General features: G+C 33.5%; 3 protein-coding genes and 2 long non-coding RNA genes across 8 annotated transcripts; 3 read left to right on the forward strand and 2 right to left on the reverse strand.

Moving 5' to 3' along the window:
* The first annotated feature begins 5132 nt into the window (after positions 1-5132).
* On the forward strand, positions 5133-6162 carry LOC126734123 (trypsin-like). The gene has a single exon (XM_050437656.1). The coding sequence runs from the start codon at positions 5169-5171 to the stop codon at positions 6129-6131; it is 963 nt and encodes a 320-aa protein (XP_050293613.1). The 5' UTR covers positions 5133-5168; the 3' UTR covers positions 6132-6162.
* A 20119-nt stretch (positions 6163-26281) lies between these two features.
* Positions 26282-27191, reverse strand: LOC126734129 (uncharacterized). The gene is made up of 4 exons (XR_007659982.1): positions 27079-27191; positions 26942-27023; positions 26802-26885; positions 26282-26745 (listed from the first exon to the last, which is right to left on the reverse strand). It is a non-coding gene; the product is annotated as an uncharacterized LOC126734129 (long non-coding RNA).
* Positions 27192-29170: 1979 nt separating this feature from the next.
* On the forward strand, positions 29171-30150 carry LOC126734125 (trypsin II-P29-like). Its single transcript, XM_050437657.1, has one exon. The coding sequence runs from the start codon at positions 29355-29357 to the stop codon at positions 30138-30140; it is 786 nt and encodes a 261-aa protein (XP_050293614.1). The 5' UTR covers positions 29171-29354; the 3' UTR covers positions 30141-30150.
* Positions 30151-39711: 9561 nt separating this feature from the next.
* LOC126734126 (peflin-like) lies at positions 39712-105846 on the forward strand. Of its 3 annotated transcripts, none has more exons than XM_050437660.1 (4): positions 39712-39879; positions 39932-40027; positions 40084-40300; positions 105783-105846. In XM_050437660.1, exons 1-4 carry the CDS (start codon positions 39849-39851, stop codon positions 105829-105831), a joined length of 393 nt encoding a protein of 130 aa, XP_050293617.1. In that variant the 5' UTR covers positions 39712-39848; the 3' UTR covers positions 105832-105846. The 3 variants fall into 3 exon arrangements, with proteins under 3 accessions (XP_050293617.1, XP_050293616.1, XP_050293615.1); XM_050437659.1 differs by lacking the exon at positions 105783-105846 and adding an exon at positions 60291-61013; XM_050437658.1 differs by lacking the exon at positions 105783-105846 and adding an exon at positions 56922-57400.
* Positions 105847-130835: 24989 nt separating this feature from the next.
* LOC126734130 (uncharacterized) lies at positions 130836-134097 on the reverse strand. Of its 2 annotated transcripts, none has more exons than XR_007659984.1 (4): positions 133920-134097; positions 133380-133523; positions 132883-133328; positions 130836-132034 (listed from the first exon to the last, which is right to left on the reverse strand). It is a non-coding gene; the product is annotated as an uncharacterized LOC126734130 (long non-coding RNA). The 2 variants fall into 2 exon arrangements; XR_007659983.1 differs by having other exon boundaries at positions 133029-133328; positions 133920-134084.
* Between the last annotated feature and the right edge of the window lie 8688 nt (positions 134098-142785).

Here is a 142785-nt window from a genome sequence, read left to right on the forward strand (position 1 = left end):
CCAAATGCTTTGCTTTTTATAGTTTTTAAAATGTTTACGATTAAGTCTTGAGTTATTAGGTTAAACTTAAATTCATTTGCGACAACTCTATGTTCTTTAAAATATTTAACATAATTAGCATCAACAATATTGTTATCATTATTGCCATTCGTAAAAAAAGTATTAAGTTCTTCAACATTCTGTAGAAAAATTGGAAGTTGTTTATTTTTTTCAATTCTTGCCAAACTTCTTTATTTTTACAAGTACTAAACTTATATTCAAGGTAAGCTTTTTTCTCTGCTCTTATTGCGCTTGTTGTTATATTTCTATACTGCTTATAGATGTTCCAGTCCTCTCGCTCTTTAGTGATTCTAAATTTATTTAATGCCCTATTGCGAAGTCTTTGCATTAATCTAATATTAGCCGTAATCCATGGACTGTAAGGTTTATTTTTATTTTTAACTTTAATTAAGGGAGCATGCATATCCATAATATTATGTAATGACTCCGTGAAAAAGTCAACTTTGGAGTCTATATCTCTCATATCATACATAGTATGCCAGGGAATCAATTCGACTAAATCGGCCTCCAATTGCTCGTAATTTATATCATTTAAATTTCTATATACAAAATTAAAAGTCTGCGGTTCTGGAACCTCCAAATTAGCAGTACAATAAACAAGCATGTGATCAGACACACCCACATCCCTAACGCCGCAATCTTGGATAGACTCATGATTAGAGAAAATTAGGTCTATCAGAGACATCGTTATATCTGACACTCTTGTAGGATCAATGATCAATTGCTTCAAACCATAAACCTCAGTTATTTCAAGCAAAGGTAAGTTCGAATTCAGACCCAAAACATTAATGTTAAAATCTCCCAGCAAAAATATACAATCATAAACAGCATAAAAGTTCTCTAAAATATTATCTAAATTTGAGTAAAACAAATTAAGGTCACCTTTAGGAGGGCAATATATATTACCAATAAAAATCTTTTTATTATTTAGCTTTACTTCAATCCAAATTTGTTCTAAATACATATTCGACTCACTAATTATTATGCGAAATTCAAAAATATTTTTAATAAATACTGCGACGCCACCACCTCTGCCCAATCGATCCTGTCTGACAATACTATAGTTAGGTATATGTACAACTTCGTCGTTAATATCGGTATGTAACCATGTCTCCGAAACACCAATCACATCATAATGTAAATTATTTATATGATTTTGAAAAATAGGAAAATTATTTAGCAGAGATCTTGCATTGATATACGCACAAAAAAACATAACAAAAAAAAAAAATTTAACAATATAAAGTTAAGAGGGATAGCTTGGAAAGGGAAAAAGGAACAGAAAAAAAAGGAAATTAATCAGTACCAAAAGTATGCTTTCAAAAACAATGCAACAAAAAAGTCAATGCTATTAAACACCTACTCAATCCGAACTTATTATAACTAAGTTTAAAATCGCAAATCGTTTTTATCAAACAAAAAATGAAGAATTATACAACACCAGCTATATATCGAATATATATTACGATATATACTCGATTATGAATACATATACTCGTATACTAAATAAAATAACTACAATCCCATACAGACCAGCAAAAATTTTCATCCAAAATCTACAAATTAACCCAATAACCAAAAGGCCTGCCAAAAGAAAATGGCATTAAGGTGTATATCCCAAACTTTGCCCTGCTAAACCTCTTTTAATCTTTAAGATCATTTATAGAAATTAATTAATTAAAAATAGCTCGATCTTACATTAAGCTTAGCATATAAGAATTTTTATAGGTAATAGACTTTCAACATTCTAAAAACTGAACACAATGTTTAATTTACAGTTTCAAGTCATAGAAGTTTGAACTCACCGATTAATTACTTCATAAATCACTGATATCCAGGATCCTCAACACTTGATCGTTCTTCTTGATATACACATTGCCGTTATGAACCCACGCACTTTTATAGGTATGTTTTTTCACAGCGGCCTGAAACAAATTAAGTCGCGATTTGGTCAAATCTTCCTTGATTTGTATTTGTTTATTTTTAAGTAATGCACGCGACTTAAGCACCGATACCCTAGCTTCGCTACAAGAAAACCGAACTATCACTGCTTTTGGTTTACCGGTATGTTGTTTAGATGTGACACGAAAACATTTTTTTATAGAATTACTTGGTATTTTTGTTTTGAGCTCGGTGTTAAATAGATTCAATACGGCATCTTTCAACGCTGTTGGGTTTTCACCTTCGGCTGGTTGAAGTCCAAATATGCGCAGATTTTTATTGCGATACTGCTGCTCCTGGGCATCCAATGATGTTTCAAGACGCTTATTGACCTCCATAACCTTATTTAATTTTTCTTCCAATGACGAAATCCTGGCCTCTTGTTCTCGTTGCCGACGTTCCAGTTTTTTTTCAATAATTTTAACCACCTTTTCCGCTACTTCCTCTAAAAATTTCTCGTTAAACATAGCAGTTATAATGGTCTTAATCTCACGAACATCCGCACTTGCCAAGCCCATGTTTATGCAAAAACAAACTCTCACAATATATCTACACAATCCTTCAAGGATTAACTTCACACACCAAAGAGTAACTAATTCTCCACTTTTACTACTTTTTTTGGATAAATTTACGGAGCGACATTAAACTGTTGTTTACGCCAAAAGCGCCATCTACTAAAATGCATGACCACTGCCTGGTGACCGCCATTTTTATAGTGGTTGTGTCCTTTTAATTATAATCACTTTGAACGTTCTTAGTGTTTCCAACAAAAAATACAGGGTGTCCATTTATAAACTGACACATTTTAACTGCTTATAAGTCGAGAACGAAAAATGACAACAATGTGCGGTTTTCACAGAACTTCATCAATATTTTTAAAGTTTTTTTATGACGGTGTTGCCAAGTTTTAAAATTTACCTGAAATAGGACGAAAAAAAAGATGATTTTCAAAGGCCGATTTCTTAAAAATTTTAAATGTAACACCCTGTACTTTTTAATTTTACATTAAAGCCTGTTAAATCCCCTTTCCGAAAATGTATAAATTGTCTTAAATTCATTATTTTTTTTTACAGAGCTAATTTTAGTGAATGACACCTTTTTGAAAATTTTCCTAGAATACATATTCGGTGATTGTCGATTGATGAACATTTTCTGGTAATTGCCTATGTATCGCTTTAGCATGATCATAATTAAATAATTTGCGCTATTGCCATGTCTATAAAAAGTATTTATTCTATGTATTAAATTACAACTATTTATAACAATTTTAACAACAAACAATTGAAAAAATTAATTTTAATTTATAACTAATAAATAAGCTACTGAATATATAACCCCCATTTTGCTCGGAACACAAATGTAGACGGAGAAATAAGTTGCCGAAGGCGTTTTGTAGCATTCGCGGTGTAATTTGTTTAAAACATTTACTATGTTGTTGCGCAGTTCATCCAAATTTCTTGGGGTTGGATTGTAGCAACGTCTTTTACATATCCCCATATACAAGAATCTGGAATGATTAGATCGGGAGAATAAGGTGCTCACTCGATTGGACCTGCTCGTCCTATCCATCTGTTTCCAAAAGTAATATCTAAGGAATCCCTTGCGACCCGGGAGAAGTGTGGTGGTGCACCGTCTTGCTGGAAGTAGACCGTGGCTAAAATTCCATCCTGCTGAAGTTGAGGATAAAAAAATGTTTACAACATATCAGTGTAATTGTTTCCATTCACCGTTGCTTCTTGAAAAAAAATGGCCCATAAATTTTAAATTTCGATACTGCACACCAAACTTTCAGCTTAGGAGAATCTCTTTCAAATTTGTTATACACTCGAGGATTTTCATTTCCCCAAATTCGGCAGTTATGCTTATTTACTCGACCACTGAAATGTTGCCTCATCAGACATTATTAAATTGGTATCCGGCTCATTTCTAAAAAGATCTAGTAGTGTTTTGCACATTAAATATCTTTTTTCAAGGACGCGATTTTCTATTTTTTGGAAAGGTTGAATTTTGTAGGGTTTAAACTTAATTATAAAAAAAAATAATGAATTTAAGACAATTTATATATTTTCGGAAAGGGGATTTAACAGGCTTTAATGTAAAATTAAAAAGTACAGGGTGTTACATTTAAAATTTTTGAGAAATCGACCTTTGAAAATCATCATTTTTTTTCCTCCTATTTCAGGTAAATTTTGAAACTTGGCAATACTGTCAAAAAAAACTTTAAAAATATTGATGAAGTTCTGTGAAAACCGCACATAGTTGTCATTTCTCGTTCTCGACTTATAAGCAGTTAAAATGTGTCAGTTTATAAATGGACACCCTGTATATTAAATAACGGTAATGAAGTTGGCGACGCTGACGTTTGACGTGTGAGCATAGCGGATTGCCTATTTTTTTGGCGATTTGTAAACGACGCTTGGGTATATTGTCTGCAATGGGCGATAAAGCTTCTTCCTTTTTTAATACGTGGATAATGTATCACCGTCCTTACTTAAACGTATTTGGTTCACTGTTTCTCAAAACCGACTGGCAGTGGAGGCCAGATGTTCTGAGTAATCTTCCGTGAATGAAGATGAATGGTTAGATTGGTGCTGTATTATAGTTTAGCATTCTGATTTCTATTCCTGCGAGGGCCATAAATTAGGCCTTTTAAACTGGCCTTTACGGTTGGCGATAAGGCAACTTTATTTGACGTTCTTAGCGTTAAGGTTTCCCACTACGATGATTAGATAATTTGACTGCAAAAAAATGGTTGGCTGGATTCTGAGATTTCTGTTTGGGCTGGAATAGAGTGATTCAAAAATTTCGGCAGTACCATGCGTCTGCATTTAAACCTTTCTCTGAGGTGCGTTCCCGGTAGGCATTTGATAATGACGTATCATCTTTTTTCTAACGGTCGCACAAATTGTCAAGCACTATTTCTTTTATTTGTTATGAGGCTTGCCAAGCGTCGGGTATGAGAGAATATCTTACGTAACATTGTTACAACACTGTCTTTCGATAGTAGTACTTTTATTCTGTCACAAACTTGTGTGTAATAACGTTATGTAACAGAATATCTGACCGCACTAAAATAGTTTTGGCAAGACCTTTCAAATTAAACACATTATCCAATTGACATTTAACCTGATTAGTCTTTCAAACAAAGTATTGTCATAGTTGTAAACATGAGAAAATTTAATAATATTTTTATTATACTTATTGCAAACCTATTATTACGTACCTATGCTGCTGTAAATGAAAAAGAAATAATAGAACACATGTCATTAACCACGGACTTAAAGAAAAAAGCAAAACATGTTGAGCCCCGTATATTAAAAGGAAAAAAATGTTCAACTGAAAAATATCCGTTTATGGTCTTAATTTTTGAACTATCAGAAAGTGATGGTGAATGGTCACAAATTTGTGGAGGATCACTTATAAATGCCTATTGGGTTCTTACTGCGGCTCATTGTATAAGAAGTCGAAAAACTACTTATGCAGTAAAATATCACTTAAGTTACCAAACAACCAAGACCATACTTGCAAGGATACCGTTCGTACATCCCTTTTTTCATCCAGTTTTTTTATGGAATGATATTGGTTTGTTACGATTAGTAATTCCAGTAACATTATCAGCACACGTGGCATATGTAAAACTACCCACGATTGATTATAAAACGGATGAACCACCTTGTAAAATATCCCTTGTGATGGGATATGGCGTTACACATACTGGTAAAAATGCAGCTATTACTAATTTACAATGCGCTGAAATCCCTACAATTTCATTTCAGCATTGTCACGATCTCTATCGGAAATACCACAATATATCTATTGAACCGAAAATCATTTGCACCCTTTCTTCAGAAGGAATAGATGCATGCCAAGGTGACTCTGGTGGGCCATTACTTTGTAGCAACGTCCAATATGGCATTGTTTCTTGGAGCATTGGTTGTGGAATTACGACAAATCCTGGAATTTATACCAAGGTAGACCGCTTTTTGGATTTTATTCGTGAAACCCAGTCTAAATATGACTCTGCTGAGCATTACGATTACGATGAATATCAATATGGTAAAACAGCACTCGCAAACCATAACCATATAATAATGTATTTTTTCTGTTATATATTTTACTTTATAGCCTAAGAACAGAAATATATAATACGCACATAATAGATATTACCGATTTACTGTTATAAAATTAAAATAAAGGTGTTTCAATAAGAGCGCAAGTTTTCAGTGTTTAAGAAAATATATATTTGGGAATTATGCATGAAACAAAATATCTGGTAAAGGAGCGCCAAGGCTTTGTTGACATATGCGTATCGTTTTGACGCAATTTTCAATAATTTCATTGTATGTATGTGGTGGTATTTCATTAATACAGTCTCAGAGTCTAATTTCGGTTTTCAATATTTTGATTGTTGCAGGCTGTGACTTGAGATAACCCCATAGCCAGAAGTCTAAAGGCGTTATATCGTAAAAGAGTGGATGACAATTTTGGTTGGCCAATCGGGAAATTACGCTATTAGGAACATGATTATGAAATTACTTTAGGAACAAACTTGTGCAAGATCGGCAATATTTTATGGGCGGTATAATATGTGACACCGTCTTGCTGAAACCAAATGTCGTCAAGATCAATAGCATCCAAATGAGTCCGGTAACTCTTAAACCCTTGGTATTATGGGACTATGTGCCCGGCTACTCACTAAGGCCGGTATTAGACTATAAAAGATATTTGACAAAGATCTTTTATAAAACATTTTGTTTGATTCTAGTTCTTTTAAGAAAAGTTTGTGAGCAGTAGAAGAGTATTACACTATCAAAGAACTTTGTAAAATTTAAAGAGAATCGCGACGTTATTTTTATTTAAAAATGGATGAAAGGCGTGCATTAGCTTGCGCTGTTGCTATGAGTGCTGCTGTTGTTACAATGTGTTTAGTGTTAAAAAGAAAAAAAGAAAAAAACCGTCGACTTTGGGAAAGACCCTGGGTAGCGAGGCGTAATTTAAGAGGAATCCATCATAATCTGCTAAAAGAGTTACTATCTGAAGATAGTAGGAGTTATGAAAACTATTTAAGAATGGATCACGAAACATTTACGTTTATTGCTTCAAAAATAGCACCAATTATATCCCGACAAAATACACACTTAAGAAATCCTATCAGCGTTGAGGAACGCCTTATGGTGACCCTTCGATTTCTGGCAACTGCAGAGAGTTATTCCAGTCTTCAATACAGCAGTCGTATACCTCAATGTACCCTATCAGGCATAATCCCGGAAACGTCCAAGGCCATATATCAGGCATTGAAAAATGAATATCTGAAGGTATGTAGTAAAATTACTTTGTAAAAAATAATAAAAATTATTCTTTATTTCTATTTATAACAAAACTGGAACTTAAATAGGAACAAAAAAAATGAAATAATACAAATCAATATTTATTCAAATATTTTCTTGCTGAAAATCTGTGCTTGTCACGTTAGCCATTCTAAGTGCATCGCTAATCAAATTATCGGAATTGGTTAGCCCATTCTCTTCATTGAAATTATTATTAAAATTATACTCCAACGGAGTATAACTATGATGGGGTGGCTGTGGTAATGACCTCCATGATTCTTGGGATGAGGCTGGACTTAATAGCCTGGTCGGTTGATCAAGAGTATCCCAAGTATCCATTAATATTTGTTGAATTTTGCATTTTGTTTGCCTTAGTACAAACTCATTGCTGGCTCCCTGTATCCCACGTAATTCAGATACTACAAATTTCCCGAAAGTATCTAGGGCATCATCCTGTGTTTGATTATGCACTGAAGTTTGTTTCACAATTTTACCCATTTCTGACATGGTTGCAGAAGCTTTAACTAGTAGGTCATCGTAAGGAATAGATTTTCTTTTTTTATTTATGGAAACCGCTGGTTTTATGCCATCTGTAGCAGATTTGGAAGCTAAAGTTGTAGTTTCTGCCTTTTCACTGGTGTCATCCTGTAAATAAAAAAATGTGTTAGATAAACTTTTAAAATATTTATTTTTCTTACAGACACCAACAACTAGAGAGGAATGGGAAAATATTGCCAAGGAGTTTGAAAACAAATGGAATGTGGTCAATACAATTGGAGCAATGGATGGGAAACACATTCAAATTAATTGTCCGGAAATAGGCGGCTCTCATTTCTTTAACTATAAGTCTTATCATATTATTTGCTCTCACTGACGCCGACTATAAATTTGTGTATGTAGATGTTGGAACGAATGGCAGAATCGGTGACAGTGGGGTGTTCGCTAAAAGCCAACTAAGAAGATGCTTACTAGACAGAACAATATTAAACATTCCCGACGACAAAAATCTTCCGAACACAAATATTACCATGCCCTATGTTGTTCTAGCTGATGACGCGTTTCCTCTGAGCTACAATGTTATGAAACCGTATTCTTTAAAAAATATAACTAAGGAAGAAAAAATATTTAATTACAGACTATCTCGTGGAAGACGAATGGTCGAAAGTAGCTTCGGAATATTAGCAAGCCGATTCAGAGTTTTTTTAACTGCAATTAATTTAGCACCTGAAAAAGTTACATGCATCACACTTGCTGCTTGCACATTGCATAATCTGTTAACTGAAAGACGAAAACATCTATATACACGCCATGACGTTTTTACTCGAACTGAAAATGGTTTTCAATACCAAGACGTTCATATCGATGAAGATCTTCAGGAAATGCAAGTTCTTACAAGACAGGTTCATATTGGAGGGAACCGCCATGGTCGAGAAATAAGAGATGCATTTAAATCATATTATAACGGTTCTGGAAAAGTTCCATGGCAAGAAAATTATATATAATCATATAACTTACATTATTTTGATTTATGGCATTATAAATGTCACTTCCCGCTTGGGATTGTTCAGACTGGATTTCTAAATTGGATTCTGATGTATCAGCTTCTGTTGACTTGTCCAAAAATTTTAATAAAGGAAACCAATACACCTTAGGCTTATAAACATCATGCTCTTCGGCTCCACTTTTTTTGGACTGAATTACCTGGAGCATTAAATAAAATAATAAATAATTAACTTTTAATTGTATTATATGTCAATAAACCAAAAAGTAAAATGTTATAAAAAAATAAAATATTTACCTTCATTTTCTCTGATAAATATTGGCTTCTTAACCCATTTAGTTTTTTTTTAATATCCTCCACCTTGCAACCTTTGCTTACTGTATTTATTATTTCAGCAATTCGTTTATATGTATCTAGTCTTTTATTTCGATTTTTGTAATCCGGATGTTGATGATTATATAACATTTCGTAACTCTCATATTCGGAAATTAATAATTTGGTCGCCGCAACGCACCAAACAAACTTATTATCCGCCATATTGCTTTGAAATGGTCAAATATTTTATCAAATGTAATCATATGTTATTAAATGCTATAAAAGATAGTTTATAAAACTAATCTTTTATAAAAGAAGTAACATTACACTGTAAAATATTTTATAAAATTTCTTTTATAGAAGATCTTTGTCAAATATCTTTTATAGTCTAATACCGGCCTAAAACTTCCTCTTTGGATGGTACCAGTTAGTTCGATGCCTTGCGGTCAGCTCTGTTGCAGTGCTATTATGCCTCATGGATTTAATCCCCCATGTACCGTTCTGTTGCTTCTAGAAAGTCCGGTATTTGCTCAGTGGTGTAGTCACACAACCTCTATTAGTGGTGTATTTCAAGTCTGTGTAGGTGTCTGTAAGTATCCCTGCCACCGTTCGCAGTTGTTGCTTGGAGCGGCCCAGAATGTTTTCCCCGTTGCTGAAGGGCGAACTGCTTAACCTTCCGGTATTAACGAGGACTTATGTGACATAAATACTAACGTCGGACTCACACTCCGCATATTTTTTTATAGGGAAAAATTATCAAAAGTCGTGTATAACTATATTAGTCTTGGTAGAAATATATAAACACATTAAATATAAATATATTTACACATCTTGAAGGTAAATTATTGAAATCCAAAAGCCCAGAAAACCTCTAATAAAAAATAACAATTTTTAAATTGTAAGAATCACAGAATCGAAACATATCATTATCAAAAACAAAAACAGAACTTCTAACAAACTTTCAAGACAAACAAAAGATGATTACATTTCAAAAAATAAAAATAAAACTTTTAACCTAAACTCCGACTAAAATAATATCGTTAATCTTTGTCACTTTCACCAGCCATACAGTCACTACACATGTAGATGGCATGTTCCAAACAAATAGGTTTGTTACAGTATGCACAGCTAAATCTCGTTGCTCTATTTTTCTTTCTATCACAATAAAAGCAGCGTCGTTTTATGTTTGCGGTTTCTGGTTTGGGTAACTCTTCCTGCAGTGGTAAATGTAAAATTTCTCTAAGGCGAAGTCTAATGGTACGTGGTATCCGTATATTATTAGTAGCTCTTCTTCGTATGTGTCCGTCTAGTTACTGCATACCAAGATTCTTCAGAAATATTCTTCGAGGTGTATCATCCATATATTTTGAATTGCTCTTGAAAATAACGAAGGAGTTTATTCCAGCTATATTAAGTTGCATAAAAAATAAAATCATTGGCCAGCGACGAGTAGCTCTGGCACAATCATAGGCCGCACACATCTTGTCCACTGTATCAACCCCACCTTTAGTTTGATTGTAATCAACTATTATTTGTGGTTTTCCAGTTGCTTGGTCTATATTGTCTTCATTATGGTGCATAGTTAACAACATAAGCACATTTTTATTTTTATTGGGAATATACGATACGACTCCGGGAAAAAAAAGATCCAGCCAGACCTTAGTGGAAAAGGACAAAAATTTCGACTTCCAAATAATAAGACATCTTATTAATAGGTTTTATTTAGAGTTTAAGGTTGTGCCAAGCACAAAAAAATTACTTCAAAAATTGCGGGAAGATGGCAACTTTTCTTATTGCCGAGAGACACTAAGGAAATTACTAAAAATCCAATGGATTTTATTGGCGTAAATGCCAAAATAAAAGAAAAATTTTGATTGAGCGGCCTAATATCTTAACTCTCTAACTTATCTAACTTCTCTAACTAAAGATATAAGTACCTTTGGGAAATTTGAAAACATCAGCAAGAGGGACAAAATATTATTTATTTGGACGAAATATGGATAGACAATGACCTGACTTTTAAGAAATGTTGGCAGAGTAATGGCGTTTCCGGAGTCATTAGTAATATATCATCTACAGGTAAGGAATATTCTAATTAATTAAAGTAAATATTTTGCTATATAATGTGGTCGTGTATTTATAATGATTTTTTATATAACTGAATTTGAAACAAAATTTTAGGTCGACTCATAGTTGTACATGCAGGTTCTGAAAATGGCTTTATTAAAAATGCCTGTTTAATATTCAAAGCTGGTCTTGCTACGGGTGATTATCATAGACAGATGAATAGGGAAAATTTTTCTTTGATCTTGTTGTCCTGCATAGACCACCCCCCACTAATCAAAAAATTATGTGATTGATGGGATTATCAAGTCACATGGACATACCCCACTTAGGACACCACCTAAATGTGTGAACTAAATCCTATAGAAGTGGCATGGGCAAAGGTTAAATATCATAAGAAGCAGAAATATTACGGGCAGTTTTTCCTTAACAACCTTAAAACAAATTACTGAGGAAGCAATTTTATTAATTTCCAGGGAAAATTGGCAAAAATTTTCCCAACATGTTAGAGGTGTTAAAGATAAATTTTGGGAAACAGATGAGATTATGGAGGAGATTGAACCAATTATAATTGCTTTGTCCGCTAGTGATGACGATACCGAGGACAGTGATGATGATGACGATGATATAAGTGAAGAGGAAGATGATTTTGAGAATTTGTAAAATTGAATCATAAACAGTGTATTTTTTCTTAGTTTTTTAACTTTCAATACTTTATAAAATTTAGCACGCCAATGGGCATTTGATGAATGAAATCAGCCATGTTTTATTTACGGTGGCGTTCCCCTTACCGATGCCCCGTAGCCGCAGAAAGAATAGCCAGATAGTAAGTCAATAGATTGTTCATTATTCAATCTTAGAGAAACAATCACATGTCAAAAAAATATTAATACAAAAAAGGTAGTAATTGTAATCTATAATAGAGTGACCAAAGATTAAGAGCAATCATCAGCACGTGATTTTGCCCGAAATGGATTTAACGCGCTTTATCGGGAAGGTGAGCATTTGGCAACAACGCATCGTTAAAGCAAAGCAGAACGCAGAACGCTGTTCGTCTCGTAGCAGACGGGTCAATGTCACCAGAGATTCATCGGGAGAAACCGATTCGTGGATTTTTAGTTTGCAAGCGGTTGGACTTTTTTGCGTTTACTTTTGCGTTACAAATAAGTCGCACATTAACTTAGGCTTAGACTTAGGCTTAAGGCTTAGACCGTATCGGGGAATAGGTAAAAGTTGTTGCTATAGTAATATAGTAATGTAACATAAGGGTGTCAGTGGACTGATAAGTCAACAATATAGTTCCTTCTGCGCCGGCGGAAAAGTGAAAAAAAGAGCTCGGCCGCGCCAGAAGGAAAATTAAACTTCGCTGCCGCTTACACAGTCGAATAATGACGGATTTACTGAAGTTTAAAGAAAAAAAAACATATCTAGCACTCCATGTTAGTCAGCATATTTACAATTTTTTTTCGCATTCATTCTGTCAACCTCTACTTAAATAATTGTAAATATACCGTTCAGCAAGAACCAGCGAGAAGGTCTAGAGCTTTCTCTTGCCAGGATAGGAACTGGGACTGGATAATACTAAGTATAGTGGTTAGTATGAAAAGGACTGTTAGTAGATATAACTTAAACAAAACTTCTTAAAAAACTTAAAAAACAAAACATCAAAAAACAAACCGTAAATTCTGAAACTAAAGGACTATTAGCAAATTATATGTAAAATGAAAAAAAAAATATAAACTTAAACAAAACTTCTTGAAAATATCAAAAACAAAACATATAAATTCTGAATAACATAACATTTTATTTCATAATAATTATATAAATATTATATACAAACCCACCGCGATCTGAATATGGGAAAACTACACATAGGAAAATTTTCTATGTGTAATTTTCTATATATAGATCGCGGTTATTCGCGGTGGAACACCCTATAAAATATTTAAATTTTCAAAAATTTTCGTTTTTAGGGTACCTGTTTATAGATTAGTTCGATTCGTCTGTTTCTTGTTAACGCGAAGTGATCAATGACCTTTTCATAAAATTTTGAAGTTTCAGGATGTTCTTGGAAATATTCTATTAACCCCTTTTCTATCGAAATAGTGGCCAATTTACATAATCTCGTTTGAGTCATGGAATTTCTTGTAAATGTCTTGATACGTTTTAAAGCAGAAAAACTTCTTTCTACTGAAGCGGATGTAGCAGGGAGCGACAGTACCAAACATAATAATTTATAGATTTCCGGAACGTCTGTGCAAAGATTATTAGTATAAATGAACTGAAGAATATCTGTATATTTTGAAGAAACTCCTAATATATCAGCATCTGAGTACCAAACCGTCAACTCGCTTTGTAATTTTTGTTTATTGAAAAACTCTGGGTAAGATGTAAATAACGAATTAAGCAAATTTTAGGAAAATATAGATTTATAAGAAGGGAATTTAATCTTATCCAATAATTCTAAAAAAACTAGATTTTTGAGATCTTTAAATCGAACATCAATTTGACTGGCAACTAAATCTAATATTTCGTTATAAACGCATTTAAAATATAATTTTGAATCAGTCAGCTCGTCGTAATCTTTTTTTCGTTTCTTTTCTGGTGGCGCCCCTATAGTTAAGGATATGTCATTAAAAATTCTCTCAAAGAAAATATTATTTTCCCGATAATTCTTTGAAGTTCCTAGAAGATTTTCAATTCGATTTTTACAGTACGAGATGTCAGATAATCTTTGTAATATATTAAATACTAACTCCGTCTGTTCAAAAATGAGATTAAAAACATTTAATAAAAATAAAAACGTAAAATCATTTAAAATCTTTTTTAAGCCTACGGCAGCTCGAATTGCCTCATGGTTTTTATCGAAATTCTGGCTATTAACAATATATTCAAAAACGTCCACCAGTTAATGCCTCTGTTTAATAACAGTATCGATAATTCGCGATTTAAAATTCCACCTCGTTTCCGAACTTCCTGGCACACTCTTAGACCCAATTTCATCTAAAACTCTGGTACGCTTCGTAGATTTCGAAAAAAAAGTTGATATACCCGTAAGATTTACAAAGAAAATCCGGCATTCTTTTACTTTAGTAGAGGAATCTTGTAAAATTAAATTAATTCTGTGAGCGTAGCAGTGTACAAATATTGCTAGAGGTGCTATATCTTTAATTTTTTTCTGTAAACCATTTAATTCCCTTGACATAACGGATGCTCCATCATACGTTTGACCTATTAATTTTTTTTGCAATATCGAACTCCTCATATCTATTTATTAACCAATTAAACAGATCATCAGCTTTGCGTCCTGCACTTACATCATAGAAGCCCATAAAGCGTTCTACTACTTGATCATTTCTTACAAATCGAAATATGACTGACAATTGTGAAAAACACGTGATATCTGTAGATTCATCGATCTGCCAAGAAAAACAAGATGAATTTTTTATTTCAGCAGAAATAACATCACGAACGACTGAATTAATACTATCGATTAAATCGTTTTGAATGGTTTTCGACAAACCGCTAAAAACGGAAGATTCATCTAAAAATTCTTTAAAAATTGTTGTCAAATTTAGATAGTAAATTAGCCAGTTCTTTAAAGTTGCCCCGATTTAATGAATCTTGACATTCGTCATGACCCCTAAATGCCTGCTCTTGTGTTGCTAAGTAAATTATCATATCAATTAGTCTTTGTAATATGTCGCGATTTTTCTTTACTAACTCGTTGTGTTTCAATATATTCTCGCGATATGCTGAATTTATAGCGCACTGTATGTTATGATTATTTTAACTAAATAATTTAAATTTAAGTGTTGAAAAAGTATGGTCTTCAGATTGGCAGTGCTTTTGCAAGGATACACCTAAATGCTTTAAATCATTAGATCCCGTCAAATTCCACGGACCCTGCGCTTTTTCCGCGAAAAGTAAACAATTCCAACAAAGTAGTTTATTTCTTGTCTCGCTACCCGTCAACCATTCGTATTTATCGAACCAAGAGGTATTAAATGATCTATTTCCTGTTTTATAGTTCATAATTAAATTTTTCATACCCGGCCGCGGCATTAATTTGTGAACAAATAATTTATCATCTAAATTAAGTAAATTAAATTTACACTTCAGCAAAAAATCAACCAAATTCACTTTATTACTTACGGCGACCTGAACAGAACTTGGCTGTGGCTGAACATTTACACTTGCACTTAAATCTGCCATTATCAGTTTAATAATAATTATTCTAATTTACATACCTACAAAAAAAACTACTCAAAACCGCGAACATGTCTTTACACGTTTTTTTCGGGCAGTTTTAACATTTTTAACCGATGGTTGAAAATATTGGAAGGAAAATCAAGCCTCGCCTGAAATAAAACGACGTGGAAACCCGGTTTTGTCCATTCACTTCGTTTTTGTGACTTTTTCAACCGTGACTTTTTTAACCGTCGGCTAAAACTACCAGAAAAGAACGTAGTGTATGGGGCTGTTTAGAAAACAATTTTTATACTGTAATTTATAAAACAATATTTTTGGCTTTGCTGACTTTGCTCGAAAAAAAACGAGCCTTGTTTTGCTATAAAGAAAACGAGACATACAACAAAAAAAATATCGGCCGAAAGTTTTTATTATGGATAAGCGTCAAAAATAAAAAGCAAACAAATTTTATTTATGTTATGCCTTGTAAGATTCGCACGTCAAATGAGCTCGCCCAATTTGTGTGAGTTCGCATGGTGTCAGTTGGTGTACTTCAGCACACACGCGATCCGTTCTGTCTTTGTCTTTCTCATTAGAAATATCAATTGCGTTTGTCTTTCTGTTATCGGTTGTGTTGGGCTGGCCCATGCTTGTTTTTTAGTACGGAGCGCGGTAGGTAAGTTGATATGGGAAAATAGTCAGCGACTTGCACTGGATTTTTCGGCGAATTTTTAAATTACTGATAGGTATAATACTAATAGGTAATAAAACAAGATTTGGATCATATTTTTTGTTGTATAATTAATGGTATTATTAATCTATTTTTGTAATTAATTCATTAATTAATGTATCTACTGTTGGACGTAAAATAATGTTTGCTTGGAATTTTTCAGGGTGGGCAGTGACCACCCAGCCCACCCTAACGAGCCGCCACTGAGTTAGCAATCAAAATATAAAAAAATAATTATAATAGTAATGTACTTTAATTACCAACAACACTACATTAATATAACAAATTAATTTATAATGTACAGCCTAAAAATAAAAATTACAAAATAAAGATAATAAAACACAAAATAAATTAATCATAACAAAAATCAACTATATGAGAAAAAAAACACACATAACACAACATCCCTTAGCCAGGGTGGAACTATCCTCAATGGAATAGTGACTAGACTAGTGATTTTATATCGAATAGTGACTCGAGTTATATCTTGTCGACTCTCTTTACGGCTATACCTAGTTTAAAAGACTTTACTTTCGCGGTTCTCAAACTAATGACTATTTTAACATTTATTACAATTTTTAACAATAATACAGATTTTATTCAAATCGACGTCGTATATTTCGTAGCATATCAGGTGTTATCTTTTGGCATTCAAATGTAATCCTTTCGTACAATTATTTTATTAAATCTGGTTGGGTAGCATAGATTTTACTCTTTAGGTGACCCCACAGAAAAAATCCAGAGGTGAAAGATCAGGCGACTGCGCGGACCATTCAACAGAGCCTCTGCGTCTAATCTAGCGATCGGGATACTTCTCATTTAAATAACTGCGGACAGCTATTACGTATTGAGAGGACGCACCATCCTGCTGAAACATCAACTCGTCTTCAATTTATTGCTTGTTATTATCATTTTCAATCATGTTCGTGATTGCTAAATCGATAGCTTCTTGTAATAAGCTAAGGTTTAATTTTTAACCATACCAAAAGTTAAATTTTTGGGGATATTAAGTATGTGCTTCGTAATAAATGTGTGGATTGTGGTCCGACCTATAACGGCAATTATGACGGTTGACAGTGCCGTTTAAGAAAAACGAAAATTTATCTGAGAAACAAACATTAAACACATAAAATTGGGATTATATAATCCTCTTTTACTAGTTTTCTCACAGAACTCCAAGCGCTGATCTTCATTGTCTTTATTTATTTCATGTACCAGATTTATTTTATAGGGGTGGAAATCATGAATTTTTAGAATCCCTTGTATACTTCCTCGATTTTCCTCTCGAGCAAAAAATAACTTCACTATTTCTATTTTTTCTTGTAGGGTATAAACCATTTTAACTATTACTTTGTTTAGCACGATAAACTAAATATGAACGATCCGATTTCACTTTGATTAAGTCGAATTGACCTCTAAGTAACATTATTTTTTATTGTTTATTTGTATTTTGACACTCTTATTTTTTTCCTCCTAAACGTTAATGTAAATCTGTATTATTGCATGGAGTTTATAACGATGTCCATTTTCAGTATTTGTTGGACTAACGTTTATGTATAATTGTTATAAATTCATAGTTTGATAAAGAATTGCGATTTAATACAGTTTTTCCAAACACCCCACATTTAATACAGATTCTCCAAAAAACTAAACTCCTGGAAAAAATTATCGCACCACTGATTATTTTGTCAAGAAAATGTAAATAAAAATAAATATCAGTTAAAACAGTTATATATCTTTTCTCATACAAAAAGCAGAACTGGACAAGAACTATGTTTATGCTCTATTTTGGTATTCAAGGTCAAATTTATCTAAACATTTAAATTCCTTATTTTGCATTTTTTGTTACATATGTACCTAAAGCGAACAGTTTCAGTAGTACTTCGTACGTTTTAAGGTGATAATTTAAAACAACTGTTGTGAAACATAAACCGTCCTTTTTATTGAGTATGGAGAGAGCGGCACGTCGTCTAACTGAAAATGAAGCGGTTCAAGCAGTAACTTTAGTTGGAGAAGGTCGAAGTTACCGTTATGTGGCTGGCATTTTAGGCATGCATCACACAACAGTTATACGAGCTGTGCAGCGGTTTCGGGAGACTGGAACCCACACAAGAAGGCCAGGACAAGAACGACATAGAGTTACTTCTCAAAGAGATGACAATTTCTTGCGCCTCAATGTTCTAAGAAACAGAACATCTACCAGCCGTAGCTTAAATGATTTAATGAGGGAAGTACGCCATGTCAATATTTCAGATCGTACAGTTAGAAGACGCCTCCATGAAGCGAATCTAAATAACAGAAGACCCGCAACTGGACCACTCCTCACCAGACAACACCGTGTTAGTCGTTTAAGATTTGCAAGACAATACTCGGGATGGAATATAAATGACTGGAGGCGCGTTTTGTTTACAGACGAGACGAGAATTGCATTGCGATCACCAAACGGCCGTTCTAGAGTCTGGAGAAGAGAGGGTGAACGATTTGCCCAAGCATGCATATCTCCAAGGGAGCCATTTGGTGGAGGAAGTTTTATGTTCTGGGGAGGCATCGCCTACGATGCCTGTACGGAGTTAGTGCCCATACCTAGACCAGCTCTTAATGCACGTAGGTATGTGTTGGAGGTCCTTGAAGAACATGTAGTTCCATTTGCGCCATTCATAGGAGCGGATTTCTTACTTATGCATGATAATGCTCGCCCTCACGTGGCTGTAGATGTTATTGAATACATTAATGATGTGAGAATTACCACTTTAGACTGGCCGCCCCGTAGCCCCGACTTGAATCCTATAGAACATGCCTGGGACATGTTAAAACGGCGCATTCGGCAAAGAAATCCTCCTCCCCGAACATTAGCTGAATTGGAACATGCTGCTCGTGAGGAGTGGGAAAACATTCCGCAGGAAAGTTTTCAAAATTTGATACGAGGAATGCCGCGAAGACTTCAAGCGGTCATTGCAGCTAGAGGTGGCAATACACGATATTGAGAATTCATTATTGTTTTTCTTGGGTCTATTTTTTATTTTTGTATCAAAATTGAATTTAGTGAAAATCGATGTTTTTTCCTTGTATTGAATTTAGTTACTTAAATCTCGTTTTGTTAAATAGAATATAATTTTTTTTGGTAATAAATAATGCATAGTTAAGAATGTTTATTTATTAATTTTTTTTTATCTTTCTTAAAAAAAAATCTCTGAAAATCAAGTGGTGCGATAATTTTGTCCAGGAGTGTATATTAAATGCTAAAATAGTCAATAGTTTAAGAACCGCTAAAGTAAAATCCTTTAAATTAGGTGTAGCCGTAAAGAAAATCCAAAGACCTTTCAAACAAGGTATAACTCAACCCACTATTCCATTTAAAATTTTTGAGGTTAGTTCCACCCTGGCTAAGGGATGGATGGAGGTGATATTATACTCTGAAAATGTTTACTGCTGGTAATCTAAATTGACTTGTCCGAGCGTTTTCTTTTTAAAATCTTTACGAGCCCGACATGGCCACCGTCTCGTTTTCGTTTAGCCACTCTGTAAATGCAGCTCTCGTCAAAGAGAGGTAGAATCAGTAGTGTAACGTAAAAAAAATTAATTTTTAAAAATGGTAATCACCTTTAAATATGCCTTAAACCGTTCTTAGGAATCAGAATACAACGAATAAATTATAGACACACGCGTGAGCCTCATCAAAGGGGCATAAAATAAACTCCAAAGTTCAATTAATTAAAAAAAAATTTGTGTCTCACTTTCAAATACAACATGCAATAAGTTGAAAATTGATGTGTAGAGAGAAAATAATAAACAAAATAACATGTCTCAGAGACAATAATAACATGACACAAGACAATATTAAACAGTTATGTAAGTAAGTATACAAAAATGAAAATTATAATATAACGAAGTGGTATATTCTAATGAAAATAGAAAAACCAAACAAATGTAATACAAAAATTGTCATTTATAGTTGAAGTTCTAGATGGGATGTACAGTTTCGAATTTCCATGCCTCTATTAGTCCACAAAATTGGAATCGTTATAAGGAGTGCAGAAATTTTGCACTTGCCTCTATTAGAAGAGAAAAGGCTGCATATCTAAATAGCTTACAAAGTGAAAAATCTGGTAAAAAAATTTGGCATGGTTTATACAACTTAAACATTAAAACTGCAACAAACAATAATGATCTACCATCTATTTTAAATAACCCCAATTTAATAAATGATTACTTTATAAGCATTTTCAATAAGTCTGATAGCTGTCTTGACAGAATTAGCTTTTATACCAATCAAAAATATACAATTAACATTTTTCAGTTTCCTCTGGTAGATCAAGACACTGTTTTTAAAACAATACAAAATATTAAATCCAATGCTGCGGGCTCAGACAATGTCACTAAACAAATGCTACAGCTGTGCTTACCGAACATTTTAAGTCACATTACCAATATTATAAATAGTTGCTTGCTAACAGGCTATTTTCCAAGAGCTTGGCGGGAATCAATTATTTTGCCTTTTCCTAAAATATTAAATCCTCAGTGCTTGCAAGACTTACGCCCCATAAGCTTATTAAATGTTATATCTAAGGTTCTAGAACGGGTGGTTTATTTACAGCTTATTGATTACTTCATTAATAATAATATCATTCCCTCTCAACAATCCGGATTTAGAGCCAGCCATAGCACAGCAAGCGCCCTTTTAAACATCACCGACAATATAATACGAGCTCTTGACCAGAAACTTTCAGCTGTTATGGTAGCCCTTGATTACTCAAAAGCCTTTGATGTTATAGATCACGATTTAATTGTTGCTAAGCTAAAGTTTTATGGGTGTAATGAGGTTGTCTTATCTTTTTTTAAAAGTTATCTCTGAAATCGAACTCAAAAGGTGCGACTGCAGGATAGCTTTTCGGATCCCAAGCATGTGGTATCAGGAGTGTCGCGAGGGTCAATACTTGGTCCACTTTTATTTTTAATTTACACGTCAGACTTGCCTAATATTAAGTAAAATCTGTATTGTTGTGACGAATTCATAATGAGTTACTTTTTATATTGGGTATTACGTCACTTATAGCAAAAATCAATTTAGAAATTTTAATCTCACACGCTCAACAATTGAAGAGAAGAAGAAAATAGACTTATTCACGTATTTAAAAGAAATATGAACTTAAATCTGTAACGATACCGTTCGATATACTTAATTTAATTTAAGTTCAATAAGTTTTAAATACAATAATTTACTTACAACAAGAAGACCTACTTTTTTAAAAAATACCTAATGCTTCCTCAATTTTAGCAAAGGAACCAATTTCAAAATTACGTAAGCTAAAGGAAAGTGTATTTATAATGTTAAATGAAGATAAATGCTTAGCTACTTGTTTGGTTGATTTTCATAATACATGGATTCCTTTGCTAAAGAGAGAAGTAGATCAGGGTATTCTCAAAATTAATTAATGATTTAAAATATTTGATATTCATGTATTTTCTATGATTAATTTACATTAAGATCACACCCCTTTAATTTAAAAAAAAGTAACCTTTGAAATTTTTATTATCTTTCAAAATAGTTTGTCAAACTATTAATAAACCGTCAAATCATATAAAAAAGTATATAAAATATTTTCGAATTAGGAAGAAATTTTGATGAGACTACATTGCTGAAAATTTGAAAGATAAGTATATTTTATTTTTAATTTAATTTAATTTTACTTTAATTACCTTGATAACGGTAGTAGATAACTACCGAAACGTTGGTTCAAATTAGGTATTTTTAAAAAAAGCAGGTCTTCTTGTTGTTTTTTATCGTTTTTTAATTGTAATATTCATAACAAAGTTAGGTAGGATATTGAAAAGAAGAAACGAGGTCAGAGAATAATAGATTGAACCTCAGCTCCTAGGTATATAAAAAATCTATTATACCTCAAGTAAATTATTGTATTTAAAACTTATTGAACTTAAATTAAATTAAGTATATCGAACGGTATCGTTACAGATTTAAGTTCATATTTCTTTTAAATACGTGAATAAGTCTATTTTCTTCTTCTTTTCAATTGTTGAGCGTGTGAGATTAAAATTTCTAAATTAATTTTTGCTATAAGTAACGTAATACCCAATATAATAAGTAACTCATTGCCTAATATTGTCAGTACATCTGAAATTTACCAATATGCTGACGACACGCAGCTGATTCACTACTTTGATTCCAATGAATATGAAGAGATAGGCAACAATATAAGCACTGAACTCGACCTAATATCAAAATACTCAAAGGAACATAACTTAATCATAAATCCTAATAAAACGAAGATGTTGCTATTTACTAATAAAAAGTCTCGTAGAATTATAACTTCAACTATAAAAATTAAATTAGATAATACATTAATTACTTTTTCTGAGAGTATAAAAGTTTTAGGTCTCACGTTAGATGCCTCTCTTAGATTCAGAGAGCATGTTAGTACTATTCTTCAAAAGAGCTATTTGCGTTTGCGTATGATTTATGCTAATAAGTCAATATTAAACTTCAAGACTAGGAAAAAACTTGCCGAAACTTTTGTTATGTCAATTATCCAATATTGTCTGATAGTTTTCTTTCCGTGCTTGGACCAGCAGACACAATATCGGTTACAACGGGTGCAAAATACCTGCCGTAGACTTATCTTTGACCTAAGAAAGTTTGATCATGTGTCCCAAGGCATGTATGATTTGGGGTGGTTAAAAATACCTTATCTATATATCTATAAGTTTTTGTACTGCACCCTAGTATATCGCCTTTATAAGTCCAAAGCTCCGATATATTTATTTGAGAAACTTATACATAGAAATCATGTACATACATGCTCGAATTATTAGGCAAAACACTCTGACTATGCCCCATCACTCAATGGCTCTCTTTGAACGATCATTCACTTACAACGCAGTCAAATTTGTAAACGTCTTTAGGCCTGATTTTAGCAATGGCCTGTATGTTTTTAAAAAACATTTCAAGAACCTGTTTCTACAGGAATCATTTAGGTAAATCAAAATATTTTCTTATTTCTGTTAAATGAATATTGTTTTATTTTCTACTGATTTATGTTTGTTTATTTTGTTTTTTTTTTGTGTAATTTAAGAAGGTTAAGAGTTTAAGAGTAGCTTTTAGCTAATCTTCGCCTTCGAAGGCAAAACTATGTAAAACTATGTATTTGCTAAATAAATGCGCTATTATTATTATTATTATTATTATTATTATTATTATTATTATTATTATTATTATTATTATGATTATTATTATTATTATTATTATTATAATTATTATTATTATTATTATTATTATTATTATTATTATTATTATTGTTATTATTATTATGCCTAAAATCTATGATTTCAGGAAGTAGACATTTAAAATAAAAAATCCTGAATTTTTCTTTAATTTTTTATTTCCAAAATTAATAATTTATTTTCATTTATATATAAATAGTAAAAGCAATGTGGCATTCTTACTCCATATTTGCAGCCATTCTAGGCCTAAAGTGATCCTTTTCGGTTTCCTACTTTTTCGTTTAGAATAATAAACTTTTGACTTTACTTCTTTTCTTTTTCCCATTTTTTAAAAATAAACATAAAAAACTTAATAGTATAAAGAACAACGTGCACAAAATTGGAACACCTTCGCAATAAAATACTTCTAAGTGAACTCCCAATCAACATTTCAATTTTACATAATATAGAATTGCTGTTGACAAGTAACCGATATAGTTCAGTTCAGAGATCTATTAGAATCTTTGATGTACCGCAAATAGTCCGTGTGCCGGTGTTGCTTGTATTGTCACATGACATGCATCTTTAAACCGCAAAATTTTATGTGGAAAGAGTCATAAAGTATTATTCTAAGCGATATTTAATCATTTCATTAAATAAATAAATGTTTTAAGCATTTTTTTAAGAATTTATACATTTGATTCGTAAAATGTGACTGCATGTGCCCACGTACTATTTTGTTAAATGCCTGACCCTAGTCACAGCCACTCAAGCGTGAAAAGTTGCACAGGTCCGGCCTTAAAATTTATTTGTATTTAAAACTTTATTATTCGGGATTTTTGGGTTTAGTTTTATTAAGTTAGAAATTCAGGATAGTTGATAGCAAGATAATATTTAATTTAAATATAAGATTTAAGTACGTTAAATGAGTTTAACCAAAAATTTTAATTTCATAAGTTTAGTTTTTAGCGCCATCAGTCCCTTATAACAAGTCAAGTCTCTTTGCTTTGCAAAATGTCAAGTTGGAATAATGTATTGACTACTGTTAACCCACTGCATAGCTTTCATCAAATAGTATTAAACAATTTTAACACTGCTTTTCCTGTTGTCAATATTAAGAAACGAAATAGAAAACTAAGTAAGTTACAACGTAACTAAAGTTATTGCCTACTTTAGCCAAGATAGTGGAACGGCTCGTTAAGGTGAGGATGGTTTCATTTTCAAATAGATTTGGCCTATTGAGTCTTCAGCAGTTTGGCTTTCGTGAGTCTGTGAGCACAAATGATGCTATCTTTAGCTTTCTAGAGCACCTGTACAACCGACTGAATGTTGGTGAAGTTGCAGCAGCGGTATTCTGTGACTTGTCCAAGGCATTTGACTGCATGAGTCACAGAGTGCTGCTGATGAAACTGGAGCTCTATGGTTTCAGGGGAACTGCCCTTGAGTGGTTTCGTTCCTACTTATCAAATCGTGTCCAGGCTGTCAACTTTAATGGTGGTATGTCTAAGGAACTTAATATAAAAGTGGGTGTTCCGCAAGGATCAGTACTTGGTCTTTTAATTTTTCTCATTTATGTGAACGATCTGCCACAACTGCAGGTAACTGGTGTGCCGATGATACCACCATCCTCTGGCACGACTCTGATGTTTCTCAAATGGAGGCCAATATACGTGCAGATTTGTTAAAAATAAAAGACTGGTGTGATGCAAATTTTTTGACATTTAATGTTTCCAAAACAAATATTCTTAAATGTAATACAAATGATATATGTTTAAATAATGAAGCCATCAACATGCCACCGTTCAGTAAGTTTTTGGGTCTTTCCATAGACAAGTTCCTTAAATTTGAAGACCATATTGTGAATGTATGTAGAAAAGTCTCATCAGGCTGATACGCCCTAAGGGTTATTGCCACCAGTCTTAATTTCTCCATCGCCAGATCTGCATACTTCGCGATTATCGAGTCGCTCCTTCGATATGGAATTTACTTTTGGGGTTCATGTTCAAATTCACTTTTTAGTTCAGTGTTTGTACTCCAAAAAGGGGCCATTAGATATCTGTGTGGGGCCAAGCCTCGTGATTCATGTCGCCCGCTTTTTGTAAGTCATAACATTTTAACCCTGTGTTGTATTTTTATTTTGGAAACAGTTTGCTTAGTTTTTAGAAAATATAAACAGGAACTCCACTTAGGAAGCCACTATAATACGCGACAAAACTATTTGTTGAGGCTACCCATTCCTCATTTTGAACTTGTTCGTAGCTCTATCATATATGGAGGTAGAAAGCTGTTTAATAAACTTCCACTAGAAATAAGACAACTTAAGACTGAAAAAAGCCTACGTACTAGGAAGAAAATATTTCTTGCTAGTAAAGCGTACTAAACTATGTAGCACCTAAACTATGATGAATTTTTAATGATTAGCATTTAAGTATTTTTCAAAGTTTTACTATATAATTTTATTTTATTTTAAATTAGTTTCTCGTTTTTATTCCTTTAATGTAGTCTATTGGCTTTGTCTACAACTTCTATGTTTATATTGACAATAAAGCATTTTTGAGTTTAATGAGAGAGTAGGTGACAAATTACTTAGGCCCATTTATTCTGTGGATTAAGGCATTAAATAGTTACTTTTTGACACAAAAGTGTAAAATGTTTTGGTTTGTCTTCAAATTTTATATATTTCCTTTTTTTGGGAATTGAGATTTATTTTTACATGGTGGTGGTTATTAATGGGGATTGTGGCTGCCATATTCAATGTCCTTTATTATAGTTTTTTTTAATTAATACATATTATGATATATTATTATAATAATATACTCATGAAAACCCCCCATCTCTATATTTAGTACCAACTTCTTTTGATAAAAAGTAATTATGTAGTCAGAAAATTGGAAGTATATTTTTTTAAATAAACTTTTACATTAAAATCATCTGGCTGTCTATACTTTATGCCTTTAAAAGACACAAGTTTTACTTATAAAAAAAAATACACCTTACATCCCTAACGTATTTATTAATTTGTTTGCCTCGTATTTAGTTATTATGCATATTAGGAGAGATTAGATAAAAATTAACAAAAATAAATGCTTATACTAAAAACTAAAAATCTTATACAAAACACTACATTTTAAGTATACTGGATCCTAAAACTACAGTGAGGATACTAAATACTTTTATAAATTTAACCACTCTTTTGAATCTGGCCCAAAAAGTTAATACAAATTTTGTAAATTCTGTTTTTTTGCCATTGTTCTTTAGCAGTTTCTTCCATTAAGGAAGGAAACAGTTTCTCTGTTGCCGCCATGGATTCCAACTTCATCTCGCACATCAGCATATGGATTCTAAAGCATTACATTATATATACTTTATTGTGTCGCTGAAGGACAAACAGGGGCAGTAAGCTGAAAAAAAACAAAACTTTAAACTTGTTTAATTAATAAAAATAGGATTTTCTTACTATGGCAAAAAAGGGACTTTTTTCCAGAGAATGGAGGAAGAAGCAGTCTTCATTGTGTTGCTGAAGGACAACAGGGGTAGTAAGCTGTAAAAAAAAAAATTTTAGATTTGTTTTCTTATTAAAAACAGTGTTTTTCTTACCATAGCAAAACAGGGTTTTTCCCAGAGAATGGTGGAAGAAGCAGTCTTTATTGTATCACTGAAGGACAACAGGGGCAGTAAGCTGTAAAAAACAAAATTTTAAACTTGTTTTATTAATAAAAATATGGTTTTCTTACTATGGCAAAAAAGAGACTTTTTTCCCAGAGAATGGAAATCATACATCAATCATAAATGTATCATATCATGTTTCGGCTAAATAATATATGCATCTTTCTTCCTCCCAAATTTTTTTAATTTTCCTCAAATATTCTATACACCTCCTGACAATTCCATTACAGCAGCTCTTTTGTTAACCATCTTAAGCTTAAATGCAAGTTTTATCAGGTATCTCCGCAAGGTTGAGACTGAGAAATGTTTGTCCCTTGCCGATAAGGTGTCTATATGGTCAGAACCTCATTGTTTTTGTATTTAGAATACACACCTTTCCTTAGCAATTTGGCAATATCCATGTAAAGTCCCTTTGATTGTCCTGCATCTTTCCTTTTTATTCTGTGTTTAATCCTTTTTTTTACTGGCATATTGTACTATAGGGAACCCCTGTTAAAAACGCTATTTTTTGCAAAGCACTACAATCATTTGTGAACTGAGTATCATTCCTTAGATTGTTATAGATATTTAGATAAATTTGTTCTTTTAAAACTGCTTGATTTCCTCTGTAGCTTCTACTTCCCTTGCTTCTTTTTGCTTCCTCAATACTAGAAAATGAACTATCCGAACTATGTAAGTCTAAATAACTGCCCAGATCACTCTTATTGTTTTTATCACAAATGTTATTGTCTTTCTTGTACACCCACGGTCTCCATAAGCCCGCACAAACACTTTCCTCTTCATTTGCCAAATTTTCCTGCCTATTTTTCCAGGGTCGAAACATTTTAAGGTCTTTAGGTATAATACCAAAACAAATCCACAAACACAAATAAAAAAACACTGTTTCTCACAGTAAAAACTGCAAAAAATTTACAGGAATACAGGCCAAATTCTAAATTCTTTACTTTCATAAACGTGTAAAAAGCATAACCGGCAAAACACATCAAATAATAACCTCACATGGCCCCCCTCCCAACTATTAAAGCTGATAGACCCATCCAACAACTATTTTAAAGGCGATAGACCCATCCGTAAAGATCTCTTTAAAAACACGACGAAAATAATACAAAAACGGTCCAAAAATTTATTTGGGTACGGCCCCGTAATTCTTAAATTCAGTGGGAGAGAGAGAGATACACAATCACTTGCACAGCCTAAAGTAGGAATTGTCAGAACGCAGGTGTTTTATCTTTGTTTAATAGACTGGCTAAAAAGAGGTGACAAGTCTGTGAGTGCTGGAAGTGTTTTCTTGTGATATTATTTTCTTTCTAAAAATTGACATTTTCGAAAGAAAAATAAAAAATAGTATAAAACATGGGGTTTTACGTATATTTAAAATGATTTCATAGATAGACAATATAAAATTTTGCCATTTAAACATATATATCATGCAACAATAAATATGACATAGGCGCACGGACTAGTTAGTGCGGCATCTGCGACACATCAAAGATTCTAATAGATCTCTGAACTGGACTTTACCACCGTTTGCACGGATCGGGCCGAACAAGCGTCGCGCGTTTCTTGATTTGATTGACGCTAGCCCGGCCGTGCGTTGTTGCCAAATGCTACTAAACTTATCAGCGGTTCAAGAAATTGTAAGAAAAATGCCTGAGTTTTGTATTTCCATTCTCAAATGTTTATTATTAATTTTTTTCAAATGGTTTTTCAACATAATGTTTCCAAAATCGATGTATCTAGAGACGCATGGAAAGATTTTTTTATTAATCTTTTTGGTTTTTAAATAAAAAATCAAAATTTTAGAAATTAAAAAAACTAGCACCTATCAACTCTTGAAAAAATATGTAGATTTCATTAGTGAAGACCGCATTAAAAATATTGTAAAATAAAAAAGTTATCCAGGAAATAGAAATTTATGGGGGAATAATCCCCTTAAGGCCGGCGAATGATCTATTAATAAGAAAAGGTAAATTACAAGATCTTTTATAAAGTACAAAAGATAATGAAACAATTGAGAACTCAGCGATAAGATAAAAAAATGTGACCTAAAAGATTCCAGTTCAATTAGGATATTTTTTTTAAATTTAAAGTGACCACTACCACAATAATTGACACCCAACTAATCTGTCATTGTCATTTTAGTTATATAAACATGACAAAATTAAATTGTGTGTTTGTTTTAATTATTACAAATTTTATTTTAATCGGTCACAAGTTTTCTTTGGCAAAGAAAATTTTAGAAATTAAAGACAGCGTTCCAAAAGCATTAACAGCGACATTAGGAGCCAAAATTAAAGCTCGTGTGATTGAGGGAATAGGGTGTTCTACAGAACAATATTCATTTATGATGTTAATTTTCAAATTATCGCCGGACGATGGTCAATGGTTAAGAATATGTGGCGGATCTTTATTAAATTCGTACTGGGTTCTTACTGCAGCTCATTGCGTCAAAAAACGGGAACAAATTTATGGAGTAAAATATCATTTAACCTATCGACCTAGCATAACCATACTGGTAAGAATATCAATTATTCATCCTAACTATAACGCCGGGAATATTGCAAATGATATTGCACTATTACGATTGGCGAAAGAAATTTTGCCCTCGAAGCATGTAGGCTATGTGAAATTACCAGATATTGATAGTAAAACTGATGCACCGCCTTGCAGAGTAGCTCTTTTAATGGGATACGGCATTACAAGTACTGGCAGTCTTCCGGCTATAAATAATTTGCAATGTGTGGAAATTCCTACCATATCATTTAAAGAATGTCACACCATTTACCTAAGAAATCATAATCTTCAGACTTCACCTAAGACAATGTGTACTCTGTCTCCAAACGGCAAAGGTCCTTGTCATGGTGATTCAGGTGGACCTTTACTTTGCGATGATGTTCAATATGGGGTTGTTTCTTGGGGAGTCGATTGTGAAATTGGCACAAACCCCGGAGTTTATACCAAAGTTGATCGGTTTTTGGATTTTATACAAGAAACTCAAAATAATTTTATATCTTCAAAGTATCACATAAAATATAATTGTCAAGATGCTATAGGCCAAACAATTCTGGAGAAAAGATATTTTCAAGTTTATATGCTCTATTATATTTTCTACATTTTGATTGTAATATAGAGTATACTTATAAATAATAATAAGTCTTTTTATTTAAATCCAAAAAACAAATATATACATACATACATAGTTAATCATACATTGAAAATAATGGCGAAGTCTAGCTCTAGGGCCACTCCTACTTAACCATTAAAAATAGATAGCATAAAAGAATAAAGATACAAAAAGAGGTATATTGCCGGAATTAAATGCTCAATTCCATTCCCGTACGCAGCAAAATTTTTGCAATTATTCATAGGTTTGAGACCTTTGGGTGCTTGCAAAATTGCAGGAAATGCTACGCAAATGAGCAACCACCTGTTGTTAGACCGCTAGGCGAAGAAAGGGAGCTTCGAGAGGTTAATGTTTGTGCTGTTGCTGAAATGAACTTTACTTGCGATAGTACAACCATTGCCAAAGAAACGGGTATTGAGCTTTTAAGGTTTTTAAAAAGAAATAAGTACAAGTGCTATAAGTTGCAAAAAACCCAAGAAATTTTCCCACAGGACCATGAGAGACGGATGGAATTTTGCCATGAAGTATTGGAAAGGGCAAATCGGGACGAAATGTTTATTAGTAAGATTTTGTTTTCAGATGTGTCCTCTTTCTCTATTTGTGGTAAACATAATCCGTCTATTACAGTGGGTTATTCGAGGGAAAATAAGCACATAAGTATACCAACACGTACACAATACCGTCAAAAGGTTAATGTATGGGCTGGCATTTTAGGTGATTCAATTATATGCCCTTTTTTTATCGATGGAATCCTTAATGCCAACAAATACCTTAATCTTTTGAGGGATGAAGTTCTTCCTGCTATTCGAGGGCTCAATATTAATTTAGAACAAGTTTGGTTTCAACAGGATGGTTGCCCCGTTTATAACACATTAGTGGTACGTCAATTTCTCGAAACGTTTTTCCCTGATCGAACAATCAGTGCAAACAGTACTATTAAATGGCCCGCCAGAAGCCCCGATTTAGCTCCCAATGATTTTTTTCTTTGGGGATACCTAAAAGAACAAATTTATAGGTACGAAAATGAACGGGCTACTAATTTAGATGAGCTTTGTATTAAAATTAGGCAAGCATTGAATAGTATCTCCATTGAATTGTTGTCGAACACGAGAAGGTCGTTTTATGATCGATTGACGTACTGCACTGTTAAACAGACTGGCCTTTTTGAACCTGGCATAAGATAATTTTAATTTTTTTTATTATTATCAAATTAACTTAATTTTTTGCTTTATTTTGAATTAATTTATTTTATTTTTTATTTCCTGTCCAATATTTAGTTAATTTATGTGTACAACATTATCGCAATCGGATTTTAGTTTATTTTTTGCTGTTAGGACAAACGAAACAATATTTTTTTTTATTTGCCACAGAGCAGTGCATCCCCACTTGAACGCCTTAAGAATACTGAAAGGTTTCGGTTTCGGGCTTCGGCGAAGTCCGCTGCTTCGAGTATGATGTCACAACGTTGCCAGACCTAGCGCGATATATAATTCCTATAGGCGAAGTTAGAATGATCATATTTGTATATACATAAGATCGTTATAAGTCCAGGCAGAATTTTTGTAAAACTGCCTCACTTTGTGAAACAACGATAACCGCTCGCTTGATAAGTATTCGGTAATTAAGTATTTGGTACCTTTTAGCATTTTTTTTATAAAAAGTACGGCGTCGCGTATCGCGCAAGAGACAAACCGTACAACAATCGGCTGCGTTACTGTTTGGGTTTGACCAACCGGATTTTTTCCTTAAACGATAACAATAGTTCATATCATTCTTTGTAATATTTATTTTTAGTCGGTTGCTGAGGAATTTGGCTTCTGTTGGGTACATGGTTTTTGGGTTGGGTTGGGTTCATGGGAGACTCCGAGGATAATTAATGAATCCCTGTTGGATTTATCTTCGACATCCGTTTACCTGCGCTGAAAAACCATTGCCTCTTCCTTGATGCTCTGGATGTCGTTGGATATTTCTTCCAAAGGAAGGTTCATCGAACTTTGAAATTTGTTGAGTCGTGCAATAAATTCAATTTCACCGTCCTCCGTTGTATTTACTATAGTTTGGGCACTCAAGTTTGAAAATTCTTTACGCAGAGTGTTTAGCCCTCCATTAAGTGCAGCTGTTAATTGATCGAGTCGTACGCTGAGATCCTTTATGGTCATATTTTTATTCGACATTTCAGATTAAGCACAAAGCACTACACGCTCCAATATCACTAAATATTGGCTTAATTTGTAAAAAAAATGTGTTTAAAAGTGTTTACTCGTCGAGAAGCGCCATCTACCCTCTAATTTAACTGAATTAATTTACCTTTTTAGCGACTAATTATTTGTATTGTTTTTGATTATGACTTCAAGGTATTTTGCAGTATGCTTAGTTTTAAGGTAGATGATGCCCCGGAAAATTCCCTTCTTAGTAAGGACTAAGATCTTGGTCTTTTAATAATAAAAACAATATTATTAATATCATTAAAATAAGCCATCTGCTTTATATGGATGACGTGAAACTACTGGCAGCCACAAAACATTAATTGAACCAAATGCTTAAAATCGTTGATGAATTTTCGACAGACATTAGCATGAATTTTGTAATGGATAAGTGTCCGACTCTTAATATCCAAAAAGGTAAGGTTAATCAAGGTAGTTTTCAGATGGAGAATGGAAACTGGATTCAGTCAATACAAGTAGGGGGAAACTTATAGGTATTTAGGGTAAGTAAAATGAGAAGTCTCCTTACTAAATACAAATACCATCATCCCAGAAGTGCGGTTGAGATAACCACGCTACCATGATGCGAGGGAGGAATCTATCCAGAAAAGCAATTGGACCAACAAATTAATAATTTAAGAAATTATATTTTTAGAAAGTCTGTGGATTTATCTTTCTATGCAGCTATTTGCCAAATAGACGAGTTTTCCCTTCTTAAACTGAAAAATGAAGAGAATGTTATAAAGCATCAAACAACAATTGACAAAATACAGAATTGGAAACAGAAACCTCTGCACGAAAGACATATTAACGACTCATGCAAGAACATGTTGACAAATGTGCGTCCAACTATTGGCTGATCTCAGGACAAATGTCTCCTGAAAATAGGGTTCACTCTTAGCCATCCAAGATCAAGTTGTTCCAACGCGTAATTATCTAAAGTTCATAGATAGAAGATAACATCTCTTATCGAGTGGCTATTCCCAATACTAACAATTTAGTTCAAAAGCACACAGAAAAAATTTGAAAGTACCGCGACCTAGAGGTACGGCTACAGAGGCAATGGTAAATGAATATTATAAGAACGATACCAATTATAATGTCGACTACGGGAGTTATACCAAAGAACCTGGAAAGAAGCATTGAAGAACTAGGTCTCAATCAACTTATGTACAGAGAAGTACAGAAAGTGGTGCTATTAAAAACAATCCGAAGTGTAAGAAAATTTCTGAAAACCAACATTATTGATCGTCACCACGGGCCCGGTAACCTGTAAAGGGCCCCCACAGAGCTCATTCCATTTGGTGCTTATTTTCTTGTGCTTACATTAAATTTTAAAGATTATAATTTACAAAAACAGGAAAAGAACAAATAATAGATGGTGGAATTTGGCCAACTGGTATCCTAATAAACCATTCTATAAACCTACAGTGCCCAACTCACCCCAAGAATATCCCAGGCTTGAGGAAAACTCAGGGCGACTAAGATAGTTGCACCAAAATATATGTTCAATAAAAAAGATAAAGTGATTGAGGTTGAGGCACTGGTTTGTGATAAAAACATTCAAATAGTATGTTTCACCGAGCATTGGTTGGACGAAGGGGAATTTACTTCTCTCCGAGTTGCTGATTTCATGCCACCCGCAGCTTTTTGTAGGTTTATGTGCAGGGGAGGTGGAACTGCCATTTTAGCAAGTAAGAATTTAGAGTGCAAAGAGGTAGTTTCTATTAAAAATATGTCTATTGCGAATGTCATTGAAATGTGCTGTATTTATGTACTAAAGTATAGGGTTTATGTAGTTTCAGTTTATAGTACCTTTAGGCTGTTTTCTGAGTAGTCTGGGCTGTGGAGCTGACTTGATAATTGCTAGTAATTTTAATGTCTTATTTGGCATGGAGACTCGTGAGTGCATTGATTTCTCTTGCCTAATGAAATCCTTTGGACAAACACAGCTAATTTATGGTGCCACGCGGCAAAACACCAGCCTTGACAATGTATTCGCGAGTTTCAGTATTGACAACTGCCTGGCGGAGATTGTGGAAACTGGCCTGTCGGATCACCGGGACAGACATTTTAATTTTGTAGAGACCAAAAGGACTCTGGCTGTTGAAAGAATGCCTTGTAGGCCACAAACAGGTTTTGGTAAGCATAATTTGTTTAATCTAGTTGAGGCTCTGTCATGGAAATTCATGAATGATCCTGATATACCCATTGATAATAAATTCTGCAGGTTCATAGCTCATCTTACAGAAGCATATAAAAGGGCTTTTCCACTAAAATACATCAACAAGAAGCTAGATAGGCGTCAATATGGGGAGTGGTTTAATGCAGATCTAAGAGCACAGAGGGAAAATGTGAGAATGTGGGCCGAGTTGAACAACCAATATCAAATCCCCCAATTTAAATTGATATTGTCAGAACAAAGGAGGACTTATCGGAGTGCCATTAAGGCTGCAAAATTGTTGCTAAGGATACTCTTATAAACAATTCTTCTGAACTTCAATCTTTTCACCGATAGGCAGTGGCTTCCGAGCAAACCTAAGTACATCAATGGGGATACCAGATCTTTCGATGTATATCTAGGATTTCTTTGAGAGTGGTGATTCTGTGGCTGCTGCCTTTTCCGACCTTAGTAAGGCTTTTGATTGTATTTCCCATGACATCCTCATCAAGAAACTGCCTCATTATTGCTTCGACACAAAAAGTGTCTCTCTCATAAAAAGTTACCTCAGTCAACGGTTCCAGAGAGTCCGTGTGGGTGGGGTTGATTCGGAGGAGGGGCGATTGGGGATTGGGGTGCCACAGGGACTGTTATTTCTGATTTATAATAACGACTTACCCTGGACCGCCCCTGGATTGCACTTTGTCCTTTTCGCTGATGATTCCCCAATTGCCTGCTCTGTTGGAAGTAGCGCAGAGGCTGAGGGTATGAGGAGGGAGGCATTATCGAGCTGAGCAATGGTTCTTTTGCAATAAACTTTTTCTAAATTCCTCCAAAACTCAGGAAATGACCTTTTCTTGTCATGTTAGGGATACAGAGGGCACTGGAAAAAATGTTAAATTTCTTGGCGTTCATCTGGAGCCAGAGGTTAGATGAAATGCCATGCTCATTCTTGCATTGCAAAATTGGAAAGCAATATATTCTTGTTAAGAGGCTTGGTAAGCTGTATTTCCCTGTTTCCCCACCGATACTTAAGCAGGCCTACTATTCCTTATGTCACTGCTATCTCACATAGGCGATTGTTGGGTGGGGACACAGTCCGGGTGTTCTAGGGTGTTCTCCTTGCAACGTAAAGCGGTCAGGATTGTGGCGGGTCTTGCTTATCAGGATTACTTTAGGGTCTGCAGGTCTGCTTTTATTGCCCTAGGGATTTTGACTTTTCCTTCGGTCTTTATCCTTGAAAGTCTCCTATATATTAAAAACCATACTTTCCAATACCAGACTCATGAACAGGTACATTCTCATAATACCAGAAACAAACAAGCTCGTGTTCTGAGTTACCAGCGCTTGGAGAGATGCAGGGATGGCTCTAGGTGTCTGACAGTGCGGTTCTATAATCGGCTGCCTGAAGCTATTAGAGATCTACCTTTTTTGTTATTTAAAAGACACTTTAAGTCTGTTTTAGTCAATAAGGCGTTCTACAGCCTGGACGAGTTTCTAAAACACGAATTTTCATTGCTGCTTTTAAATGCTTTCCTATACAAGATTTTAACTTTGAAAATCGAAATTATGACCCAATGAAAAATGATGTTGTGCCAAAGCCACATGTTCCTTTTTGGTATTTTTTGTCGATATTACACTCGTACTTATGTTGACTTATTCTGCTTTTGATTTATGGTCTAGTTTGTCCAATATAATTTTTATATGATCTGGAAACCCTTCACTATTGCAGACTTGTAGACATAAGAAGACAGATTAGTAGAAATTATACCAGTGCTGTTATGAATGAGCAAAATATCTAAACATTATATTTTATTATTCTGTTCTAACTCCATAATGAGTTGATGACGTGGGTGGTAATTATTAAAGAAAGTTAAAAGGTCGTGAACATTTTCTTCGCCACAGGCTAAAATCGTGTCATCCACGTATACCTTTATAAATTCCAATCTAAATGACAGAGATTTTAACACTTTTGTTAAAACTTCATCTTCTACAATATTGGTCAGTACTGGGCTAGCTGGGTTTCCATCGCTGGGCCATTAAGTTGAAGGTAAAACTTACCATTAATTTGGAAATAACGTTTTGTTACAATGTAGAAAGCAGTACGTTATGACATCCTAATCATATTAATAATAATATTGGATGTCTTCTCGCTCTTAAATCGGAAACCACCCTTTTTTAAAATATTTAAATGCTGCTGTAGATAGATTTAATAAATTAATTCTAAACATAGAAATAAAAATTACGATTTCCAAAATTCACAACATAGAGACAGAACTTAAAGAAACAAAAAAACACAGCCCAAAAGACTTTGCCAATTGACTTAATTACCTACTAGTTATAGTAATTTTCCAAATATAAAGTTTAAAAAACCCTTTTTGTTTACTTAAAGGGCTAATATTAAAAAATTCCAATTCTAATTTTATTTTAATGAATATGAGAGGAAAGAGAAAGAAAATATGTGCGCGCACGGCTCTCCTTTGCTCATACAGTAATATACGAACCGTAACTCTCTTTCTTTCTATCTCCACTAACTCATAATATCTCCTTATCAACTACCGTTCGCCTTGCCCTTTCACACTTTCCGTAACGCTTTCGTAACACATTCGCCAGCTTACTCCCCAACTCAAGCGTGCGTAAAGAAGTTTTACTTCAATAATTTCATTCTTCAAGTATGCTAACTTACATTTGTTCCAACAACTTTAATTAGATATTTGTATCTAAATTTGAATACTTTTTTCGTCGAAAAATGTGGTCTTTATCCCAAAACCGGGCAAGAAAGACTACCGTCAACCAAAGTCCTTTAGAGCAATAAGCCTGACTTCATTTCTACTAAAGACTATAGAATGACTTATATACACGTATATAATAGATGAGATTCTAATAGAATTGCCACTACATAGGAATCAGCATGCTTACATGAAAGGAAAGTCGGCGATAATAGCACTTCACTCTGTAGTGAGCAAAGCTAAAAAAGCCATAGAGAACAAGGAAATAGCACTTGCTTTTTTCTTTGACATGGAAGGAGCATTTGATAGGGCAAAAACAAATACTATCTGCCAAGCCCTCCTGACCAGGGCACTCCGGCTCATCTGGTCAGGTGCTTTCATTTCAAAACGATCCACCCTAATAACTTTCTTAAAAAAAAAAAAAAAAAAGTTTGGCGTAAATAAAATATTTATTATTTCTAGACATTTTCGCTAACTATTTGCTTACACATTTACTGATTTCATTTTTTTTTTGGTACCGTTGAATAGAGAATTTTACGCTCCTTACTATGATGTATCATACGATGGGGGTACCCATTTGACATATTAAAGTGAGGTTAGCTGGAGGTGAGGAGGTGATTGACTTGATTTTTATTTATTTATTTTTTTTTTTTTTCAAGAATGTTATTAAGGGTGGATCGTTTTGAAATGAAAGCACTGTATAGTGCAGTTTTTATTAGCATAAATAATTACATTAAGGTTTATTTTATTAGCCTAGGGAAGTTTTAAATTTTATGAGTAATATTACAAAGTAAGCGGTATAAGCATTTTAATACAGTATGATTTGATATGGTTTAATCAAATTACGTATTTGAAATGATGGTTAGCTATTTAATAGAAATAAATTAATAAAATAAAAACAGATAATTTATGTCAATCGTTAAGATTACTTGGGGGAACATTTTTATCAAGTTGACAAGTTTAAAAGAACAAATAATCCAAGAGTCTAAAAGAGTTTTAAAAAGAAAAGTACCAAAGTCGCAGGACGTCAGAAACCAAGTCAGGGATAATCTACTAACGCATTATAATATTTTCGTATTTGTTGTAAGAGATTGCTATAGAGATATTCATGATAAAAAATATAATAATTTTATTAAACCTTTATTTAATATTATAAGGGATAGAGTTGTTAGATCATATCAAGTTTTGCAGGTTGATTATAAAATTCCTATACACGTTTTAACAAAAATTGATCCATTGATAAAAGACGAATTAGTTGCTATAGACCTTACCAACAAAGACGACGAGACTAACGGTACAGAAGTCGATACTGATAATAACAAAGTGCAAGACATATCTTTCACACCCAACATGCCGCTTACCGCCCCCGATTTTTTTAATTTTGCCAGTAAAATTTTGCCAAATGAGTTCGATGGTTCTGATGACAAGCTTATCTCGTTTTTTGATGCTTTAACTCTGTTAAAGCAAATGTGGAAACACACGAAGAAAATGCTGTGGCTTTCGTCAAAACAAGACTCACTGACAGGGCAAGAAATTTGGTAGGCGAAAGTACAACCTTAGATGCTTGAAATATTAGGGAGCCAACTTACAGGACTAACATCAAAATATGACACTGATGCTATCGCAGGTTTGTTTAACTTGTTATAAATCATTTTCAATCTTAAATATTATAAAATTTTTAGAATCAATTGTTATTCGGATTGAAATCAAAAATGCTGACGATATTCTATCTAAAATCTAAAAGTATTTTTAAAGTCTATAAATAGTGTAATTGAACTAATACAAATCATCATATTTGTCCGTAACCGATGAAATTTGTTCAGAAATTCTATCTACTATGAATCTTACAGCTTGCTTTTCCAACCTAAATCTAGCCTTAAATTCTTTATCATCCCAAATGTTCAAATGATCCAGTCTATCCCTGTACACCTGTGATGATCTAGGGTGTTCAATTTTATTTACTAATTCCAGAAAATTTTCGTCATCCGTAATATCTTCCCAAATAGGATCCATTTTTATATTTATGATTTATAAACTAAATCTAGGGTAGACTAATATATAGTAACTAATAAATTAGCACCTTACCAAACACAATAATTATTGAAAGGCGGCAGTATTTACATAAATAAAAAATAGCAAAATGATATACTAAATATTAATTTAATTTCAAAAATTTGCTTGAACTCAACGGATTAATTCCGCTGAACCGGAGATCGTTATGAACTGTTGTTGAATGCACATTGTAGAACCGAACCTAACTCGACTACACATTCTAGCGCGATCCAGTCTGAAAACCTCCGTCACATTTCGAATCTCACTGGTTTGTATATCAAAAATTGAACGCTTCTCATATGAGATCCTCGCATGTCATCACACTCATATTTCCCATGCTAATAAGTAATTACACACAGTACATTGAATTACCGAACACCATACTGAATACTTACTTTAATTCACTTTTACTTTTGATTTACCTTAATAAGTACACCTATAATTAGGGATTACAATAGGTTGCACTGTCACCCTTTTGTCATTTATCATATATCAATCATCCATCCATTAAATTTTTTAATTCCAAATCATTTGTGAGAAAAAATATTACAAAAATAATACAACTTATATGAACATGGAGGAGTTCGGCTACACAGAAGGTACTGCTTAAAGAAATTTCTTTTTTTACGATTAACATCTACTATATTTTAGAGAAGCCTCATGTATCAGAGAAGAAATGCTGTAGTGCCAATGTTAAACGATCAATGGAAGATAAGAGAAAACAATTCGTATCAGATATAATACGAGGTAATTATTTGAAGAAATATAAATCAAGATGCTATAACTTAGTTTTTCTAATTTAGATGTTGAAGGACGAAAAATATATTCACCTATCATGGAAAACTCTCCTGTGGTAAGCCCTTTCAGTAGAATTAATAGTGTACATCCCGCTGTGGAAAAATGGTTTAGAGCAATGGAGACAAAACATGAAGGGCAGATATCCTCTAAAGAATTGCAACAAGCTTTCGAAATATTTCAAGGCAAACATTTTTCTGATGCTGCTTGCAAATTTGTAGTGAGGTAAGACAATTTTGTTTTATTTTTAAATATTATTATTAATTATCTTAAGCTGTAGTCAATATTTAAAAATATTCAAAAATCTGTTGTATAATTCAATTCGACTTAAGGTATAAATCATTTTCTATAGACAATATATGCAATAAATAGGCCACTCCGCAGAATATGGATTACATCTCCTACGTCTAAAAATATACTCTTTGGTACCGGAGCAACCCTTTTAAATTTGCTATATGATATCTCTCTCAAGTTGCTCTGTTGTAATCATTGATTTTAGGGTTCACTCGAAAGGTCCACCCTTCCTAGGGCTTGTAGTATTATATAATAATATAATAATAATAATAACGTTTATTATTTACCATGGAAATTACATAGAATATAAACTTACAGGTGTATTCAATAATTGAGGTAAATAAAAGCTAATGTATCAGACTCCTGCATTGAAAATGCAGATTCTGTTCTACCTACATAGCTACAACATAAAAAACTTTTTAAACTAAACTACTTTTTAAATAAAACTAACGAATTAAACTAACAACTAATAAATTAAACTAACTACTAGATATAATGTGCATAAATTACATCTAGGTAGTTGATGATTTGGTACAGATTACAACAATACAACAATTAAATACGGAAGAATATATCTAATACTAGTCATTTAATTACAATTTATAAACAAGAAAAATGAAAAATAAATCTTCTAGCTCTAATATGCCAATTAGATCATCCAATAGATTATCCAATAAGATTTGCCTTACTTTTGTTTTGAATCTATAAATGGAATTCGAAAGATCAGTTATATCGGGTGGTAGCGCATTAATGATATGAGAAATATTATAAGAGAATGATTTTTTGAAAAATTGATTTTTGTGTTTAGGAATAGTTAAAGATTTACTTCTTAAATTTAAGTGGTGAATGTCTGTCCGAAATGTATTTTTTTTTATAGGTAGGGAGGACTGCGGTATTTAATAATTTTATAAAATAGCACACTGGAATGTAGCTTACGTCTATTAAACATATTAAGATTAATAAGCTTATGTGATACATGACCTCGCCTATTAATGCCATAAATAAAACGAATACAAGAGTTTTGCATTTTTTGAACTCTATAGGAGTCTAGACCATCTAGACAAGGTCCATAAACCACATCACAATAATTAAAATTTGACAACACAAGAGAGTCGCATAGCTCACATTTAATATTCAGATCTAAGTAATGTCGATGAGGGTACATGGTTTTTAGAGCACAATACGACTTTTTAAGATTATTTGATATGTGTCCACTAAACTTTAGCTGTGAATCGAGTGTTAAACCCAAGCTCTTGGTGCTCCCAACTACTTGAAGTTTTTGATGTCCAACAAACAAAGAAAATTCTTCATAAATAGTCCTTATTTGAACGTTACTTCCAAAGAGAATAACTACACATTTTTTAGGGTTTAATTTTAACATATGCTTACTAGAGACTTTAACAAGTGCATCAAGATCAGAATTTATATGGTTCAAAGCAGTTAAATAATCAGAAGGTGCAAAGGAGGGATACAACTGCGTATCATCTGCATAGAAGTGATACTTACAGTATTCAAGATATTGAGGAAGGCATGTTGTATAAATACTAAATAGTAGTGGCCCCAATATACTACCTTGAGGCACCCCATTAAGAACTGAAAGACGACTTGAAAAGGTTGCATCAATTTTTACCATTTGAGACCTATAACTTAGAAATGACTTTATTAAAGCTATAGCATGATTTGAGAATCCTATGTAGTGCAGTAAGGCTACCAATATTTGATGATTTAAAAAAATCGAAGGCTTTGGTAAAATCTAGCAATACCAGAGCGGTGACTTTGTTATTAATTTTCCACTGCTCTGAACTGCAAAAAGAAATCTATGTCACTTTTTTTATTGGTTGAATAAAAATTTAAAAGTTCCTGATCTAAAGGCTGGATTGAGATAGTAGAGTTTATAAAAAAATTGTAAAATTGATCAACATCATTAAACTGCACCGGAATATCTTTTTTCTTAGACGGAGTAAGTTTATTAAGTTCCTCCCATTTTTCTCGAGTACTGCAATTTTTAAATTTATGCTTATAATAGGCTATGCGTTCCATTCTTATTGAAGCTGTTGTTAAGTTTCTTAATGATTTATAATATTCCCATTTTTCTCGACGTTTAGTGCGTTTAAACTGCTGAAGAGCTGCATCTCTTAATTTCTGCATTTTCTTAATATTCTCTGTAATCCAGGGTAGGAAGAGTTTTTTAGGCAATGTAATTGTTTTAAGAGGAGCGTGAATATTAAATAGGCTAGTTATAGCGGTATTAATATATACGACTTTTTGATTAACATCAACGATATTGTAAACATTATTATACTCTATTTCAGAAGTGTATAGAGCAATAAACTGGGGAATTCCGTTCTGTTTGGCTACATTTCGTGGTAGTTCATAGGCGCAGGTACTTATAATATTTATGAATTTAATTTTCACGGATTAAATGCCTTTATTTTGAAAGAGATTAAATACTAAATACATACTTTTAATCCTTTTGTATAGGTACCTATCTTTTAACGCTTTGTAACATGCAAAAATGGGGTCAGGTAATATATACAGACTATAAATACTTTTAAATCATATTTTAAACGTTAGTAGTCACTGCTACGCTGTAGTGTAATCACAATATTATTATCCCAATATTTAAAAAATGGAGGTATTCAGTCCAACGAAAAGATGTACTAAAAATTCTCCACTATCGCTGAGTGAAAAAGTTATTATTTTAAATGTACATGATTGCATAAAACACGATTACCCTAGTTTTACTGTGCAAGAAATTGTTGAAAAATGTTCTCGAATGAGTGGAATTGGAAAGTCCACCATTTTCAAATTGTTGCGGGAAAGAAAAGTAGCAGGTCAAGTGGAATCTCCCAAGCAAAAGCCAGGACGACCTACAGACCTTGATGAAAATGCTAAATGTATAATTCGAAGAAAAGTTCACTCTTTTTATTTTAAAAAGGAAATACCCACCCTAGACAAAATTTTAATGGAGCTTGGCCGAGATGACAGTATTCCGTTGATAAGTAGAAAACTTTTATGGAAAACTTTAAAAAATATGGATTTTGCCTGGGAAAAGCATAACCGCAAAGCACTTTTACTGGAGAGCGACGAAATTGTTTGTCGGAGACGACAATACTTGAGAAGTATCAAGCAGTACCGCAGGGAGCAAAAGAAAGTTTTTTATCTTGATGAGACGTGGATTAACGAAGGTTATATAGTCCAAAAAATGTGGCAAGACAAAAATATAACCAGTGCTCGCCAAGCTTTCATAGAAGGCCTGTCTACGGGTATTAAAGTACCTTCGGGAAAAGGAAAAAGACTTATAATCACACATATTGGAAGCGAAGAGGGATTTTTAAAAGAAGGTCTGCTAACCTTTGAGTCGACTCGCACAGGAGATTACCATGAAGACATGAACTCAGACGTTTTCGAGGACTATTTTGGTGAAATGATAAAATTTCTTCCGGCTAATTCGGTGGTGGTTATGGATAACGCAAGCTATCATTCACGGCGAATAGAGAAGACGCCAACTTCAAGTTGGAGAAAGCAAGAAATTATCGATTGGCTGACTGCAAAAGGTATTGCGTTTGAAGCAAATTTGATAAAAAAGAACTGCTGGCAATAGCAAACTTACACAAAACTCGTTTCATGAAATACGCCGTGGAAGATATAGCCGAAAAATATAATATAACTGTACTGCGCTTAACGCCATATCATTGCGAACTAAATCCTATAGAACTGATATGGGCGCAGGTAAAAGGATTTGTAGCAAGACAAAACACGACTTTTAAAATGAAAGATGTTAAGCTACTGTTTGATCAAGCCATTACGGAAGCGACACCAGAGAATTGGCGAAAAGCAGTCCAGCATGTAATTAAGCAAGAGGACAAAATGTGGGATCTTGACAACCTCATCGATCAGACAGTCGATCCTTTAATTATAATGTCAAGAGGTGATGACAGTTCGTCAGATGACGAAGAAAACTACAATCTATTATAATTTAAAATTGTTATACACTGTTCAAAAAGTGCCAGATCCAAAAGTGACATTTTCAACTGTTTTACTCTACATATTATGTTCAATAAATTTGTGAAAAAAATATATTATTCCATTTAAACAAAAGTAACTTTCTAAAATAAAATAGTATTTAAGTACATTAATTATAAGGTAAAAAACAAGTCCCAGTTGCACGCCTTTGGCGAACCGTTTTCAATGTTTATCAGTGGGTAACAATGGGCAAAACTCATAAATTGACCCAAAACCGGGTGGCACTACCTGCAATCAACGAAAAGAAAGAATTTTACATTGAAACTAATACCCAACTAAGGTAGTGGCATAAAATATTGGTGGATCACCAGGTACCACTTTTGCATACCTAATGAGGTTTTATTGCTCTACACACTTCTGAAATAGAGTATAAACGGTATCGATTGAAGGTCATTTTTAAATAGGTTATAGTTTATATTTTTTAGATTTCTAGAAATGATAGTTCTTGGTTTATAATTTAATTTGGCCATTTGTATCTCACAATAGACTACGAAGTGGTCGGAAAAATCAGAACAGATAACACCAGTGCATTTAATTTGGTCATAATTAGTGACTATTAAATCAATTAGGGAACTAGAAGATTTCGTGGCTCTGGTTGGCTCCATTATAACTTGTTTCAAATTAAAGGGCTCAAACATCGAAACTAACTTTTTTGTGAAAAGATTATCGCATTGTAACATATCAATATTAAAGTCTCCTATACAAAATATGTTGTTATACAAAGAAAACAAGTTAGAAATAAGGTCCTCCATTCTGTTTAAAAACTGCTGAATATTCGATCTAGGTGGTCTATAAATTATTCCAATAACAAAATGTTCTTTCTTTATTGTAATTTTTGCCCAGATACATTCTAAAAACTCATGACTCTCAGAAAAGAGAATTTCAGTTTTAAATTGATTTCTAATATAAAGAGCCACACCGCCCGCGCCCCCGCGGCCATACGCTCTATCTCATCTTTTTAAGGTATAATTATTTAGTTTTATATTATTGTTTGGTATATCTGGACCTAGCTAAGTTTCAGTCACACCAACAATGTCGAAATTATTGTTGAAAATGGTAGTCTTAAACTCGTCCAAATGCGGAACTGGTGATCTAACATTAATTTGAGAAATACGTAAAGACATATTGTACCTACCCTAAACAATTATTTGAAGTGAGACAAAAGAAAACCAGAAAAAAAAACTAAAAACTTATCTTAAAACTAAGGTTTACTAAACTAAGGCTTATTCTGTTCACATGCAAAAAATAATGTATACCTTTATTTTGTTTTTTTGCTTTTTGTTCCTTTTTCAAAACTGGAGATAGAAGTGGTTCTAGCGGCAACAGTTCTGGTAAGAATACGATTTAAAACCGTAGGAGTGCTGTTTATGACGATTTCCTGGCTCTTTCCTGATTTATTTTGATTAACCCTGACTGGTGGAGCTACCTGGGAGGTCTTAAGTGGTGATTTTTCCTTTTCAGTATTGACATGGTATAGCGTTGAAGGTGCACTATTGTTACGAGTTAGCTGTTTCTTATTTATAAAGAATTCTGAAAAGGATACCTCGTCAGCCTCTATCAGATCGGTTACACTAAACACTTCTTCGTTACCTATTAGTTGATTTTGTGATATTTTTGCCGTAAAACCTTTACTTTTGGCTAATTTAAAAAATTTGTAAATAATTTTTTGCTCTTGCTGTTGTTGGGCAGTTAGATCATTGGCAATTGTAATCCCAGTACCCTTTAATTTATATAAGTTCTTCAGTACCGATTTCTTATCTAGGAAACGAGTAAACCTAATAATAACTGGTCTATTGGCCTTTTCTTTTTTGCCAACTCTGTAAATATTGTCAATACTTTGCAGATTTATTTGGACTGACAACGTGTCACTTAACAGTTGATAAATTATGTCTTCCAAATTATCTTCATTTTCTTGCAGTCCAAAAACGATAACTTGATTCCTCTTACTGGATTGTTCAATCCTTTGCAATTTTTTACTAACTTCCAATTTTTCCACTTCCAGTTCCAAGATCCTATCTTCCAAAGATTCTATTTTTTCTTTAAAATTCTTTAAATCATCCTTTATAGTCTGCACATCTATCTTAATAGCATTACTTTGCAGGTTTACCTCTTGCAATAGTTGAAAGATCTGTTCATTAGTTATGGGAGACACTTTGCTTTTAAAGTACTGGCCGATTTGCTTGTATAGTAGATCTCGCTGACCGGTATGCTACTATCAGATTCCTTAAGATAACAATGACTTGGAACTTTTTACAAATTAGAGGTGATAGTTTATATTGTTTTGATTTTTAAACCTCTTATTTATAAATGAAAACAATTATTAAACTTACAGATTTGTATAGAGTTGGTTGTCTGGTATGTAACGAATTAATATCACTAACTTTTATGTTTTAATTTTTATTAGAACTTAGCAAATTTATCACTTAAGGAGGAGCAAAGAAAATTAAGTTTGTTTTATTGTTAGACCTACTATGTATCTCCAAACAATCAATTGCATTAATAGATATCCATATTGTAAAAGCAGACTTAGATACCTCATCAAGTTCTAAAAAACATGTATTCACAACTCAAAAATATACGCATCAGTTTTGATCAGATTGGGCACCACCAAAGGAAGTGAAGTCAGCTTAATTCTTGATCAAATCTAAAGTGGTTGCTACGGATGGCATTAAGGCATCCATGCTGCTTGACTGTTGTTGTCCCTGTATTTTTTTTTTGGTGCAACTCGTTAAATGTTTTATCACAGCGTCACATTTCTCAGATTAATAAGTATACCAAACCTAAGGTTGTTTCAGCGAATGAACTATGTGAACTTAGGCCAATCAGCAATCTTCCTGCCATTTTAGTGGTACTAGAGAAAATTTTGGAGGGTCAGATCAGAGTATACGTGACTAGGTTTGCTCTTTTACCTGCTGTTCAATCTGGCTTCAGGAAGGATTTGAGCTGTTCAACTGCTCTCTTAGAAACAACAGACAGACAAGTTGACAGTCTTGACCCACTCGATTATTTATTGCAAGGATTTTTGATAAACTAAATGACCATCTATTACTGACATCACTGTAATTTCTCGGTTTTGGAAAAAGTGCTTGGTCTCTAATCAGAGAACACTCGACAGGTCATAGTTAGTCGGTGAAGCTTAATGAGATGGAATCATCGGCCTTCAGTCTCTCCTACGGTGTGCCTTGGTCCTTTTTACTTTACCCTGTATACGTCTTAGGTACATACGTAGGAATCTTAAATACTCATCAGTTCATCTATATGCCGATGATACTGAAACTAATTTTTCATTTTCGCCTGACAACATCTTGAAAGCTAGTGATAAGATATCTTGACCTCAAATCCCTCGTAAAGGCTTCAAGGGATTACTGCATAAGTTTAAGCTTCTTCTTTTTGCCAGGATGCAGTCTAGGGACACCTCTGAGAACTTTATTCTGGTTAATATGAATTAACCAGGCACACTGATAAAATGATTTATGTAATAGTCTTGTGTTGTATCATTTCTTTTATTGTGATGTTGTAAATGTACATAACTCCTAGCAAATGATTTAAGATGGCTTTAACCTATTGCATAAACTTGGGAAATGGTAGATGAAGATCAATAATGAGTAATAATGAGAAAAAAATGTAGTAAAATATTTTTGGTTTCCGAAATAAAGTTAAACAAATGTCAACAGAACGTGTATCAGACGAACTTATTTTGTTTATTAATAACTGATAGTGAAGAAGTCATAATGTTTAGAATTTGTTGTTTGGAATCTTTAGCAGTACTTAGTTTGTTGGTGGCTGTGATCGTTTTCGATCGTTATTTTCACACGAACAAAATAAAAGCGTCAAATGTAATGGCGCACATTTTTACAAACGAAAAACTTGTCGACATGGTTTTGGTTTACGGAGAAACGCATCAGAATGCAGTGGCAGCAGCTGATCTGTATGCCCAAAGATTTCCCCGAAGATATCACCCGAGACGTGGGGCTTTCTTACGTGTTATGCAGCGGGGTAGAGAAACTGGCAATTTACGGCCGCGGCCTGGACAAGATGAAGGAGCTATTAGACCTAGGCATATTCTAAATCTGGAGGAGGATATTCTAGAAGTTATCAAAGAATAACCTGGAATTAGCATTAGGACAATTGCAGCGCGATTTGCAATATCGCAATCTACAAGTTGGCAAATTTTAAGGCACGAGTTGCTGTACCCGTTTTATGTGCAGAGGGTACAAGCCCTACTTCCAAAAGATTTGCCGCTTCGAGTACACTTTTGTGAGTGGTTGTTACATCACCAGCAGTTAAGCTGGTGAGGCAAATTTTACGCGCAATGGAATTTTCAACTTTCATAACACTCATTACTGGGCTTTGGAAAGTCCACATATTACACAGAGAACATACTTTCAACAACGTTTGGCTGGAATTCTGAACGGGATGCTCATCGGACCTTTAATTCTGGAAAATCGTTTGACTGGTGCTCGGTATTTAGAATTTTTGCGCAACAATTTACCAGTGCTCCTTGAAAATGTGAATTTCAACGTTAGGCAGAACATGTGGTTTCTTTATGATGGCGCTCCACCACATTTTTCACGACCAGTGCGACAACATTTAGATCGTGTGTTTCCCGGACGATGGATAAGCCGTGATGGTCCAGTTGGGTGGCCCCCTCGCTCGCCTGACCTTAATCCATTAGACTTTTATATGTAGGGTCATATGAAAACAATGGTGTATGTAAACGAAGTTGATACTGAGCAAGAGCTACGAAATCGCATAAACGCTGCCAGTGACGCAATTCGCCTACAGCCTGGTTTGGCCCGTGCATGTATGTCTTCATGGATTTGATGAGCTCAAGTCTGTATCGAAAATAATGGAAACAACTTTGAACAGTTGCTTTAAATGAGTTTAAATTAAACACGTTAAAAAATACACGTTTTTTATTTAAAAAAATATGGATATCTTCAAAACTAAAAATATTTTACAATTTTTTTTTCATTATTACTCATTATTACTCATCAGCTATCGTTTCCCAAGTTTATGCGCATAGGTTGAAAATCACCCTATATATAAAACTTTTGTGTAAGATTTATAAATTGAATGAGAAATTTTGATGGAGGTATGTGAGAGGGGTGAAATGCTCGCATTGAAGTGGTTAAATATGACTGAAAAGAGATTTCTTCATAATCTGCTCATCTTCAGTAACATAATCCTTAATCAATGCTCCGATTATCTTTATCAGAAAATAAGTTTGGCTATGTATGATATTCGGAATTCGTAATAAAATAAGCATAACAGGTTCTCAAGGGTCCGCTCACTTCAGTAATTTGCGTCTTAAGTCGTATATTTTAAGCTTAAGAAAGCCAAAAATTTTGAATTGAGTAAAGAATGAGCTAGATATTAGTAGCAGAATACCTTGTTACCAATACAAGGAAATGAATGATTACTTCAATGCAAATGATTGAATTTTTAAATTTAAATTTTCATCTAGATACCACAAATAATCTTAATCTTCCTAGTGTGATTTTGAGTCTCATTTTCAATTTCATATACCTGCGAATGTGACTGGTATATATATAGGTACAAATATAAGTAACCATCTTAAACGCAGACATCCGGTAGCATTTAATTTTGAAGCAGAACTCTCAGCAAAGGATGAAGAAAATGTAAATTACCCATGTTTAAGTTCTGTGATGGTAATAGTGTCCACTAAGTTCCATTAAGTTCAGATACTGCGCAAAGTATCTAAAGAAGGCGTGGTGCCTATGATCGGATCGGTGCAGCAAAATGTCGATGGCAGTTAAAATTATTTCCTGCACAATTTATGTGGTGTCAATATACGTCGATTTCCAGCATTTAACTAGATTTTACCAAAAAACTGAATCCTTTCTAGACTTCATAAAATTAATCCCGATTTGTGTAAAACAGACAGAAGAGGTGACAAGTGTGCGTTTGTGAGAAGAAGTGTCGTAATAACAGATATATATTAGTACTTTAAATTTTTTTTCTATAGCACTCATTCTGTGTCGCAAACTAAAAAAAAATTTAATTTGGGTTAGTGGAAATCGCAGCTAATACATATTAAAAGGTCTCCATCGAATAGACGAAAAACCACACTTAATACAGTTGTAAAAGTTATTTTTCATTATACAGTTATAAAATCTCAATATATTACACCTCCATCGGCAACAAATAATATACTCTTTAGGCAATATTTAGGTCCAAAAATCTGGAATATGACTGACTAAACTGGACAGAGTCCAGCGCCTTACATGTTTCAGGATATTGGGTTCCATGCGAACGGCGCCAACTGGAGTGCTAGAAACTCTGTGGCGCCTTCCGTCATTGGAACTGATGGTGCAGTTCAAGGCAATGAGCTACGCACATTGCTGTACATGTCCTTGGTGACCTACGGTTGGTTAGACTGGACCTGAGACTCAATTGAAATGGTTTAATTACATCGCAGGCAGAGAAGGGAGGTAGCATTCCAATGGGCCCTCGTAAACTGCCAAATAAAGGAACCATCTGGTATACAGATGGCCTCGAAATGTACAATAGAGCTGATGGAGAGCTCTGTAAGGGGATCCCACGTAGTAACAGAGCATACTCGCTTGGAGAGCATGTTACTATTTTCCGAGCTGTATACACTGGGCAGCAAAATTAACGCATCACTACTTTATTTAAAAAAAATATTTTATAATATTGATCAAATATTTTTGTGACTAAATTAAATATATTCTTATTCTGACGTAATAAAAGTATTAGCAATAAAAAAAATATCAAAAGAGCGTAAAAAAAGTATAGAAAAAAAAACAAGAAAATTAAAGAATTAAAAATAATTAATAACGGGCATTTTCTCCCCTATTTTAAATAACAGCACGGTAGCGATTATTCATGCTTAAAATTATGGGCCTTATCTCATTTTGATCCAAATTATTTCATATTTGGACAATATCGCCATTGAGTCCATATAAAGTGTTAGGAAGTTCTTGAAAATGGCGGTAGATCATGTCCCAAATATTCTCAATTCGATTAAGATCAGGACTATTTGCTGGCCAATTCATAGATTCCATTCCAACATCATTAAAATAATTTTGAACAATCAATGAAACATGCGCTCTAGCATTATTCTGCTAAAACAAAAAATTCTCACCAATGTAAGGGTCAAATGGTATTACATGTTCTTGCAGGATCTCCCTTATTATCCCTATCAGCTGTTAAACTGCCACCAAGTCAGTACGAGCAGTTAAAGAGATTCCTCTTCAAAATATAACTGACCCTCCATCGAATAATTTGGTGTTCTGGAAGTTACGTTGGGCATATCTTTCATTTGGTCTTCGATAAAATTTTATACGTCTATCTGAGTTGTAGAGACAAATTCTGGTTTCACCTGACTAAAGAACTCTTTCTCAGTCTTCAGCCCAATCGATGTGTTCCCTAGCAAAAATTAACCGTGCTCTACGATGCTCTGTGGTCAAAGCTTGTCCTCGCGCTGGGATTCTTGGTCTCAGATTAGATTCAGCTAGGCGTCGACGAATAGTATCAGTTGAAATTCTGAGTCCGTCTGCTTCCTGTAGCTGTGTCAGCAGTAATCTTCCTGTCACAAATATTTGTCTTAAAGCAGAGAGTTTTATGAAACGGTCTTGAACTTTTGTAGTTATGCAATGTCTGCCTTGACCAGGTAACCTTTTTGGCTTGATCTTCTTAAGTGCTGACCTGACCTGCTGATCTGACAATGTAAATTTTCAGTACAAATGATAAAATTTACCAATAAAACTTACAAGCAAAAAAAGGTATGTTAATGCAAATTTTCGTTTTTCAAACATACTTTGAGTAAAATAACCACCTGTATAAATTTAGAATATCTGTAATATGGCAGTTAAAAATAAAAATAAATATTTCAGTTTTTTGGAAATTTCCAAAAATATTTCGAAATAATGTAGTGGTGCGTTAATTTTGCTGGAGTGTATAAGTTTTTGCTGTGTTAAAATACGGACAGGAAATCTTAACCTGAAGACGCCGCAACAAAGTCGTATCAATGAGCTCGGACATCAGGATAAAAGTCCTAGAGGAATTGGTAAAGTCGGCCTGGAGGGTTTAGACAAGCTAAAGGTGCCTAAGCACTTAGGTCATGCTGGAAACGGAAACGAGGAAGCAGACTTCCTTGCCAGACTAGGATGTGCGAAACAGCCAGTGGAGCCTGAACTTATAAGCGGTATAGCTAAATGCGTAGCAGCTGTATCAAGAGTCTGCTTGACAAGTTAACCCTTCGAAAATGGATCCAGGCATCTGGGGCCGCATTTTCAAAACCATGCGAAAATCTTCGAATGCGAACAAAGTCGAGCGGCAAAATTCGCACACGAATTAAAAAATACATTTTTGAACAGCATTCGAAATTTCATTCGCATACGAACATGAAATGTAGTGGCAACGTAGCAAAGTCGAGTGCTACTGCAGGCCATGTCAAACGGGATGAAGACGATAAAGATTTTTTAACCTAACCTAAAATTTAAGTTTAAAAACATCAAGGAATTTTGAGGTTCACTTCCGCGTCATTCTTCACCCAGTCAACACGTGGTTTTTATCGTCCTATCCGATCCTACGGATTCCTTTCCTTGACCCCTTCCTATCCCTTGCCGTTAGTACAACGTGCATTTCAGAATTAAACTTTGTGAAAGTTTCTATCCCACTTTCGAGTTATCCTTCATCTTATCAAATTCCTAAAAGAAGAAAAACAAACAAAACTTAAATAAACAGAAACTTAAAATTCCTTTCCCAGACAATAAAACTGCGAGAGAAAAATATGAAAAACAGTATGATAGTTTCAACATGTATAATAAATTTAAAGAAGTATCAGGTATAAAAAAGCATAAATTATTCACCGTTCCAAAAAATATAGAAAGGGAACTTTTCACAAATTTGAATCAACAACTTGCAGAATAAACAACTTTTTTACGATACTAGAAGTAAGTCTTAATTTTGTAGAAAACACAGGACCAGAAATCCTAAATAAAAAAGTGATTCATTCCATTCGACAGAATAAAAGTGGAAAAAAAGTGGTTAAAAGCAAAATGTCATGTTAAAGTCTAAATGAAAATCTTATAAAACTGCTAAATTTTATGGTTAGTGACTAGTAGACTAGTATTAAACTCTTTAAGGCTGTATATAAAACAGGCATCATTCCTAAAAAGTGGCTCCAATCTACGTTTATAACGCTACCCAACGTTAAATTGTGTTGTGAGTTTCAAGGATGTCACTGATGACCACACTAAGTTCTAATGTGTATTATTCACAATATAATTTAGAAAAATTAAATATAGAACGGTATAAGTGACAGCTAGCTAGGGTTCGAAAGGGTATCGGTACAAGGGAAGCACTGTTTGAAATAAATATTCTTATGCAGAGATGTCTGGATGTTAATCAAGATATATATATTTGTTTTGTGGACGTTAGAAAAGCGTTTAACAGAGTTTAACGTGAAAAATTAACAGAAATATTAAAAAAGAAAAATATTGATACTCGGCATATAGAATAAAATAAATAGGAAACCTGTACTGTGGGTAAAAAGCTAGAGTTACATTAGATGACTATTTATCTGAAAGAAATACAGTATAGTGTTCGGCAAAGGTGTATTTTGTCTGTCCTTCCTTTTAACATTTATAATAAAACAACCTTTGAGGATGCTCTTACAGAGGAACACGAAGAAATAAAAATGACAATAACAATTTTAAATATGCCGACGATATAGTATAACAACAGAGAGTATTGATGATCTGCAGAAGTTGCTGCAAAGAATATATGACTTTTGTAATTTTGCAGACTCAATATTCATTTGAAAAAAATACAGTACCATTAAAAAAGCACAAAATATAGACACAAACTTAACAAGTGATAATATTGACCTTAACTGCTAGACAGTTACAAGAAATAATATCCAGAATTGCGATAGCTAGAAAATCTTTTATCAAACTTAAGAAGTTTCTTTCCAGCAAAAAAATAAACCTAAAATAGCGTTTAGGTTTTTAGCGTTTTTTCGGTTTGTTAGGCGTGAATTAAAACAAACGAAAATAGTCAACAAATTTATTTACACCCTTCACTATGAAAAAAGGATCAGTCACGACTGCTACAGATATTTATTTTTACTGTATTTATTTACAATTATTTAAATTTCTCCCCAATATTCCGAACTTTACATCACTCAACTGACAAATAACTACTATCGCCGATGCAGCTCCTTATATACTCGGCAGAACGCAATTCCGGAAGATTCCCGGTTAACCTTCGAGATGTCGTTTAGTGTACCACTTGTGTGGTATTGTGTGGTATTCCGGAATGATGAAGAATCAGCTGATTTCTCGTTATTTATAATGATGCTGTCGTTGCATGTTGCCAATTTCGTGGCTCGACAGAGTTACAAGTGTCGAAGTGCTACGTCGTATGAACAAAGAAGAAATGTATCAAACACTAAAAAAAATAGAAACTCGAATATTTTGCACATAGTATGAGAGCCTCAAAATACTAATTGCTGTAATATATCAGGAGGGGAAAAATGTAGGTCAGGCTAAAAGAAAAACTTTATGGTTGAGAAACCTTAGAGAATGATTCTCGGTGACGTCCAATCAACTCCATGCAGCTACAAACAAAATGCAATATAATACTACAAATATCTATGTTGACAGCCAATCTCCGCTAAGAAATGGTATGTGAAGAGAAAGAAGAAAAAGAAGAAGATATAAAGCATTTTCCGATGGATTCTCCTCTTCCCAATAGCCCCGGTTTTCTTCAAAAGTATATTACTTAAAGGGTCTTGTAATTTGATTCTGTTAATTGAAGTCTAATTATGATCATTAGGAATTTTGGAGAAATAAGTTAACTTCTATTTAGTTGTCAGTTGTAAATTATGTTTATAAATTTCTATTGCATCTAAAATGGCTATCTACTGTGCTCTCATATTATCCTCTGCTCCTCATTTACGGCCAAAGGCTACTTCACTTTCTGGCAACTCTATCCTTATTATAGCGCCAACAGGTTATTAAACCTATTGGCCCCAAAGCATAGCACGTTCGGAATTAAGCTGGTTTTGGTTATTGAAATTAACAATATGCATGTTGGCTCTTTATTTTGTATTTTTAGGTTCGTTATCTTGTTCTTTTAAATTAAATTTATTGTTTACATTGTTATTTATTGTTACATTGTAAATCATTTATAGCATCCTATAGTCATCCTAAAGCATCCTACGCGATCCTCAGCCTTTATTAAATCTATAAAGATTAAGACTCTAAGAAACTAAGTGAACTCATATCTTCCTGTCCTGGTCCCTTTGTTTTCTTTGCATGGTTTTCTGTTCTCTCTCCTATTTGCCTATATCGGTACCGTTTTTGCTCTTCTACTACCTCACTAGTGTCGTTTTTGGCTTAATTTTAGTAAATATACTCATACTTTCTGCGGTACAGTAACATAAGTTTTTCATGGTTCTTTACCATACTTTATGAAACATCCTATATATAAATAAAGGGTGTTTCAATAAGAATACAAAATTGAAATTGCGCGCCATATTTGACAGTCATAATGTCACATGATTATGACCTGACAAATTGAAATTTGACAGATGGGAGTTAGTAAATTATATTAGAACAACGCGTTCTGATTGCCACTATTCGTAAATTGCGTCCAATATTCCGTCGAAATAATGTTCCTAACTCATCTACTGTGAAAATAATAATTAAAAATTTTTAAAGTACTGGTTGACACATAATACGACTTCTGTCAGAAGACCACGAATGGTGAAAGGAATTCACTAATAGGATTCTTGAGGAACCTGCTGATTTTGCAAACAAAATCATTTTCATGAATCAGGCCCATTTTCATTTCGATAAATTTATTAATACGCAAAACTGACGTTTTTTGGGCTTAGAAAATCTACGAATGATTCAGTAGAAAACAATGCATTCACAACATGCCACTGTTTGGTGTGCATTATGGTCTGAAAGAATAATTGAACTCCTTTTCTTTAAGAACGAAAAAGGTAGTGCAGTAATCGTATCGTATTATGATGGCACAGTTTCTTGTAGTTTTCTTATTTAAAAGCTGTTGATCTTGATGACATGTAGTTTCAGAAACATTGATGATCTTGCACGAGTTTCCTCCTGGTCGTATTCCCGATTGGGTGACCAGAATTGGCCTCCACGCTCTTGCGATTTAACGCCTCTAGACTTTTGGCTGTAGGGTTATCTGAAATCACAGGCTTATGTCAATAAGCTTGCAACCATCGAAGCATTTAAATCGGAAATTAGACATTATATCAATGAAATACCACCACATGAATTCAATAACGTTATTGACAATTTCATCACTTACAAGATATTTTGTTGCATCCATAATTCCCAAATGTATATTTTCTAAATCAATAAATATTTCAATACTTCGCTACAGAAAACAATGTTTTATTGATCACAATCTTATTGAAACACCCTTTAATTACGTAAAATATAAAAATTGATTTTGAATTTTTCTTCCCTGTATTATATTAATTGTAGAATGACTTTTTTAGGCTTTTCGACTTGGATAAAAATGGAGGCCTAGACATAAAGGAATTTGAGTCTCTTTACTACTACATTAGACAATGGCTGACAGCTTTTAATACTTACGATAGGGACCAGTCAGGCTTCTTAGATGAAACAGAATTAGATTATGCCTTAAAACAACTGGATATCAATTTTACACAGGATTTTATTAAGTTTTTAATCACAAGAAACAACCCTAAGGCTAAGAAGATGTCCCTTGACCAGTATATTATTACTTGTATACAAATACAGCGATTTACTGACGAATTTAAGAACAGAGATATCAACTACTCTGGGAGTATTAATATAAAATATGAAGATTTCTTGGAAATGATTATGCGCTGTTTTTAACTACACCGATATGAATTAAATTTGGCCTGTAATATTAATTATTAACAAATAACTTCCTATGTTCATTGTCGCTTGTCATAATCATTTATTATAAAAAATAAATATCATCTTTATATATAGTTTTTTTTTTTAAGATTTGTGCTTGAGAAATTCAATTTGGAGCCTTTTCCCCTGAAAATATTTGTTTAATAGATAATAATAATTTAGTTATTTTGCATAACTAACTTAAAATACTTATTGAGGTCAGCGAACAGGCTAAAATTTTATTCCTTAAACCAAAACTCCTTTCCTTGAAGTTTGTTTAATCTCGATAATAAAATAATATGGAAATGTGTATTAAGATCTTTTACTTTCAGCTTTTAATTTTTAAGTTCAATAAACTTCAGTAAGTACGTAGGAGTAGTGTCAATGTTTGTTCCTTTATTTTTTTGATTTTTGGTGCATGCAGAAAAGTATCATATAATATTTGGGATGGAAAATGCAGACTTTACGCTGGTCTAAGTATTATTACTGATATGAATTTCTTTGCAAGAAAATAATAATTGATGTACTGGATCAGTATCAAAAGGATCTTTTGACTGTATTGTGTAAATGTGGCCATTACTCTATATATACCTTACAAGTTTATTGTAAACCTATGTGTTCCCATATGATCCCTTTAGGCGTTTCTGCAGATGTGGCATTTTTATTTATGATACACTTTATTCTAGTGGAATAACCCTTCAGGAAGCATGGGATATTGCTTTTGACTAGAAAAATGTTTCTGAAATATATATGGAGTCACCGAATAAAACTATTTTAACCGACAAAAATTCATAAGAAAAGAATAAGAAAAATAGCGTCGCATGTTCTTGGTAGAAACTTGTCCTTGTAATAGGCATAGACCCAAAAACCTCTTCATTTCTTGGTTGCTTACCGGGCGAAAACTTGCATGTCTGTTATGGCGTGTTTTAGGTCTATTAGTATTTGTTAATGATATACCGTAGTTGTTTGTATAGTCAACAAGGTGAGTGTGGTCCAATATTTATTTTTAAGACGTTACTGCCCTCATCAAAGTTAAAATCAGGAATTGGAGCGATCGTAGGTTCCCAGGGATCTATATCCGAGACTAATGGTGAAGAAGGTCTTGGCGTGTATGAATCAACTTCGTCATCTAATACAGGTACTGTGTTTTTTTTTTGCTTGTACGTGACTGTCTTTCCATATTTGGAGCACTCGAAGACAGTTCATCACTTTCATCAGATTCGGAAGATGGTTCATAATTTTTTTTAGAAACATACTCACCATTAACATCTGCAAATGGATCTGGTTCTTCATCTGTCGATAGTTCATCGGAAAGCTGAAGAAGCCGTTGCTGATCTCTTTCATATGGATCATAGTTATTTGTGTCTTCCATCTAAAATATATAAAAACTAATTAATGAAAAGATCCATTTCCTTATTTACCCACTTATTTTTAACACATATTATAAATAATTCTTAACAATACTAACCTTACATTACACAAATCACCACGCTACGATATTATTATTTTATAATACTAATCACAACACAAATCAGTTTATCAACATGGCAGTACGGCAGTAAATGGGTAACTAAATGCAACATAAGTGCTTCCTGGGACGCTGCACGGCGTTCTGTTTGAGTTTGTGGAGAGGATGCATTAATAAAAGGTAGAAGTAAATATACTTTGATAGGGTGACAGTACCCTGGTAATATCCGAATGCCTTGTGACAGTGGCTAATAAAACTCATTATATTATATGATAAAGCAAAACGCTACACAGCGTCCTGCCATTTTTAACCATCAAGCAAAGGACGCAGAGCAGCGTTGTGTCATATCACATTTTTACCAAAAGACGCTGCTCAGCGTCTCTGTCCTTCAACGTGATATAGACCGACTTACAAACCACTAACAAAGAGTTTTTATCGAGCGACTATTCTAAGTATAGCCAAATGATCGTATGAACTTTTTTTTTTGCTTGGACTAGTTTTTTAGTCATTTAGTCAGTCGCAATTTTTTATATATTATAATTATCATAATTTTAATCTTAAACATAAAATCGTACACTTACAAACATATTTGAGCTGTTTCATTTCTCTGATCATTTCTCGCAAATAATTCTAACCAAATTCAACAAACAGCTTAGGCCCAAAAATTTCTATTAATGAATTAAAAGTTTTTATAAGAATACTTATCCTTAGTGGTATAAACGTTTTACCGTCTAAAAGAAATTACTGGGAAAATTGAAATGCCATGAAAACGTCATGATATTAGATGCTATAAGACGCGACAGTTTTTTTTTTATTGCAAATATACAGGGTGTCCCCTTTCAAATGGTCAAAAATGCTATAGTATATACAGGAGCCAAAAAGAAGTAGTTTTAAATAGGACATCGATGGAAGTGCGTCCGTTCAAAAATACAGGGTGTTAAAATTTTTTCAAAAAAATCGATTTTTTCTCCTTTATATTAAAAACGCTTAAAGCGATTGGAATGAAATATTTAGGTTTTAAATGATAAGTGGTGAGGCACTTTTTGAAAAATTGCAGGTGATTTGACCTATCCAGGGACGGATTGGCAGCACATGTATGTTAATTTTCTTATAAAAAAAAGATACGCCGATGTTCTGTAAAAAAATCAAATTATTTTCTTCATTTTCAATAAAACACATCCCTTGCATTTTTGCCCTCCGACGCAACGTTTTCGTGCAAAACAATAAAATACAAGGGTGCTTCAAAACTTTTTTGTGACAACGAAAAGTTTAATATCATTACAATAAAAAATATATTATTTAATTAAACAATAAACAATTTAAGTAATAAAAAAACATTTTAAACAATAAAAAAAAACAATTCAAACAAAATGCTTAAACACTCCATGCATTTCCACACATTTTCTGCACCTGTTGAAAGATTCCCGTACACGAGCAAAGACCCCTGGATCGTATCTCAGAAAGTCCTCAGGCATCACAACTCTAGCAACTAGGTCTTTTTTATTCATTACAGGTGTTATGTAGAAGCTGTTCCATGGCGGCCCAGACAAAAAAGTCCAGAGGTGTCAGAGCAGGTGATCTTGCTGACCAAGGGACTGGACCACCTCTACCTATCCACCTGTTGTTGTAGATCTGATCTAGAAAAGCCCTTAAAGCACGAGCGAAATGCGCTTGACTGCCATCGTGCTGGAGTTCTCTCCACAACTAGAGAGACACATCTTCCATTAGGCCCGTCAGAACATCTCTCAAAAATACTAAGTAACTATTACCGGTAAGGTAATCTGGTAGAACGTATGGCCCAATTAAGTGGTCGCCAAGACTACCTGCCTAAACATTAATATAAAATTTCTGCTGATACCCTCTGATGTGTTTAGAGTGGGGGTTTTGATCGCTCCCCTCGTGGTTATTGCGAGGATTAAATGACTTCTGGAAATAATTTTTTGTCACTTGCAAGGATTAAACCTGGAAAATTGACATTTTGTTTTGTTTGACGGAGAAACCATCTCAAGACGACGAGGAGCATCTCCAGGAATAAGATGCCGCACCTTTTGCAGTTTAAATGGATGAAGATTATGGCTTTGTAGGACACTGTGCATGGTGTTTTTGGCACAACCAGCTGCATTTCCTTGCACTTCTCCATACAGAAAATGCATATTTGTAAGCTCATCCAATCCAAGACGATTGATTTTTACCAGTTTTCTTTTAAAACAGAGACAAATAATTAATTAATTTTTTACTTTTGTTTGATTACTGTCACTCATTTTCTCTTATTCATGTTATTGCCTTGACAACATTATTTGCAATTGGATATGGTATCTCGATCTTCTGCAAAAATTGACTTTTGATCCGATCACCTAAGACGTAGAGACTTTTAAAGACTTTCCTAAGTGACTGCCATACCGTAAAAATACGGTAGTAGGTATGCAGCGACAATAAACATAACAAAAACATGTACATAATTTGTTATTATTATTATTATTATTATTAACGCCAAAACAGTGCATCGGAGCGCAAAAAAAATGCAAGGGCTGTGTTTTGTTAAAAATAAACAAAATATTCAGAAAAAAATACTTTTTTCAAAAAAACAGTGGCGCATCTGTTTTTTTATATAAAATTTAACGAACATGTGCTTCAAATCCGTCCCTGGATAAGTCAAATTACCTAAAATTTCTCAAAAAGTTGTCTCACCACCTATCATTTAAAACCTAAAAAATTTAAAACGCTTAAAGCGTTTTTAACACAGAGAAAAAAAAACAATTTTTTAAAAAAATTTCAACTCCATTTTGGAAACGAGACACTTCCGACCATCGATGTCCTGTCTCAAACCACTTTTTTATGGATCCTGTATATACTGTAGCATTTTTGACCATTTGAAAGAGGACACCCTATGGTATTTATGTTGCCAATAATTCTAAGATTGAGCCAAATGATGTAAAAACTTCGTACACTTATACTTATAAATACTAACCAAAACGCATACCAAACAGTAATTTTCAGTCAATGGAACTTAATAAATGACACGTGTGTGTTTATTGCTCTATATCTCACAATTTTGCTTATTAACAAAATCACTTGACCAAAAATGGGACTCATCAGACAAAAATTATTTTTTGCCCAAATGCAGGACCCGTTTTTAACTGCGCTAGAACCCAATCAGCAAATATGCGGCGTTGTCTATGGTCGTTGGGTTTCAGTTCTTGAGTCAATTGCACTTTGTACAAGTGAGGACCCGAATCAAGATGTAAAATTCGCCTTGTTGTAAGTTGACGTTTGAGCAAGGCCAAGTTCTTGCGCACCACGCGGAATGGACTGTCTTGGGTTCTGATGAACGTTTTCCCGGACTGCAACAATATTTTTAGTGATCTTGTTGTGATTATGTAATAAAGGCCTTGCTGGGTCTACCACCGAACCGGTTGTTTCGAGTTTCGTTATTAGACGACCAATTGTTGACTCTGCAGGATGATCGTAAATACCGTAAATTAAACGTAGTGCACGGAACGTTTGGATCACGAACGCGCGAACTGAACACTAAGTTTGATAATAAGTTTTAACGACTTCTACGCATTGTTTTATCGTGTAGCGTTCTATAGTAAAATGTCACTACTTTTGCCTTGGACATGCGTTGTTGTCAAACATAGAGCGTTAAAAATGGAAAACTCTTTAGTAGCAATTATATATACATCCACCAACAAAGAAAATGCTTTATATTGGAAAGAAGTTCTCAAATCTTGTGTTCAACAAACTTCGATACGTTCCAGGAACATTTTTACAAGTTTTGAATCAGTCCTCGATTTTCATGAACGATCTCTATTATCAATAATAATAAGCCTGAATCAGTAAACCAATTTATCTGAATTTAACCAAAAATACGTTAAATATACAAAATTTATAATTCAACTACATTAAAACAGTTAACTAAAAACCTTAACCCAATCAAATTTAGCGTTGCTAAAGACGATATTGCAAATTTCGTCCGTGTTGTTTAACGGGATGATGTGCTGTGTAATCCCGGCTGAGAAAAGGAAGCGAATCAGCAGACGTTTTGCATATGGACCTCTGATGAATATTAACAAGGGAGTCGCCGTCTTTTCTCGACCCCTTGTGTTCACCCCTATATTCCAAGTCGAAACTTCAGTTTACTTTATCCGCAAATTCGATTCAGCGTTTCTCGAATCCCCCAGCTCCGTACTTAAACGATGGAATGTATTCATAACGAGATAAAGCAAAATACTCGGTTCGCGCGGGATGTTATGTACACGTGAAGGAAACTCTTTTCGATAAATCGGTGAATTGGCGGTATAGAATCTTTTTTAAAATATGGAAATTGGTGACTTATATTATGCTATAACATCATGTAATTTTTATGACTTAAATGACTTATTTTATTTTATGATTTTTTTTAGATTTAAATTTTGACCAAAATGGTTTTAGAAGGTTAATAATTGAAGCGATTAAATAAACTGTTTTTTGATAGTAGCTAATTATTTAATTTTTGTAAGGAATTTTTAGGGCCATTTTCAAGTGATAATTAAACACATTTTTTTCTTGAGAATGGCAGTTGACTTGCCATTATCGATTATTTCATAAAGCACGACTTAAAGAAACAACATAGAGTTGTTTTACGTGCGAAAAATTGCTAGAAAGATAAACTACCAACAAACGCCTAAAAATACTAAGAAATCCTACAGATGAGAACAAGGAAGAATTTTACAGGACAAGAACAGAGATAAGACGATTGCTTAGAGCTAAAATTATAAATCACCTAGAGAGAACAGAAATAGAGATATGAATGTAGTACCTAATTTTTTTTAGAAAAGTAAAGCAAGTAAGAAAAAGTGAACACAAAAGGTGATTGAGTCCTGATAACGGCCTATTTTCAACAAGATGGCTGTCTTGCTCATAATGCGGTTATGGTAAAAAGAATTTTTAACAAATACTATTTTTAACCGTCTTATTGTAGGACTGGCAACTTAATGGCAATTTAATGACATCTTAAATTTCCGGATTTGTTGCCAAATAGCTTATTTTTGGGGTTGTCTTGAGGAAACCATTTAGAAATACAAATTAAGTAGGCCAACAAATTTAGAGGAGTTGTGAGAAAAAATGGTTGAATATGCCAACTGCATTTTAATAGAAACTCCTTTGGAAGTACAAAATGGCTTTTATGATAAGGTTAACTTATTGTGTACGTGTAGCCAAAGAAGGTGGTCTCTTCGACAGCCTTATATTTAAAAAATTAATTTTTCTTAAGTTTACTTTTAAGAGTTTTAATTTTTTTCCGTGTAGTATTAAATATTCCTCCTTTTATCAGACTTTATAATTTATTTTTCTTAGAATAACGCTTTAATTTTCATTACCTGATAGGGAAAACTATCTATATAAACTGTCTAAATAATATGTCGGCACATAATATTATGCCGACATTCGAAATATTAATTTTTGTTCGTTTCGATATTTCACACAAAAAAATTATGAAGAGAATTCGCTACAAATAATCAAAACAACAGACAACCTAACCTATAATTCACGCACACTCGTTGCGGGCAAAAACATTGCAGCTGATGCCTGTTGTGGCATTTTAGATATTGCGTTTTAGAATTTTTACATACGATACGACGTTTTTACTACTTTAGCGAGATAAATAATGTAATTCCAGACATATAGATGTAAAAAAACAAAAATTGACCCGAAATGCATCTAGTATATATGCAGTTACGTTAGATATGGTGTTTTTGCTAATCACAGCAAAGTAACAAAACGCACGAAATGCATGCCTGCGCTTTCGCCTCCAAGCACCTCTCTATGCGTAATGGTTGATTCCCCAATCTGGATATTAATAATTAAAACTCGAAAGTAATAAAATAGAAGGCTTTACCATCGTAGTTGGTTAAGAGGAACGCATGCGTCATGACACACAATTATGAATGTCATATATAGGGTGATTCATTAAGAATTGGCAATCTCTGAACTGGAGATACTACACACCAAAATATGGCGATTGAGCTTAAGGCGCAATTCACACAGAACGGGCGTATGGCGGTGGCGTGGGACTGGCATGGAGCTGGAATGGAGCGGACGTGGCGCGCACAATTCACATAGAAAGGGATTCAATGTGATTATTGTCATTTATTTGTTACGTACATGACTGTGTAGTAAAGTTACAATGCTTTCGGATGATGACGAAGATGATCAAGATATGTTGAACCTTGTTAATTTAGCTCAAAGTTTCAAAACATTCAAAGGCAAAGGAGTTACTGAATACATCCCTTGTGGTTAGATAAAGAAAAAACTGGTGGTTCGTTTATTGTTATGCGAAAGCTCAATATGTACGCTGAATGTTTTCAAAGTTTCTATCGAATGTCTGTTCAATGTTTTTATAAAATACTAGTAAGGGTTCAGTAAGGGTTAATATTGAGAAGAAACCCACAAATTGAAGAGAACTTTTCAGTTCAGAGGAAAGGCTATTATTAACAACCTGAGGTAAGTTAAAGAAAATATATTTAAGTGAATTTATTTCTGTTTAATCTAAAACAAAAAAAATTATGATAATGTTACCCTAATATTAATTATTGTATTGTATAAATGTACTCAAATAAAATTCACCCGTGTTCCTGTGCGGTACTGAATCTAGATTTCTATTTACCGAATCTTCAATCCAAGATTGAGAACTAGCCATTGGGATAGTAGAGGCTTCAGGAATGGTTAAGGATAGTATTTGCTTGGCTAAATTCAAAATTTCAATTTTGAAACGCCGCTTCTGAACAGAATTTATGGACTTAAAAACGCCAGGTCTGGGTCAGGAGGATCGAAATAACCAAATAGACAAAAAGAAGCAATATAAACCGCTGTTTGGTATATGGCATTTACCACTAGTGTAGGCCCCTCGTGGCGTCGAAGTGACGTGGCGGTGGCGTGACCTGTCAGGCCTGTGCCACGCCATTTTTATCTGTATTGCCCCATAAGCGAATATGCAAGTGGCACATGCGTCTACCACGCCAGTCCCACGCCACCCCCATACGCCCGTTCTGTGTGAATTGCGCCTAAGATTGTTACAGGTTTAATCTCCAACAGATATATTAATTGATTTATTAATTTTTTATTTTTTTTTTGCCATGATAAAGTAAATCTCAACCATAGTATCATAAAATAATTTATTTAAAAATCATACATAAATATACATACTACACAGATATGATACACCGTTAAGATGGTCTCTCCTAACATACCCGATCTGAAACGCAAGGAAAACCATTATTGGATGAGGAAAGTAAATAATAATATAAGATATTGTTTCATTGTTTTGTTGATTGAATAGAATTAAGAACTGCCATTAATTTTGCACTGATTTTACCTTGCAGGTCAATTTGGCCTATTTTAGATTTTAATGAATACTGAGCACATATTAACTATTTGTTTATTTTGTTCAAGTCATAAGGATCAATAGTGATAAGGATGTTAATGTCAATCTGGTCTGTCAGTTTTTTTTTGTAAATCATTGTTGCTAAACCATGGCCTCAAGTTATAGATTGCTCCATAGTTGCAAATTACTTAAACCAATGTTGGTACCAGATAGTACCCAGTAGTTAAACCCAGCATGTCAACACCTAGGTACTTGACAGATAAATGCATTCCTTAAAATCTGGGGGAAACTGACAATCCTATTTTTAATAGATTCATTCTTTATCTGGTTCTAGAGTATGACAGATAGTTTCGCTTAATGCGGATGTGAAAAAGTAGACCCTATCTTAGCCTAATTTTTTTGTAGTTACTAGTATGTGCTAGGATAGCTTGATTGCTAATTTTCTAAGTAGGCCTAAGAGTTTATAGGGCTCCTTGTTTTTGTTGTGTTAAATAAACCCCAGAAAAGGCCACATTCCATCTTCGGTAAGTTAGCACATGTTACATGCCTAAGTCATTTTCCTATTTTTTTCATCTAATTAATCTCTTATTTGCATGCTTTTCGGTATAACTCAAAAGAACATCAATGCATCCAACTTTTCAGAGAGCAATTTTATAAGATTTAACTTACTTACCCACACAAAAATGTCATAAAATTGACAGCCATGTCGAACCTCATGTGTGGTCCCCATTTTTAGGCCTTCCTGTACCTTCTGCTTATCCTCTGCTTCTGCTTTTGCTGCATTTTTATTGTTACTGCTTCCACCTCACTTGCGTTACCACATCAAGTCACTTGGATCATCACCTCCGGAACCTGCATTCCTTCCAATCGGCTACACCTAATACCGATTGCCTTCCACTACCTGCTAGACATTCTGGAAGCATCCTAACTGGTCGATCTGCTGCTGCCTCTTTTGACCCAAACGTATAGCTGCCAACAAAGGAGCCCCATTCAGATCAGGTGGGCCCTGCTACCAGTTGGAGAGACTCAGAATTTCAGGTAGCCCCTTTTTTTTTGGCTTGGTTTCTTCAGGTATTGATTTATCGGTTCGTCGCAATTTATAGATTTTTTTTTTTTGAAATTAATATGTAGAAATGATCACAGATTTTAAATTAAATTTAGCAAAATTGTTTATATAACCACCATCACTGATTTGATTTGAAATTGGGAACTGAGTATATACGTATATGCGAGGTATTATCAGATGTAAAATTGAATAAGTATTAAGTGCTAAATTTTACTTTATTTACTTTCTCATAATTTTAAATTTCATAATTATAACTTAAGTATTAGAACATTACTGTCCTTGTATTTATTTTTTTTGAATTGAGGTTATAGATTAAATTAGTTGTCAATTATGACATTGATTTATCTTTCAATACTAAAGCTGGGTTTAACGATATAAAGCTGCGTTTTCTTTGCGTGCCCTAAAAAAGGCTAATAATCATAACCCTGGAACCCACATTTAGGCATTGTGCGAGAAACAGTGCAATAAGATGTCTTATATAAATGTTGCAGGTTTACGAGATACAGGATATCTCGTTACGAGATACATTTAAAGTTGGAATTTCAATTTGAAATTTCTTAATAATTTTGTTATTTTAAGCAGTATTGTATTGAAAATTGGCGACTTTTTATGTGTTTTGACATGAAAATTACAAATTTTGTAGTGAATTTAGCATTATTTATACAGGGCGTTAGTTACACCCTGTTACTTAGGCAAATTACAACATATCTTTTTTGTCTAATCAGTTATGGTTAAAACGACTAGAAAATCTAAGAGGCAGTTCAATTTTGAATAAAAAAGGTACTCTTGTTTATTTCATGTAGCTTTATTAGTTTTTAAGTTATTTGCATTTTAAACATTCGGCGTAAAGAATCCTAAGCCACCGTTATTATATTGGCTTTTTTTCAAGTAGGCTTGTGTCAGCACTTATCAGTTTTTCATGTAAAGAAATTATATGACAATTTTACTGTCAATAAGTAAGAGTGTATTATTTGTAGTCAAAATTCTAACATAAGAAAATGCCACATCATAATAAATATTCCAACAGTGAAATGCGTGATATGATTTGCGTTTTTGCTCAGCCAAATTATACCGGTACAGCCAGAAGATATTTAGAATTGTACCCAAATCGAAGACAACCCACTAACAAACTGTTCTGACGTATTTATACCCGACTAGGCGAAACAAGGTGTTTTCGTCCTAAAACCTTAAATGGTGCTCCAAGAAATACCAACGTCGATGATGAAGAAGAGATTTTAGCTCGTATTTCGGAAAATTCAGATCTCAGTTCTCGTCGGTTAAGTACGGCAACAACAATAAGCCAATCGTCTATCTGGATAATTTTAAAGAAAGAGAATTTCCGTCAATATCACAATATTCCTGTCCAAAATTTACTGCCTCAAGATTTACCAGTACGCCTACAGTTTGCTCAATAATTAATACTAGATAATCAATCCGAAAACCAGGAATTTCCCTATAACCTTCTTTTCACTAATGAGACGACGTTTACTAGATGAGGCGTTTTTAATTGGAAAAATATTTGTGACTCCTAAAATCTACATGCTCTAAAGGAACGACATTTTCAGCATGAATTCAAGGTAAATATTTGGTGTAGTGTAATATCTGTTTTTTATTGGTTTTTTTGAACTTCCTCCTAATCTGAACGGGCCCCTCTATTTAAACTTCCTTGAACAACAGTTAAAACTACTACTAGAAGATGTACCACTAGCCATAAGGCGGAACATGTGGTTTATGCAAGACGGGGTGCCGCTACATTTTTCTCAGCCAGTACAGCGATACCTGAATGAACATTTTCCTCACCGGTGGATTGGGCGTGGCAGTGAATTTGTTTGGCCACCTAGAAGTCCAGACTTTAATCCTTTAGACTTTACAGACATAAAGGACATGGTTTACAAAGATACAATTAATTTCATCGAAAAATTACGATAGAAAATTCAAGAAGCTGCTAATATCAAAAATAATCGACAAAAGTTATTTAATATTCAAAGATCTTTAAGGAGACGCCTTGCAAAGTGTATTGAAGTGGACGGCGGGCATTTTGAGCATTTGCTTTGAAGTTTTCTTTTAATATTGTTACTGATTGTTATTTGTTGTCTTTACTGTTGTAGTAATTTAAAAGAAAAAAATCCTATTAAGCCAATGTAATAACGGTGGCTTAGGATTTTTTACGCTGAATGTTTAAAATGAAAATTACTTAAAAACTGATAGAGTTACATGAAATAAACAAGGGCACCTTTTTTATTTAAAATTAACTACCTTTTAGATTTTCGTTTTAGCCATTTATCTGATGAGGCAAAAAAATTTTGTAATTTGCCTAAGTAACTGGGTGTAACCAACGCCTAATGCTAAATTCACCACAAAATTTGTAATTTTCATGTCAAAACACATAAAGTCGCCAATTTTCAAAACAATACTGCTTAAAATCACAAAATGATTAAGAAATTTTAAATTAATATTCCAACTTTAAATACCCTGTATCTCGTAAACCTGCAACATTTTGTATAAGACATCTTAAGCTCAATCACCATATTTTGGTGTATAGTATCTCCAGTTCAGAGATTGCCTATTCTTAATGAATCACCCTGTCTATCATTCACGTTATTATTTCATACACAGATGAACAGATTGGAAATAGTTATATAATATAAACCTTTTTTTTATTATTTTAATACTAGCCTAAGCCAATGGCTTCTCTCGCGAGCTAAAGGTGATGGGAAGCTAACATTTTTAGTAAAAGGTGAAACATTTATTTGCTTTCAAGAGAGTTCAGGGTGAACAATCAACAAATTGACAGTTTCTACTCCAAATACATGAAGCTGCCAATAATGTGAACGTGACTTACTAGTTACGATATGTTCTAGTATTAAATGTTTTTCACATTACCAAATGTGTAATTTGCACGTGGCAGCGATGGTGTCCTGTGAGCAAGATCGGCTGTTCTCTATTGTTGAATAACCAATATTTATTTAAAAATTTCAAATAAAACTCTGCTTTTAAACTTCCGAGGTTAAAAAAAACAAACCTAACTTTGCAAATTTTTACGCAGTTCTCTATTGTGATTGTTAAGTTATAACGGAACATATCCACAGACATTTACATTTATACAGGGTGTTTCGGGAGAAAAGAGAAATATTTTGGGAACATGTTCAGAAGGTCAAAATAAGATAAATTAACTTATATGTTTTAATCCGATTCTCAACCGTTTCTGCAATAATCGGTTCTGAAGGTTTTTTGTAAGATTTTTTATTTTAAAAGCAACACAAACAAATACTAGTAAAAATCAAAATTCCACTAATTTAAAATGTTTTCGAAAATACCCCACCAACTTCAAGGCAAGCTGCAGCACGTTTGTTAAGCGCTCGTGTTGCCGCATTTAGATTATATTTGAAGCACTTAAGATTTGATTGTGGAGTCCTTTTACGGTTTCTACTGGCGTTCGTATACTAAAGCCTTCATCCAATGTTTTTAGTATCGGAATGTTTGTAAAATCCTTGCATAATCTTCTTAAAAAACCTAAGAGTTTATTTGCCTTACAGATCATAATGTCAAAATGGTAAGAAAAACTAAGCTTCGGATCTGGATAAACACCCAGATCCTTCACCAATTCAACACTTTTTAATGCAACATTGTTAATGGAATTATCAACAGCATGAAGACAAACATTAAGTAGCATGTCATTTTGTTGGCACCAGGAATATATTGTGTTTATATCATTTTGCAAAGTAATAATATCATTTGGAGTGGAAATTTACCTGTAGATTTTTGGGTCATCGGCAAAAAGCGGGAAGTGGGATTTCAGGAGCGATCCAAGATCATTAATAAAAAGACTGAAAAGCGGGGGTCCGAGATGGAAACCTTGAGGAACTTCAGAAGATGCCTGGAATGGTGAAGAAAGGCAGCTTTTTACTTGCTGCTCACGGTTGGTTAAATATGATTTAATGCATTGCAATAAAGAGCCACAAATGCCAAGTTTAGTAAGTTTATCAAGTAAGACTTTATGATTGACTTTATCAAATGCCTTACTGAAGTCTGTGTAAATGGCATGAGTTTCACACATTTTTCCAAAAAATTTGAAAATATAGTTGGTAAACAAGAAAAGATTTATTTCGAGTGAACGCCCCTTATAAAGCCATGCTTTGCTGCTGATCAACACACAAATACTTTAGATACAAAATTTTCCATACAGTGCTCAAAAAATTTAGGGATACACGTTAAGATGTTGATGGGGCGATAATTTTAAACATCATTCTTGTTACCAGATTTAAGGATGAGACAAACATTTAATCATTTCCAATTATTGAGAAAATCGCCAAGTAATAAGATTGTAGATTGAGAAAGGAGTCGTTTCGGCTGATCCGCCGCTCAGCACTGCTACCTGTGAGATATTTTGTGCATAACTCTACTTGTCTTAGTTTGTCTCAAAAAGTCTTAGACTTCTGCCGTACAAAGCTATATTTTTGGGAGATAGTTGTCCTACTTCTTGAGGTTTTGGTTGTACCCCTTCCAGGTACTTGAGCCTCTTGCAGAGTTGGGTCGGGCATTCACAGAGCAGGTGTTCTGCTGTTTCTGTGGCATTGCTGCAGAATCTACATTGGTCGTCCTCTGTTATACCTATTGCCTTTAGGTGATATTTCACTGGGCAATGACCGGTAAGGAGTCCGACTGCTGTTCTGATGTCTGATCTGTTCATGTCTAGGAGCTGTTCAGCTCTTTTTCTAGAAGTTGTTATAAACTTTTTTGCCTGTTTTAGTCCTGGTGCTCTTCTCCAGTGCGACAGCAATTGTTCTTTTTCCCACCTGTTTAGGTCTTCGGTGATGTGGGTCTTCATTAAACCAAAGTATGGCTCTGGACCATAGTATGGTGTTTGAGTCCCTTTTTTTGCAAGGCGATCGGCTTCTTCGTTCCCCTCTATACCCCGGTGGCCAGGTAGCCACATTAGTGTTACTTGATTCTTTGTTGTAAGGCGCTTTAGGGTTTGTTTGCACTCCCAGACTAGCTTTGAATCACATTTAAAAGCTTTCAGGGCCTTTAGAGCAGCTTGGCTGTCTGATAGTATAAATATGTGTTTTCTTTGGAGGACTTGGTTGATGCACTCTTTTGCACATATGTTTATAGCAAGCACTTCAGCTTGAAAGATGTTAGGGTATTTGCCCAGTGACTTTGAGATCTTAATGTTAGGGCCTGACACGCCCAGTCCTGCTCCTTCTGTTAGTTTGGAACCGTCTGTGTACCATAGCGATGCATTGTCGGCTTTTGGTACTTGTTTTTTCTCCCATGATTGGCGATCATCTATGATCACTTCGAATGGAATTTCATAGATCAATAGATCCAGCATGGCCGTTATGTGGTCACGTGGTTTGATGGCAATTTTCCAGTTTAATTGCTTCGAGGATGCGCAGGTGACCACTTAAATCCCCAGGCTTGAATTTGCCGGTTTGGAAAAGCCTGTGAGCACTGTTAATTGCCTCTTTTTTCACGCTTATGTGAAGTGGAGGCATGTTTAGCAGTGTCTCTAAGGCTGTGGTAGGACAAGTAGACATTGCCCCGGTTATTCCTAGACATATCAGCCTTTCGACTTTGTTTAATTTGGTCTGTGCGGTTGTTTGTTTGGTTTTCGGCCACCATACCAGCGAAGCGTATGTGATGATGGGCTTAATGACTGTTTGGTAGATCCAGTATCCCATTTTCGGTTTTAGCCCCCATGTTTTGCCAACGAGTTTGCGGCATGTCCAGATTGCCACTATGGCTTTGGAAATGGTCTTGTCTAGATGATTGTTCCAAGTTAGTTTGTGGTCCAAGGTAACCCCCAGGTATTTCACCTCGTTAGAAAATGTTAGCTGAGTTCCGTTTAATATAGGTGCTCTGAGTTCTAGCTTCCTTCTTCTGGTAAACGGCACTAAAATTGTTTTTCTAGGATTTAAAGATAATCCTTCAGTTTCGCCCCAGTTTTGTATAGTATTTAGGGCACTTTGCATTCGATTCGATATTACGCCCTAGTGCTTGTCCCTAACTATTACTACCAGGTCATCTGCGTAGCCTAGAACTGTGAATCCGGATCTACTTAATATGTTAAGAATTTTGTTTACTACTAATGTTCACAGTAGAGGTGACAGAACCCTTCCTTGGGGACATCCTTTTACTGTGGTTACTGTTGCTGTCGCTCCATTTATTTCTGCTGTGATGGAGCGGTGCTTGAGCATTGATCCTGTCCACTTTACGATGAGGGCCTCTACCCCCCAGTCTTGCAAGGCTTTTGTTATGGACAGGTGTGAGGTATTGTCGAATGCTCCCTCTATGTCAATGAATGCAGTAAGAGCAATTTCTTTGCAGTCGTTTGATTTTTCTATGTCTCTTACGAGGCAGTGCAGTGCACTTATTGTAGTTTTGCCTGCTTGGTAGGCAAATTGTCTAGGGTGGAGCGGTGTTCTAGAAAGAGTTACGCTTCTTATGTATTGGTCGATTGCTTTCTCCATTGTTTTTAGAAGAAACGAGGTTGGACTAATCGGGCGATATGATTTTGCTTCGTTTTCAGGACGACGCCCCGTTTTTGGTATGAATATTACATTAGCCTCTCTCCAAGCTAGTGTTACGTGTCCCAAAATGAGGCTGGCTTTAAAAAATTTTTAAAGATTTTTCGCCAAGTAATAAAGATTGATTAAAAATATAATAAAGAGGTAGATAGAGTGAATGACAACATTCTTTTAGCACTTTATTGGGTATAAGATCAGGTCCAGCTCCTTTGTTTATGTCTAGTCTAGAAAGAGAGCATTCAACATCACTAGGGCTTATTAATACATCAGACACTAAGTTAAATCTTTCAGAATCATGATTATTTAAAACATTTTTATTTCCCACTGCAGTGTTTAACATACTATTGTTGTAAACAGATGAGAAGTGTGAAGCAAACAATTTAACAATAGAAAGGGCAGAATCAGATTTAGAGTGACCAAGAAACATTTCACTTGGAAGACTAGTATTACCATTATTAAATTGTGAATTAACCAACTTCCAGAAATATTTACTGTCATTGATAATAGAATTTTTTGGTCTTGTAAGATAGCTATAGTAACATTCCTTGGACAGATTCCTAGCCTCCAACCTCAAGGCACTGAAGTTTACATAAGCAGAAAGTGAACCACTCTGCTTATACAATTTATGCGCGATTTTCTTCTAAGTTATAATGTTTTTTAATTTTTTTGAGAACCACTGAGGATGTTTAGAAGAAGAAAAGCGTTTTATAGGTACAAAATTATTAAAACAGCCATACTGTCCTGAATAAAAGTTAGTAACATTAAGATCTAAAACAGAATCTGACATGATGGTTTCCAGTTGTAATCTAATAAGTAATTGTTGACAAAATTGAAATCCGCATGTTTAAAAATCATAATACAAAGTTACAGGTGCATCCAAAAGTTTAGGTTAATGACAAGGCAACTTCAGTTTAAGTGGTAGGTGATAAGGATCATGTTTAACAAGACCACTGGATTTAACTGTAAAAGATGTATCAAGATTTGAGAAGCAAAGATCCAGTTAGACCCATGATTATTGACCACCCCATTGAACTGAGTCAAATCTTCAAAGGCCACCGTATTGCATAGCAGGGTCTCTCTTTCATTAAATACTATACTAGCATGGAGACCATGCTGATCATCACTTTAAACCAGGCAGATGTTGAAAGTTCAAACGTGGCATGACGACTTTCATCTGACCACCGATGTTCATTGTGTCGGTTATTAATTCTATTGCGTGTAAAATGAGCTTCATCGTTAAATAAAATGTATTTATGTAGGCCTTTATTTTGTTGGATCCATTCCCAAAATTGAACCCTTAAGCTATAATCACCCTATTGAAGAGCTTGAACCGGTTAAATATGGAAAGGCTTAAAACCGTTTTTGCTAAGTCTTCCAAACGTCCACATGTGATGAATAATATTAAAATAACCGTAAAAGTTCTTTTGTAATATGCCTCGTACTATATAACACCCGGGTTTTCTTCAGTCATATCCAGAAATTTTTTTTCATTTTCGACATTTGGTCCCGCCTCTCGTTCAGAATTAATTCTTACGCTTGAAAACATTCCTGTTTCCTGAGCATTTGCAAAAACTGTCTGAAAAACCTTTCGATCAGGAATTCTTCGATTTGGAAAACGACATCGGTATTCATCAACAGTACGTAATGCGCTACCATTACAGAAACCATACACGAAAATTTAAATATTGTAGTATTAAATAGTGTATTGAAATGGTATTATAATTTATTGTTAAAGGGAAAGTTTATCCCCATTTAATAAAGTCGGTGCAAATAATTGTTCATATTTTTGACTTGGGTGGCCATTCTCCCTATGGTGTTTAAATATTTGTTACGAAGTAGAAATTTTTTTGAAAACACTTCATATATTAAAGCAATTATCTGGTTACAAAATTGATTTTTTTTTTACATTTTTTTTTTCTTAATACATATTTATAATATTGCCTATTTCATAAACTTAATAAACACACAAGTCCAGTATATGAATATATTAGCATTGGTACCGAAGTTACATTTAAAAGAAATATGTTATTGTAACAATGTGGCCATAGAATTACATATTAGCAACTTTGTTAATAGTGTAAGGATTGCTTAACCATTCTAATAAATTTATAATAAGAAACTTCTTGTTTTATTTCATAAGACAGATCATTATAGGTTTGTGTCGCTGCGTTGATTGGGTTTCTAAGGGCAATGTTTGTTCTAGCACTACTTAGTCGAATATTGTTGTTTCTTAGATTATGTGAATGTATTTCACTAGAATAAACAATAGTGTAATTTGATTTTTGTAGCTTATTAATTATTTTAAATATTAATTTTGCTTGTTCTATTTTAAGTATGTGACTAATTGAGTGGATTTTCAATATTTCAAATATGTCCCCCGCATGCATAAAATAATCAAGATAAGAAGAAATAAAATCTTGAGTACTTTACTCTGCAAAATTTCAACTCTTTGAAAATTGTACTTACAAGAGGTCCCCACACTGGAATTAGGTATCGCAAGTTTGAAAGAAAGTAAGCATTATATATTTTATATTTAGCTGCGTTACTTAAGAAGTGCTTACATTTATAAAATGCTCCTGTAAAGAGAATTATCTTACTTTTTAAGTAGTCAGTATGAGCGTTCCAATTAAGATTCTCATCCAGTGTAAGTCCCAAATATTTTATATTATTTACATTTTCTAAAGTCGCACCATTTAGACATATTCTAACTTGATTTATTGTCTTATTTTTCTGTTTAAATAGGATATATTTGGTTTTGTCCAAATTTATTTTAAGATTATTTTGTAGTAACCATTGACTATATTTAGTTAGATCATCATTTACCCTATTAACCAATCTATCACAATCATTATCCGAATACAATAATACAGTATCGTCAGCAAATGTATAATATTGGGCGTCTAACCCTGCTACCCGTAAACTCAGAACATACAGTGAGTACAGTAATGGTCCCAACACTGACCCCTGAGGGACACCACAGTTAAATGTTAAGATATTACTTTCTTTATTATTTACATGTACATATTGTCTTCTATTAAGTAAGTATGACCCAATCAAGGACAGTGCAGATCCCCGAAAACCCATTTCTTCCAGCTTGTTTAATAATATGTCATGATTAACTACGTCAAATGCCTTTCTTAAATCGACAAAAACTGCTATGACAATTTTGCCTTGATCTAAATTAGCTGACACATAATTAAGGAGATCTATAGTAGCACTTAAAGTGCTGCTGTTTTTAAGAAACCCATATTGGTATAAATCGTATGAGATATATTTTTCTATAAATGACATCATCCGCCTCTTAATCACTGTTTCGATAATTTTTGAAAAGACACTTATTATAGATATAGGCCTGTAGTTATTTAATTGGGTTTTAGGACCAGATTTATGAATTGGACATACTTTAGATATTTTGAGGTCAGGAGGAAATTCGCCTATGTTGAATGCATTATTTATAAGTATGACTAGTATATTTAATATGTACTCTTTTATATTAGTTAGATCAAGTATTGTAATTTTATCATGGCCCGGAGCCGCATTTTGTTTTAGGCTTAATATTATGTTGCTTATTTCATTACTGTCTGCCGGCTCAAAAAATATACTATTATCACATTTAATCTCCTTAAAATCTTGTTTTAATATATTTTTTGTATCAGTCCGCATGTCCTCGATTATGGTCGCACCTACCTCCCTAAAATATTTGTTCAAACTGTCTGCAATTTTTTTATCATCATTTTCTAATAGACCATTAATTTCGATTTGGTTTATATTGCTTTTAGTAGAATTATTATTTAAAAACAGATTTATTGTATCCCACTGTTTTCTTGTATTTTGTGCTGCTTGGGCCCATTTGTTTTTAAAGTACGCATTTTTTAATGCTTTTATTTTATTATTTAGTGAATTTTTTGACCTTGTAAAATTTAATTTGAAGTTATTATTTTCTGGAGCTTTTTTATAGTTCTTATACGCCAATTCTTTTTCTTTAATTAAAATTAATAAGTCTGGTGTTATCCAATCATTGTTTTGTCGACATTTAATTTTTTTATTAATTGTTGATTTTATTTTACAATTGCTAATTACGTTAATTAAATTTTGAAATGAATCTTTATTTTTTTCTATTAGGTTATCTTGGAGTTTTTGTTTAAATTTTTGTATATTTAGTACGGGACATTGAACAAATATTCCAGGCTTGAATTTCCTTATATTTGCGCTTATTTCTAAACAAATTTTTCTATGATCAGATAAAGAAGTATCTTCTACACTAATATCACATTCATTTTTTTTGTTAGTAGTACAAATTACATGATCTATTATTGTTCTACTTTGTGAGACTCGAGTGGCGCTGGCAGGACTAATCTCATTGACAAAACAAAAATTATTTAATGCAACCATATTTTTATAGTCTTTAGTAATTATAGAGTCTTGATCTAAAAGATTAATATTAAAGTCACCTAAAATAATATGATTAGACCTATATTTACTTATCACAGATTCCAGCTTATCTAGGAACTCATTTGGTGAATACCATGGAGGTCTATAGATTGCACTCAGTTTAAGTTTATCTAGTTCTATACACACCCAGTTATAGGGTTCTGTTTGATCACTGCAGTCTATTTTGTTAAAATGCACTGTATTCTTAATGTAAATGCTCGCGCCCCCGCCCCTAGAGTCCCTGCAGGAATGAACTGCCTGATATCCATCGATATTATAAAAATGTGTTTCATTTGGATATAACCATGTTTCTACAAGAACAATGATATCGCTTGATATGCTTTTTATGCTGGCTTGGAATTCATCAAACTTATTTCGGAGACTTTGGATATTATAATAAATTATGTTAAGTTTATTTTGAGGTATAATTAGTTTTTTAAGTCGTTGGAGTCCTGCAATAGTTCAACCTTAGTATTATCATCTTTACGCAGCATAATTTTCCCATCATTAATCCATAAGTACTTGTAGTTGTTTTCTTGTTTAAATCGTTTAGCACTTTTAAAAAGATCCAGATTAAATTTGGTCAAATCATGGTTTATGTAAATTGTTTCGCGTTTATCAGTATATCGTTCTAAATCATGTGTTGTTAATGTTTTTGTTTTCTTAGCTGCCATCCACTTTTTCTTATCTTCTCCTGTTCTAAAACTAACTCTTATTGGTGATGATTTGTTGTCTTTTGAAAAACCCAACCTATAAATTTTATTTATACTGTTGGGAACTTGCGGGATATTTAATGCAGATGCTAATTTGTTGACAATTTCCTCTAGTTTCTCATTTTCCTTATATGGTATTCCTTGAATGATAACATTATTATTTAACTCTTTCTGTTCTTTATTATTTAATTGTTTTTTGATACTTTGAATTTCCTCCTTAAGCTCATTATTTATTTTTATTTGCTCCTCATACTTTTGAAATAGCTTGTTATATTTTCCATCCATTTCGTTTAGTTTCGACATAATATCTGCAATCGTGTATTCATCTTTCTTATTATCCTGCTTTTTATCTTTACATTTTTCACATTTCCATCCAGAATTTACATTTTTTTCATAGCGCATATAGGTTGTTTTAGTCATATTAAGACATGTTCTGTGCCAACCAAATTTCACAGACATCGCAGCAAAGAGCCTGTTCATTTTCTGCAACTTTTTTTTTACAAACGCCACAGTTCTCCGACATCACCTACGCGGTCTACAAATAACCTTTCCTATCAGGAATATTTTATTGTTCCGTCCGGCAACGTTGCGCCTCGAGAGCAATTATTTGAGGCTATGAGTGCAAAAACGGACTAACCCCAATATTATTAAGTGCTAAAAATTGGTTAAAGAAAAATACGAAAATGTAAGTGCGCAAAACCCTTTTAAAAGGACATTTCTGTAGTTCGAATTAATTGAATATTCTTGAGTGTTACTTAAATTTGCGAAACTTGATTTAAATTTTTGGATATGGCTAATATTCGATTTTTCTATGTGGGTTAGTACACTCTGCATTTAAAATAGATTGGGTTTTTTAATGGGTTACTATAACTTAAGCTATTATAAGTATTACGTCAAAAACTGTATTACTCGTATTGTCACGAGAATAAATAAAAAAATATAGAAACTTTATATTTTTATTAAGTAGGTAGTTATTAAATACGTAAAGTTTCATCTTTCTCAATTGGGCCAACTACTTCTCCTCCAGTTGCTTGAGCAGATGACCTCAGATTTTTATAAAAATCTTGGTATATAGGAAATATGAATTTCATTAACTCAAGGAGATCTTTATTTTGGCTTCATTAATAGCATTACCATTTGGGTATAAAAGGCGCAGATTCTTAATTTCCTTGGAAACAGATTTCCTTTTACTAAGATCTACTGTGTTAAAATAAACCTCTTCATTATTCGAGTACTTCTAAACATTAACCATTGGATTTTGAGCCTCTCCACCATTGTTTTTGTTTCATATACTTTTGTGTTTATTATGTTACTTTCAAGTTCCTTGGTAGAAAAAAATCTTGACTTATCCATTTCTATTATGGTAAAGGGTTTTTTTTTCTAGCATGTCTTATGACTGTATGCCAGTCTTGAGGTATAAAGACATGTGGATGGATTTTCTTTTCTTTTTCTATGATTCCGAAATCTTTGTCGCATGGTAAATAGGAATGACCACTTACAAGGAATTTATGATCTATTTCTTCCATAGTAAATAATGGAGATTCAGTAATATAGTTACATATCAATGAAATTTTTATATTACGATTCTGACCACCACATTGGTCAGAATACATAATAAGTCTTCTCGATGTAACAAAGTTTTTTATGTAATATAAAATACAGGATATCACCTCTTGCGGCCTATTGAAAGCAATACTTTCATCCCATACAAACATGAACGAATTATTGGTTCCCATTTCATGTATATTAAAGCAGTAAGTCCATAACTGCCTTTTATAGTAACAAATGCCTGTGGTAAGTACAGGTGTAGGACGAGTCTTCATTAGATCAAAACAGATGACCGTTGCGTTTTCACTTTTTGCCAGTTTAGTGTCTTTTTTTTAAGGTGTCTCTAACACACAAACTTCTTACTTATAGCAGCACAGTGGACTAGCTGAGGATAGTTCACTTTGCTTCTTTAAACTTTTATCAATAATAAAGTTCAATAACTATTTTAGTGCTGCCATCTCGTTCTAACGAAAAGGAATAGGTTGTTTGGTCCACTGTGCAATAAATATATTTTAACTTGACGGATAATATTCTACAATAAAGCCGATTTTGAATTTTTGTGGGTTAGTCCGATATTGCACTCATAGCCTCATTTATAAACAATAGCCCACACAACTTCGAAATTATTACTAAAATTTGTAAGTTACCTTTATACACACGTTGTCTATAAACACCAAATCATCAATACACACAAGTTACACAATTTTCTAAGCCGTTTCCTCCGGATATTTCACAACTTTTTGGAACTAAAGTAAACAGTACCTCACACCATGTTGCCATATTTTTCATTAATATATTATAATATTTCATATATTTTAAATAAATTATTAGTTCAGTAGAAGTAATTTATTTGAGCATTTAGTTTGCGAATTTGCGACCTAATATTAATATTATTTGTTTAAAAAGATATTTAACAGAGCCGTTATATATTCATTGTTTTCACTTCTTTTTAATTAAATCAATAAAAAAAAATATGTTTAAAATAGATGTTGCTTGTTATCAAAATTATTTGTTAAAAAAAATTGGATATCATATAAAATGTATTCTATTTTATCTATTCAGAGCCCCATATATTAAATGCGCCGCCATCGGCAGAAATTAAAACAATTACCGTACAACAAAGGACATCAATATTGTTTAACAGGATGAACCAATCGGGCCGTTTCGAGTTTCGGACCCAACAACCGGACGGTAAAGAATTAAATTAAATGTCATTTAAAGCACTGTAAATGACGTGTTCCTATTTCGGATCCGTATTTGAAAGCGACTGATTTTACTGGACCCACGTTGATACAATTACCCTATCTGCATTGAGTGGGTGGCGTTGGAGGATGATGACGGTGTCGACGGTATTGTAATGGTCGACAGGATATTGTGTGTTATATTTAATATCATTATTAAAGACACATCAGTATTTGGATTGAAATACAACGTTTTATTGGAAAAGTTGTAGGTTATAGTGTGTTATATACTCGTAATTTAATTTTTGGAAATAAACTGCCGCCAAAAAAGTTTATTCCGGTTTGAATGTGGTTAAAATTTTGTTATTGCAAACAAATTTAGGATTTTTTACTTTCATATCAAATTATGTAAGACGGGTTTAAGACGTTTTCAATTGTCTTTCAATGCTTAGTCTCCACTGTTCTCGATTATTTCAAAAGTCTATCTCTTCTTTCCTCATCTATTCCTTCTCATCAGCTTCCTTGGTGTTCCTCTCCGTCTTCTTCCTAAGTCAAAGTTAAAACATGCTTTATTGTCGAAGGATTAACATCTCATTGACATACCATATAAAAAAAGCACTTGACACAAACAAAAAATAAAATAACATTACTAATGAAAGTCGATCATTAAAACATTCATCTAAGGTATAATAAGCCTTACTAATCGAAAGTTTTTTACACTGACACTGGAACTTCTTAAAGTTATTTAGGTTTCTAAGTTGTGAGGGGAAAAAAGGTTATACATTTTTTTTGCATCATAGATGATCATAAATGATCCCTTTACAAGGGCATTTGTTGGTATGGGTAAAGGTACATGTTGTTCTTGACGAGTATTATATTGACATTGTGTCTGATGCCTATATTTTCTATGAACTAAACATACACTGTGGTATGATGTGAGAGATGGCGCTTTGTAGTGAATAGACGCGTGCTAGACAGCTCTAAGAAATCTAAGCTTTTTAATAATATTTAAAGTGTTTTAAAGTGCAAGTTTTGTGTGCGCAAGCCGGGGAGAAATTTTCTTAACCGGATTAAGAGAGGAAATTGAGCCATAGCCTCTAAATCAGCCACAAGTGTAAAGGAATTAAATAGCCGGGTTGATCAACTGTCAACTGAGTTTAATGTTGGTTTGAGCATGCTCCGAGAACAATTCTCGCAATTTCAAAGGCGCCAAGCCAGGAGGATGAACGCTTCAGCCTACTTGAGGTCCAGATTGACAAATTCCACAGGGGGATCAATGCATCTCTGCAAAGTCTAACTTTGGACATTAACAATCTAAAAGTCAACGCAGAACGACAAGAAAATAAGCTGCGCAATATGCAGCTTAAATACAATGCGGACTGCCTTATAATTCACGGGATGCAGAAAGGTAACAAAGATCTCGAATCAGCTGTACAAATATTTAGTGAACGGCTAAAAATTGACCTAAATAAAAACGACATATCTCACTGCGAGCGTATGGGTAAAAAAAAACACCTGCCTCGCAGAAACCCAGACCAGTTATGGTTCGGTTCTGTGGTAGGTGGTCAAGAAATCTAGTGTTTACAAACAAAAAACATTTGAAAGGCTCGGGTTATACAGTGCGAACGTAAAGGTTGGAATAAATTCATTTAAAATTCAGGGGTATGTTCAAAAATACCATGTCCTATACCTAAACTCGACCGTTGACGATTGAACACAATAAAAGTCTATTTTTGGAAGAGTTATTTATATCAAGCAAGAATACATAAAAATATTTTAATTAATTTATTAAGTGTTGAAAATGGCTGCCACGAACCTCTTGGCAATATCCCAGTCGATGCTGAAATTCTTGTAAAACGTTATCGATAACAGAAGGTTCTATCAATCTTATTTCTTCCGTTATTCTAATTTTTAAGTCTTCAATGTTGTTTGGCCGATTAACATAAGCTTTGGAATTAAGATACCCCCACAAAAAAAAATCTAAAGGAGTCAGATCCGGCGATCTGGCCGGCCATTCAATTGCACCCCTCCGACCAATCCAACGTCCAGGGAAAACGGTATCCAGGTACTGGCGCACGGGACGAGTGTAATGGGCTGGAGCTCCATCTTGCTGATACCATAAGGAATTATCTAATATATCCGGGTCTTTTGGATCGGGGTATAAAGTGGCAAGGCATGGAACCAAGTCATTTTCTAAAAACTCTAAATACCTTTCACCATTCAAGTATCCTTCAAAGAAAAAGGGCCCTATAACCCTGTTTTCAATCACCCCCGCCCAAACATTTACTTTTTGAGGGACTTGGCTGTGGCACTCCATCATCCAGTGCGGATTTTCAGTAGCCCAATATCGGCAGTTTTGCCGGTTTACACTACCATAAAGACAAAACGTTGCCTCATCAGAAAATACAATTTTTTTTGAAAATTGTGGATTAGCATGGCACAAGTCCATAAGTCTCTCACAAAATTCTAAACGCCTATCTGGGTCATCTTCATTTAGTTCATGAACCAATTGAACTTTGTAAGGGTGCCATTTATTTATACCTAAATACTTAACGACGGATGTCTGGGATATCTGATTTTCTAACGCAATATTGCGAGTCGTTTTATGGCAATCTTCTTCAACTGCCAGCAAAACATTTAGTTGCTTCTCTTCTGATATACTTGACCGACCTTTCGTATAATTATCCCTGACACAGTGGCGGCTCGTGGGAATAGGCAGAGTAGGCCGGGCCTACCCTAAAATTTTAAGCATACAAAATACAAAAATAAAATTTTAAAAATATTTTATTTTAATTAAATATCATGTTAACACACCAATTTATTTATTATCTTAACCCGCAAATATATTTTATTTAACGCAAAAAGCCTTAAATCGCTTAAACGCACTTAAAAAAACCACTAATAGGCCCGAACGAATCTGGCCGACCCCATCCACAATATATCCCTATAGAAAAATCGCGCGACGCTGGTCAACGCGTCGGAGGATGGATTTTATATGCGCGCTTACGGAAGTCATTTAGGCCCGACACGAGGTGGCCTGCGTTTGTTTTTGCGGTTGAATGTTTGTTTTTAGCGGAAAAATTTATCGATTTGTACTTGAATTTGTTCTTAATTTGCTAATTCGTAATTTGAGGGTTCGTGGTTAAATGTTTTCGTAAATTAAAAAGTTGTAGTGTTTTTAATTTAAAAGTTGTAGACATTGGTAAAGTGAAGTTGGTGAAGAACATAATAATTAAACCCAGAAATTTGCAATGTTTTTACAAGGCTTTTGCCTATTACGTTTTTTTTTAATTTAACACTAGTTGGTTGTGTAATTAAGATAAAGGCGTAAGAGGCCAAAGCCTTTTATTAGGCCTTTATTTTAAATTTTTATTTAAAAATTAAAGGCTAAGTTTGAAGACGTAAATATTACTTTAATAGTAAGATAAATATAATAGACAAAAATGAGTTTATTTGAGCCTGAAGTTTTACCAAGTTACAGTACTCGTACCAATACTGTTATGTTGGCACTTGGCAGTGGATAGGGCATTATTGTTTCGTTGTTGGAATTACCATTGGCTAAAAGACCTGAGGCTGAAAGACGAAAAATTATTTTGAGTGACAGGCCTATTCCAAAACTGTGTATTGACCAAAAAGACGGGAAAAAAGTACGTGCTTTTAATATCTCCTAGTATGATGTGTATAAATGGCTGTGTGGAAGTTGTATTACAAAGAAACTGTATTGTTGGCCATGTTTGTTGCTTTCGAATAAAAAGTGTGTATGGAATTGTGAAGGATACTCCAATTTAAAAAATATATCTGCATCGCTTCAGAAACATTCAACTTGTAAAGAGCATTTAAGTAGTTCTTTGTCCTTTAAGGATGTACAAAAAATGGAGTTTTCTGTTCGTGACTTGCTAGACGAACAGTCGAAAATTTCAAAAGTCAAGTATAATGCTGAAGTTAAAATAAACCGAGAACCACGATGGTCACGATGAGTCAGATGGCTCTCTAAATCCTGGAAATTTCAAAGCAATTTGGGAATTAATGTTAAATTCAAATCCAGAACTAAAAGATCACTGGCAAAAAAAGACTTATTTTAGAAGCCTCTCAAAAACGATACAAAATGAATCCATTGATCTGATTAAAGACGAAATTTCCATTTTTATTTATTGCATGTATTGTTGATGAAACAACCGATAAAACTGAAAAGGCACAGTGTTCAATTGTATGCAGGTTAGTAGATGCAAAAGGCATAGTTCAAGAATATTTCTTAGGATTCTTTGATTTAGGGGAAGATCGAAATGCTCCAGCGTTACGCGATTTACTGTTTAGTGTGATTGGTAAATTTGACTGTAAAGCGAAACTAATTGCTCAAACCTATTCCTAACGAATTCCTACAAATAGCGAAGTGAGATGGAACTCGAATGCTAAAGTGTTAAATACCGTATTACAGGAGAGAAAAAAATTAATTGAAGTATTTCAGGAGATAATGAATTGTCCAGAATTAAATGCGAAATCAATTAGGCAGGCAGATGGGTTTAAAAGAAAACTGGATGATCTGGAAATCGTATTTTTATTAAACGTTTTTAGCGACATATTTCAACAAACAGATCTCTTATACAATGTGTTACAGAAAAAAAATAATGACATCCAGTTTTGTAACAGTTCCGTTTCCAGATGTCTTGAAGTGTTAAAAAGCTGGAGAAATGACCTGACCTTTTCTAAGCATATTAACGTTGCTGTTAGCGAGACAAATACAGAACTTACCTTAAATCGTAATGAACTTGGTGGTTTACCTAAAAATGATATTAATCAAAGCACTTTGGATAAAGCCAAAACTAAATTTAGACGAATATTTTTTGAAATTTTGGACAATAATATAACTCAATTAGAGCAACGTTTTTCGGACTATAGCAAATTTCAATTTCTGCAGTTGGGTGATACTTAAACATTTTCAGAATATGGAGGAGTATTTCCGCAAAAACCATTGGACTCGTTAATAAATACTTATGGAGCACTTTTTGATAAATCATTATTGAAAACAGAACTAGAAACCATTTTCTCACCAATACACCGTGAACAATTTTACGATAAAAGTTTGTTGGGTCTAATTAAAAGTATGCGTGATAACGACACAAATGAAATTCTTCCTGAAAGTTACAAGTTGTTCTGTTTACTAGCTACAATACCTGCAACCAGTGCTTCAGTTGAAAGGACTTTTTCTACGTTAAAGCGAATAAAAACATCTTTGCGGAACACAATGACTCAAAATCGGCTTTCATCCTTATTTATTTTATCAACCCAAAAGGACATTCTCGCTCAATTAGTGGAAACTGGGGACACATTTTACGATAGGGTAATTGACAAATTTACACGAAACAAAGATAGAAGAATTAACTTGCTTTATAGGTAATAAAACTCAAAACTGATAATTTGTGTTCAAAATACTTTTAAATGACTCCTTCTTTCTGTGCCATTTTTAGTACTTACTTGTTACTTTTATGTACGTAGGTAACAATAAATGTACATATTAAGCTTAATTACTGTCGTTTCGTTTCATAGTGTCCCCCTTTTTAGTTCTCCAGTTCTCCCAAATTTTTTAAATTTGATAGAAAAAAAAATGTTTTTTTTTTTTGGAAAAAATTCTTAGAGTTAATGTTTCAAATGTATAATTACTTGACAACACCGGCCTATTATATGATTCTTCGGGCTTCATCGTGAGTGGGCACTCCTGCTATAGCCTACCCAAAATTTAACCCCACGAGCCGCCACTGCCCTGACATGACCCAAATCCCGATATTTCTGTTCTATTTTACTGACAGTACTTTGAGATATACGTGGCCTATCAGGATACTTGGCATGATAAATTTCACAGACTTCCATCTGAGTGCGCATCCTGTTTCCATAACCAATCATCATCAAAATCTCTATTCGCTCTCGCTCACTAAGACGTACCATTTTTTGAAATTTTAATTTTATCTTTTGATAAACTTAACACAGGCAAAACTTTGCTTAGGCATCTAAATCAAACTAAATTCACTCAAAATTATTTGATGTCAACAAATTGTGACAAGTTAACAATCAAAAACACCAACCACAAATGTAAATAACCAAACAATAACTGATAGGTTGCTTGATATAAATAACTCTTCCAAAAATAGCCTTTTATTGTGTTCAATCGTCAACGGTCGAGTTTAGGTATAGGACATGGTACATGAAATGTACTTAGAATTTGATGTAGAACCTAAATCTAAAATAAAAAATAGGTGTTTACATTTAAAAAAATTACGTTGATGACCGTAACTTATTTTTGGGCCACCCTGTATACATAAAATTATAGTAAGAAAACCCGCAGTTAAAAATAAAAATCGACATGTCCGAGCGTTTTTTTTTTGAACATACCCCTGAATTTTAAATGAATTTATTCCAACCTTTACGTTCGCACTGTATAGTGACAACAGTTCTTACTCCCGAGAACCTTAAGGTGTTTAAGTGTGCTCGCGAATCTTATGGAAAATCGGCGTGGTCATATAATGGTTCGGTTTATGCTCTTATCTCAGGTGAGAGGAAACTTATAAGATCTTCTAATGACCTTTCTCCATAGATTAGCAATGTATTTTAACTTATAATAACTTTACTGCCTCTTTTAGTCACTAAGTTGGTTATCATTATTTTTTTTTCTCTCCTTGAGTTACATTTCTTGCTTAATGAGCTTAAATATACATATAAGGGTCTGAACATTCATTTCGGAAATTTTATGTTATTATTAATTATTTTGTTCCTAAATGCCTCAGTTCTATTCAACACTTTATATACCTGATAATCATATTAATTGAACATGAATGTCGTTTTTTTTTTTCAGTTTATATTTCTAATAATGTTGCATGTAGAGTGGGATTGTGCTATAGGGGCACCGTGCCCAAAACTTCATGCAAATTCATACCTAGGAAGGTTTGCGCCAGTATAGTAGTTTATAATATCTTTTCTTGCTTTCTTATATATTTTATAGTATCGTTTTTTTTTTCTCTTAGTAAAACTTTCACATTTGCACAACTATATAATTTTCCTTTCTTTTAAAATTAATTTACAACCACTTTTTGACTGTATTAATATAGAAGTGGAGCTGTTTTCATGCAGGTAAATTTGTGAAGAGCTTGAGATGCTGTTTTGTTTTATTTATTCTTTTTCTTTGCTTTCGCCTTTTGCAGTGGTTAGGTGGGATTAACGTTTGTAAATTTGTTATAATATTTATTTAATTAATAATTAAATTAACGGCTACTAATTTTGTAAGCCTATCTCTGGTTCAGTATAGATATAAATAATATTGATAACATAATATTACTTCTTTTAAAACATATAACATTTTTGTTTTTGTTTTGATAATTTTTTAAAATTTAACGCATTTACTCCTTTAGTTGCATAAGTTTCATTTGGTAATGAAAAATTTCACTATTATACTTGTATATACCTGTGTTCTCTTATAAAGCATGAAGGTTGCACAACTCAATGTAATTCTCAATGGTTTTCAAGAGTTACCTCATTGGTTGTTGAACATGACTTCGATGTTGTTATGTTAACCGAGACGTGGCTAAACAATAATTTATCTGTTAATGCACTGAATATACCTGGCTACTGTTTTTATCACAAGGATCAATCTGGTAAAGGTGGGGGAGTTGGTGCCTATGTAAAAAGTAATCTAAAACATACAACTAGCTGGTTTTAATTTTCAAACATCTGATCAACTAGAATACATATTTTTAAAAATTACACTTCCAAATAAAAATATAATAATTGGAGCTTTTTATCGACCACCTAACACAAATATAAACAATATGATAAATGATTTTGAAAACATAATATCTGAGACATTTCTTCAAGCGGATATACTTTCGTACCTGGGAGATTTTAACATCAACTTTTTTAATTTATCTAATCCTATACTGGATACTTTTGAGTCTTATGGTCTGCAACAGCTTATAAATGAGCCTAGTGACGGCGACCTCAAGCACTCTTATTGATCCTATATTTATCAATAATTTTGACATAGTAAAACAATGTGGAACGATATCTTCAAATGGAATTTCTGACCATAATTTAGTATATGTTAATATGTCTCTTAATATTAAAAAAGCACCTCCTAGAATATTCTCTTTTAGATCATTTAGAAATTTTAATCAACTAAATTTTGAAAATGATCTTTTAAATATGTCGTGGCATCAAATTTTATGGAAAGAGAATTTAGAAAGTAAACTAGAACTTTTCAACCATTTCATTATAGAACTTTTTGATAAACATGCTCCCATAATAGAGGTCCGAGCAACAAAACCAAAAGCTCCTTGGTTAAATGATGACATTCTCACCTAAAAGTATTGAGAGATAAAAGTTGGCAAAAGTATAGAAAAACTAGATCGGAGGCTGACCATTTACTCTATAAAAATATTCGTAACCAGACATTATCTGCCACTAGAGCTGCAAAAAAGAGATATATTATAAATACTTCTCAATTAAACAATACAGCTAAGCCCTGGAAAACTCTTCAAGCTTTAAATGTTCGCTCGCAAAAAAAAAACACATTATACCAAGTAACCTCTCAAATCCTAATGAAATTAATAGTTATTTTACATCCTTTTTGCAATCCATATCAAATCCTTCAAATAATCAAATTTTCTAATATAACACCCATATATTCAACCCAGAAATAAACTTCAAATTTTCTTTAGCTACAATAGATGAAATACACTCCGCTCTACATAACATCCGAACTAACGCTATTGGTACAGATCAAATTAATGCAAAAATGCTAAAAATATGTAGCCCTTTAATAGATCATATAATTTTACACATTATTGACACGGCCATAGAGAAGAAACAACTCCCAACAATCTAGAAAACTGCTCTAGGAATCCCACTACCAAAGAATAGTCAGCCCTCCTATTTTTCTGAGTTAAGGATCATAAGTATTCTTCCCACCCTGTCAAAAATTTTTGAGCTAATCCTTTATAACCAAATATTTACTTATTTCACTGTTAATAAAATCCTGCCTGATAATCAATGTGGATTTCGAGAGAATTTTAGTACAGTATCTGCTTTAGCATCTGTGCTTAATGATATATTCAGGGCCTGCGATGAAGGCTACATAAATATTTTGGTACTTCTAGACTTCTCCAAGGCCTTTGATACTCTGGATCACCGTCTCCTATTAGCTAAGCTAAAATATTATGGGTTCGACGCGGACTCATGTTCAATTAATTAATTCATTTCTAAGCAAACGGTCGCAAAAGGTGGTCTATAACAATATTACGTCGAATGCATTGGATGTTCTTTGGGGTGTGCCACAAGGAGTTATTTTATCACCCCTTCTATTTATTATTTACACTATTGATATAATTCTCGCACCTAAATACTGTAAAACACAAGCATACGCGGATGATACACAAATCTATGTCTCTTTTGATTATAACAAATCGCAAGAAATGGCCGATAAAATAAACGCTGATCTTCAGGTAATTAAAGAATTATCTGCTGAACATAACCTAAACTTAAATTCTGACAAAACTAAACTATTATGTATTGGCAGCAAAATCAAAAGAAACTCTATTAAAAACAACTTAAAATTAAAAATAAATGATACTACATTAAAATTCGTATCCAGCGCAAAAAATCTTGGCTTAACTATCGACGAAGATCTCAGATTTAGTGCACACGTTCAGAATATAACAAGAAAAAGCTTCTGTGCGCTGAAATTATTATATAATAATCGGCACATTCTTAACTACTCGTTGAAAAAAAGTTTATGCGACACATTAGTACTCTCACATTTCAACTATGGTGACTTTATATACGGTCCATGTCTTACAGCTCTCGATAAACAAAAAATACAAAGGGTACAGAACGCATGCTGTCGATTGATATACGGAATCAGGAAGCATGACCATATTACTCATAAAATTGTAGAATCTAACTGGCTAAATATGGAAAGCCGTAGAAAACTACATCTTTCAAATTTTGTGCATAAGCTTCTCAATACCACTAACACCTCGAATACTCCTAAAAATAAATTTCTGCCAAGGACAAGCATGCATGGACAAAAAATTAGAAACAAAAACAAATTCTCCATCCCGTTACATAAAACATCTATGTATAAAAGATCCTTTTCATATAATGCAATCACCTTATATAATTCCATACCTTATAATTTTAAAATATTTAATATTAACAAATTTAAATACAAAATGCGTTTGTTTTTATTTAATCAACAAACTCACCATGAATAAGAAAGGATTTCTTTTTCTTTTTTACTAAAGACAAAAAGACACTTAAAATGAGCATGTTGAGGCAATACTTAATAAAAAATATAAAAGAGTAAATAAAAAAAATGGGAGAATAACCAGGAAAAGTGTATCTGACTTGTGTAATAAACCAACCTTATAATATATTTGAAGAATTTATAAACAGGTCTTGGCATAGTATGCTGAAGTGGACTAGGCTTTGAAACTATTTCAAAATCTATCTACTTTTTAAAAAAAATCTCTACCTGCTATTGGATAAAGCTATATTACGGTCTTTTGTATCGCACAGTTTGTCGTTGTGTATAATAATTCTTTAAGTCACTTTTCTTTTCTTTCTACAATGTGTGCGTACATTTAAAGAGCTATTCGCTAATAACTTGCATGATATTGTTTTATTTTCACTTCAAAGGGATTAGGTAGGTTAAGTAAGAGTAGCCACATGGCTAGACTTCGCCTCTCTTATATCCCTATAGAAATGTATGTATGATAATCACAACTGTAAATTATTTGTTTGTTAAATAAAAGACGTTTATTATTATTATTATTATTATTATTATTATTATTATTATTATTATTATTATTATTATTATTATTATTATTATTATTATTATATAATATAAATAAACAAGACACGGTAAGGTAATAAGTTTGTTATTAAAAATACAGGCCTACATGATTCCCTTAATCCAACATTGTTAATAATTCGAACTGCTTTCTTTTGTAATACAAACAAAGACTTAAGGAGATAACCACTGCAGCTACCCGCAAAAGGGAAGGGCATATCTCAAATTACTCTTAATTAGAGCAAAATACGTCATTTTAACTGAACTTTGATCCAACTCTCAGGAAATAACTCTTAAAGCGTAACAATTAGAAGACAGTGTCTTTGATACGGCGCTTATGTGACAATCAAAATTTAGTTTTCTGTCTATGTTGATACCAAGGAATTTTAAACTTTCTATATTGTTTAATTTATTTCTGTCAAGAATAATGTCAGTAAGGTCACACCTTATTCCACATGATGCTTGCATCATCGGCAAAAAGTGTCAAATAGCCCATAATTTCCACTAGGCAAATGTCAATAATGAACAAAAGAAATAACATAGGTCCCAGCGCTGACCCGCGCGGCATTTCGCAACTTACAGATTGGAAACTTGAAACTGAGCCAGACAAAGACACACTCCGCATCTTTCTCATAAGACATGAGCCAAACCAATTCAGGGATATACCTCTACACCCATATATCTCAAGCTTTTGAAGTAATATTTCATGAGTGATTATTGTTAACACTTTCCAAGCCTCTGGAAACACTTCGCTTGAGAGTGAAGTATTTACTATATTTAAAAGTCGATTTGCAGCTACATTACATACGTCACACAAAACCTTTTTTGAAATTCCATTTTCTCCGCCTCCGATATTCTTCATGTTTTTCAGAATTATCTTTAATTCAGCTAGAGGTATTTCTTTAAAATTTGGGAACTCCGGATATTGAATATTAGGGGGATTGACAAAGGTGTCATAAGAGAGAGAATAGTTTGGAATACTATTGATAATATCAATCATACTATTTATAAAATATACAATCGGTGGCTAATTAAATAAATTTAGATTGATTTGGGATTCCTGAACTTGGGATTACATAATATTGGCACCAAACGTAGCAATCTGTAATTTGATATATTTCCGTTTTATTTTTTTTTCTTTTATTATTTCTTGGATTTCCATTCAAAATATTTTGAGGCCGTCTACAGTAATGACTTTATAACGTAGAATTAATTCGGCTTTATTATAAAGATGAGTATAATTTGGTATTTTAAGTTCATTTATATTTTGGAAAAGTTTTGTAAAAAAAGTTATTTATATTTTGACGAGTTTCTGATTAAACTACAACATCACAGTGAATCATTAGAATGATTCTTACACTACCGCTCAAAAGTATTTGCCTATATATGACTGTTTTAAAGTTATAACTAAAAATAATAAACCCATCAGTTAATATTACGGTTTATTTATAACAAAACGAATATAAATAATACATTTTTTAATTAATTAAATTTAAGAAAATTAAATTTTGGATTCATCTACATACCCGCCTCGATTTTTAAAAACAGCTTCACAGAGTTTCGGTAGTCTTCTAATTAATTTGTCCAAAGTTTCTTGAGGTATCTTGCGCCACTCTTCTTGGATGATCCTCCACAAGTCTTCTTTTGATGTGGGGCATGATTTTCGCACTTGTCTATTCAGTACATCCCACAGTAATTCGATAGGATTGAGGTCCGGTGAATGTGGGAGCCATACCATAACGTTCAGAAACAAGACAAAGGTCACGGTCTCATCAAATCCATATAATTTTTTAAAAGCTTAAAAGCTGCACGTGTTTCGTTCCTATCGGAGCATCATCAAGCCTAGAACTACACAGATTACATTACAACGTTTTGTCTCTTAGAGAAAAATGGATGATACGTTTTTATATAACTTTCAGAAGATGTTGCCTTTGTAATTGACCTAAATATTGCTTGCACAATTTCGACGTGTGCTTGGGGTCATTGTCATGTTGAAAGATGAAGTTTTTCCCAATTATTCGAGTACCAGAAGGAAGTACATTGTCACTTAAAACTGTTTTATAACCCTCTTTTCGAAGAATTCCCTCTATTCTAATTAGATCGCCCACTGCAGATCCTCCGAACCACCACCGTGTTTAACTGAGGCCACCGTACAGTTCTCAGCGACCCTTCCATTGGCATAACGGTGAACAAAAACTCGCCTCTTCGTTCCAAAAACCTCGAATTTCGACTCGTCACTCCAAAGAACTTTCTTCCAGTCATCAATGGTCCATTCTTTGTGTGATTGGGCCCACTTAAGTCTTTCCTTCTTATTAAGATCCTTCAGTAGCGGTTTTGATACAGCCAAACGTTCTTTAAGACCAGCATTATAAAGTCGCCATTTTACTGTCAAAACACTGACCACTTTTTTACGCTCCTTGTTGATTTTTGCTGTGATTTCAGGGGCGGCAAGGCGTCTTTTGCGTTTGCTTGTAATTATAATATTTAAATGCTCCTTTGAACTTGTTGTTTTTGGCCTTCCCGATCGAGGTTTGTTGCTAATAGGCCCTTCTCTGGTGAATTTCCTAGCATTATAAAGTCCGTCTTGGAATTCCCAAATCCGTCGAAATTTTATGGTTAGTCTTTCCAGCCTTATGAAGTCCAATGATAATTCCTTTTGTTTTAGGCATTTTAAAGAATGTTGAAAAACTAGCAAAAAAACGGTGACAATCGTCAATAAGCAAGCGAAATTATTTACCAATGTTACACAAAATCAATTCTTCAAGGCTAAACACCTTTAAATGTTTCAAATTTCATCGGAAACGAGCTGTAAACAGATTAGTTTTTTAGAAGAAGTGCATATTTTCACTGTTTGTTATTTGTTATTTGCAAGACTATTTTTAAATACTCAGTGTTTTTCAACGAACCATAGTTGATAGGTATGCTGTTTAAGCATATATGCAATTTAAAAAAGAAATACAATCTAAATATAGGTATAAAGATTTTTGTATCTAATTTAAAATATTAAAAAGAATACATGGTGGGCATATACTTTTAAGCGGTAGTGTATATAAAATTATATTTTATAAAATTATTTTATACTATATTTGAACGTTACAAGACCCGCCACTGAGCAGCTAACGAACCTCGGCTCAATAAAGGATCATCAGCCATCAGTTTCGTTTCTCTGGTGCCTAATGCCTATGCATCACGTTGCTCATTTGCAATGCCAAACGAACCGAGAGGGGTATTCTACGATCCTCGTCCGCGTTGTCGTAGTCACCACCGCAAACGTCATTGATTGCACGCCCAATTACACCCCCGAGATCATGTTTACATAAGTAATCAGCGGGACCGAGTTGACACAGCGCCCGCTTTTACCGCTCGTGTTCAGCCGGAATTAAACTGTCCGCAAACTGGCTGTCCTAGATGACAAGTTGCGGTCTTGTGTTATTAAACAGATGTCGTCTTTGGATGCTTACGTTCATGTTTTTTTGAAATAATTTAAAAAAATAAAGTCTTTATTTAATTATTTAAAATATTTTTATTTTCATGAAGCCACCGGCTAGTTTTTGGAAAAGTCTTGGCAATTATATTTTAAAACTACAAAATAAATGTATAACTTGGTCGACTTGGTAGTTATAAAATAAAACATTAGCATCATCTTTAGAACTACGCTTAATTGTTCGATTCAAAAATAAAAATTATGCTTTTGGTGGTTTTTATAACTTTTATCAGATCTATTTTAATAGCCTAAGTTCTGATTTTGATAATCAATCAATCAATGCTTTATTGTCAAGAAATTGTTATAATTTGTAGACAAAGCTGTAAAACAAAAAAGACACAAAAATACAAACAAAACACAATTAAAAAAAAAGAAAAACAAAACAAAATTTAAAAAAATAAATAAATAAATAAATAAATAAATAGAATAGATTATCTACAATATATACAGATTAATACAATTTAAAAATTGTAAGTAGTCAAAAATATTATTATAAAATATACAATTTAATGTATACAATGTCAAAAAAAAGATCATTAAAAAATCTCTCTACTAAAAAAAATGTAAAAAATGTTTAAAAAAGTAAAAAATTATAAAAAATCCTACCTAAACATGTACAGATAGTAAAAATACATAATCAGCTAGTGCGAAATTTTAAATCAATGATTACAAAAAATAAATCGTTAACTGTGTAAAAAGCTCTCTCCAGTAAGAATGCTTTTAATGCTTTACGAAATGCAAAAAAAGATGCGATGGATTTAATTTCTAATGGCAAATGATTGTGGATTTTTTTTGCATTATATAATATGGAACTTTTGACCAACTCTGAATGTGGGGTAGGCAGGTATAGATCATGTTCCGTGTTTCTAAGTAGATAACTATGGGAAGGCCTATCAGATGCTGAACCGTGTTTGCGTATTAGACAAAGGGACTCAAATATGAATAAAGATGGAAAAGTTTGAAATTTTTTGAAGAAATGCTGGCAATGACTTCTGTATTTAAGTCTCAGTGTATAACGTAAAGCTCTCTTTTGTAGTCTAAATTGAGTTGCACTACATGTACCCCAGAATGGAAGGGCGTATCGAAGGTGCGATTCAAAAAGGGCAAAATAAACTGTTCTAGAAGTAGACAGGCTAAGCTCCTTAGAAATTGATCTTAACGCAAAACAAGCGGAACTTAATTTTCTTGATGAAGAGTCAATATGTGAGTCCCATTTTAACGAGTTGTCAACAGTTAGCCCTAAAAACTTTACAGAATCAACTTCGTCAATTGTTGCATTACCAAGTACAAAAGATTGCAAGGTATTTTTATAGGACAACATTTTAGTTTTGGAAATGTTGAGACAAAGGAGATTAGAGTCGCACCATGATTTGATAGTAGTTAAGTCACTTGATACGGTTCTATGAAGTTTATAAATATCCGGATCACTCCAGGTAAAACTAGTATCATCAGCAAATAGACTTTACTGTTAATATTTAGATTAGCAATGTCATTGATGAAGATAAGAAACAAAATAGGGCCAAGTACGGAACCTAGAGGCACTCCACTTTGTATTGGCTTGCAAGAAGACATAGTCGAATCAATTATCACAGCTTGACTTTTGTTACTGAGATACGACTTAAACCATTCAAAAGGCGCTCCTCTGAACCCGTAATATTGCAACTTTTTTAATAAGATGTCATGATTAACACAATCAAAGGCTTTAGAAAAATCACAGAAAATTGTTGCTGTAGGGTGTTGGTTGTTTAAGCTAGAGTCTACATTATTAAAAAGAGAAAACATAGCATCATTTGTGCTTTTGTTATTTAAAAATCCAAATTGATGGGAAGTAAGTATTTTATATTTTAGCAAAAATGATTGAAGTCTTTTTTTAATCAATCTTTCAATAATTTTTGAAAGTGTGGGAAGAAGAGCGATAGGGCGATAGTTGGAAGACTGATCTTTGTCTCCTCTTATTAATTAGAGTAATAAGATGACATAATGTACATTCGGGCAGATTTGAAAACATTTTGAGAGTAAGTCCATCAATTCCAGAAGAGCCTTTGTTTTTGATTTCCCTAATTGAACTGCAAAGCTCTGGTAATACTACGGGCGTAAAGAAGAAGCTGTGGAAATTCTCATTTGCAATGGGAAGATATGAAAGTGGATCATGGGAAGGAGTTATGGTACTCATTAAATTATTTGCCACATTTACAAAATAATCATTAAGGTTCTCAGATGAAGTGGAGATAGTATTCGACAAAGAAGGCTTATTTCTCAAAGCATTAACAATCGACCATGTTTCCTTAGCCACATTTTTAGATTTAGCCAGTCTCCTATTATAGTAAATATCCTTGGCTGCTTTTAAAGTTCTCTGATAAATCTTTTTATAAAGTCTTACGTACTCATGAAAAAAAGCGCTGTCTGAAAATTTCTTAAGATGAGATAATAAGCGCATGTTCTTAGCAGATGTACGCAAGCCTTGGGTAGACCAGGGGTTATGTTGCTTCTTTTTAAGAGGTCTCAAAGGAAAGGACTTGTGAGAAAAACTAGATAGCGTTTTTACAAATCTAGAGAATTCTGAATCAACGTCGTCAGAGAGAATATTCCAGTCAGTTGATTGACAAAGGTGCCTAAAATGTAAAAAATTTTTATCCGAGAAAATACGGCCTAATTTGCGTGGAACATTTTTACTTTTAGATTTAGTTATGGAAAACTTGGTTAACATTGCTTCATGGTCTGAGAAACCTGGGCTTAAGACAGTACAATCGATGAAATCTGGCTCAAAGGAAGATACGACATAATATATTGTACTAGAGCTGGTTTTAGTTATTCTGGTAGGTGATTTAATATGCATGATTAAGCCAAAAGAGTCGAAAATGGACTGGAGAGATTCTTGAGCAGCACACACACTGGAAAAATCAATGTTTAGGTCGCCACATAAAATGAGTTTGCTTTTTAACGGCAGAGACTCAAGCAAGCTTAGTAATTTTTGGAAAAAAACATTTACGTCAGCATCAGGTGTTCTGTAAATACAAACAACGTAAAGATCAAAATTATTATTGTAAACAATGGAAAATTCAAATATTTTTTCAGAAACTAAATTATCAAACCTGGTTACCATTGAAAAGTCGTTGCTAGTAGCTTTGATGTACCTCCATGAGTTAGATTTATTCTATCAAATCTGGCAACTGTAGTGTAATTATCCACCATCACAGGCTCACCAACATGCAACCAATGTTCAGTTATGGCAACGATTTCTGGAAAATGAAGCTCTTCTAGTAAAAGAAATAAATCATTAGTTTTATGTCTTAAGGACTGAATATTTAGAGAGAAAATACTAAGCTTGCCATTGTCCAGTATTTCAGAGGGTGCTTGATCCTCTGTTCACGTCAAGTCATTTAAAAATTTTTATTTCTGGCGGGAGATCCACCAGAATAATAATTGCTATGACTCTCTCTGATTTTTTGAAGGCGTAGCAGCTTTTCTGATGAGAAGAAGGACCTAAAGGCTAACAGATCTACTTCAACTTCAGTTGGACCAATACCATAGGCATCATGGCAGCGAAAGTAGAGCCTCCGCAAAGAGTCCACGTCACCAGGAAGTCCCTCTGATGCAAGTGCCAATCGGATGCAGATAGGCAAGGAATAGCCTAAGAGGTTTTAAGATGAAAGGGTCTCTCAGTCTGGCCAATAAATAGCGACCATCAGTCGCATCTGAGTCTCTTGATAGCCGCACTATTGGTGGAGTCAACGGGTCCATATTATTTGCTGCTTTATTCGCCACTGAATTATTATCGATGACAAAATCAACCTCTAATAATTCTGTTGCAAGGGACTTAGAGGCAGCAATGGCCTCCCTATCAGAACTAATTTTTAAAGATTGAACCTCTCTGGATATTGTAGCAGATGTTGATGAAACTGAGCGATGTGGCAGGTTATGGCTGTCTGGAGAGTGAGGCTTAGACTTAGACTGGGAAGGCTTAGATTTGGGCGAGGTGGTACTATTTATTTGGACTGGCGCTTTAGAGGTTTCCAAACATGAATTTGAGATAACATATTTTCTTTTAAATAACCGTGGGTTAAGGAAGTTTTCTGTTTAGGAGACTTTAATATTAATCTTTTAAATTTAAGTAATCCCCTTACATCATTATTTAAAAATAATAATCGCACTTAAATAGAAAGAAAGAAAGAAAGAAAGAAAGAAAATGTGCTATATTACGTAAGAATAATCTTGTGTACAAGCATCCTACAAGCTAAAAAAACAAAACACAAATACAATTTCAAAAACTGACAAAACAATGAACAAACTTAAACACAAGAAGACAAAACTTTTTGAACATACTTAAATTAAAGATAACTAAATAAAACAATCAATTACTAAATAAAGGTAAACTTGTTGACAAAACTAGAGAAGAAAAAAGGAAAAAAAAGAAAACTTTCCAACATGTCCAAGGTTAAAACCTATCATTAAAAAAGTCATCCAGGTTATAATATGCCTTAGCCAATAAAAGCGACTTTAATTCTCTTTTAAATCTTTTAACATCCGATATATGTCTAACACACAGAGGAACATGATTGTAAATTTTTTTACTTATGTAAATTAATGAGTTTTTGGTAAGGGAAGACGTAGAAATAGGTAGGGAAACATCATTTACACGACGAGTCAAATGGCCAGTGTCAGAGGGTAGTTTGGGAATTTTGTGAATAAGAGCAGCTGTTTCTAAGATAGAGAGTGAAAAAAGAGTTAGGATTTTTTCAGAAATGAAGAGGGGTTTGCAAGAATCTCTTAACTTAGCAGAACACAGGTATCTAACTGCTTTTTTTTGAATAACAAATATAATGTTAAGTAGCCCTTATTGGTTAAACCCCAAAAAGGCAAGCCATACCGAATATGAGATTCAATAAGTGAAAAGTACACTAAACGTGCAACCACCCCTCCCAGCTCTTGTTTTGCCATTCTTACTGCGAAACATCCAGAAGATAATTTCCCAGCTAAATGTAAAATATGATCTTCAAACCGAAGGCGACCATCAATGGTAATTCCTAGGAACTTGCAGCACTCTTTATTCTGCAAGAGGGAATTTTCGTCAAACATCAGACCCTGAACTTCGCACTTAAACCCCATAATAGACGTCTTTCTTACATTAAACACGAGCCTGTTGGAAGCACACCACCCTGATAAAATCTGAAGGTCTTCAAGGATACAAGTCTTAATATAGTCAGAATTTTTATGGCTCCATAGTATGGTGGTATCATCAGCAAACTGAACCACCTTGCCCTGCAGTTTCAATGAACTCAAGTCATCCACATACAGTAAAAATAACAGTGGTCCAACACTGAACCCTGGGGAACGCCGCATTTTAGGGATCTAGAAGCAGACAAACGCCCAGACACTGAAACCTTCTGAGTACGATTTGATAGATAGGACTCAAGCCATCGCAACGCTACGCCTCTAAAACCATATTTATCGAGCTTAGAGAGCTACAGTATTCCATGATCCACACAGTCAAATGCTTTGGATAGATCACAAAACACTGCCGCCGATGACTCTCCAGAATTCAAAGACACATAGACGTTCTCCAAAAAGCTAAAAACAGCATCATGAGTCCCTTTACCGGCTTGAAATCCAAACTGATTTGCAGACAAAATGCCATTATGATGTAAAAAGGACAAAATTCTGCTTTTTGCAAGTTTTTCAATTATCTTAGAGAGGCTAGACAAAATAGAAATGGGACGGAAATTACAAGGCTGATCCAAATCTCCACCCTTATGAAAAGGGATAACCACTGCCTCTTTTAAACATGAAGGAAAAATGCCATTATGTAAAGAATTGTTTATGGCAGAAACTAAAGCATTTAAGGCTGAATCAGGCAAAAAGAGTAACAACCTCGAAGATATCCCATCAGCTCCAGATGATTTATGGTTTTTTAGGCGTTTGATTTCATTTTTTACTTCGATAAGTTCGACAGGATGAAAGAAAAATGAATGCTCAGCCGACACTTGTTGAAGATAGTGTAAGGGATCAATGTTACTACGAATGCCCTTGAGCAAGATATTATGTATATCACAATAATAGTCGTTTAAAATGTCTAAAATCATTAATAATCGACCAACACTCTCTTTGCCTATTTGATGACATATTTAAGCGATCCCTATAATAATTAGATTTTGCTGCTTTAATTGTCTTTCTGTACAGACTACGGTATTTCTGATGATATACAAGGATATTTTCATTTGTGGTATATTTGCACAATTTAGTCAAAAAACGGAGGTTTTTAGCACAAATTCTAAGGCCTCTTGTAACCCATGGTTTTCGTTTCTTAGTTTTAAGCCTCATTTTAGGAAAGCACTGATTGATCTCATCACACAGAACTTGAAAAAATAAAGTAAGTGGATCAGAAGCCGTTTCAAGTGCATTCCAATTTACCGAAGCTGTAGCAGCAGAAAAAGCATTGAAATTTCTCGTGCTGAAAATTCTTCCCATATAATGAGATGAAGATGATACAGTATTATATGGCATTTTAGCAAGAATAGCTTCATGGTCGGAAATACCAGATGGGAGTACTGTGCATAAAACGTCATCAAAATTTGTACAGAAATAGTCAATTGTAGTTGCAGGTGAAGAAGTTATTCGTGTGGGAGAAAGAACGTGCATTTTCAAGTCGTAAGAATTTAAAATACTTAAAAGAGAAGTACGTGGCAAGGTTTCATCAGTGTAGTTGATATTAAAGTCACCAGCCAATATAACCTTAGAGTGTAGGGACAACTGGGATAAAATAGAATCAAGTTTGTCCAGAAACATAGACATATCTCCTGTAGGTGGCCTATAAACACAAAGAATATATAAATTAAAACGCTTACAAAAAGAAAGAGAGAATTCAAAAACATTCTCTAACAGAAGATGATCATACTTATCAATATTACAAAAAATCGTTTCAATTGTTTGCCTAGCCAAGATCATGATTCTTCCATGTATAGATTGTTGACGACAAAAATTTGATATAGGAAGATAATCAGATATTAAAAAACATTCACTAGACCTCAACCAGTTTGAACAGCCAACCAGAGTATCGGCTACTTGCAGCACTCTTCTTGATGCCATATTTGTGTCCAATGTGTCTCTGATACATAATAAAGGGGTCATTTGCGCAGACAACATCTTAGATCACAACTTGGTTTTCTGTGAGCTAAATTTAAACAGGGTACCCATAGTTCCTAAACGAATTGAGTACAGGTGCTTTAAAAATTTTAATAACCAACTTTTTTTGCAGAATTTATATTTCCTACCATGGGATAACATTTTATATTAAAATAATATCGATAGGAAAATAGTAATTTTTAATAATTTAATTCAAATACTTTTTAATAAATTTCCTCCTTAAAAAAAAAGCAAGAATTATTAAACCTAAAGCTCCTTGGCTAACATCTGAGGTACTTCTTTTTCAAAAACAACGCAAAGAGGCATTAAGGAAATTCAGGGCAACAAGGGATTTACAAGATTGGGACATTTATAAATTTCTAAGAATTCATACTCTGGCTACAATTAGAAGAGAAAAAAGGAAACACCTAAATCTGTTGTGTAAAGAAAAAACTAAACGTCAGGTTTGATCGTCATTAAAAAAGTTTAACATTTGTAGAGATAAAAATAATACCAATATTCCGGAACACCTGTCTGATCCAAATCAAATTAACACCTTTTATTCTCCATTTCCTTAAAATTCTGCGAATTGTGATGAACAAATTCAGTGTTATAATAATGGTGTATTTAATAACAACCTGCACTTCACACTTGCAACTGTTGAAGATGTAAGTCTAATGCGACTGGGGTGGATTAGATTTCACCAAAAATGTTAAGGGTAACTAAAATTGTTTCGGTCATCCTCCACTAAATTTATTTGAAAAATCATCTTTCCTACATCAGGGATAAACAATGAGGGTTTTCGTCACAAGATATAAAAAGCTATAGTGGTTCTGGCAAGGTCAAAGGTTAAGATTACCAACAATAAATAAAAAGGGCATATTAAGATGCATGAGAAAGGGACTAAACAGGGTCTACATAAACATTAAAATCACATAATTCAATTATGTTCACATATTCAGTTATGTTCGCATTTTTATGTTTACATCAATTATGTTCGCATTTTTAGGATCCTTAGAAACCCCTTACTTGAAATTTTAGCCCCTTTTTATTCGCTACCTCTTTTAAATACTTTCTTTCTAAATCTCTTTTCATTAATTTTTACTTTCAATATTTTTTTTTCAAACAGAGTGAGCGAGGCGGTGCATTGTTGAAGGCTCCTGCTATGTCTAAGAGCACCGCCACTGACATTTTCTTTTGATTCAGGAAGTTGCTGATGCTTGCTATAAGACAATTGAGAATTAAGTCTGACGTCAGGCGTATTGACGGACATTGAACGGGCGTTTCTCCAGCGCAACATCTCTGATGTGTCCGTCAATGACCTTCTCTAGGATCTTCAACAGAAAGGATGACAGGCTTATTGGACTGAGCGAAGATGCCTCAGCGGTTGGTGGTCCGGCTTTCGGAATGTATATTACGTTGGTAGCTTTCCAGCACGTTGTGATGTACCTTACTAGACTGGCTCTAATTAGTCCTAATAGGTGGGGTAAAAGTAAGTCCAGCCCAACTTGAAGTAGTGCTGGATAAATGCCGTTCCCTCCCGGGGATTTAAGGGGCTATGAGTTAAAGTGTATGATTTAATAGCACCCAACCGTACCAACCGCAAAATTATGGTTCTGGTAAATTGCCAGTTTTCTTCGGATGGTCGCCGGGGCGCTAGCCCAGCGTTTTCTCCAAAATGATGAAGCAATTCGGACCTGGAGAAGTGTGTTTGTGACAGGACTTCAAGCGTCTCTCGTCTGATTTATGTGAAAGTTATCGGGGCATTTTATCGACCCCAGCTTCTGTTCACGTTTTCTTGAGAGCACTTTGTAGATCGTTGCACTGGTCGTCGTCGAGGCATTTCATTGACGTCCTCGCAGAACCTTCTTTATGAATCCATCTTAGCTTTACGTATAGCCTTATTGTAGTCGGTTAATAGCCTACGGTTAATATGGCTCCCAGGTTACTACTTTTTGTACTTCAAATCGCATTTTCTTAAGATTGTGCCGCGATTGTCCCGCTTCACCTTTAGTGGACAGTTTTCATGATATGCTCTTACAATAGCTTTAAACACTTTATCAGCTATGTAATTTAGTTGATCATTATTCTTTATAGTTTTGTTATAAGATAGTAAGTTTCTCTGTAGGGTCGATTTACATCTATCTGGACTAGTCAGTACTTCTTACGTCCCTTTATAAGAGGGACACGTTTAATGAACATTTTTTGCCTTATTTTTGCAACCCTCTAAATGAAAAAGAGATCTCGTAGTATATCATCTTAAAGGACATTCATGTCTGTTTTTAAAGGTATCCTACATTGTTGCATTATATCAAGCGTTTTTGAATAATCGCATTTCAAAGTTGCAGAGACTATTAAACTTCCTTGCTTTAAGATGTTGGCGTTTTCACGGTAGAGTTAACACAAAAACTATTACATTGGGTTCCCTAATATTCTGCTGAAGATTCTGTGTCAGCGACGTATGTCATTTTTTGTATGGAAATGTTGAAATCGAGTGATGAAATTCCGCATATTTTTCGAAAAGGACATAAATAATATCCCCAAAAAGATAATGTTATACTAGTATTCTTGGAAATGCCATTATTGGTTTTTTTCATTTATTGAAGAAAATTTGATGGGATGATGTATACGCTAATATGTTCGAAGAGACTATTGATACTCTTATCACTCATGAACTAGAGACTCAGATTGATACAGAGGGTAATTAAAATTTTACAGAAAGATTTGTTAAAATTCTAGCTGGACGATGTTCCACCTTATAAGACTCTTTCGGGCCGATAGTAGTTGAACGAGAGATTCCCAAATAGATGGATTGACAGAAGGGAGCCAATTGAATAGCCTCCAAAATGACCGGATTTTACAGCCTTAAACTTCTTCCTTCATTGGTCCATCCAAAACACAACCTAATGATATTGTTAATCTTAAAATCCTAAAAGGCGAATTGCAGCAGATTACGATGAAGTTTTCCGAAATGTTAGTAAGGAGTTCGAAAACTTTTATTATTGAAAGTAGTCGTTCATTATTTCTTAAAGAGACTTACTTGGCTTGGTCCAAAAATTTGGTCTTAAACTTATATTTAGATTAAAAATAGGTTACACGTATTTCGCTTCTAAGAGCATCGTCAGACCTGATCAATTGCTTCTGATAATTACATTCTTAAAATACCTGTAAAAATTTTAAGACGTGCACACTACAGATAGATTACGGATACACTAAGTACCGTCTAAAAGTTGCTGCTTTTAGGAATTTGATTTTTAGAAACTGTTGATATTATCTGATAATGCTTTTAAGGGCGATACAGATGTAGTCTTTTTTAGTCTCAATATAAGTTCGAGATTTTGACGAAACTTGTAGTTTTTTGAGACTTTATTATTGTTGACAGAAAAATAATCATTTTCAACAACTTATAAGAGAGTACGTAGGTATGTGTTTTGTTGTAGAAATTTCTCTTCCAAATAAAATAAAGTTATTTTTGTGAAAGTAAAATAATCAATAAATAAAATCTTTAAGCTAGATATTCTTGCTGTCATGCAACGATTTTACGGTGTAACAACTCTTCTAATTATTTGTGCTACAAGGAGACCCGATGCAATATTTTTTGTATAAATACTAACGCAAAACCAAAATCTCAATTAAATTTCGTCAATAGTACACTGTAATTGACTATCGGGAAATAAAATAATAAGACGTATTCAGCGTAAGAAAAATATTAATCTCTATCTAGAGCATCATCAGGGCTATGACTCTACAAAAAACTTCAATAGTTTAAATTGGAATTTTAGCTTATTATTTACAGAACATATAACATTCCTTAAGTGTAAAAATTACAAAACTAAACATCGTTAAACCAGTAAATAAAAAAGTCGTTAAACGAGTAATTAAAAAAAGTAACTTTTATACTTGTCGAACCTTATGTATTCTGTGGGAAAATAAGCTAATATTCCAATTTTAATAATTTCAGAGCTTTTAAGCTGCAGTGGCGGCTCGTGGGTCAATCTTCAGGGGGGTCATTTTGGTTTGAAAACTTATAGTTTACTCTAATAAAAAAAACAAATCAAACTATTGATTTTTTAAAGTGTTTGAAAGATCTTTTAGCATTTATATTTTAGATAAAAAATACAGACTTAGATAAAACACAATAATATGTACCGAGATATTTACCCTATTAAGCAGGTAAAAATAACTTTAAATGCCTAAATCGTTTTCCGAAAATTAACTTTGCTTTTTTATTAGAGTAAATATTTTAAATAAAAATATAGGAAAAAGGGTATAAACAGGTTATCGACTGATATAAAGGAATATTTATATAATAAATTGTAAATTTATTAAAATGAAACTTACCTTGAATATTTTTATATTTTAAGTCAATTCTCCTATCCTTTAGTTCTGCAAAATGACCTTCTTATTGAAATTTGGAATGCTTTTGACAAGCGTTTTCTCGATGCTCAACATAGACAATAGGGTGGAGCGAAAACTGGACCAAAATAACTAATTTTCGAAAACGAATATGCCTGGGTGTACAAAAGATGCCTTTCGGGGTTCTTATTTACCCAAAAAAATCCGAATAACTTATGACGATTCCATCGGCTGCCGAAATGACCTTGAAAATTTTAAAATTAAAAATACTTTAAAACTGCAAAAAAAGCCAAACATGCAGCTCTCAGCTAGTTTTTTATGAAAAACTACCCAGAACTCACCACGTGGATGAATGGTGCAACGTGGAGGTGGCTGCATCTCGAGTTCCACCCTACCCTCCCACCCTTAGAATATTTTTTTTTATTTTTTCTGTTCTAGAACTGCTAAGAATTGTTTTTTAGTATTAAATTGCGGCAATATTTGTCTTGATTCAATACGAGCTCTAATAAATCCGTCTCGTGCTTCAGAGCCATAAACCGCCATAGAGGCTTCAGTAACTAACTTAACTGCTTGTTCAACTGCCTGTGAATGACAAGGGAATTTTAATAACCCTATTTCATCAGGAACCAAAGAAATCATGTTAGTTAGTTCTTCGTTCGAAATTTCTATTGTTAATGGGGGCTCGCTTATAACAACATTTTGCCAGTCAATTAAGCCGACATAATCTTGACAATCAAAATTCAATTTATTCACTCGAAATATTCTAACATCCTCGGTTTTTGCGGTTGATCTGCATTTTAAAATCCTTCTTAAAGCTAACTCTCGAATATGTTTTCTATCATTTCCTAACATGGCTAATAAAATATTTTCTGGGTGCGCAAAAAATCCATATCTCTCAATTACGGGATCAATACCTTTTTTTTTCTTCAGGGAGGTAACGAGATTTATTTATAATGCTAAACAAGTGCCTAGCACCATCCTTACAAGACCAATAGCATTTAATTTGAAACCAGCATACGGCATACACTTTTACTATAAACTCTGTTAACATTTTAAGGTTTTGAAAGGGCTCATTGGTAGGAACGTATAACCTTAGGCCTCTATTGGCTGTGGTAAGCCATCTAGAGTGAGACATTTTCCCTGGCGCTTTTAGAGCCCAATCGTCTTTTAAAACTCCAGTAGAGATTCCTTGACACATCTCATATAAATACTTTGCATCGGTACTTACTGTTTCTAGATCAACTAATCGTAAAATTGTTTCAATTTTCTCAAACTGTACGACTGGTAAATTTTCACACGATTCAAGGGTCTTAGCAATGGCTCCCTCTGATAATTAAAGATAAATGGGATTCTATCTTTAATTATCGAAATTTTGAGGAGGTTTCGGCAGCCGAAGATATTGTTTTTGGACGTTTAGTTTTTTTTTGGCTCACTTGAGAGTACAATAGGCACCTTTTAAACATACAGGGTGGTTACATTTTAAGAAATAAAAAATTCGCTAAAGTAATAAAAACATAATAATTTCCGAAATTTTAAGGCATTTTCGGCAGCCAAAGAAGTTGTTTTCTGACGGTAATTTTTTTTGGCTTACTAACGACTACAATAGGCACCTATTAAGCATACAGGGTAATTAAAATTCCAGAAATCGAAAATTCGCTCCACCCTAAATTAGACAAGGCACTAAGTCTAGATTGTGCCATCGTATTACGCAGGATAGTTTTTACTCTTTTTAAAGTAGAAAAACATCTCTCACTTTCCACGGTTGTCATAGGGAGTGTGCACAAAATATTTAATAATTTCACTGCTTCAGAAAATGTTTCAGACAAATTCATGTTAATAAAAAGCTGAAGTATGGCTACTGCACCGGCACTATTGCGAAAATCCTCACGACAATATATGACTTCAAGTTCCGATTTTAGTTTGGAAATATTTACTGTGGGATAATGAGCCTTCGCCATATTTAAAATATTTTGCGGAAAGTTGATAGTGTATGCTTCAAATTTCTCTGTGTAGAATAACTGAAATCATGAGATGATCATTGAAACCAAACCTGTGATTTGTTTCAGATATAATAATATCACAAATTTCCAGTGCAGTTCGTCGCTTTGGATCCTCTGTAGCTGTAGTAGTTTTTTTTTTTTGCTGTTGATGTGCTTGGTTCTTCTGATTTCATTATAGTATTTCCAATTATTTGGATATTGTTGTTAAAAGACAGTATATAATTTTTGACAGATATAACATCAATATCTCGCTGAAAATTGTTTAAACAATGGAAAAAATTTAACCAAAATAAAAAAGCTCATTAAAAACCCAAATATCTTTTTAAGCCAGTTGCTTGATTTATATTGTTACCATCTTGCTCCTCATTAATAATTTCCTCTAAGCAAGATTTTAAATCATCTTTATAAATAAGTGTATACAATTTCAACACATATTGTACTGAAAGCCCATCGAGTGGGTGCAGCTTTAGGTAGCCTTACTTTAACCACTCTATCCAGAACAATCGTACGTTTTGGAGATCGGCCGAAAAAGGATGAAAATGCGTGTAAATTTGCAAAAAATATTTTTGCAGGATAAGATTAAGTTGATGGGCATAGCAGTGAATAAAGTGTGCATTTGGGTATATTTCTTTAATTTTTGTTTGTACTCCTCCCAGTTTACCGCTCATGACTGATGCACCATCGTTTAACTTTGGGCAATCAATTTTTCAAGTGCTTCATTAACTTTTATTAATTGAAGTTCTTCCAATATTATTATTAGTTAAATGTTGTGCTGTGGTACCTGGAGGGCCGTCCTGTCGGGCCGTCGACTACGTTAGCGATATAGGACTGAAAGGTGACTCTCACTCCCACTCACGAAATGCAAATTTGCCCTCTTTGTTCTATTTTACATGCATTTCTCCATAAGCCATAAGAACTGTATAGGGACAATCTAAAATACGGCCCAGCCACGGGCTTGTGTGATGAGCGCGAGGCGCGACGTTAGTAATTAATATATTTATTTGTTTTGCTATTATATTTGTTTTGCCAATGCAGACTGCTTAGAGAATTTTATATAATTCACAGTGAAGTTTTAGATAAAAGATATTTTTAATAAAATTGGTATTTTTATGAGATTATTTTAAGGGGTCATTGACCAATTGACCCTAAGAAGGAGCCGCCACTGTTAAGCTGTTGGCGTTTTAAGTCATAGCCCTAATAATGGCCTGCGACCGAAATCGCCAGGTAGCTATAAATATATTTCTTACCCTATATACGTATTATTCTATTTGACTTTTCCAAAATTTCAATGCAAGCAAATTTAATTGTTTGTGCAACTTTGGATTACTCGGAAACCTTTAAATAAAAAAGCGACAAAGTAGGATACTAATGAAACAAGACTTGAACGCTCTTTAAAAGGATGTGCCACAAATGATTCACACACCATTCCATCTATCGTTCCTAGGGGGTTGAAACAAAAAGGCAAAAAATCAAACGTTGAAACTTTGAAACATAAGGCTTTGTTTCCCGTTTAAATAAAATTGACGTGTCTTTGCGTTTTTTCATATTTTTAACCGCAACAAAGATATTAGGGTGAGAAGTTTTCAAATTGACAAATAAATCATAAGCACATAAAAAATCTATCAAATTCATGAAGGAACCTAATTTTGATTTAAAAATATTGGCAGACTTACTAAAGAGATCAACATTAAAACTATTTATTTAGAGCTCTCATCTTCGACTAGGTATTTATTCGGCGGGAAATTCAAATAACGAAAGAATTTATTGAATTTGGTCAAAAGTGCTCCGAGGTTGACTGTGACTCCTCTTCCGTATAATAACTCTGTAATAATTATTTTAATATTGTGAACTCCAGTATCATTTTTTAAACTTTTATCAAAACATTTGTGAATTTCAGAAATAAGATAAACTAATTAAATTCATGGTTTATACGGTTGATTTATCGACCCCGTTAATGTAAAGCAAGAAAATATAAAAGCTGAAATAACATTAACAGCTGATACGAGATGCATTCGATAGAGCGAGAAAGGGTTGTTCATTGTCTAATATTGGTCCATCAGTAGTCAGCATCCTTTTATATAACATTTATAAGTGGCGGTCATAACTCATACTAAATAGATTTAATTCATAATATAGTGTCAAAGGTTAAAATAATGATACTTATAATTCAAACCAGTATTGATTCGACATCTGGTGGTTTGTTGTTTTATTTGTGTACGCCGGCTGGTATATGTTACCATAAGAATTTTAATACATTTTATGACGTATTCCAAAGCATAATTGTACAATATCTATAAACAAGTTTTTAGGTAATTGTGGTAAGCTTGTAATTTAAAGAGCAAACGCTATTATCAAATCATAAACGGTTTGGAAACCATCAAACTTAATGAAAATTAGGCTCGAAAATAAGTTTAAATTCAAATGACCGATTTTAATATTTGAAGATATTAGGGAAAATTATTAAGTTTAATGTAGAAAAAGTTAAAAATAAATTCATATTTTAATATTAGATAGATATTTCTTCTTATTCGCTTCTATTAATAAAGGGATGTTTGCGATCACTTATGACCAGTTTTTCATTTCTCTGATGATATAAATTAATTCTTCCTTGGTTCCTTTTCTTGTTCAATGTTTGATATTCAATGTTAGATACACGAGAGGGTATCGTCGAGGATGTATTCTGCCTAAGCTCCTTCTTTCCTCTATCGTTCCTTCTATCAATGGGTGGAGTAAATTGTACTTTTCGTTGTCTAACACATGTCCCAGGTACGCTGTTTTCCTGCATTTTATCGTAGCTAGCAATTTATGTTCTTATCCTCTCGTCCTCAAAACTTCCTCGTTGGTTTGCCTTGCTGTCTAATGGACTTTCAAGATTCTTCGATAGATCCATAATTTGAATGTATTCAGCCTATTCACTGCACTAATCTTCAACGTCCAGCCTTCCACACTATACAGAGGTACCTTACATAACATTTTGTTAATATTATTCGAAAAGACTTTTTTAAATTTCAAAAATCAGTTCCTCGCTTTGTCTATCCAGCAGCTGATTTCTACGTCTATTAACTAGTCTTTACATAATCAAGTCCGTAGATAGTTAAACTCTTTTACTCAGTCTAGGACTTTATTATCGTATGAGAATTTTGCAGTCCCGAACTGATCTAATTTGAAGGTGATTACTAGCATTTTTGGTCTCTTAGGTTGATGTTTATTTTTTAAGTCGGCGGCCTAATCCAACTATGTGCAACTAAGAGCCTTTGCAGGTTATTCATTTTATCTGCTATCAGGCCTGTATCATTTGCATGCCGTATAATGTTGATCCATGGGCCATGTACTTTGATGCCATGTTATGGTTATCAGAGAAAATCTTAAACAAAAGCGTGGCAAGGATACATTCCTCCCAAGCAGCACACAAAGTCTACTACGAAACAAAACAATTTTATATTAGTTATATTTAGAACGTATTGTACAGTAAAATATTATATAACGGATTTAATTAAAATAATTATGTGTGATAAACAACCTTATTTTATAACAAAGTTTTATAAATAGCTTTGTGACAATTAAAAAAAATATTTCTATAAGTAAATAAGTAATATAATCTATAAAGCATTTATAAAACAATCTTATATAACTATATTATGTTAAGCAGGATTTGTTATTTAGTTGCTTTATAATATTGTTTTAAAACATATTTATAAAACAGATATAAAATCATTTTATAAAGGTTTTGTAGTAAGTTTTTTTTTTGAAAAAAATATCTTTTTAAAAAACATTAAGAATCCGAAAATTTCAAAAAGGAAAGTAAAGTATTATCAACCTCAAACATTGGAAATCGGTCAGAATGCTGACATATCATATAACGATGATGATGAAGTGGAAGCTATAAATAGCACTAATAAGGTTAATGAACTTACTGACATTTTTAAAAACATAAAGATCAGTAGTGAGCTAAGGTTGAGGGCAATAAACTATAAGTTAAGATGTTTAATAAAAGAATTCCAAATATTATTCCTCTTAGAATAACAAATATCATCCTCAAATTCAAATCTTTCCTCTTGAATATTAGACCTATAAAACCGCCATCTGTTAAGTGTTGATAGCGTTCTCGAACAAAATAATTATATTTAAGCGGATTATTTATAAAATAAAAATATACATATATCACTTTTATCACAGATAAAATAATTATATTATATGAGTATATCTTATAAAATGAAATAGATTTATCTAATGACGCCATTTTTTAATGGCATTTATTTAAATTTATTTCCGCCATGTTGGTTTTTATGAATTAAATTAAATGCGTATGCAATTTTAATAAAAAAAAACAGACTTGAATTACGATTGAGTTTGTGATGTTTCTAATTTATTTATGTACATAATATAAATATAAGGCAAAATTGAGCGAAAAAATTGCCATTTTTCTAATTTAATTTTAGGAAATTCTTTTTACTTATCCAGAATCTTTAATATTCCAAAGGGGCATCATAAATTAGATGCGAATATGCACTTATAATATCAGTAAAATTCGTTGCGCAAGAAAATATTTGCCCAGAGAACCCTAAGACAATATTTTCTTATATAATTAATTTTTAATTGATTATATAATCACATAGTGTGTTTACAAATCAATATAAACGGTAATATATAAAATGCAATTTCATGATTTAAAACTTAAGTATAAACTAAAATTAATAAATAAAAATTATATACGCACATATACAGTAAGATTCTAAAATTTATATATAATTAAAATCTACAGACACTCAATTTAAAAATACTTATAATAGACACAAATAATTTATAAAACAGTTAAATTAGGTCATTAAAATTGTTATTTAGGTACTCTTCAAATGAATAAAAGGGCTTTTTTAATAAATAGTTTTTAATTTTTTTAATAAAAGCTTGTTTATTAAGTTCCCTAACCTGCAATGGTAACACATTATAGAAACAAATCCCATGATAAACAGTTCCTCTATGGGTTCTCCCAAATCTGCAAAATATTCAGATTGTTTCGAGTTGAATACTGATGTATATTACTGTGTGGTAAATATGATGGTAGATTATTTTTTATAAAAGTCAAACATTGCAAGATGAATACACATGGAAAAGTGAGGATGCCAAGTTCAGAATAACAGTGTCCCCAAACCAGTCATAGATATGCCAACAACAAAACTGCCCTTGATACAGAGCTAGATAGATTTCTTATTAGAAAGGTTATTTTTGATAACTTAGATGCCAGCTGAATAATGTGGTTTTTTCAAGTGAGACCAGAGTCAAGAGGTACACCTAAGAACTTTACAGATTCATCCTGTGGCAGATCTATTTGAGAGTTTCGAAGTGGAAAATTTAGATGCTGTGTTTTTGAAGCATTAAGGTTTAGTTTGTTTGCTACAAACCATTCTCTTATTTTACTCTCTATTACCTCTGTACTGGCGATTTTTGTTTTACCGGGTGATGATGCTGGAGTAGAGTAGTGTTATCAGCAAAAAGGATCAACTTATTCTCATGTGCCCGGTCTTTAAAATAAGGCAAGTCATTTACATAAATAAGGAATAAGAGTGGGCCTAGAATGGATCCTTGTGGTACTCCATGATGTAATGGCTGTTTATCAGATACACTAGCATTGTATGACACATATTGGAGTCGGCCATACAGGTATGACCTGACAAATGCAATGCTTTCTGAATAAAAGTTGTAGTAACAGAGCTTGCTTAATAAAATTTCATAAGATACACAGTCAAAGGCCTTTGTCAGGTCAAAGAATGAAGCGTAGGTACCGAAACCCATTTCCAGACCTCTTGATAAAAAATGCACCAAACTCTCAATAGCCAATGCAGTTGATCTGTTACTCCTGAACCCAAACTGACCCTGCATAAGGAGATTGTCATTTTCAAAATGTTGGTACATTTGATCCTTCATGAGTGATTCCAGAATCTTTGAGAAAATTGGCAGCAGTGATATTAGGCGATAGTTTGACACATCATTAACTAAACCTTTGTTTTTATATATTGGTATCACTTTAGCCACCTTATAGGATGTAGGAAAAATGTTTTCTTTTATGCAGGTATTTAAGAGATTTGTCAATAGATAAATGATAATATTTTTAATTGTTTTAATGAGTTTAACGTTAAGGTCAAAACAGTCTTTGCTCTTTTTATTTTTAGGAGAGTTTATTTTATCTCTAACCACATTGAAAGTCCCCTCATGAAATTGAAAAGAGTCAGTGGTGAATCTACCAGGAGTTAAAAATGTGGAAAAATTGTTTGTGGGTGTAGTTAATTCTGAGACTATACTTTCTGCAATGTTAACAAAAAAGGTATTAAAAGTTTGAGCAGTTTGATTTTTTGAAAAAATAGATGTAGCATTTTTTGAACTAATTAAACTCCACATTGCTGCCTGCTTATTTTCCGAGCTCTTAATAAAGTTTTTATTTGCAGCTTTTTTGGCTTTTCACAGCTCTCCCCGATAGGACTTTTTATACTGAGTTAACTCTTGCTTAGAAACCATCGTAGGGTGCTGCAAATGAATACTATGTAGTGCTCGTAACCTTTCCCTCATGTTCCTAAGATGTTCGCTAAACCGTGAAGGTTTGTTCTTTTTAGGGCCCGATTTAAAGATTTTAGATTTAATAGGGAAACTTTCCTCCATAGCATTACCTATTAAACCGGTGCAGGTTTCACATCTGGTGTTTATATCTTGGTTGGTATTGAGCATGGAGTTAAAGTTAATTGATTCGACAGCATTGTAAAAATTGAACAAACCTTTGTGAGTGATTGGCCTGTAATTCACCCTAACGCCAACCCCCTAACCTGCCCCAATGACTTAAATGTAGACACAATTCCTGTATAGTGCGATAAAGTATCAAGATCAATTGGCTCAGAGGTAAAGCTATTCACGTTAATATTTGTAAAAATATTATCAAGACAGGAATTATGTCTAGTGTTGAACTGTACAGTTTTATACAAACTATATAAAAGTAGCAGGTCCACAAGGGGGGCTACCCTAAGGTCCGCAGAATTCAAGAAATGTACGTTGAAGTCTCCAGTTAAAATAATATTTTTTGAAATGTCAAGTGAATCAAAAACACTGGTCAAAATCTCTAAAAATCTATTGTAATCCCCGCTGGGAGACCTGTAAAGAGTGACAAGATATCTATTGAGAGATGTTAGAAAGACTCCAGAGACTTCACAATGCATCTCCTCAGATAACCGGGACACCTGAAGCTTGGCATCCTCAACATCATCTCTCAACAACACTGCAACTCCGCCATGAAGCCTCACAGTCTGGCAAAAACCCGCAGAGACCCTGTACCTAGTAAATGTTAGTGAGGATAGTTCAGCAGATACAAGCCAGTGTTCAAGTTCATTCAAACAAATACAACTATAATTACCTTCTTTGAAGAGTACCTCAAATTCTAAAATTTTGTTACAAATACATTGTACATTTGCATGCAAAATCTTTATTTCTGATTTACAATCTAACTTTTTATTTGGTTTACCCGATTCTGGAGAGTAGCATTTCCATTCCATATATAATAATCATTACAGATATGATCATAGCTAAGCCGCCATGATAGGCGTGGTATTGTTTTCAATTTCGCCATTTATCTTTTCAATTTACAAAAGGTATGGAGCTTATAAACTTTTTTAATTTTATTAATCTCTATTAGTGTAATAAAATAATCTTAGCCGAATACAAATTGTGTTGATTAAAATATTTTTATTTTATAATTGTATTTAAATAGTCTTATAAATTAGTAATAAAACAATAATATTATATTAATAAAATAATTTTGTAAATGCTTTGTTATGGACTGGAATCGTTTTTATAATCCTATATAAAACTATTAAATAAGTTTAATAAAATAAAAATATTTTATTAGCGTGGGCCCTTTTTGACTTTATACACGATTTATACGTGCTTATAAGAGCAAGTTTAACGACATTAATTTTTTTTTATAATATTATATAGCGTGCTATATCCTGCTCACGCAAAAAGACTACTGGACTACGAAAGAAGAATGTCCGCAACCAGAAGACCTTTTTATCTGCAAACAAACCACCCTAACGAAAGACGAACGTTGTCTCTTTGAGCTGCTAACAACCTTACATAACAGATGCACATTAACTATCATTAACTTCCAAAGAAGTACCATCCAACGCGTAAATGGAAATCAAATCCTGGTAATTCCTGTGAACGAGATAGTCGCCCAGGACGAATGTCAACAAGAACTATACAAAGTTCTTGAGCCCAGCATCGTTACCCTATCTATGTGCCCTGTAGAGATAGGTAACCAAACTTACGAAGGTGAAAGTACATCACAGTTCCAATATGTGCTAGAATTACCCAACTTTTCGTATATACCACGCAGCAACAACATCTCAAAACTGACCTTGGAAGAAGTAAATTTAGACGAATTGAAGACAGCCCAAAGAATTTTGTCAACAATTCGGTTACACCCTATCGAAATACCCGAAAAATTGGCTCACCTTTGGATCGCTCGACTCTCATCAATTGCCGCCCTTGTATGTGGAATCGTTTTGTACATTGGATAGAAGAAATGGAAGAAGCCTGTTTCATCCCAAAGAAACCTCTTCTACAAAACCGCTCCTATGGACTAACCCTGAGAAGAGAGTCGGAAAAACCAGCCCTTGCAGCCCTTATTTTCCGAACTTAAGGAGGGAGGAGTAATGTGATGCAACCAGGCCAATAACCCCGATGACCGGACAATCCTGCTTATTCATATAATATTATTTCATTATTATTGTATCGCAAAATAAGCATTTATAAGTAATATTAGTTCCCATAATTAGTTTTACTTTTACTTTCGAGCTTTAATTTTCTTTTAGTTTTCGAGTAGTAAAGATCGTAGTTAAATAGATAGTCAACCCTCTTTTGTGCAGAATTATTTGAATAAATTTAATTTTTTAAAAAGTTAGTATTCATATATAATTTCATCACTCCTGTATGTCATGAGGGGCGAATAATCGTAAACATACATAAAGAAACCAACTTAAAGAGGTTTCTAGCATGATAATACCATAGAAAGGTTCGATTTCTTATAGGTTATACCTAATTTTCCGTTGACTATGTTGTACTCCCTGGCCTTCATTGTTTTCAGCCCGGGTTGTTTTTCGCCAAAAGTCTATTTCCATTAAGTTTTCCCAATTGCATTTTTATCCAACGATTGATTCCGAGGATGTTCGTGAGACCTCAGCATCCAAATTCCTGTCATGGGTATAAAAAGGGTCCAGGTCCTGCAACCTGACACATTCGTCGCGGTAAGGTCGTACCATACCTTTCGAGCGAAGTACCAGAATCTTTCCATATTTCAATACCGTTAAATTTTCAATATTAACGTTAAACTTTGTCTTGACGTTGACAGTGTGAATTGGGTTAGGTAAGAGCCTGATGACAGTTGACCAGTTTCCAAGCTCGCGTATTAAGATCACTATCGAATCCGTTGCTATTAATATCGTTCCATCGCCTTCCGTTTTATTTTATTTTAAACTGTTGATTGGGCTGATCTTTCTTTGAGTTTTGTGGGGCAAGCAACTGCCGCCATTAATAACTGGTGCCCAGTGGCGGCTCCTTCTTAGGGTCAATTGGTCAATGACCCCCCTTAAATAATTTCATAAAAATACCAATTTTATTATAAATATCTTTTATCTAAAACTTTATTATGAATTATAAAATTCTCTAAGCAGTCTGCATTGGCAAAACAAATAAATATATTATTAACGTCGCGCTTCGCGCGCATCACAAGCCCATGGCTGGGCCGTATTTTAAATTGTCCCTATACAGTTCTTACGGCTTATGAAGAAATGCATGTAAAATAGAACAAAGAAGGCAGATTAGCATTTCGTGAGCGGGAGTGAGAGTCACCTTTCAGTCCTATATCGCTAACGTAGTCGACGGCCCGACTGGATGAATGTTTTCAGTTTTGTTTTAGATAGTTACTGTTTGCCACCCGCACGAAATATGCTGGAACATTAAGTTATGATGTTCCAGCAGATTTTAATTTAAATAATTATGACGGCTTGAGAAAAAGGAAAGTGGTCGACCAAAACCAAATATGAATTTAAAACAAACAACAAAGGATAGGGGTAAAGATATTCAAAAATATTTTAAAGAATCAATGTACAATTTGTGTGATTGGATTTGTGGCTGCAGTGTGAGAAATGCATTTTTTTGCTACCCGTATTTACTGTTTTCGAATGACGCTGTATGGGCGAAAAATGGAGTAATTGACATTAAGCATTTAAAAGTGAAAATTACAAAGCTTGCTTCTTCCACTACTTATATAAATTCATCAATGAGTTACGCAAGTTTAGGACGGGTTAACACAGTCTAACAGTTGAAAACTATATACTTTGGTGTTAACATAAGACAGCAACTTGATAATGTATATCGTAAATCTGTGCATGACTTTAATGAATCGGTTTCTAAAAATAGGTATATTTTAAACAAACTAATCGGCTGTGTAAAATTTTGCGGAGTTTTCGAAATTGCATTGCGCGGTCATGACGAAAGTATCAGCTCCAATAATCCTGGAATTTTTCTGGGCCTTATCGATTTTGTTTCTTAACTGGATTTAATGTTTAAAGAACATATTGAAAAAAGGACAGTATTTAAAGGCACATCAAAAACAATTCAGAACGATATTTTATAATCAATGTTAGCCATTGTACATACTCATATAATTAAGGAGAATGGCCAGACAAATTTTGTGGCAATTCAAGAAGATGAGACCACAGACAGCTTCAATAAAACGCAGATGATTCTCATATTGTGATATGTATTAACTGATATTGTACATGAAGGATTTTGGAAATTTGTTAACCCTCCAGGTGCCATAGCACAACATTTAACTAATGTAATATTGGAAGAACTTCAATTATCAAAAATTAATCAAGCACCTGAAAAATTAATTGCCCAAAGTTACGATGGTGCATCAGTCATGAGCGGTAAACTGGGAGGAGTACAAACAAAAATTAAAGAAATATACCCAAATGCACACTTTATTCACTGCTATGCCCATCAACTTAATCTTATCCTGCAAAAAGCGGCGAGTCAACATAAACCGATAAAAATATTTTTTGTAAATTTATACGCATTTTCGTCCTTTTTCGGCCGATCTCTAAAACGTACAGTGGTTCTGGGTAGAGTGGTTTCGATAACCTGTTTATACCCTTTTTCTTATATTTTTATTTAAAATATTTACTCTAATAAAAAGGCAAAGTTAATTTTCGGAAAACGATTTAAGCATTTAAAGTTATTTTTACCCGCTTAATACGGTAAATATCTCGGTAAATATTATTGAGTTTTATCTAAATCTGTATTTTTCATCTAAAATATAAATGCTAAAAGATCTTTCAAATACTTTAAAAAATCAATAGTTTGATTTGTTTTTTTTCTATTAGAGTAAACTATAAGTTTTCAAACCAAAATGACCCCCCTGAAGATTGACCCACGAGCCGCCACTGCTGGTGCCTGGAAACTATCTTTCTTCGTGTCTTGTAAGGTAGATAGTAAGCGGGTTATATTGATAAAATATTCGGAAAATTATCCGCGTTACGGTATTTTGGTTTTCATTTTACATGCTTAGAAGACGGTGAATTTTTATTTTTTCGCTGTGAGTTTTTATCTGTGATTTGTTGTTAGAATATTCATATTGATTCCGTTCTGCTTTATGAACTTTTAAAACTGTGGTTTGGACCTTTTTTGTGTTTTGTAGGGCAGGCAGTAGCCGTGTTTATTAATTATTACTTGTCTTCTCAAAGGATAATATCAAGCACATTTGTGCTGCTTGGGCTGTCTTATAGTTCCAAGGATCTTTTGTGCCTTTGTAACTTCGTTGTCAAATCTAGCTGCAGCTGATTGATATGGCTGTGGTAAATGCAATTATTGTCTCATGGGAGAAAGAATACTCGCAAACCGGAGTGCTTGATGATGCTTTGAATCTTAGACCCACATCTTTTTTGTTCACTCTTTCCAGGGATTCCATAGCGACCCACGTCTATTTCCCGAGTGTTGCGGAGGCAATCATATACTCTGCATACTTTCCGGGTGATGCAGCAGAACAATCTTTTCCAAAGATGGTGCAAAATCTGATTGCGTACTGCAAAAAGAAAAACGTGCAAGGATATGATGCAAACTCTCACCACGCATCCTGTGGTAGCATACACATTAGTCACAGAGATGAGTCTCTCTCTTTAACCCTATACTTGGGAAGGGAATAACAATTAATAATACAGGCCACGATCAGTCAACGTTTATCACTAAAAATAGAAAAGAGATATTAGATTTAAATATTAGTTTAAACTATATCGGCAGCAGATCAGGAACTAGATGGTGTTATCGGAGCCATCATGTTAGGATCACAGACACATACGGTTTGCATTGCTATCAGTAACAGAACCATAGTTGAGTACAGGAACGTGATAAATATTGACTAGGGCGGATATAAATTGACCCTATAGAGGAACTTACTAACCTGTGACAAAACTAAAAAGAATCATATCATCAGCTAAATTACAACGCTGTTAAAGTGTCTAAAGCTATTGTACCAACATATCATAAAAAATAAATGCGGTCGGAAGTACGCAAACTCTTTAACTGTGCCAAACCCAATAATAATAAGGATATACTTAAAGCTAAGACGGATTCATGGAAAAGATTCCACGAGGGCGTCAATGAAACGCCTTGCAGTGTAAGGATCTACGAAGTGCTCTTAAGGGAACGTGAACAGGAGCTGGCGTCGATAAAACACCCCGATAGCACTATCACAGAAACCAGACGAGAGATGCTTGAAGTCCTGGTACAAACACACTTCCCTGGGTCCGAATTGCTTCATCACTTTGGAGAAAACGCTGGGTCAGAATCCTGATTTTGAGACCGCCACCGATCCTGATTTTCCGACCACCCAAAGTAAATTAAGCCACCATCTAATATACATACCGAAAGCCGAGCGACCAATTGCCGAGGCATCTTCGCTCAGGCCAATAAGTCTGACATCTTTTCTGCTGAAGACTCTGGAAATAAAAGCGAATTAAATAATTTCATCGGATTTTTATTTTCTACTAAATCACTGGTTCAAAATATATTAAAACAAATTACGGTATATTGCTGGAAAAAAGGTTTTCACATGGTAAGAAAAATCTATATCAGATTTGTTAAATTATTCTTAATGGTCGTAAGGGACATATCAGAGATTTGGCGAGGAACACCTGCTCAATGTCCACCAGGCAAATCACACCAGCAAATAAAGAAAGAGCAGCAGTAACTCGCTGAAACTGGAAAGGAACTGGCAGTGGCGGTCTTCTTAGATATAAAAGAAGTCTTTACCAATGAACTGCCATGCTCACTCTATGAATCTTCAGCAGCAAGAGAAGTCATCCCGCTTGTCTACAACCGGATTAAAGCCGGTTGTAGACAAGCGGATAAAGTCCGAGCTTACGCAGATGATCTGGTAATTTTGTTAAAAGAAAAAAATCAGAAAGCAATCTCAACAGCACTACAAGAAGTGCTGAACATCATTCTAAAATGGTGCGAGAGGGAGTAAATGTCCGTTAATCATAAAATGGTAATAGTACCATTCACCAGAACATATAGGCGAACTTAAACTTCCAATCCTGAGAGATAAAAACCATACAATTTGAAATGAAGGCAAAATATCTTATAACTTTAAATAGGATATATGCGGACATATAGAGTTAACTTTGAGTAGGACGCTTATTTAAAACTTGCATCTTAACAAAACAATCAAGAAAGCAAAAACATCCCTGTGGAACGGTCGCAGATGCAGTGGTTATACACACAGGCCATTAAACCTACGATATTATACGGCCCTGTGGTGTGGTGGAGTAAATAAATACAACAACCGGAAAAAACAAAACTTAACAGCCTTCAAAAGCAGGCCTGCTTGCTCATACACAGGTAATCAGTACCACCCCGACAGCCACCATTAAAGTACCACTTGGACTAATTCAATTGCATATATACATGCAGGGGAAAGCCATAAGAACTACTTACAGGCTGCACCATGTCTTAAAAGGCATAATTGGTAAACAAAGTCCAGATGGAATCAACTGAACTGGTTGAAAAGGTGTGCAATCACAGCACATTTGGTATGCCATCAAATCTAATATCAAGAAAAATACTAAATATAAGTACTCGGTCAACATAGCAGACCGAGCAGACTGGAATCAGAAATGAACGGCACTAGGAAAGCGGACATCCGACTATATTCAGACGACTTCAAAACCAATTTTGGAGTACGAGCTGGAATATATTGCACTAACCTAAGGACAGAAATATCTATCTGCCTTAGGAAACACTCATCAATTTTTTAAGCGGAAGTACATGGCATTGAAAGCTATGCAAAAATGCTTAACTAAATGCAAATTGAAAATAAAATCATCAAAATCTACAGTCACTTCAGACCATGCATGGGGAAAGACGAGACTGCAGAACACATCCTTTGTAGATGTTCGGCACTAGAGAGAATCAGGCAGGCCATCTTTGGCAATGTTGGGTGCCTGAGACAGGTGCGTTTTTACTTTAAATTAATAATGTTAGCAGCCTTGATGTTTGATGCAGATTTTTTTCCAATGATATCACTCTTCTTTGGTACACTCCAACTATTGAATTACTGCAGGCAATTATGGAAGCAGATCAGCCGTCTTTAAATTACTAGTTCGGGTTAAACTTCCTATCACTAATTTACCAAAAGATTAAATTGATCTTTTAAATGCTTTTTGTCTCTGTTGCTGATTATCTTGTGAAGTATACCCGCTTTTAAGGCTGTTCATCTACGGAAATTTTAAATTCGAGGATCACATGGGTAGCCTTAGTAGGAGACTATCTTGCAGTCAGAGTGACCCCAGGACCTTGGCCCAAAAATTGGAATTTTACATTTTATTATCTTTTTTGGTCAAAATTGCTTATGTAACCACTATTTATTTGTACCATATCCTTTGTAAAATAATGCGTTCTTTCTGATTCTGCATTAAAAATTTGTGGTTTCCATTTAAAAAATATTTTGCTGACATCATATCTTTTTCTTTGAGTCATTGATGCATTGTATATCTCAAGTTCTTGTGACTTTGCCTCTTTACATGTGTATTTTTGTTGGCGAGAAGTAAGTAAATAAAATATTTACTGGCTATTGAATTAAACTCATTTTATATCTACGAAAAATTATTTTCGTAAATTATATAGACTCAATGCCCATCCTATCTTTTTATTTAGTTAATATAAACTACGCTCAGTTCAAAAGTCTTCAATCATTGTTATTGTTTCACACGGTTTCGGAAAACCGTTCTGTCCAGTTGGGCACCTCAAGTGGCTTAATATAGAGTCATTATCGGGTTTGACGGTTATAAAAGTCCCCTGTGAAAACATTTCGTCAAAGGGTAGCTACGAAGCGGGACTGCTAAAGGGGGAATATTGTTATCCAAATAAACGCTAAAATCCTTTTATGTGAACTGAACCCTAAAGGGATTTTTTCCGAAAAAGGGTGAAATTTTGTAATATTTACCCTAGATCTAGTAAGTCAGATTTATTAGATAATTAGGTTTATGAAGCTAATACTAGGACTTTGATTTTATAGGGTGATCGCTTAATTTCTTTATACTTTTTTATTAAAATTTATATTACCTACTTCTTAAAATTATTTATGGATAATCTCTTTATGTTCTATAAGATTATTTCTGCTTCTGTCTGGTTCCATATGCACGCATGTCATTATAAGTGATAAATAGATGACATGACATAAAATATTTTTCACCAAATAGAGTAGATTTTAAAGAATATCAGGCAAGGTAAGTATTACCTTCTCCACAAAACCGGTCCTGCAATCATCCCTGTAACCCATATCCTAACAGCACTTCTCTGAAGATTTAAAAAAGACGTTTGATGTTACCAACATGGTTTTAAGCCAGAATGGCATAAGATAGTAGCGAAAAGATATGAAGTTTTTTAATAGGCTATAGGATAAATTATTTGCAAGATGAGGCAACATATACAGTGAGCCTTGAAGCTACTCATTAAGTTCCCTCAGAGTCAATGTATATCTCAAGGAACGGGATTTGAGGGACAGGGAAAACTTTGGTTTAGAAGTAGCTTCTTTGATATAAATCACTTTGCAGCTATTCTCTGTGCCTCCTCTTAAACCATTGCGCGTATTACCTCGAAAGTCCTGTCTTACACAGATATGGTAGTGTCATCAGCAAAAAGGGTATAGTTTTAGAGAATTGGAACTAGAATAGACGCCTGAGACCGATATCACCTTAACGTACTGCACTGTCTGGCATTTTTCTGATTAACTGTGTTACTTACCAATACAAGATTGATAATGTGACACTACCAAGATCAACTCACTTTAAAGTCTTTTAAGACGTCATTTTTGATAGCTCATTTTCATTTAGTTTTCATACGGAAGATATAAAAAGAAGTTATAAAATGTTGGGTTTTAATATCAGGAACTCTCCATTCTTTGAGAATATCTCTAGCATTAAATTCCTGTACTTTACCTATGTTCGTTCTTCCCAAGTCTGGTCGCCATACTATCAGGGCGATATTCAAGAGCTTAAAAATATACAGCAAAAACTTTTAAAAAACAGATAAAATTCTTACAGGAAAGAAGGGATTCGACCGATTTACATTTCTTACATAAATTAATTAATGGCGTAATTGACTGGCCAGAGATCTTGCTTCTGGAACTTCTAAATTTAGACACTCCTTGGCTGCCTTTTTACCTTTCAATACCTCGAACCAACATTACAAAATTTTCGCCTATATGTAGAGCTTGCAATACATACAACTCTATACAGGATCAATGCGATATATTTAACTGTAGCCTAGCCGAAATTAAAAGAAATCGCTTAGTTTAGATAACCTTGTTTTCTTCTTTTTTATATATTTATTAATAATTTATCATATCTATAATATTAATTTTATTTTGATAAGATGATTACATGTTTATATGCATCGTTTCCACTGTATTATTGGACTTTCTCTGTTGAGTGATGTAAGTAAATAAATAAATAGGAATGTAATAATTGGATGCTATCTTCCTAAACGTTATAAGCTTTTAGCTTACACAGCAGGAATCTATGATCATTATAGTGGAAGGCTTTATTGACATTACGAAAAAAAAAGCCATATCGTAACCCTGATCAGCAAAAAGTCGACATTAGGCCCGAGACAGGATTAAGGATACCCTGAACCAGAATCAGATTCAGAACGGATTTTATAATTCTAATAAAGATACCATAAATATATTTGGTGTTGCTATTTCTTGATTGATGAGTATGTTTCTTACTTGATTAAGGAGACTATAGAAAACAAAAAGGTATTTTGTGATTTTGTTAAGTTAACCAGAGTTTCTAAAGCATCAACTTCTGACTGATGCAAACCCTCCATAATTTTTTAACCAATGCTCAGAAAGTAATTTTTACAGTCATTAAAATTTACATAAATCAAAAAGCAACAACACAAAGTCTCGGTCTCAAAAAATTTTTTATTTGTTATGGTGGTGACACGTGTTTCGCTTCTAAGAGCATCATCAGACTTAAAAAATAATGCAAACAAAATCAAATAAAATTACAAAAAGACCTTAAAGTAAAATGAAAAAAGTATACCTTAAGAAGGTTAAAAACACGCCCGACTGGGTGAAATATACAGTGCATCCCAAAAGCTATGTCTAAATTCATTTAAAATTCAGGGGTGTGTTGGAAAAAAAAAACGCTCGGATCCGTCGATTTTTATTTCAAGTTGCGCATTTTTGTACGTGAAGTTTGTATGTACAGGGTTGCTCAAAAATAAATTACGACCATCATCTTTCATTTTTTCAAATGAAAGCACCTTTTTTTACTTCATCTTTGAATTTCGCATGGAATTCTACGTATGTTTCATGCATCATGTCCTATACCTGAAGTCAACAGTTATCGAAAAAAAGCGATTCATGTAACAAATAAAAAAGTTAAATGTTCAAAATGGTTGCCATTCACGGCTTGACAAGGCGATCAATAAAGTCTCCTTGCATATTTTTAATCATTTCCGGAGTTATGGGGCGCACTTCTCTGCGAATTCTCTCTTTCATGTCGTCTAGATTATTTGGCCTATTAACAAATACCTTCGACTTGAGGTATCCCCACAAAAAAAAGTCCATTGGTGTTACGTCAGGCGACCTAGCAGGCCATTCGGTGGGTCCTCTCCTTCCTATCCCAATCGGTGGATAGGTTTCATCCAAAAATATACGCACAGTGGCAGCATAGTGCGGAGGAGCGCCATCTTGCTGGAAAATGAGTTCTTCGTCAGGATAGTCTGGGTCCAATGGATTTGGAAATAGAGCTAGTAATGCTGGAACTAATTCAAATTGGAGAAAATCGAGATACACTTGTCCCGTTAAAGTCTGTTCAAAGAAAAAGGGACCTATTACTCTTCCGCGCACTATTCCACACCACACATTTAGTTTTTGAGGGTACTGGGTGTTTATCTCCATCATCCAATGCGGATTTTCTGTTGCCCAATATCGACAATTTTGTCTGTTCACACTACCATTCAAACAGAACGTGGCTTCATCGGAAAAAATCATGTTTGTTACTTAATTATTATTTAGATTGCACATGTTTTGTAAGCGTTCACAAAACTCATTTCGCCTATCGAAATCGGCATCAAATAACTCTTGCACAGGAATAACTTTGTAGGGGTCATATTTGTGCTTTTTAACTATTCGATGAACTATAGATTTCGCCATGTGTAAATTTGCCCGAATCTACGACAGAGGAGTGCATGGATTTTCTTACAAAGAAAGCAAAACATCAAGTTGTTAATTTTTATCTCGAGCAGGACGACCAGATTTCGGCAGATCTCTAACATGACCGAATTCTCTAAATTTAGCATCTATTCTACTCACAACCTTTTGACATATCGAAGGACGATCAGCATGGATTTCATTAAATAATTGGGCAGCTCCTCTTTGAGTCGTAATTTATTTTTGATCAACCCTGCATATACAAACTTCACGTAAAAAAATGCGCAACTTAAAATAAAAATCGACAGGTCCGAGCGTTTTTTTTCGAACACACCCCTGAATTTAAGCACCCTTGAATTAAGATATAACTTTTGGGATGCACTGTATATAGTAGTATAAATATATTTAGAGTTCGAGTCCAATGAAGCCAGCCTATACTCTATGAACCCTAGAACTCCCTCACTGTACGGCTTACCAAAAATACATAAAGAAGGTATTCCTATGAGGCCAGTGGTGTCTTTCGTCAGTTCGCGTGGCTTAACACTACGCTCAGGGCAATAACAGGATTTCAAAATGAATTTTTTGATCAAAAATTTAATAGAATTTTCAAATTTTGTAAAAATAATAATATACCCGATAATGCTATTTTGATTATTTCCCTGGACGTAAAAAATCTCTTTCACAGCATACCCGCCTCAGAATGTGAAACGTTAGTTGAAGAATTGCTTAACTCCACCAACCTCCCTAAGTTAGTTATAGACCACCTCGTAGGTCTTTTTGTATCTCTCTTTGGTTTTGGAATAAAACTTTTTAAAATTTAATGGAAAATTTTTTAAGCAATCAGCAGGACTTGCTATGGTCTCATGCCTTTCACCTTTTTTAAGCGAAGTATTTATGAGCCATTTAGAAAATCAAATTATGGTTAGTAAGTTTTTTACATTTATAATTACATAGAAAAGGTATGTCGATGACATTTTTCTAGTCTGAAGAGGAAATGTCACAAATGTTTTAGAACATTTCTAACGTAGTGGTCTGCTGATAAGAAACGATCCAGAAGATCGAGCTTAGTTCGACTCCCAAGAGAAATTCCTGCTCATACCATAATTGTGCCTCCTCTATAACTGTGAACCTCCTGTGTATGATGGATTTAATTTCTTGTGCCAAGTGACCTTCATACACGTACTCTTTAAGAATCTAGATACAAGACAAAGCGAGATTCATCAGTAAATAAAAAAATTTGCCATTAATGTTGCTCCTAAGTGACATGTGGTGCTTTTACAGTATCATTTATTCGAGCTTCTAACTCAAGATATCGATCCATATGAGGACTAGTCACCACGAATTTAATAAAAATACCTGGACTACCAATTTAATAAAAAGTAAATGACCACTACTAGGTGGCCACCATTTTACGTGATTGTGTCCTTTCGATGTTGGTCACTCTGACAAATTTCAGTTGTGCCAATTGTAGGGAAATAAAACAATTCCATTTTTTGGGAGGTTATGTTTATCAAAACGAAATAGAAAGTTACATTTAGTTAAGAATATAAGAGAGTTGTGTTAAATCTAAGATTTTTTTTGTACTTTTAAGAATTTCGTTATAACATTATATGAAAGAAAGCAATTCTCACCTAAAATGAGAAAGAGTTTCAATTCACTTGGGATAAATGCATACACTTTAAGATATTTGTTTTATTGAATCTTTTAAATCCCAATACCATGAAAATGATGATCTTTATTTAAATTTTTCCTTGTGTTTACTTAACAAATTCAATTAAAAAAACTTTTATTTTTTTCTATTTTTACTATAAGACTTTCACTTTTCTTCTATGTATCGTGTTTCCACATTAATAGGTACAACGATCTATAAGTATCAAAATATCGATGATTTTATGAGGGTTTTTAATTAGCAAGGGTTTATATAGTAAAAATAAACAACTCTAAGTATATATTATTCTATGATAAACAACACAGACAGACCATTCACAATAATTCGGTTTTGAGAAACAGTGTATCAAATTCGTTTCAATAAGGATGCTAATACATAAAAAAAAACAGCAAAATGGTTACTTGATAGTTCCTGTCCAGGCTGCATTTAGGCAAAACGTACAACGGATTAGCAACGGGCGTTTTGTACCGAAGCTGCATGTTTCTACTTAATTAAAAGTGTTTGAGAAATTAATCCAAATTCGAAAAAAAAATTATCTACAATCAGAATGGCAGTTTGTTTTTAGTTTAGGACTAAAGATGCATAATTTTGAGCTCATCCAAGTTGCATCATGAAAATTCCAATTTTCAATTACTATTTTTTTACAGGAGTTAAAATAATAATACATAGTAGGTAGATACAATGCCTACTATATATACAGGATTAAATGCGATTTTGCGTTGGGTAAATTTTTTCTTACATTTTCAGCCAAATTTCTTCTTCGTTTTGGTTTCACTTTTTCGCCCTTCGCTGATCTACCAATAGGAAGACGTTTGCTACCCCTAGTTACGCCAGGTCTTCTTCTAGCGACTGAGGTTGGTTGTACCCGAATTGCAGCACCACCTCGATGCCTTAAGGCAAACGTGCTTCCGCAAGTACTCAGAAAAGTATCCCAATTACTTTTGGTTTTTACACGGTCCAGTGTTCGCGAGCAAATGCTTATAAGTGATTTTTGACGCTAAAATCTTCAAAATTAGAAGAGCATGGTCGAAAGGAATCTTTATCGCTGCTCGTTGTTTCAACAAGAGGAGCGTAAAACTCCTTTGACTTAGCTTTTTGTCCCAAGGCCAATACAGCCATTGCAAATCTTTTTTCCGTTGTACATGAAACGACATTGAAATAATGAAAAAAACGGCAGTTTGGTGCTTACACAAGTTTCCCAGCCTTCCAACCTCGCATGTGCAATGACCCATTTGCATGTCGACTTCGTAAACTAGTTTATTACTGCTACTGCTTGGTACATTGAATGAGAATTTTTCAACAAGAACTATGTCTTTTTTTGTCAAATAAGATGCTTATTTCATTTCTTTTTTGAAAATGGCCCTACTCCCATTTATTCGTCCGTGAGCAAAATTCAATAAACGTCGAAAATAGTATTGTTCCAGCACAGTACATGTAAAACCAGCTAAGGCCACGATATTGTAGGCCTTGCATCGATTTAACACAATATTTTTGTACAGCCTGACAGATATTTCAGAAAAATTATTTGTTTAGTGACTATGCGTACTTGCATTTCTGTATGCAAGTACGCACCAATAAAGTCGGCGTTTCCAGTAATTCTTCACGTACATAATCCAAGCGGGATATTTTACAGCAGTGTTATTGCTCAATTTAGATTCGAAGCTACTTTCTGCCATGTCAGCGTTAGAAGACCTCAGTATATTTTTGAAACTATCGTACAATGCTGGTCGGTCGTTTTTTCAATATTATGCTTCTTCTCGCAAAGCCATCTCCATATTGACTGCCACACGTGAAAAGAGCATAGCAAAAGTTTCGACTCTGGAAATACTTGACTTAATGCTTGCCTCTCCGCTTTACTATCGTCCGTCATAATATATCTTAAACAAGAATCTCCAAAAGCTTCGTTCCCAAGAATCAATTTTATTCCATTTAAACCAAATACGTAATCAGATATGGTTTGGTTTTTGATAATAAAAATTCCTTGAGGTACAGCCCTAGCTACAGTTACCGTCAAAATGAACGTTATTACATGATTTTCTGCATCACCAGAGGATGTACTGTCAATAAATATGATGTCTTTTGTAGCTGGTAGTTTGTGGCTTCTTTGCATTATGGATGTTATAATTACAACTGTAAATGGATCGTCTGTAGTTTGCAATAATATTCCAAGCTTCTCATATTCCGCGGCTTTTTCCTTAAGCTTCTGCAAATTGAAATTGCCAACGTTATACTGGGTGTTTTGACTTGGATAATGTCGATATATAGTGAGCGGCTAAAATTTGGAAAAAAATCATTTAAAAATCAGGTATTGACTTAAAAAAAAATACGTCTCTGTTTTTTTTTTGCACTAAAAAGAAAATATACAGGGTGTGTCAAAAAGTAGTCTTGACATCAAATTTATTTTTTTTAATGGAACACCATGTTTGTATATCTTTTCTAAATCTATGATGGATTCTCGACATATTTTGATTAAGGAACCATGGGTCTACTTTCAACTGTTTTCCAGTTATTAACGTTCGAAAAAGTAACGTTTCTAGAGAATTGGAATGCCTATAAAATCGAAACGGTTTGATTCCGTGATACAGGGTAAAACAAAAAAACAAAATTTTCTAATATTTAGTATTTTTTTATTATTTTGTAAGTGATATCATCACATATTTCATTAAAAACTAAGACAAGAATGTGAAAGTCATTTCACTCTAAGTCACATCGTTTCGATTTTACAGGCGATCAAAATGTCCGAAACGTCAATTTTCGAACGTCAATAACTTAAAAACAGTTGAAAGTTGACCCATAGTACTTATATCAAAATATATCGAGAATCCACCGTAGATTTAGAAAAAACAAAGATATGCATAGTGTTCCATTAAAAAAATTTAATTTGATATCAAAACTACTTTTTGACACACCCTGTATATTTTCTTTTTAGTGCAAAAGATGCGAAACCATAAATCCTTAGGAGCGTGTTCAAGAATTTTTTTCAAAAATAAATACCTGATTTTTAAATGAACTTGTTCCATATTTTAGCCGCTCACTGTCTATAGTTATTACCAATTTTTTATGGGTGTGGAAAATCGCCCTTTTGAAAGCATAAACCATAGAAGGTACAGTTGGTTAAATTATGGCAAAGTTGCACAGTCGTGAGACTCGATACTGGATCACTCTGTATATTGGAAGGATTTCATTAATTCATTTACCTCTAAGGATCCAACTTCAGTTCGTATCCCATAATTTATTTTTCTCCATTCTGTATACCAATACTTTACTGATCTATATTTTGGATTCACTCATGCATTGGCGATATTTGTTTCATCCATCTCAAGCTCCAATTTGTGAGAATGAAAGTGAATAGCTTCTGTTATGCCCATGCCATTGCCAAAATATGTTTCAAATGCATTTCTTACTCCTTCCGATGCAGGTAAATAACTGAGCGCAACTGCATTGTTTAAAGCATGAGCGTGTTTATTTTTAATTGTTATTAGAGCCGGCAAATTGTTCTAGAATAGATCACTTATTAAACTTGATAATTTTAAAAAGAAACTCAATACCTTTATTTGTTCATTTTTGTACGTACTCCACTTTGTTTGAGCTTTTACAACAATAACAATTGCTGCTTGGCAGTCGAATTTTTTGATATCTTTCTTGTGGATTGTGATTTTTCAAATGATGCCTGATGACAGACATATTCCATTCTGAAATTACAGAAATTTAAAAACTGGATTTTAAAAATTAAATTGATAAATAAATTGACAATGGAAATTAATTAAGAAATTGATAAAGTTTTTGTAATGAAGAGTATAATTTCATTAGTGGTGATTAACATCATAGACATATAATTTCCTGACTTGAAAACCGCATAAGGGCAATTTTTTTATTTATCTTACGACGAATCTCAAAGTTTTTTTTTACTCATTATCTTTCTTTTTAATTCTGTATGTCAGTGGCTAAAGAGTGAAATAAACATGGTAGTTATAATATTATGAAATTTTCTGTGAAAAAATTATTTTATTAAATATTAAATTAATAAAATCAAGTGGACTCTTTTAGTTTATAATTTTAGTGGGTATTTAGTTGCAGTTAACACTCACCTGCAAACAATCTTTTTTGAAGCTAATTTAGAGGTACGCAGCACCCATGCTGTCTCATTTGCGGAGAACTCTGTAATCCACTGTTTGCATTGCTCCTTTGAGGTTATGTCTGCCCAAAATAGATGCGTTTCATCAAGATTACATTTACTAATAAGCTTCTGTTTAAAACTACTAGTCGATCAAAGTGTCTTGGCCTCTGAGATTTGGATGCGCGGTGACAAAACCGACGGGAGCTCATTTAAAGTGGTGCTATCGTAGTGTTCACATTGTTTACTCCGCAATACCTATACTCACTCGGCAGTAAATCTTTATTAATATTTTGTGAGGTGATATTAAAACTTTTATAGTTCAAAATGCCCTTTCAAACTTGTTTAAAAAATAAAGTTCTTACCGGTCAAAGTCGGGAAATAATTAGCAATTTGTTAAATTGTATGCAAGCAGAAGCTGTAGCTGGAGAAGTTTCAATTCCTCTCGAAAAGGTATGTATGTATTTAATACCATTAACGTATTATTATTACATTAACTTAACTTATTATTATTGTTTTTTACGCGACTGATGTAAGAGTAAACAATTAAGACAAGTTACAAATTATGACTGCGAAATGTACGGTATTTTTTATAAAGGCATCAAAGTTTGGATTAAATTTGTAAAGGTTGTTTTGATAATTGTATTGTTTTGATAATTTTTTAAATTGAGAATTTGATTTTGACTAAGACGGTCACTTTTAAATGATAAAAATAATAATTTTAAAAGTGTTTTATGCGTTGCTATGGTAAAATTTTATTTTTTCACCCGGTTTTCTTATTGTTATAAGACTGGTTAAAAAACATCCATTTTCGTTTCGCTTATCCAAAATACATCATGTATTGTATAGAAGGTATGGAAAACCAAGTTTTCGATGCACGTATTTTGGAAAAATATTTTTAGAACACCTTTTTCAGACGAGGTCAACAACTCACATGAGTCAAAAGCTATGATTTTTTTAGAACCACCCAAAAAATATTTTAGAGCTTAGAGTATATAGTAAATATTTTAAGATTAGAGCATCGAAAATTTAGTTTTTTGTAAGGTTTATTGTTTTGTGACTTTTGATTTAAGGAAATTGTCACTTTATATAATGTATGTTTAAATTTATAATGTAGGTACATATGTACATAGGTATGTACCTACATGTTATGAAATCATGATAAAGATTTTTATGGTTATTATATTTTTGTACATAATTTAAAATATTTATTTTTTAAACAAATATGTAAATATATGTATATCTAGGTTTTTACCTAAAAAGTACCTACCTAGGAGAAGGTAGTTTGGTAATATAGGTTAGGTACTTGTATTTAAGGTAATCAGCTTAACACCCCTTAATAACACGCAATTAGTTAATCCTTTTTATTGCTTTGTTCTCTTATAAAATTAACATATTTTTAAATAATTTGATATTTACCACTAGATCATCTTCAGAAAACTTAAGAAAATCCAATTAATACATATTTACTTGGTATGGTGCGCCTTTATTTATAATTTTATAAATTTTTGTATAAGCTCGTATTTTTACCACGTGTTAACGCAACAGCAAAGTATTTTTTCCTTATGTGTAATTGTTTGGCAGATTTATAAATTAACTTTTTTTATAGGTTCAAGAACGCGTTGCAGCAGCAACAGGGGTATCAATTAGAAGTATTCGACGAATTAAAAAAGAGGCAACATTGGTTACATCAGGCCAATCAACATCGTTTTCAATACCTAAAAGAACTAATAAATATACCAAAATTAAAATTCGCTTGGACGACGCAGATTTGGGAATTTTGCGAAGAACAATCATTAACCACCATTTCACAGAGAAGACAGAGAGAGTTCCTAGATTAAAAACAGTGCATGCAAAATATGTCGCAGATACTGGGTATCAAGGATGTAAAGGGACTCTGCGTAAGGAAATGCATAAAGTCGGTTTTCGATGGGAAAAATTTAGGAGCAATCAAAGAGTGCTAATGAAGCAGCAACCCATCAGGCTGCTAAGAATAGAGTTTCTTAAAAAAATGCGTCAGTACAGAGAAGAAGGTAGAAATATAGTACATTTGGACGAGACATACATTCACTTAACGCATACTCACATAAAAGGTTGGAGTGATAACTCTTTGGAAGGCATTAAAAAACCAACAGGCAAGGGACCACGACTCATTATAGTTCATGCAGGTGGCGAAGAAGGTTTTGTCCCCAATGCGTATATTAGATGGAAATCCAACAGCACAAGTGGTAATTATCATCACGATATGAATTATGATAACTACAAAAAATGGGTTTCAGACAATCTCATTCCAAACCTAAAGCAAAGGTCTGCTGTGGTAATTGACAATGCTACATACCACAATAAGCAAACAGATAAAGCACCAACAACAATAACAAAAAAAGCAGAAATGCTACAATGATTACGTTTCAGGGGTATATCATATGACGATAACATGTTAAAGCCGCAACTATATCAATTAATAAAACTGCATAAACCCAAATATAAACGATATGAAATAGGCGAGCTTTTCAATGCAAAAGGTCATGATGTGCCAAGATTACCTTCATACCATTCAGACCTTAATCCTAATAAATTGGTTTGGGCTGAATTAAAACAATTCGTCGCCAAAAAAAATGTTAATTTTAATTTCAATGAGGTAATTAAACATTGTGATGATTTCTTTAGAGAATTCTCTATTGACGAATGGAAATCAAGATGTGAACGAGCAAAACGATTTGAAAAAGAATTTATTTTAAAGGAACCTACAATTGATTTAGCCATAGAAAAGGTTATAATTAACCTTAACGATAGCGATATTGAAACAGACAGTGATTACTCTAATGAGTCGGATAAACCAGAAAGTGACTTATCTCTAATAGACGAACTTACTGATAATGATGAAGAACAAGCTGTGGAAAGTAAGAATCTAAGAGTTGACGATGTTAAAACGTACCTTAATTTGTAATTTTTTTATGTATAAATTTATTAATGAAATATTAGATAGGTATATTGCATTTTTTACCATTTACATAACATAATTTAATTTTATAATAAAAACATTTTTTATGTATTATGTCTATATAAATTTATTTATAATGTATTAATTATATATATATAATTAAATATATGTATTCATACATAATGTGTACAAAATGTAGGAAATACATAATAAATAAATATTGGTAAATATTACACGGGATTTAATTTAGGATTATTAAATAAAGTAATATAAATATCCTTGTTATAATTATTCATTTATTTTATAAATTTATTCAAAATTTTTATCCTAAGTAATTGCCGTCAAGGCTGGTACACACAGTATATTGGTAAATATATTGATTCATGCGTTCATTTACTATTCATAATATAAATTAATTAAAACAAAAATTAAATAAAATTTAAAGCGCGTCAAATATGCTGGATGGAAACATAGTACATGAGCCTCGATTTATTGATTTTTATGTTTTGCATCTTCCTCGCACCCTGACTCTTTCACTTCTTTATTTGCGCATCTCAGAGGCCAAGACACTTTGATTGACTAGTAACTGGCAATTTATTAAATTGCTCATAGTACTGTGGTGCAAAACACTAACTTAATACTAATAACATGATGAAAATATTTTTAAAACTTACATAAATAACAATTAGCAAACAAAACAAAATGCACGCGATTAGCAACGTACGTACAAAAGGTACACCGTATTAGCAATAGCCAATCAGTGATCGAATTTAAATACCTATTGCTAATCCGTTGTACCTTTTGCCTAAATGCGCTCAGGCTATCTGTTTGATAATCTTAATAAAAGAAATACTCTTTATAATAGAGACATGCGCTTTAATGATTTATTTGATGTTCCTAGGCATAGAACAGAACTTTTCCAATGTTCGTTTTCCTATTTGTTACCTAAATTAGCCAACACTGATATTTTTCGCAAGCTGTATGACCTACCATTTTTGACATTTAAGAAAAAAATATAAGCCACATTTACTTAGCTAAGTTTAAATTGTTAGTTGGTAAAAGCAATATACTTACGCCATAGAATGTCAAAATTTTTTAGTGATTTTATAAAATTTCATTCGTATGCTTGTGTTACCTTTTGTATACCTTCATAATTACAAAAGTATTATTGCTTAATTAGTACCTTAAGTTGCCCATATGTAATTACAGCTATGCTGAAATTCGCCGGAGTTAAAAAAAGAGGCCTATTATTATTATTATCCACGTATTAAATAAAGAGGAAGCTATATCGCCTGATGCAGACGATAATATACCCAAGCGTGTCGTTTACGAATTGCCAAAAACTAGGCAATCCGCTATACTCACAATTGAAAATGTTATTTAGAATGAAAAAAATAAAGGTCGTTCGTGATAGGTCACACGTCAAACGTCAGCATCGTCAACTTCATTTTCGTTATTTAATATATTTTTTTGTTGGCAACACTGAAAATGTTCACAGTAACCAACATCAAAAGGACACAACCACTATAAAAATGGCGGTCACCAGGAAGCGGTAATTTTTGGTATAATTTAGCAGTTTTTACTTAAAGCAGGGGTTGATTTTACTTCATTCTCAACTCTTCTCTCATAGATAGTTGCCAATAAAATAATTGTTATTGCTTTTACTTTGATTTGATTTATTCTGTTAATAACTTAAATCTTATTATGATTTTATTTGAGGTAATTAATTATGTACTGTAATAAAAACTGTGTGTAATTAAAGAATATTTTCTACTTTTTCGTTCGATTAGCAATAAAAGAGACTTTTTTTAGTTTTTTTAAACTATTATTTATTATCTTGTTGAAAGCATCTCATATAACCTGGATACTTTCAAGGGCGGCGTCATGTTCAAACTTTTTATACTCTTATTATTAAAATCGATAAAATGAATGTAAACTGAAAATGTATACTAATTTGATAAATAGAAAAAACAATTAATTTAACATACAATTAAGCAAAATTTTGCTGACCGTTCGTGCAACTATAGACAGACCCATTTAAATGTCATTGATCACATATTGCTTTTGAACGTTAACCGAACTTGTGTCAGTGTAAATAAAACATAATTTCGCACATGTAATCCAAAAGTGTCACTATACAAAATATTTGCAAAATGTACTTTTTACAATAAAACTCTTCCGAACCACATCGGCAACAATGTCACTATACAAAATATCTTGAATAATTACATTAGAGACCTCTAGATGGCGTGAGTGTCATTATGGCTTACGCAATATTAATACGCTCGAAAAAAACTAGACATCAAAAGTCTTATTGAAAATTCCTTAATACCTCAATGCTATGTACACTCCTTTTATAATAATATTTTGTAATGATAATTAACCACTATATTTAATTTACCGAACGAAAATATTTTGTTTTTTCATAATGGAAGCTGTCCATATTTAAAGTTGTGTCTATGTTGTATTTACCAGGTTTTTGAATATTTTGTTTTAGAAATTAATTTTTTGTTTTTGCAGTTGTTTTTATAGCCATTAATTTGGCTTTAGTGCCATTTCTGCATCAGTGATGTAAACTTTTATTGGCACAGTGTAAATTTAACCGTAGTTTAAAATGAACGACAGCTATTTTGTATGAATTTGAATGGAAAATAACAGTGATGGTTTAAATTTTAAGCTATGGTTAAGTTCGCGGTGCATAAGTGGTCATTTAGATGGTCAGTTTAAGTTAAGTTAGTAGTTAAGATAAAAAATATTTTTTAGAAGTACCTACCTACATCATTTTCAGCAGTTGTGTGTAAAAATAAATGTTTCATGTTTCATTTAATATAATAATATTATGCTTTTCTACATATTTCTATTTTTTTTTAATTTAATTGTTTGAAAAATTTTGACAAATTCTAAAAATATTGCATATAATAAATGGAAAAGTGACACTATAAATCAAAAAACTAAAAAAAATACAAATAAAAGAATTTATTTTCCATTTCTGTTTAGTAAAATGGTAAAAGCCAAAACATCGTTCACTTTGATAAAAAAATCGTTCATTTATTATCAATATAATCACCGTTATTTGTCTTTCCATTTTGCCGAAAACTTTAAATTGCTCTCCTGAAAAATTTACATTTTTCGTATAGTGACACTTTTGGATTACATGTGCGATTTATTAACTGTCATCATTTTCATCGGTCTTTGATGTGCGTGCAAAATTTCAGGTGATCAGACTTTTAGAAACCAGTAACAGTTAAGTTTAAAGATTCCGTTACATACATACATAAAAGCATGTTATTATAGCTAGAACCGTGTTAACTGCTCAATATAGTTTAAGATAAGAAAGAAATAGTTATCAAATAATTATTTACTAAAGTTTTAAATATCCCTAGATTGTAAGCTCTTATTAATATACTTCTAACATAAAATAGGCTTAGCAAAATACACATTCTCATGGGTAATATATTATCTTAATATTGCTACAGTTATTAAACTAAGAAAAAATCACTCACTGTGTTCAAAATTAAAATGGCATGATTGTTCAAAATGCTAATTGAAGACAATATAGACCTGGACATATTAATATGTATAGAGAACCAAGGTAAGGCAAGATGTTATAATCCATCATCGGATGGAGTCAGCGTCAAAAGTCACGAAGTAGGCGGCGAAATGACTAGCGATCTGTCCATGAGATGTTTTCATTATGGGGCTCCATGACTTGTCAAATCAGAGTAGACCATCATAAATCATTGTTTCATACCACGAGTAAAACAGCTAAATTGTTTTATTAATACCGTCATGCGTTGCGTGGCTTTTTTTTATAGATGTATTGGTATGCGCGGTTTATTATCTGATGTTAATAGTTTTACAGGGTGATTATTAAATAGCGTAATAAGCAATTCGCAATGAAATAATCATCAGTTAGGGCAGGCAGTTGTTGAAGGTCTAGAATAAAATGAATCAGATGAATTTTATTTATATTGAATCTACGAGCGCCTTTGATAAGGTAATTTTATTTTATAAAGTAGAGGGTTTCAGAGCACTTTTTGTTTTATTAAACTGATACCCGAACTAAATACAATTCAAAAAAACTAAATAAGATGAATGATTCTTTCAAGAAGTAAAAAATCAATTCTTGGAAAAAGAAATTAGACTACACAGGTGTAACATGAGTACTTTACACCTGTACTTTAGGTAGTCTAAAGCCTTTTCTTTTAAATAGTTGAGCCTTAAGCATGGTTTTTTTAAGATAGTTTTATTTATATCTACTATATGGAAAGCTTTGTTTAGATTAAGAAATATTGCTCAATATTATTGATTTCTTTTCATTAGCACAGGTTCTTAAAATAGTACTTATCTAACCTGTTATATTTACAACATACTTGACAAGGGATATGTTTACTCATAAGCTTTCCCACGCTTAAAAATGCTTAAAAATTCTTAAGTGCTATATTTACAATATATTCGATATTTATAATTACTAGATAATATTACTTGCTTTGAAATTATACATGTCAAAATAAAACAAAAAAGATATCTCTGATATGATTCAAATCATATCATCCTTTTATTTGTTTTTTTTTTAAATTATCGATAAAAAAATTATATCGTTGTCTTTTGTAAAAACTAGTAAACAGTTATTCTAAGCGCTTAGAATAACTGTTGGTAAAATATCGAAAAAATCGTTATCGGAAGCCAAGGAGACAATAAATTGTAAGACAGTAAGGACTGTGAGTAGTCAAAGGTGATGTTATGCACATAGGTCTACTAATGGACTTATCTTGCTCCATGGAGGGTGTCTAGAGGCCAATAGCTTTGAAAAAACCGCATCCCGGAATTTCCGCAATATCTATGATGTAAAGATAGCCTCTTAAATGCTAATGTCCCGTTAAAGACCTATCACTAGCCGGATTTCGCATCACTTTAAGAACAGTAATTGTCTCGTGGCACAGGCGGAGGGCTGGTCTATGTGTCTTTACCGGTCTTATGCCAGGTACTTTCGTCCATCTCTGGAGGGATGCTAAGTTCCATTTTCTGTGGCGTTAACTTTACAGTGTTACAATTTTGCCAAGAGTTTGCAGACGGTAGCTCAGAATTATTAGAGGCTTGGTGTGGAAAGGTGTAGTTACTATAGGGTGTATGAAATAAGACCCAGACGAGGTTTGGTAATAGACTGATTTATTGTATGCTTTATTCCTCTGAATACAGTTTGGTTGTGACGCATTATAACAATAACACAACCTCGGAACAAGGTTATAATCGAGGTTATAATATTATAACATAATATAACAAACCTTGATGGCACTTGAATAATCGAGGTTATAATAATATGACATAATATAACAAACCTTGATGGCACCACACAAATTAGTGCTTCTCAGGTCGTTATCCTGCAAAGAAAACACTTTTGGTTTTTGAACATTTTGATTTTCTTCAATAAGACGTCGCAATTTATTAATCTGGTCCATGGTCAAGTTGGCACAGCATTTTTAAAAAAGCTTTTGTAAACCTATAGAAAAAGGTCTGCTTGAATATTAAATTCTATCAATTTTCTTTATGACTGCCACTACTTCAGAGCATATACATTCTCTCCTTGTTTGAGGTGTCAAGATGGTGCCAACAAAGGTGGGAATCATCAAGTCACTATATAAAAGACCGGCCACAATTTGCAACAACAGGGACGACCTTAAGATGGGGATAGAAAGATGAAAATATCACCAAGGACCTTTAACAAAATGAGTACCCACTAGAGTTGACCAAAACAACAATCATGAAAGCAGCGGTAACAAAAAAAAGAGAACTACAAGAGCCAGAGGAATCCTCAGGATTCTTAGCGATCCCGTACATCAGGGGAACTTTAGAGAAAGTTCAACGTGTAAACTGCGTTTATGTCGAATACAACTATACG

Source organism: Anthonomus grandis, chromosome 3 (genome assembly GCF_022605725.1).
Source record: "Anthonomus grandis grandis chromosome 3, icAntGran1.3, whole genome shotgun sequence".
Classification (NCBI taxonomy): Eukaryota; Metazoa; Arthropoda; class Insecta; order Coleoptera; family Curculionidae; genus Anthonomus; species Anthonomus grandis.

What these genes read in the sequence shown, in the direction of transcription:
- LOC126734123 (XM_050437656.1), top strand. Translation starts at nt 5,169, where the DNA reads ATGAGAAAATTTAATAATATTTTTATTATACTTATTGCAAACCTATTA.
- LOC126734125 (XM_050437657.1), top strand. Translation starts at nt 29,355, where the DNA reads ATGATGTTAATTTTCAAATTATCGCCGGACGATGGTCAATGGTTAAGA.
- LOC126734126 (XM_050437658.1), top strand. Translation starts at nt 39,849, where the DNA reads ATGAACATGGAGGAGTTCGGCTACACAGAAG. An exon ending in CGTATCAGATATAATACGAG is followed by an intron (nt 40,028 to 40,083) that starts GTAATTATTTGA and finishes TTTCTAATTTAG; the next exon opens with ATGTTGAAGGACGAAAAATA. An exon ending in GCTTGCAAATTTGTAGTGAG is followed by an intron (nt 40,301 to 56,921) that starts GTAAGACAATTT and finishes TGACTTTTTTAG; the next exon opens with GCTTTTCGACTTGGATAAAA.